Source organism: Loxodonta africana, chromosome 19 (genome assembly GCF_030014295.1).
Source record: "Loxodonta africana isolate mLoxAfr1 chromosome 19, mLoxAfr1.hap2, whole genome shotgun sequence".
Lineage (NCBI taxonomy): Eukaryota > Metazoa > Chordata > Mammalia > Proboscidea > Elephantidae > Loxodonta > Loxodonta africana.
The window spans coordinates 32,818,095-32,939,990 of NC_087360.1; the positions used below are offsets into that span (position 1 = coordinate 32,818,095).

Here is a 121,896-nt window from a genome sequence, read left to right on the forward strand (position 1 = left end):
AAGGCCTCCTGAGTCACAGGTGGAGTGTGGACTCTGGCAGTTGTGTGGCTCCAGCCCCTCCCACCCTGGGGAGCGCCCCTCCGGCTGGGGAAGTCCATGAGCATGTGGGATCCGCTCTGATGACAGTTGTGTGAGGGGGGGCACTGATCCCCAGGTGTGCTGCAGATCAAAGGAACCCGCTCGAGAAAGCCCACGTGGCCAGAGCTGCCAAAGACAGAGGGTGGTGGCTGAGCAACTTTTTTTAGGAACTCAGCATCCCAGAGAATGAAAGGAATGATTCCGGGGGTCACAGTGTGTACCCCAACCTGGGGTCAGGTGGCTGGGGGTGAGGAAGGGCCTGTGTGCAGCAAACCCATTCCTGCCTGTCTTCAAGGATGCACGTGGACACGTGAGGCTCAAGGGAGAGCAGCTGCCCTGGTCCATCCTGCAAGTGGGGTGTGGGGCAGACCAGCCTCTGTTTCCTCTGGCTGCCAGTGGTGTCATTCTGTGATGGGCGGAGGCCCCTGTGAGCACTGGGGACTTCCCCTCTCCTCCCCTGCCGATTCCAGTGGCAGTTCCAGGTGGGCAGACCCCGGCAACTGCATTCAGAGACATCTGGTCTGTCTGCACTGTCCTGCCCCCACCCCGCAGAGGCCAGGCTCTCAGCCGCTCCCCACCCCTCTAATCCTGACAGCCTGCAGTGCATCTGACAGGCCGGTGCAGGGAGCAGGCTGGTGCAAGGAGCAGGCGGTGGGGGGTGGGGGGGGGGACATGGACGGCCTGGAGCAGGGCATCTAGCCCTGGGGAGGGGAGGGCAGGGGTTTTCCCTGGTGTCACCTCACATATTTTGTGTATTTCAAAACCCACAAACTGTGCCTTTGATTCCTTTTCCTGCTTGTTGTACTACTTCAAACCAGATGGGTTCAAGAGATGAGACTTTGAAGGCTCAGTGCCTCCATTTAGCTGCTGCCAGGTCTGCGTGTGGGGAAGAACGGAACCAGAGGTATTTTGCTAAAAGCAGGCCACGTTGGGGGGGAGGGGAGGCTTAGGCTTATAATAGCAGTAATTAAATTATCTTCTTAATTATAAAGAGGAATGTCATCGGCTACATCCTCTATCTGTCAGCTTTCAATTGGATAAAACAAGCAGGTAATCTCCTCCCTCCCTCCCTCAGGGCTGCCACCCGCAGTCTTCCTCTTCCCACACTTGGAGGCCCATGGAGACTCACGAGGCCTCCAGCTGGGAGCTGGAGATGGGGCCTCGTGTTCCTTTCAATCTGAGATGCACATAGTGTTTCCACACATCAGCGTCTCTGAGATTGAGACGTGTCTTAATCAAACGGAAGTCACAGTTTGGTTGGGAGGCTTTGTCCTTACAGAAGGGGTACATGAGATAATGGTGTGTCTCACAATTGACGGGGCTCTGGGCTTGGGGGATATGAACGATTTTCAGCTGCATATTTCTGATGCGCTTGTCGTGGGCCAGCAAGTGCCAGTCGGTGCTGCAGTCTCGAGGTGAAGACCAACGCCCTGATGGAGGCTGTGCTCAATGACCGGGGCTTCTGGGGTTTCCTGGGCTATGTGCCCCTCCCATCATTTCTCAGGATGCCTCTCCACACGCCACAGCCCATCTTCCCAATCTCCCTCTCATTTCTCTCTGCCACTCAATTCCTCTTTCCATTTTTTTTTCTATTTCTTAAGCCAAAGAAAACCCCCAAACCAGTTGCCATCGAGCCAATTCTGACTCATGGTGACCCCACGTGTGCAGAGCAGAACTGCTCCGTAGGGTTTTCAAGGCTGTGACCTTTTGAAAGCAGATCCCCAGGCCTTTCTTCTGAGGAGCCTCGGATGGGTTTGAATTGCCAACCTTTCAGTTAATGGTTGAGCACCTAACTGAGTGCACCACCCAGGGCCTGCTCCCCTTTTCCTAACCTACCCTTTATCCCAGAACACATTTTTTAGATTTTCCCCCAAGACAGCTTCTTTTGTGACCTCATCACACAATGAGGGGATGATGGTGACTAGGGTGGCCCTGTGCCTTGCAAGGAGGAGACCATTCCCTTGGGACCCCCTTGCCCTGCTGCACACGGCCGCAGCCCTGGCCTTCACCATCAGTTAACATGCTCCTGGAGGATATGGCAGGACTTGCCCTCAGGGCCCCGTCTCTGTGGGCTGCTGGCCTGGGAGACCCAGGTCACTGCCTGGGACAGAGCCCCCTCCCCTGTCGGCCTTGGTGCAGCAGGACCCTGCATCCCTGGGGCAGCTCCTATGAGGCTGGGAGCCTTCCCAGGGTGCAGGAAGGCCCAGTACCCCAGTCAACTGTCAGCCCCCCAGGTCACTGCTGCCAGCACACAGGCCAGTGGTGAGGGAGGGCCATTGACTCCTCCCTTCCAACCTGGGGGGCTCTAAGCTGTGGGAGCATAGGGCTGAAGCAAAGATGGAAGCAGCCGATTCTATGCAAATGATCCCTCTTCTGATAACAATATACGAAGTCTTAAGGGACCTAAAGAAAATAAGCAGCTTCATTAAATGCAGCCACCAAACTCCGAAGCCCCCCACCCGACCCCGCGACTGAGCTCCTTTCCTAGGGAGAGGAGAGGGTGGGCTCCCCAGGCATGCAGAGGCTGCATGTCCAGGGACCACCGCCTTCCCAAGCCTGCCCAAGTCCCAGCATCTCCACAGCCTCCTGGCAGAGGCACAGAGGGCTCTGGTAGGAGGATGAACCTGCCCTATGCCAGCGCCGCCTGCACAGCCAGCAGCGGTAACTCAGAGCCCCCCAGCCTGGTCAAGCACAGCTGGTGGTCTGGTGAGGATGCAGATGGTAAGCCGTGAATCCCAAGGCATATGACATCAATGTGTGGCGAGGGCTGGACAGGAACCATCCAGATGCCATGAGGGCGAAGGCTGGGGCATTGGGTCCCAGGCGGCTGTGTGGCATATGGCACCTCCCAGGAACTGACCTCTGGGTATTCAGGGGCACCCCAGTGTCCCCCCATGGGTCGGCCAAGAGAGGGTCCCCTGGATTTGTAGTGCCTGTGAAGTACTGGTGTCCTCTCTTGGCCACAGGGCTGGACGGCGTCTCCCTGCAGAGTGGGGGCAGCTGGCCTAGGCACCCCAGTGCCCACAGAGAACCTTCCTGCTCAGGTTTTGTCTGTCGTTGTTCTTAGTTGCTGTCGATTCCAACTCGTGACAACTCTGTGTGTGCAGAGTAAAACTGAGTCATAGGGTTTTCAAGGCTATGACCTTTTAGAAGCAGATTGCTAGGCTTGTCTTCCAAGGTGCCTCTGGGTGGGTTTGAACTGCTGACTTTTTGGTTAGTAGTCCAGCGCTTAACTGTTGGCGCCACCCAGAGTCTCCTACATGTTATGTACACTGGTGTGGTCCAGGCCAGGTTTCACCTCCTTGGCTCAGATGATCAAGAGCTACGTCCCTTTGGGGTGGGGGGTGGCCAGGAGGCACGGCCTGGAGTTAGAAGCCCCTTTACAGACAGGGCACAGCAAACAGCATCTGTCTTAGGAGAGCCGTGAGGCAGGCCACAGCCCGAGAAGCTCACTCCCAGGGCAGGACCAGGGCCCGAGGGACCGTTTGCCTCCAGCCTCTCCACCCTCCCGAGCCGTGCTGGGGCCAGGCACACCAGTTGTGTCCCTCTGACAGCTTGTTCCAGGCAGGGCTTCGTGGGCCTGGGTGCTCCTGATGTGCTTACCACGCAACGTACAAATAATCCATCAGCTCTCAGGGCAGGTCAGCACACTGGAGGAGCCAGTGAGTCCCCTTCCTGCAGTGAGGCGTCCTCAAAGCTGCCCTGCCTCCCGCTTATGTGGCAGGGCTCCCTATCCCAGTGAGCATCTGCGTTTCCTTAGGACAGAGGTTCGGTCATGTGCTACCCTGGTACCTAGGAGCTGATCAACTGATTTCAGAGTGTTAGGCTTTATAAAGTAAGTTGTTTTCTGATGAATAAAGAATCTGGATGATGCCCAGTTTGCAAAGCCACCAAGCTCTTCTTACTGAGATATGTGCTACTATTTGGGATGACCGATTCCATACCTGACTCTAAACCAGCGGTTCTCACCTGGGAGCAATTCTGCCCCCCAGGGAACATTGGGTAATGTCTGGAGACAGTTTTGGTTGTCACATGGGGGGTGGGGGTTGCTACTGTCATCTCGTGGGTGGAGGCCAGGGGTGCTGCTCAACATCCTTCAATTCACAGGAAGCCTGCCAGGACCCAGAATCATTGGGCCCCCCATGTCAGCAGGGCTGCGGTGGAGGAGCCCTGCAGTGGAGTTAAAGGCCGCGGCCCTGAGTACTCCTGGCATGGGAGCCCCCAAGTCCTGCCAGTACATGGCCGGAAAGCCACTGACCGAGCAACCGTACCACAGTGGGAGCAGCTCCTCTGGTTCTGTCTCCACCAGGCCGATTCCCAGGTACCCAGGAGGGTCTAGACTCCTGGCAGGTCTGGAGGTGGCTGGGCCGTGTGCTTAAGATGAGGCTGGTTGCAACGGAACCAGCCTCCAGGCTGGTGACGTTCTGGTGTGTGGGGTCAGGATGCCTCTGAGGGTTCCTGGAGCAGTCCCGTGGGGCCCTGTGCCCTGGGCAAGTCCAGCCGCCCCCCAGGCATGTGCACAGGAGTGGATCCATGGGCTGTTCACACCCCTGAAACCACCTGAAAATTCCCTGAGGCTTTCACAGGGAAAGGCAGAGCTGGCAGCCTGGTCTGGGGAAGCCAGGCCTCCTGCTGGTTCCCCCGCCACTCCTCTCCTGCCTACATCTTCCTCCCAGCCAACATCTTGCTTTCTCTTGGGTGTGGTTCTCTAGCATCAGTAAGGGATCTGGACTCTTCACAAGACGGTGCAGTGGGGCGGAGTGTGTAGGACTTGTTCCATTTCAGAGCCTGGTGCAGGCGCCGACCAGGACTGGTGGAATGAAAGCCAGCTTCTGCTCTAAAGGAACCCAAGTCCATGCAGGGAGGCACGGGGGACGCCAAAAAGAGATGCGCCAAGGTCTCCGCGGGGTAAAAAAAAAGCGGGGTAGGGGTGGCCAATAGAATTCCAGGCAGATCACCGGGAGGGTGGGGTGCAGATGACTTGCAGGAACAGGAAACATCCCCATGTCCCTCAAGAAGTAAGTGGTTACACTGTGATCCGTCACCATGGACTGCTCCTCAGTAAGGACAAGGATCGAACTCTCGACACGTGCCACGCAGACAGATCGTGAGAGCACTCTGCGAGTCAGACACACCAGGTTCAGAGCGCTGTGTACCGTGCACCCCGTGTGCATGGTGCCTGGGAAAGGCCAGTGGGTGCCAAGGGCTGCGGGGGGGAGAGGGCTGATTCTGAAGGGCTGGGGACCTCACTGGGGGGTGACGGAGCCTGTCTGTGTCCTGCTTGTGGGGTGGGGTGAGCGCCATGAACACTGATCACAGACCAGAGCCGTGCACTAGCCAGAGTGGGACTGAGTGTCAGTGCAATGGGCTGAATCCCATCCCCTCAAAAGACGTGTGGCCAGTCCTAACCTCTATACCTGTGGCTATCATCCCGTTTGGGAATAGGGTTTTCTTTGTTGTGTTAATAAGGCCGTAACAGTGTAAGGTGTGTTTTAAAGCAATTGCTTTTGAGCTAGGAAAAAAAAAAAAAAAAAAAGGAGCAGATTAACATGGAAGCAAGCAGAAACGGGGCGGGGGGCGGTGGGGGGGGGGGGGGAAGATAGGCGCCACGTGGAGATGTCCAAGGAATACTGAGAACAGGAGAGAAGCTGGGACAAGGATCTTCCCCCTGCCCCAACCCCAAGCTGACAGAGAGAGAGCCTTCCCCTAGAGTCGGAGCCCTGAACTCAGACTTCTGGCCTCCTACACTGTGAGAAAATACATTATGTTCTTTAAAACCACCCACTTGTAGTATTTCTGTTATAGCAGCACTAAGAAACTAAGAACCCTGGTGGTGCAGTGGTTAAGAGCTACGGCTGCTAACCAGAAGGTTCAAATCCACCAGCCAGCTGCTCCTTGGAAACCCTATGGGGCAGTTCTACTCTGTCCTATAGGGTGGATATGAGTCAGAATCAACTCGATGGCAATGGGTTTAGGAAACTAAGATAGGCAAGTTATACTTTTATAGAGAGAACAGCCTGCCAGCCCCTTCTTCCTCCCTTTTTCTTCTGTTTTACCCCATTCTGGGATGTCTGTTCTTGTCCTTGTCATTCTCTCCATTCTTCCTCTCTTTCCCCCTTTAACAGTGTGCTTTAGGATTTGTTACTCTTCATGAGTAAAATAGCACTTTCCTGCTCTTCATTTTTAATGGTAGGTAGGAGGACTATTTGAGGCCTTGATTTAAGGCACAGGGGCACTGACTGTTGACACAGACAGTGGCTGATGGAGAAGATGCCTGTTGTGCCGCGGGCCTGTTGGCAGTACTCCCGCCCCGTCCAGCCCTGCCTGCCTTTCTATGAGCTTAGACTCTTGACATCTGTGAGAAAAAAAAAGGGACGTGTCTCATGAGGTCTTTGTTCCACTCTCGTTTGATGGAGTCATCAACTCCAAGTTCTAGGTGAGAAACCAAAAGCTCCGAGATGCCCAGAAACACCCCCAGAGGCTTCTAGTTTCTGGTCATATATGGGGGCTCACAGAGACAACAGGTGAGCTTGGCTTCCCCTGGGCTTGGCAATACTGATTTCCGACGCCCCGGGGCCTGTGCCACCAAGAGGAGCGTTAGTGACAACCAACTCGGCCTGTGGGTGTGGGAGCCGGCGATGGGGACGTGGGAAGTCGCTATATTTCTCCCTTCACTTTGGTTTGTTTGCAGTTTCCGAAATAAAAGAAAAACTAATTGTTCAATACATTCTCAGGATTAATAAATTGTATGTTGTATAATAAATAATTCTTTATCTAGTCGCACTCTAATGAACTCAATGAATCCAACTTTATGAATATAACCAAGTAAGTTTCTCCCATTTAAACATTGATTGCAAACTTTTTAAAAAGCACCTCTAAATACTGAGTGAAAATTGCAAGCCTAACTTATCAGACTCGGAAATGTTTTAAACAGCTTAAGAATGCACACACATACTATTAGGACAATTCACTAAAATTGGTTCTGAAAGCACTGAACTGTAGTTTTAAATTCTCTCCTTATTTTTTCTTACGCTTTTTTAGGATGAATTCTCCACACACACCTGGGTTTTAACATTCTGACCAGATTTCACAGGAATAGCATGCCTGTCTTGGGGCTGCTGGAGCTGGGCTCCAGGTGGGATATGGGAGCTAGTGCTGTCACCCAGAGCAAGCCTGACTTGTACCCCAACATCGGGCTGAGTCTCTTTAAACAAAACTTCTTGTCAGGTTGAGGAACTCGCAACAGTAGCCTGTTTTTCATATTTATTTTCAGTGTCTGACTCTTGGCGCCTTTTCCTGAGATGTGGGATTCTTCGAGATTCATGTGGATGGGAGATCCTGAGCCACTGTCTTTACATTTGGAAATATTGACCTGGTGTGTCAGGATGATTGTTAGCACTTTATTACACTCACTGAGTGCTATGGTCTGCAGGGTCGATGCTTGGCCTGAGTGGAGCAGGCAGTGGTTGGACCCTTCTGCCACTGATGCTGTGTGATGAGTACACACCAGTCCCACCCCTGGCTCCCTCCCTGCCACTTCTGGGCATCTCAGCTATCTGTGCTTACTCTTTTTTTTTTTTTTAAATAATATTTTATTGTATTTTCAGTGAAGCAGTTTAGGTTCTCATTCAATAATTTCTATACAAGTTGTTCAGTGACATTGGTTACATACTTTTTTTATTTTTACAGAACAAACTAGTTTCTCATTAAACAGTTAGTACACATATTGTTTTATGACATTGGTTAACAACCCCACAACATGTCAACACTCTCCCTTCTCGACCCTGGGTTCCCTATTACCAGTTTTCCTGTCCCCTCTTGCCTTCTAGTCCTTACCCCTGGGCAAGTGTGCCCCTTTAGTGTCGTTTTGTTTTATGGGCCTGTCCAATCTTTGGCTGAAGGGTGAACCTCAGGAGTAACTTCATTACTGAGCTAAAATGGTGTCCAGGGGCCATACTCTTGGGGTTTCTCCAGTCTCTGTCAAGCCAGTAAGTCTGGTCTTTTTTTTTTTTGAGTTAGAATTTTGTTCTACATTTTTCTCCAGCTCTGTCCAGAAACCTCCATTGTGATCCCTGTCAGAGTAGTCAGTGGTGGTAGCTAGGCACCATCTAGTTGTACTGGACTCAGTCTGGTAGAGGCTGTGGCAGTTGTAGACCATTAGTCCTTTGGACTAATCTTTCCCTTGTATCTCGTTTTCTTCATTCTCCCTTGCTCAACATCAGTTACATTCTTCACAATGTGTGAACATTCTCATTTTTTCTCTTCTGGTTGCTTTGGTTTTCATTAATTTAGTTTCCCTGCCCCCTTGTAATCTAATCTTTGTATTAAAGCAATTGTTGACCGTTAGGTTTTTAAAGGAGCACAGTACTTACAGGTGATACTCATAATTTTTTGAACCAATCTGTTGTTTAGCTATGAGGTGATCTCAAGGGTTAGTTTCGGTTCAAGGTTTGAAGAGTATCTCAGGGCAATAATTTCAACTGGTCCAGTAGGTCTGGTTTGTTTTTGTTTTTTAAGGAATTTTAGGTTCTGTTCTATACTTTTCTCACATCCTATCAGGGTCCATCTATTGTATCCCTGATTAGAATGGTTTGTAGTTGTAGCCGGGCACCATTTAGTTCTTCTGGTCTCAGGGTAGATGAGGCATAGTCTATTTGTCTTATAGTTTCTTCTTTGAGTGCTTGGTTTCCTTCTTTCTCTTTTGCTCTGGACAGAGATCAATACTTGTGTCTTAGATGGCTGCTTGCAAGCTTTTAAGACTGCAGGCACTACTCACCAGCTAGGGTGTAGAATGTAACTTTATGAACCATAGTATGCCCATTGACAGAGATGTCTCAGAAGACTATGGTCCTAATCCTTCAAACCCTGAAATCCAAGCTTGTAAGGTGTTTGTTATGTCTAAGGAGTATCCATAACTGTGCCCCTGTGTGCTTTATTGTATATATGAATATATGTGCATACAGTCACATATATGCATATACAAATACCTATATATGCACACATGTATACATACCTATACACATATATAGGTATATATGTACATATATTCTCACACATATATGTTTGGCTGTTTTTGCTATTATTTCAAAACTATATATGCCATAGCAATTATCAACAGGTCCTTGTTTTTTAAAATTTTTATTGTGCTTTAAGTGAAAGTTTACAAATCAAGTCAGTCGCTCGTACAAAAATTTATATACACCTTGCTATATACTCCTAGTTGCTCTCCCCCTAATGAGACAGCACACTCCTTCTTTCCATTCTGTTTTTGTGTCCATTTGGCCAGCTTCTGACCCCCTCTGCCCTCTCATCTCCCCTCCAGACAGGAGCTGCCCACGTAGTCTCATGTGTCTACTTGATCCAAGAAGCTCGCTCCTCACTAGTATCATTTTCTATCCTATAGTCCAGTCCAATCCCCCAACAGCTCCTTTTTTCTTGTGCACTTTTTAGTGACATCGTTTACTTTCATCAAGCTGTGTGTACTTCATCCTCATTTGGTGTTACCTTTCCCATCACCAAAAATAACCCATGTCTAAAAAAAAAAAAAAAATTTTTTTTGTTTTTTTTTTTACTATCTAGATAGTGAATCCCCCTCTCCCTCATCCCATCCCTGGTAACCACTAATGAACATTTAAAAAAAAAAATGAACATTAGTTCCTGTATATTTACTTTTTCATGTCATTTCATAAAAATGAAAACATACAAGATTTATTTTTTTATGATTGACTTATTTTGCTCAATATAATGTCCTCCAGGTTCATCTACTTCCAAGATGTTTCGAGAACTCCTTTTTCTTTATCACTGAGTAGTATTCCATTGCATGTATGTACCACATTTTACTTATCCATTCATCCGTTGATGGGCATTTAGGTTGTTTACATCTTTTTTTTTTAATGAATTTTTGTTGTGCTTTAAGTGGAAGTTTACAAATCAAGTCAGTCTCTCATATAAAAAAAATTTATATATACCATGCTATACACAACTAATTGCTCTCCCCCTCATGAGACAGCACTCTCCTTCCCTCCACTTTCTCTCCTCGTGTCCGTTCAGGCAGCTTCTGGTCCCCTTTGCCCTCTCATCTCCCCTCCAGACAGGAGGTGCCAACGTAGCCCCATGTGTCTACTTGATCTAAGAAGCTCTTTCTTCACCAGTATCATTTTCCATCCCATATTCCAGTCCAATCCCTGTCTGAAGAGTTGGCTTTGGGAATGGTTCCTGTCTTCGGGTAACAGAATGTCTGGGGACCAAGGCCTCCGTGGTCCTTCTAGTCTCAGTCAGACCATTAAGTCTGGTCTTTTTATGACAATTTCAGGTCTGCATCCCACTGCTCTCCTGCTCTCGCAGGGGTTCTCTATTGTGTTCCCTGTCATCTTTATTATTTTTTTAATTGTGCTTTCAGTGAAGGTTTACAGCTCAAGTTAATTTCTCATACAAAAATTTATACACATATTGTTATGTGACACTAGTCGCAACCCTTATAACGTGACAGCACACTCCCACTTCCTCGGGTTTCCCATGTCCATCCAACCAGCTCCTGTCCCTTCCTGCCTTCTCATGCTGCCTCCATGCAGGTGATGCCCATTTGGTCTCACGCATCTGCTTGAACTAAGAAGCACAATCTTCACGAGTATTATTTTATGTTTTATAGTCCAGTCTAATCTTTGTCTGAAGAGTGGGCTTCAGGAATGATTTTAGTTCTGGGTCAACAGAGCGTCCAGGAGCCATGGCTTTGGGGGTTCCTCCAGCCTCAGTCAGACCATTAAGTCTGGTCTTTTTACATGAATTGGAGTTCTGCACCACACTTTTCTCCTGCTCCGTCAGGTATTCTCTGTTGTGTTCTTTGTCAGGGCAGTCATTGGTGGCAGACAGAGACCATCTAGTTCTGCTCTCAGGCTGATGGAGTCTCTGGTTTATGTGGCCCTTTTGTCTCTTGGGCTAATATTTTCCTTGTGTCTTTTTTTCATTTTTCTTTGCTCCAAGTGGGTTGGTACCAATTGATGCATCTTAGATAGCTGCTCACTAACTTTTAAGACCGCAGATGCCACTCGCCAAAGTGGGATGCAGGATATTTTCTTTCTTTCTTTTTATTGTACTATAGGTGAAGGTTTACAGGTCAAACTAGTTTCTCATTAAACATTTAGGCCACATATCATTTTATGACAGTGGTTAACAACCCCACGACATGTCAACACTTTCCCATCTCAACCTTGGTTTCCCTATTACCAGCTTTCCTATCCCCTCCTGCCTTCTGGTCCTTGCCCCTGGGCTGGTGTGCCCCTTTAGTCTCATTTTGTTTTATGGGCCTGTCCAGTCTCTGGCTGAAGGGTGAACCTCAGGATTGACTTCATTATTGAGCTGAAAGGGTGTCCCGGGACCACACGCTCAGGGTTTCTTCAGCCTCTGGCAGGCCGCTGCTATTCATAAGATTTTCACAGGCTAATTCTTATCAGAAGCAGACTGATGGGTCCTTCTTCCTAGCAACATCATGATAAATGGAGAAAAGATTGAAGTTGTCAAGGATTTCATTTTACTTGGATCCACAATCAACACCTATGGAAGCAGCAGTCAAGAAATCAAAAGAGGATTGCATTGGGCAAAACTGCTGCAAAAGACCTCTTTAAAGTGTTGAAAAGCGAAGATGTCACCTTGAAAACTAAGATGAACGTGACCCAAGCCATGGTATTTTCAGTAGCATCATATGCAAGTGAAAGCTGGACTATGAATAAGGAGGACAGGAGAAGAATTGACGCCTTTGAATCGTGGTGTTGGTGAAGAATATTGACTATACCATGGACTGCCAAAAAAAACAAACAAATCTGTCCTGGATAAAGTGCAACCAGAATGCTCCTTGGAGGCAAGGGTGGTGAGACTATGCCTTGCATACTTTGGACATGTTTTCAGGAGAGATCAGTCCCTGGAGGAGGACATCACACTCTGTAAAGTACAGGGTCAATGAAAAAGAGAAAGACCCTTAATGAGATGGATTGACACAGTGGCTGCAACAATGGGCTCAAGCATAACAATTGTGGGCATGGTGCACGACTGGGCAATGTTTTGTTCTGTTGTACATAGGGTCGCTATGAGTCGGAACCGACTCAACAGTACCTAACAACAACTGTCAGGCCAGCAAGTCTGGTCTTTCTTTTTTGAGTAAGAATTTTGTTCTACATTTTTCTCCAGCTCTGTCTGGGTCCCTCCATTGTGATCCCTGTCAGAGCAGTCAGTGGTGGAACCCAGGCAGAATCTAGATGTACTGCACTCAGTCTGGTGGAGGCCGTGGTAGATGTTGTCCGTTACTCCTTTGAACTAATCTTTCCCTTGTATCTTTAATTTTCTTCATTCTTCCTTGCTCCCGAAGGGGTGAGACCAGTGGAGTGTCCTGGATGGCTGCTCACAGGCTTTTAAAGACCCCAGACACTACTCACCAAAGTAGAACATAAAACATTTCTTTATAAACTATGTTATGCTAATTGAGCTAAATGTTCCCTAAGACTGTGGTCCCCACAGCCCTCAGCCCAGCAATTCTGTCCCTCAGGGAGTTTGGAGCTTCCACGACCTTGCCTTGTACAGGTTGCGCTGGCTTCCCCAGTAATTTGTGTACTGTCTTACCCTTCACCAAAGTCGTCACTTATCTATTGTCTATTTAGTGTTTTTCCATCCCCACTCCTCATAACCATCAAAGATTGTTTCTTTTTGTATGTAAACCTTTTCAAGAGTTTTTACAGTAGTGGTCTCACACAATATTTGTACTTTCGTGATTGACTTATTTCACTCAGCATGACGTCCTCCGGATTCATCCATGTTATGAGATGCTTTCCAGATTCACCATTGATCTTTATCGTTGTGTAATACTCCATTGTGTGTATGTACCACAGTTTGTTTATCCGTTCATCTGTTGATGGGCAGCTAGGTTGTTTCCATCTTTTTGCTGTTGTGAACAATGCTGCAGTGAACATGAGTGTGCATATGTCTATTTGTGTGACGACTCTTATTTCTCTAGGATATATTCCTAGGAGTGGGATTGCTGTATCATATGATATTTCTATTTCTACCTTTCTGAGGAAGGGCCATATCGTTTTCCATAATGGCTGTATAATTTTGCATTCCTATCAGCAGGGCATAAGAGTACCGATCTCCCCGCAGCCTCTCCAACATTTGTTATTTCTTGTTTTTTTGATTCGTGCCATTAATGCCAGGATAAGATGGTATCTCATTGTGGCTTTGATTCGCATTTTTCTAATGGCTAGTGATCGTGAGCATTTCCTCAAGCGTCTGTTGGCTGTTTGAATGTCTTCTTTGGTGAAGTATCTGTTCATTTCCTTTTCCCATTTTTTAAATTGAATTTTTTGTATTTTTGCTGTAGAGGTGTTAGATTTTCTTATAGATTTTAGAGATTAAACTTTTGTCTGATTTGTAATAGCAAAAGTTTTTTTTTCCCAGTCTGTAGGTTCTCTTTTTACTCTTGGGGAAGTCTTTTGATGAACGTAAGTGTTTAATTTTTAGAAGATCCCTGTTATCTAGCTTATCTTCTGGAGTTTGTGTGTTGTTGGTTGTGGTTTGTATCCCATTAATGCTGTGTATTAGGGCCTCTAGCATTGATCCTATTTTTCTTCTATGAACTTCATAGTTTTTGGCTTTATATTTAGGTCTTTGATCCCTTTTGAATTAGTTTTTGTATATGGTGTGAGGTATAGGTCCTGTTTCATTTTTTTTGCAGATCGGCATCCAGTTTTGCCAGCACCATTTGTTAAAAAGGCTGTCTTTTCCCCATTTGATGGATGTTGGGCCCTTGTTGAAGATCAGGTGACCATAGGTGGATGGGCTTACATTTGGGTTCTTAGTTCTGTTCCATTTGTCAATGTGTCTGTCATTGTACCAGTACCAGGCTGTTTTGACTACTGTAGCTGTATAGTAGGTTCTGAGGTCAGATCGTGCGAGTCCTCCTACTTTATTTCTTCTTCAGTAATGTTTTCCTTAACCGGGGCTTCTTCCCTTTCCATATAAAGTTAATGATAAGTTTTTCCATCACTTTAAAGAATGCTGTTGATATTTGGATTGGGATTGCACTGTATTTATAAATCACTTTGGGTAGAATTGTCATTTTCACAATGTTGAGTCCACCTATCCATGAGCATTGTATGTTTTTCCATTTATGTAGATCTCTCTTGGTTTCTTGCAGTAGTGTTTTGTAGTTTTCTTTGTATGGGCCCTTTACATCCCTAAGTATTTTATTCCTAAGTATTTTACATTCCTAAGTATTTTGTTTTTTTTATGGGCTATTAAAAAAATTTTTTTTTTTTTTTTTATTATAAGTGGTATTGTTTTTGTAATTTCCTTTTCATCATTACCTTTATTGGTGTATAGGAATCTAACTGATTTTTGTATGTTTATCTTGTATTGTGCTACTCTGCTGAATCTATTAGTTCCAATAGTTTTCTCACGGAGTCTTTTGGGTTTCCTATGTAGAGTATAATATCATCCCCAAATAGGGACAGTTTAGCTTCTTCATTACCAATTTGGATGCCCTTTATTTCTTTTTCTTGCCTTATTTTTCTAGCTAGAACTTCCAGCACAATGTTAAATAGGAGTGGAGATAAAGGGCATCCTTGTCTTGTTCCTGTTCTCCAGGGGAATGTTTTCAGCCTGTCTTCATTCCGAATGATGTTGGCGGTTGGTTTTGCATAGATACCCTTTATTATGTTGACAAATTTCCCTTCTACACCTATTTTATTGAGAGTTTTTTTTTTTTTTTTATCAGAAATGGGTGTTGGACTTTGTCGATTGAGATGATCATGTGATTCTTTTCTTTCCTCTTATTTATGTGGTGGATTACGTTGATTGATTTTCTAATGTTGAACCATCCTTGCATACCTGGTATGAATCCTACATGGTTGTGGTTTGTTATTATTTTTTTTATAGGATGAATTCTATTGGCTAGATTTTTTTGAGAATTTTTGCACCTATACTCATGAGAGATATTGGTCTGTGTTTTTTTTTTTTTTTTTTTTTTTTTGTGGTGTCTTTGCTTAGTTTTTTGGAAACCCTGGTGGCATAGTGGTTAAGTGCTATGGCTGCTAACCAAAAGGTCGGCAGTCCAAATCCGCCAGGTGCTCCTTGGAAACTCTATGGGGCAGCTCTACTCTGTCCTGTAAGGTTACTATGAGTTGAAATCGACTTGACAGCAATGGGTTTTGCTTGGTTTTGGTATCAGGGTTATGTTGCTTCATAAAATGAATTTGGAAGTGCTTCTTTTTCTATGTTCTGAAATAGTTTGAGTAGTGCTAGCATAAGCTCTTCTGTGAATGTTTGGTAGAATTTTCCAGTGAAGCCATCTGGGCCAGGGCTTGTCTTCTTTGGGAGTTTTTTTGTTTGTTTTGTTTTTTACTACCTTTTCAGTCTCTTCTCTTGTTATGGATCTGTTCAGATTTTCAACATCACTTTGTGTTAGTTTGGGTAGGTAGCGTGTTTCTAGAAATTCGTCCCTTTCCTCTAGGTTTTCCAATTTGTTGGAGTGTAATTTTTCATAATACTGTTATGATCCTTTTTATTTCAGCTGGGTCTGCTGTAATGTCCCCCATTTCGTTTCTTATTTGGGTTATTTGTGTCCTTTCCTGTTTTTCTTTTGTCAGTTTGGCCAGTGATTTGTCGATTTTGTTGATCCTTTCCAAGAACCAACTTTTGGTTTTGTAGATTCCGTCTACTGTTTTTCTATTCTCTATCTCATTTATTTCTGCTCTGATCTTTATTAGTTCCTTTCTTCTGGTGACTGGGGGCTGCTGTTCTCTATTTGTTCAAGTTGTGTCCCTTTCTTCTTTTTTGATGTGTGTGTCTGTTGCTATAAATTGACCTCTGAGGACTGCCTTTGCTGTGTCCCAAAGGTTTTGGTATGATGTATTTTCATTTTCATTTGATTCTAGGAATTTTTTGATTCCATCCTGATTTCTTCAATTACCCAGTGGTTTTCAAGCAGGGTGTTATTCAGTTTCCATGTAATTGATCTTTTTTTTTTTTTTTTCCTTGCTCTTCTTGTTGTTAATTTCTACTTTGATGGCATTGTGGTCAGAAAAGATACTTTGTATTATCTCAGTGTTTTGGATTTTGTTGAGGGTTGCTCTGTGGCCTAAGATGTGGTCTATTCTATGGAGAATGTTCCATGTGTGCTGGCAAAGAATGCATACTTTGCAGCTGTTGGGTGAAGTGTTCTATATATGTCTATGAGGTCAAGTTGGCAAATTGTGCCCTTTAGCTCTTCTGTGTCTTTGTTGAGTTTCTTTCTAGGTGTTCTGTCCTTTACCAAAAGAGGAGTGTTGAAGTCCCCTACTATTATTGTGGGACTGTCAATTTCTTTTTTCAGTGCTATTAGAGTTTGTTTTATGTATTTTGGAGCCCTGTCATTGGGTGCATAGGTGTTTATTATGGTTAAGTCTTCATGATGGATCATTCCTTTAATCATTATATAGTGCCCTTCTTTGTCTTTTATGGTGGATTTTGTTCTAAAGTCTATTTTATCTGAGATTAGTACTGAGACTCTTGCTATTTTTTTTGGTAGTTATTTGCTTGATATATTTTTACCATCCTTTAATTTTAATAAATTTATATCTTTATTTCTAAGATGTGTCTCTTATAAACAGCATATTGATGGATCTTTTTTTTTTTTTTAATTCATTCAGTCACTCTCTGTCTCTTTATCGGTGCATTTACGCTATTTACATTCAGTGTAATTATTGATAGGTGTGAGTTTATTGCTGTCATTTTGTAGTGCTTTTTTTTTGGTGCTGACATTTTCTTTGTTCCTCTTACTCTCCTGTGCTGAATTCCTTTTGTTTGTGGGTTCCTTTCTCATTTCTTTGTTTTTGTAGATTTCATTTTTATTGAGACTTTATGTTTTTCTTCTTTATTTTGATGAGTAGGTTTGTTAACTTACTTTGTGGTTACCTTGAAATGTACCCGTATCTTCCTAGGTTTGAGCCAGTCTATTATTACTTGGTATCACCTTGACTTCCTCTCCATTACAAAGTTGTATACCTACATTGTTTATTCCCTCTTTTATTGTTCTGAAGTTGTTGTCATTTACAGATTAACCTCTCTGGTTCCCTGCTGTAATTCTTTTTGTTTTGGTTAATCCTTGAGAGTTCATTTCCTAGGTTGGTATCTGGCTGGTACTATCTTGCATCCTAGATTCAGGCTTTCGTCTGATGTTGTTTGTTCTCAGACTGAAGGACTCCCTTTAATATTCTTGTAAGTTTGCTTTGGTTTTTACATATTCCCTTAATTTCTGCTTAATCTGAAAATGTCCTAATTTCACCATCATATTTGAGCAAGAGTTTTTCAGGATATATTATTCTTGGTTGGAAATTTTTTTTCTTTCAAGGTTTTATATATGTCATCCCATTGCCTTCTTGCCTGCATGGTTTCTGCTGAATAATCAAGCTTAGTCTTATTGTTTCTCCTCTGTAAGGAACTTTTTGTTTTTCTCAAGCTGCTCTCAGGATTTTTTCTTTGTTTTTGGTTTTAGTGAGTATGATTATGCTATGCCTTGGTGATTTTATTTTGAGGCCTATCCTATATAGGGTTCGTTGAATTTCTTGGATGGTCAGCTTTTCAACTTTAATGATATTAGGAAAGTTTTCTGTCAGCAATTCCTCAATGATCTTCTCTGTGTTTTCCATTTTCTCCCCCTATTTGGAACTCCAGTTACTCACAAGTTTTTGCTTTTGATTGTATCCCATATAATTCTCAGGGTTTCTTCATTTTTTTTTTTTTTTTCTGATTTTTTTCCTCAGACAGAGTTGTATCCAAGCGTTTTTCTTCAATTTAGCTGATCCTGTCTTCCATCATTTCAAACCTGTTCTTCAACCCTTCTATGACACTGTCCATTTCTGAAATCTTGTTTATCTTTTGGATTTCTAATTGTTGTTTTTGGATGATTTCTAGTTGTGAATTTATTTTTGGCATTTTGTTCCTCTATTAGTTTCCTGAATTCTTCCACTTTTTTTCTGTATTTTCCATGAATTTGTCAGCCTTTTCCATGAATTTGTCTATTTTTTCCTCATTTTTGTCTGCTTTTCGCTTCAACTCTTGGATAGCTCTGAAAATTAGAGATTTGAATGGCCTGTCAATTTCTTTTGGAAAGTCATCTGGTGTTTTATTTGGAATGCCTACTGGAACCATCCTGTCTTGCTTTTTTATATGTTTTGATATTGTCTGCTGTCTTTGGAACATTCGTTCATCTCTTCTTCATTTATTGATTGTAGATTTGTTTGTTTCATCCTGCTTTTTTGTTCTATTTGGTTATGGCTGTACAGGTAGGCTGTGTGTTTTTTGTTGTTTGCTCGCCTGTGGTCATAATAATTTTCACCTCTTTGTCCAATGGTCAGAGCCAGTCGCTCAGGTATGGTGCAGCAGGACAGGTCCAGCTGAAGGGGAGGGGCTGGGATGGGTTGTTTGTGGCACGCACTAGTGCTGACAGGGCGGGCCAGGAATCAGTGCTGGACAGGTTCTGGTAGGCCGTGCCTGTGTTGCTTGGGTGTGTGATGTTCAGTGCACGGTGCAGGTAGGCAGGAAGGAGGGGGGAAGTTGTGATGTGTGGAGCTAATATGGGTATGGGAAAGAGGAGAGAGAAACAGGAGCCAAAAACAAACAAACAAAAGAGTGCTAAGGGAGCCTACTGTTCGAGTGGAGAGATGAGAAACCAAGAAATGGAGAAAAATGAAGAGAAAAAAAGAAAAAAATAACTAGATAAAAATTTGGAAAAAAAGGAAAAGAAAACCCCCTGGGGGTCCCACCGGTGTGGCTGCAAGACCAGGGAGGTGGCTCCCAGGGTGCACAGTATAGTTGGCTAGAAGGGGTATAGATGTCACAAAATGCCAGGTATTCAGGAGACAGGAAAAGAAGGTAAGTATACAGAGACAAGAACCGAGAAATGAAGAAAGAGAGAAAGGAAAAAAGAGGAAAGAAAGAAAAAGAAATGTCCCCAGGGATCGCACCGACGCAGCTGTGCACACTGGAGAAGTGGCTCCCAAGCCGTGCAGTGCAGCCCGGCCAGAAGGGGCTCACAAGCCTCAAAATGAAAAGAAAACAAGCAAACAGAACAAAGCAAAACAAAACAAAAAAGCCCCGGGTATCCCACCACTGTGGTGTTGCAGGCCAGAGGAGTAGTTCCCCAGTTGAGTGGCACCTCACAGCCTTTCAAGAAGAAACAAAGATGGCACATGGATCCAGGTGTTTGAGAGAAGGGGGGTGGGGGAGGTGGTAGGAGGCACAGAAGAAACCAAAAGAAAGGGAACAAAGCAATACCAGCAACAGCAAATGGCACTCAAGGAGCCGGCCTGTGTGCAGGTGAATCCAAGCAGCCTGGCGCCGTGGCAGTTGCTTCCCAGCCAAGAGGCTGCAGCCAGCAGGAAGCAGAGGAGGCCAACAGGGCATGGTAAGAAAGGTGGAGGTTAGGAAAGCTTATATCGCTGGTTACCAGGTGCTCTGTCTCCTGCTGGGAACTTCATGAAGCTGCTTTTCTGTACTCCCTGTCTGCTGATCTCTGATGTAGGCAGGTCAAATCCAAACAGCACTGACACTGCACTTCCCAGCCAGCTGAGCCACCACTGCCAGCCAGGAAGGCCGGAGGTAGAGCAGTGGGGAGAGGACGGGGTGGGGGGTGGGAAGGTGTGAATTGCTGGTTACTGGGTGCTCTGTCCCCTGCTGGGAGCTCTGTGAAGCTCCTTTCCTGTGCTCCCTATACAGTGATCTCCGACAGGAGTCCAAGATGGTGAATCCGTGCTGCATTAGCTGACAGGGGACCTCCACACATATCTCCCCTCACTCTGTTCTCTGTTGCTTTCTTATTCCATTTGGTGCTTGGCTGAGTTCTTTATCTCTTCATTTGACACTTTGGGTTCCAGGATTGATGTTTGTCTCTGTTTTACTTAGTTTTTCAAGTCTTTGCTGTGGAGGGACGGCGTGGTGCTTCTGTCTATGGCGCCATATTGGCCAGAAGCTCTGAAAAGGTGCAGGACATTTTCTTAATAAACTTTGTTACGCCAGTTGACCTAGGTGTCCCCTCATACGATGGTACCCAGGCCCCAGCCCCTGCTACTCTGTTCCTCAAAGTGTTTGGTTGTGTTCAGGAAACAGATTTTGGTTTAGTCCAGTCGTGCTGCCTTCCCCTGTATTGTGTGTTGTCCTTCCCTTAACCTAAGACGATTCTTGCCTACTATATATTTACTGAATTCTCCTCTCTCCTTCTGCACCCTCTTAACCATCAAAGAATGTTTTCTTCTGTGTTTAAGCCTTTTCTTGAGTTCTTATAATAGCGGTCTCATACCATATTTGTCCTTTTGTGACTGACTAACTTCACTCAGCATAATGCCCTCCAGGTTCATCCATGTTGTGAGATGTTTTGCAGATTCATCGTTGTTCTTGCATAGTATTCCATTGTGTATATGTATCATAATTTGTTTATCCATTCATCTGTTGATGGGTACTTACGTTATTTCCATCTTTTTGCTATTGTAAATAGTGCTGCAATGAACATAGGTGTGTATATGTCTGTTCATGTCACTTCTATTAGATTCCTAGGGTATACATCTAGGAGTGGAATTTCTGGGTCATATGGCAGTTCTACCTCTAGTTTTTTGAGGAACTGCCAGACTGTTTTCCACAACAGCTGTACCATTTTGCATTCCCACCAGCAGTGGATGAAGGTTCCAATTTCTCCACATCCCCTCCAACACTTGTTATTCCCCCCTTCTCTTTTTTTAATCTTTGCCATCCTAGTGGGAGTGAAATGGTATCTTGTTGTGGTTTTTATTTGCATTCCTCTGCTGGCTAATGATATTGAGCATCTTTTTCATGTGTTTATTGGCCATTTGAATATCTTCTTTAGTGAAGTGTCTGTTCATGTCCTTTGCCCAGTTTTTATTGGGTTATTTGTCTTTTTATTGTTAAGTTGTAGACGTTTTAGATATTAGACCCTCATCAGTTATATTTTTCCTAAAGACGTTTTCCCAGTCTGTAGGTTGACTTTTTACTCATTTTAATAAAGTCTTTTGACGAAAATAAGTATTTAATTTTTATGAGGCCCCAGTTATCTGTTTTGTTCCCTCTTGCTTGTGCATCTGTTGTTGTATTTGATAATCTATCATTGAAAAAAATTAGGTCCCAAAGCTTTGCTTCTGTATTTTCTCCCAAGAAATTTATGGCTTTAGATTTAACTTCAGGTCCTTGATCCGTTTTGAATTAGTTTTTGTGTATGGTATGACTTATATTTTTCTGCACGTGGAATGGAAATCCAGTTTTGCCAGCACCATTTGTTGAAGAGACTGTTCCTTCCCCATTGAAGGGATTTAGCACTCTTGTCGAAAATCAATTGACCATAGATGTTTAGATTTATTTCTGGGTTTTCAGTTCTATTTCACTGGTCTATGTGTCCATTTTTAAACTAGTACCAGGCTGTTTTGATTACTGTAGCTGTGTAATATATTTTGAAGTCAGGAAATGTGAAGCCTGTGCTTATTCTTTCTTGCTGTTGTTGTTAGTTGCTGTCAAGTCAGTTCCAACTCATGTATGCAGAGTAGAACTGCTTTATTGGATTTTCAAGGCTGTGACCTTTTGGAAGCAGATCTCCAGGCCTTACTTCCAAGGCACCTCTATGTGAACTTGAATCATCAACCTTTTGGCTAGTAGTTGAATGCTTAACTGTCACCCAAGGGCTCCTTTCTTGTTACACAAATAGAAATAGGACAAGCCCTATTTCTTGCAAAGGCTGCAAGTACTCCGACTCTCCCTCATTGAGGGGTGCTGTCTGTGTCCCTCCCCTTAACTATTGGCGGGCTTTGATTCCAGGCTGGACTCTGGAAGAAGACAAACCGCCCAGTTGAGCCGTTCCTAAATTCCTGACCCACAGACTCCACAAGCACAGCAGAAGTTTGGTTTCATGTCACTGTTTTGGGTGGTTTGTTGATGCAGCAATAGGTAACTGCAATAAAATGAAGCCAAATAACTAAATTTCTTAACATTCTAGATCTTCAATAAAAACATAAGCATATCCAGTCATACTTGCCCTGCTTAGATATTACAATACCTTTCTCATATATTTTATGTTAACTTTTCTTGCTTGAGTGGCAATGTGAAATCTCAGCCTATTGCAGACTCTCGCTGTTGGAAGAGACTGTAGTTATTACAATCTGGAGGCTTGACTTGTCACGAGTCTCATTTAGGAGGCTGCTCCTTTAGTGCTGGTCCTTGTTATCTTTGAACACATCACACTCTACATTTTGGCAGCAGCAAAGGATTTTCCATGTTTGCCCCATATCATGGAATCAGTTATACCTTAGGCAGGGGCCAACAAACTTTTTTTGTGCAGGACCAGATAGTAACTATTTTTGGCTCTGTGGGCTACACAGTCTCTGCTGTGACTATTCAGCTCTGCTGTTGTAGCACAAAAACAGCAGTTGCCAGTGCAGAGTGTAGTTTACTAACCCTGCTTTAAGGGGTTTAGAGGCCAAATCAGCGTGCTGGGTGTGTATGCAGAGCTAGCAGTGGCACACATGCTGTTGTTCCTGGGCTCCTTAGCAGGGATGGGAGGTAAAATCATTTCATTGGAAAATCAGGAGCTCTTACTAATGTTTTAGCTTAGCACATCACATTTTCTTATGGTGCATAGTTATATTTCCCACCCCAGTGCTCCCTTATGTGCATTCCTAGAGTGTGTCTTTGGAACCTCTTCTGTAGAACTGACAGCTGTCTGTCTGGTGGGCTGTGCATATCCATGTGGATGTCCGTGTGCACATCCATGTCCATGTTTGTGTGTGTGTGTGTCCATGTGCGCATCCTTGTATGTGTGGACACCCATGTGCATACCTGTGTGGACTATCCATGTGTGTGTCCTTGTAGACTGTTTATGTGCACGTCTGTGTCCATGATCGTGTTCATGTCCACGTGGCTATCTGTATGAGCATCCTTATTATGTGTGTGCATCCATGTGTGTGTCCATATGGATTGTCCATGTCCATGTGAATTGGCCATGTGCATGCCCATGTGGGCTGTGTGCACATCTCTGTGCCTGTCTATGTGCACATGCATGTAGATGTCTGTGTGAGCATCCTCGTATGTGTGTGCATCTGTATGTGTGTCCATGTGCGCACCTGTGCAGGTGTCTGTGTGGGCATTCATGTGCTTGTCCATGTGGGCATCTGTGTGGACTGTAGGTGTGCATGTGGACTGTCTGGGTGTCCATGTGAGCATCTGTATGCATCCCTATATGTGTCTGTCCCACTCAACAGCAGCTGCCTCACCCTTCACACCTTGCTGTCCCTTCTGCCATCTGCTTCCTTCCTGCCTGGCTGTTAATGGGCATCCCATAAAAACTGGTGTCTGTCCATATACCTGTGGTCAACTTATTTTCGACAAGGGTACTAAGTCTATTCAATGGAGCAGGAAGAATCTTCAATCAATGGTGCTGGAAAACTTGGATTTCTATATGCAGAAGAATGAATCAGGATTCCGACCTCACATCATACACAGAAACCAGTCCAAAATGGATCAAGGACCTAACTATGAAAACTAAAAGCATAAGATTCTTTGATGGATTATCAAATATGAGGAAACCCTGGTGGTGTAGTGGTTAAGTGCTATGGCTACTAACCAAAAGGTCAGCAGTTCAAATCAACCAGTTGCTCCTTGGAAACTCTATGGGGCAGCTCTACTGTGTCCTAGAGTTGCTATGGGTCAGGATCAACTTGACTGGCAATGGGTTTTTTGGTTTATCAGATATGACAACAAAAACATAGGCAGGAGAAGACAAAATAGATTAACGGGACCTCATAAAAATGAAATACTTTTGTTTATCAAAGGACTTTATCAACAAAGTGAAAAGACAACCTACAGAATAGGAAGAAATTTTTAGGAACCATATATCCAATAAGGTCTAATATCCAAAATATTTAAATTAAAAAAAAAAAAACTTTTACAACTTAATAAAAACACAAACAACACAATCAAAAAATGGGCAAAGGACTTGAACAGACATTTCACCAAAGAGAATATTCAAATGGCCAACAAGCACATGAAAAGATGGTTAACATCATTAGCCATTAAAAAAAAATTAGGGAGATGCAAATCAAAACCAGAAAGGGATACAATCTCACTCCCATTAGAATGGCAATGATAAAAACCAAAACAACAGCAAGGTTGTGGAGAAACTAGAACCCTCATCATCCATTGCTGGTGGGAATGTAAAACGGTGCAGCCACTGTGGAAAACAGATCGGCAGTTCCTCAAAAAGTTGAACCTCGAGCTACCACATGACCCAGCAATGCTAATCCTAGGTGCGTACCCAGAAGAAGTGAAGGCAGGAACACAAACAGAAACCTTTACACCAATGTTCATTAGAGCACTTTTCACAATAGCCAAAAGGTGGAAACACCCTAAATGTCCATCAGTGGATGAATGGATAAACAAAATGTGGCCTATACACACAAAAGAGTATTACTCAGCCATAAAGAGGAATGAAGTCCTGTTGCAGGCCGCAACATGGATGAACCTTGAAAACATCATGCTGAGCAAAATTAGTCAAGTGCAAAAGGACAAGTACTGTATGATCTCATTTATATGAAAAAAGCAAATGTATAAAAATCAGGGATTGTTAGTGGTTACCAGCGGGAAGGCAGGGAAAAAGGGGGTGTCATTGTTCTGGGGGTATTGAGTTTATGTTAATAGTCATACAATAATTTGGAAAAGGATAACGATAATTGTTGCCCAGCAGGAAGAATGTAATCAATGTCACTGAACTATACATATAGAAATTGTTGAGTTGGGAATGTTTTGCTGTGTATGTTTTCACCACACAAACACACACACACACAAACTGGTGAGTGAGGGCAGAGTTGCTGCTCACGGAACTGAAAAAGCAAGACAGACAGCTGAAAAAGTAAGAAGAGCTAGTAAGGGCCTTTACTTCCTGAGCTGCCTGCCCCAACCCAGATGCAGAAGTTGCTCAGGGGAAAGGCGGAGTTGGAAAGCCAGGCTTGGAGAACACGCTCTCACAGAAGGCGGGGCGGGGCCGGGGTGCGTGAGCAGCTGCGCCCTCCTGGCCACAGTGCTGGTGATGTGGCAGCCTGCGCTGGGCAGTCACCTGCCTGGAAGCACAGGTGCATAGCAAGTTCACTGCACGTCTCGCCTGGGCCAGCTCGTTGTTTGCAGCGCGAGGATTCTCTAGGAAGTTCTAGCTAGTTGAGTATCAGGCATTTCTAAAGCACCCCCTGAAGGAATGTTTTTCCTCTGTGCAAACAGTTCTTTTGTGCAGAGGGTGTTGTGTGGCTTCTTGGCAGAGAAGCAGGTGAGAAACACTCCACTGTGCAGCAGTCATTCGGGGGTGTAAAGACATGCTCCACACGTCAACACAAGGCCATGATGCACAGACGCGCGCCGCCAGACTCCCCGGGTGCTGCGCCAGTCAACACTCTTCGGATCATCTCAGGGCATCAAACGACTCCTAATGTCTGAGCTGACAAGCCCGCCCTGCCCATTATCCCGTCTGCGGAACTCAGGGAGGAAAGGGAAAAATGGTGAGCTCTGAATTTCATGTGCTGTGTCTGCCGTCTGCTGTCCACCCAGAGGGACCGTATGAGAGGAGTGCACGGAGGCTCAGCGACGGGGGGCGGAAGACACTTGCCCCCAGGTGCAAGTCCAAGGGGGTGCCAGATGAGGCGTGGGATGACATTCTGAGGCACCACAAATATGAAAGGCACCTGACTGAGGCAGCCGGACAAGAGGCGGAAGGCTGTGCCTCTCGGAGCGCAGCCTCTGGCTTGAGGAACCCCAAGCCTGGGCCTGTCTGCACCATCCTGCAGAGCCATGGGGCGTGAGGTAAGTCTGCTGGCCTGGCTGGGTGGTGGCTGTGGGGCTGGATGAGTTGATGCCCAGGCAGCCTCTGCAGGGTCTGCATGTGTGGACACTCACGTCAAGGTGGGAGCTCTCGGCACTGGAGGCAGGTTTTCTCAGGAGGCCCTGACTGTGGTGGACGCTGGGTGAGGGGCCACCACCTGCCTTCTTCAGCCACGAAGTCTGGGCACTCCCTGTCCCTGCAAGCCTAGAGGTGAAGACATGCTGCTGTCCTGCCCATTTCTGCTGATCAGTGGTATCTTTGTCTCCTCTGCACGATGCTACAGGGAGAACGTCCCTCCTAGGACACGGAGGCCCTGCAGCCACACCTGACTGCCATACTGGGCTGTAAAATCTATGGCACTGACATTGCAAGGCCACTCCTGCTGGCCCTGAATGCCGATAGAGGGGGTCCATGGCAGGGACTGTGGGTGGCCTTGAGGAGATGGGCCTCATCCTACAGCCCTGAGGGCCAGGATTCTGCCAACCACTATGCGGGCTCAAGAGGACCCAGCCATGACCAAGACTTTGGATGCAGCTTTGGGAGACCCGAAGCAGAGGACCAGCTACGCTGTGACTGGACTCCTGGCCCATAGAAACTCTTCCAGTAAAAGCAGGAGAGCAAAACACACCTACCAAAGTCAGTACCGAACATCACAAGAAATGCTGGACCACTTCTTCCAAATACAAAGTATTTTCTTTGGCTATGAGCAACCTGAACACTATCGAAGAGAATGTTAACAATGTAAGTATATTTAGAGAAGCTGATAAAAACATTTGTCTCTTTCTGTTGATTAGCTTGGACACACTGGGAAAACATCTGGCTGGGCAACCAACGGACACAGTGAGATGAGATGAGAGGACACTTACTTGTCCTGCAGCTGCAGCCAGACCCCTGCCGCTTTTGTCACTCACTGCAGAGGAGGCCTGCTGCAGCAGAACCTGGGACCCGCTGTGGGGGCTTTTCGTCCTCTCAGCTGCAACAACTTCCAGGCAGACTTCAGTCACATTCCTACCAGGTTCCAGGAATGGACATCTGCCCAGAAGGCAGTGTTGACGCCCAAGGTACAGACTTGTTACCGCTTATCAGAGGGTAGCGGGGTTCAGTGGAATTCTCGGCTTCCATGCAGGAAACCCGAGTTCATGCACAGCCACCACCTGTCTGTCAGTGGAGGCTTTTGTGTTGCTGTGATGCTAGACAGGATTCAGTGGTGCTTCCAGACTAAGATGACCAGGAAGAAAGGCCTGGTGATCTACTTCTGAAAATCAGTCAGCGAAAACACTATGGATCACAATGTACCCGTCTGCAACTGATCATGGGGTTGGTGCAGGACCAGGCAGTGTTTTGTTCTGTTGTGCATGGAGTTACCATAAATTGGGGCTGACTTGATGGCAACTAACAACAATTTATCAATGTGGATTGTGTGAAATTAAAATAATCCCTGAATGAAACATCATTGAAACTTGAAGTCCTAAAGAAGGCTGCTCAGTTAACCATTAACATAGCCCAGAAAAGGCATTCTGGAACTGGATGGGAAATTCTCTGGGTGAATTCACACGGTGTACCACGAACCACAGATGTGGCTGAGTGTGCAGAAGGGCTGCTGGGCCTGGCAGTGGTTCTGCTGCAGCTCCAGGTCAGTGCAGGAGGTCTGGCAGTGGGTCTGTGCCTCCCTAGGCGGTTAGCACCCTACCTGCCTGCCCACCTGAGCACCCTTGGGGACGGTGTCCATGAGAAGCACTCCCACTGGCACCCTGAGGACCACCTGCAGCTGTTGGGGATCATAGGGCTTCTCAAGAGCCATGCAGACACACCTGCCAGTGAGGGGTGCCGGCTGCTGGCCTGATTCATGTAACCAGGAGAGGGTGGCGCTTCCAGGGCAGCCACTTGGCCTGGACTCAACTGCTTGCATTCCAGGCTGTCTACCAGATGGAGGAGGACCACCAGCAGGTGCCGTGACATCAAGGACATGCTCTACTGCCTGACACCACTGGATGCAGCTTGAAGCGCAAACCTCAGCTAGGGTGAAGAACAGACCGGAAGTCATGGTGAAGGTGGCTCTGAATGCCTGGGGCAAGCTGGAGGGGGAACACGCTACTGAACCTGGTTAGGAACTAGATGGTAGGACATCAATATTTTGGGGCTGGGAACACCAAGCTGCGCAGTGGATGATGTAGAATGTCTTACGAGAGACCAGGAGCACATGGCCCGGAAGTGGTCTTGGCCGATCTCCACAGCAGCCAAGGCAGGAGAGTCCATGGAGCTGACGGAAGTGATCCCAGCCATCTCATAGGTCCTCCTGTCATTTATGAGCCCTCTTCGCGACTGGAGCAGAACTGAGGATGGAAATGTGCACACCGCTGGCAGGGGCGCAGTGTTGGGTCTGGCCCCGCCCCTGGCTGTTCAGGGGGCTTGCAGTATTTGATTGGATGCTCATGGGGACAGGGACCCTGTGCCCACAGGTTGGCGGACCCTAAGGCACTTCTTTATTGGGGTTCTGACAAGGGCAGGACACACCACACGCCTGTGCTGGGCGAGTGGCCTGAGTCCTGGTGGGCCGCAAGGAGCTTGCCCTTCACTGCTGCTCTGAGGACAGCGTGGAAGGAAGATGATAAGCCCAGGCTGTGCGGAGATGCTTTGACAGAAAACCAGGCTGTTTGTACTCTGGTGAAATGGGGGCTGAAGAAAAGACCGACGTGGGGTGCGTGCAATGCTTGGAACTCTGTGAGTCCACCACCTGAAGCAGCCTGTGCGACAAGGGAGCCTGGTGCCCCCCGGGGTAGATAACCCCTCAGCCTGCGATAGGAAGGCAGTCAAGGGCTTCGCTGTGTTTCCCAGCCTGCGTGTGTCTCCATTGCTGGCAGATGTCCATGGCATGGATGTACCACAGCTTGTCTTTCCATTCACCTGTGGATGCACATTTGGGCTGTTTCCAGCTTTGGGCTATTCTGAATAAAGCTGCTGTGAACATCTATGTAAAAACAAAAGCCACTACCTAGAACGTAAAGGGTCCTCAGTTAACGCCAAAAGCACTTGCGTTCTCTTCACAAGAGGCATGCGCGGCCTCCTGGTGAAAAGCAGCTGTGAGACAGCACAGTCTTCGATGGAGGTGTCGGTGCTCTTCCTGTGAGGGGGAGGAACTCCATCCTTCCTCCCATGGTGATGGTGACTGCTTGCTGTGCATCACACAGTCAGGGACAACCACGGGGCCCTGGCCGAGCCCTCTCAGCAATAGGGGTCATCGAGTGGTTGGCAGACAACCGTCTGAGGTGACAGCTGACCCTCAGAGCACGAGCCTGAGCAGGCACACACTGGCTCAGTTGCACCTCCACCAGGCCAGGGTCTGAGGGAGGCTGACTAGCACCCTGGATGTGAAAAGAAGGAGGTTTTGAAAACATTGAGCATCTTCTCTGCTGGGGCTCCCATTGCTGGGGCTCTTAGTTTTACAATGTTGCACAGAGGTTTGAGATTGGTCAGACCTGTGGCGACTTGCCAGTACGTGGGGCCTTGCTGACTCTGTTACCACCTGTGTAACACCATGTGACCTGTGGTGGACTCCGCCTCGTGCTTACACGGACCCCTCTCCTGGCAGCAGCTTGGCTGAGCGAACGTAGGCCCTGGTCCCTCAGCCCTCAGGAACTCAGAGACCTGCCTGGTGGGTGGGGACCTGCCCCCAACTACCGCCTCTTTCCTGGTGGAAAGTGGGACTGCCCTGTGCAGACAGGGCACGACCCGTTCCCACATCAGTGTGGAATCCGCTCACTAGACCCGCAGGGCTCCCTGGGAGCCGTGGCAGCCAGACTCCGCCCTACACACAAGATTCGGCCACAAGATGTCCCTGAGACACTGTTGATACCGTGTGACTTATTCGAGGCAGCTCAGACCCGACCTGCGGTCGGCCATCTACATCCTCCTATGTGCCTTAACTTGTTCCTGTGCTTTAAAGAACCAGGGCCAGCAACCAGGCCCTGGCCCTCGCCTCCCTGCCAACAGCCCCCTGCTCATGGTCTTACTAGTACGATGCTGGTGGCCATGAGCCACACCTCACCTTGGAAATTTGGGAAAGTGTATTTCTGGATCGAGCTACTCTACTGCTGACGTGAAGCACACTGTCCCTCTGTCTGGGACGCTCGCCTCCATGGCTGTTAGGTCCAGCCCTTTTCGTAAATACAGTGATGATGCCAAAGATGGAGAGTCACCCCAGTTCTTTGGAGCTGATGATGCTGATGCAAGCGAGAGGCAGAGGCCCCACATCCCAAGCTGCTGAGGTTACACGAGCTGGCGTTGAGGGTGGCTGGGAACCAAGGTGGGGGGCAGGTACTACAGGGCCTCAGCAGTGTGAACCTGGCCTCAAGAGGACTAGTGAGAAGGTATGCAAAGAAACTGACAAGGCAGCTATCTCCAGCTCCTATTTTAGACCCACACCTATGCGGCCGCCGTTGCAGTTCCAGCACACCACATACCCCCCTGCAACCCCCTTGGCATGGCCAGAGCTCACCCACCCCTGCCTCTTCCTCGGAGTGATTCCTCAGAGCTAGGCCCACTCTCCAAGCCCGACCATGCAGGGACAGACTCCCAGGGCCCTCATATTGTGTGCATTCACGGCTCCACGTCAGTGAGGAGGGAGACGGGTGAGGCGTGATGACTGCCTGGCAGTCTCAGTGTCCAAGCCGTACTTAATGTTGGGCATCTGCAGGGTCAAGACCACTGCTGCCATCACCTTCCGACCAGTCACCAAGACAAGTCCCTCTCCCCCAGCTCCTGTGCTTGGATGTCATTGGAAACATCACAGAGCTGTGCTGGAGGCTGTGGAGGTACATGTGAGAGACTCCAGTAGGTGTGTAGCTGGCCACGTGGCAAAACTAGCAAGGGTTTGCATTCTAAACTAACCATCCTACTACCAAGAGCCCATGCTGTCGCTAGGCATGTAAGCAAACAAGTGTCTGGTGGGGAGTTAAAACAGGTGATTTGTATTGAGAGCTGCTTCTAAGGACCCCAAACTTAAAACCGTCAGTCCTGGTAGAAGCTACTGCAACAGTGCTGAGTGGACCACAGCCACTGCTGGAGGTGGCTCCCCCTCAAGCAGCAGGGAGTGTGGCCGTGCTGCAGCTGGATGAAGATAACTCCGGAACAAATCTGCACATCTATGGTCGTCCCCGGGTGCTCAACGGCCAGGTGTGGACCTCCTTCACCTGCCACTGTTGCAAGTATGTCAGGACCAGCACACATCACAACCCTAACAGACACCACACACGTGGATGTGGCACCTCTGTGGCCAACGCCCACAGTGTGCGAGGAGGTTCCTTCTCCACAGTCTGAAACAAAGCCGCGCCTCACTGATACTTCACTGATTACAAAATTCCTCTGGACACATCCTGGATGTCCTGGCGACCCAGCTATAGGATATTCAAGGGGAATCAGTGTGGAGCCTCCCAGAGATTCCGGAAGACACCCAGCAGCCACCTCTATCCAACAGAGCCAGGAGGTTCATGAACTTGGACCCCCACTAAAGCTGCTTGGAGTTTTCACCCAATGTACAGGCTCCCTGGGGAATGGCTTTAGGCCCCTTTGGGGAAGGCTGGAAGGAAGATGGACAGTAGAAATTGTTGACAGTGTGGCAGGGCCCTCCCTCAATGGGACCAGCCTCCTCTTCCTTTGAGATGCTGTGGGTGTGTGATCGAGAGGCTGTGACTGTTTTGGTGATCCAAGTCAGACTTCTCTTCACCAGATCTACAATACTTCTGTGTATGCGTATCAAATCAGACTTGAGTAGGCTGCCTAATTTGATTTCTAGGGACCCCACGGTCAACCAGCCCATGCCATAGGTCTCTACATGTCCACTATTCTGATTACGGCTTTGACCCTGCTGTCCATTATAGTAATGACACCCACCTTGTCTTTGGTGATTAAGTGCCACCCCGTTCTCCCCAGTGCATTTAGGGGTCCCAGTTCAGTGGCAGCAGTTCCCATGGTCATTCCTGACCTATGGAGAAGAGTAGCCACAGCATTTCTCAAGGATGCTGGGGCTCCCCTCACAGATTTATTCCTCATAGTCATGGTGAATGGTGTCCTCTGTACCCTCCCATGGTGAGCAAGCAGGTCTGACACGATAAATCCACGCTAACATTCCACTCTCCCTCAGCCTTTGGACATCTTTTTGTACAGTGTACCAAGGCGGTTCTGGCATTTCATCCTCACTTACTGTTACTGTAGGTCACCTTCAGGTCCTCATTTCAGCCAAACAACCAACCAAACTATTAAAGCCCTTTCTAACCTCTCAAGCTACAACACTGAGTACAGAGTCTCTGCTTAAGTGGGACCACTTCAATAAAGTTGGCCTGATCCAACTTTGTTCCTGCCACCTTGATCCCACCCCCTGCAGATCCATTCCCACGCATGTTCCTGGAAAGTTATGCCATTCTTTTGGAGAGGGGTAGCACACCTCCTCCCAGGTCACACAGTGTACCTCCTCTTTGGGGCCCACCAGAACTTGAGTTTGGTTACAGGTCTAGAGGCAGAGAGGGGTGGTGGGGGTGGACCTGGAGGTGAATCAGCAGTGCCTGGCAAGGCATCTCTCTCAGGGGAGGGAGGCCAGGCTCTCTAGGCAAAGGGTGAACCTCTTTAGGCAGGGCTGCAGGCTGCTTCTACTGGCAAAGGAGACTGGCAGAATTTAGGAGTTCAAGGTCCCCAGCTTCACTTGGGTTTCCCCATAGACCCCCATTCAATTTTTAGGATCCCACTCCTTTCCAATCAAGGTCTCACCTTTAAGAGAAGACACCCTGTGAGGTTGGGAACTCAACTATGCTGTAATCTGGCCAATGGCAAGATGAGACCTGGGTGGGCACCGTCTGGTTTGCTTGCTAATTCCTAGTTTTTATCATGTTGCCGTTCCATAGTGCTGCTGTGGCATGGATGCCATCTTGTGATTTATGCCCTTCGTCGTGCGTAACGCTTCATGCTTGCTGCCCAGAATTCACTGTGGAGATGGCCTCTTGCCAGCCTTTTGCTTTCACTTTGTGCTGGTTGGTTTTGTCACTTTGGCTAGGCTATAGTTCCCTGTTCGACCAAACACAAGTCTAGTTGCCATTATGGAGTTACATGTGATCAAATCAGTTGGCTTTAAATAAAGCAGATTATGTCATGTCATGTAATTAGTCTGAGGGCCCTGGGAGCAAAAAAGGACCTTCCTGAGGTGTGTTCTGCCTCCAGACTATAGATATTTTGACAAAACTCTAATACACATATGGGGGAAAACAGGCCCCATGTGAGGATCATCTACAAGCCAAGGAATCAAGGAACACCCAGTGCTAGTGACAAGGAAGAAAGACGTGGCTGAGACCCTTAGGCTTTTAGCTTCCAGAACTATGAGAAAATAAGTTTTTGTCCTTTGAAGCTGCCCACTTAGCTTTGTGGTATTTGTGTTACAACAGTACTAGGTAAGAATTTGGTACTAGGAGTGGGGTGCTGCTCTAAGAAGTATCTAAAATATAGAGGTGATTTTGCAACTGTAATGAGTAGAGGCTGGAGTTTTGATGTGCCAGATGGTGGGAGTCTAGACTGCCCTGAAGAGATCGCTGGTAGAAGTCACTGAAACACACTTTCTTTGGAGGGAGGGGCTAGCCATGTCTTTTCACTGGCATGAATTTGGCCTAGTCCTGGGCACTATGAGCTCCTTCTGCCCAGAAATCACCTCTGCCCTCTCTTGTCAGCACTCTTTCTGCCTGGCTCTTTCTGGGGAGTTGAAGCCTTTCCTTTTACTGAGCATGGCCTCCATCCTGCGTCCTAGGCTCCCGGCTGTCCCTGGAGCAAGAAGCCATGTGAGCATTGTGGCAGCTGTGCTCAGGGTCTGCAGACTCCTGAGGCATAGTTCTGGGGACCCACACTCATCTCACCCACTCAACAGCAAAAACGAAAATAGGTGCCAGCTGGCCCCATCTATAGCGGGGCTCTTGGCTTTGACCAAGTGGGGGAAATAGGGGTCTCCTCGCAGAATTCCTACTTCAAGCCTACAGGTGTGCAAGTGAAAATTTATTGTAAAACACACTTAGGTTGGCAATGCTGCCAGATGCAAGCAAACGTCTCTTACATAGGGTATGAGTGCTCAGATGTCTGGCTCAGTTCTTTTTTTTTTTTTGTATTTATTTATTTTTAAAATTTTTATTGTGCTTTAAGTGAAAAGTTTACAAATCAAGTCAGTCTCTCATACAAAAATTTATATACATCTTGCTATATACTCCTAGTTGTTCTCTCCCTAATGAGACAGCACACTCCTTCTCTTCACCGTTTTTGTGTCCATTCAGCCAGTTTCTGACCCCCTCTGCTCAGTTTTCTTTTTTAAATTGTCAGAGTCACTTATGTATGGACAACAGATGTCACAAAAGGAAAGTACATCTCATGAAGAACGTGAGGATTCCACGGACTGCGCTCTTTATCATAAGTGGAGTGCAGCCTATGGCTTGCTGGTCCTTAGGGGTACCTGATGTCCAGTTTTCCACACAACCAAGTCAAGGCTGAAGTGCAGAAGCGCCCTCCCCACCCTCAGCGCATTTTGAGCAAGAAGCGAGGGCAAGTCATGTGCGCTGGTAGAGCGACCAGACACTGATGCGCTGATCCCCAGACCCCGAGGCCAGCAAGCCATCATCAGCGAAGGCCACGCAGTAGACAGTTGCAGTATGGAAGTCCAGCACGGCCAGTGGCTTCATCGTCCTCCAGTGGAATATGCGAACACGGTGGTCCCAGCCTGCAGTGGCCAGGAGCTTGCGATCTGGCCGGATCGTGACGTCAGCTATGCCGGGATTGGTGACTTCATGAGTTCCACACGCCTACAAGATTGAAAGCAGCAGGAGAACCATTAGGTGACAGAATCTTCAAGCCTGTCACACAGGTGCTCACCCGGGAATGGTCCCAAGGTCTGGCTGCCTGGGCAAAAAAAGAGACGTTGGCCTGCCATGGCGGCTGCGCACTCCTGCAGAGCTTACCTCCTACCTCCTCAGAGCCAGTGCACAGACCTGCCTCAGGAAGCAGCCTGAACTTTGTTCTTGTCTGAACTCTTGGAGTATGAGGGGAGAATTCAGGCCCTTTCCTATGCTGCACCTCTGCTGCTCTGCCGTGAAGGCCTGCTGGGGAGGGGCTGGTTCTGACTAATTTCCTTCCCTGATAGAGAGTGGCCCTTGGGGCCTGACAGGACAAAGGGAATTCCCAGCCCTCGGGAAGGAAAGACTTTGGTTAGGTTGGGTACTGGTGCCCCTCCCCATGGGAATGAATACACTGTATCCTAGAATTTAGGTGAGAGCAACCATTGGCAGCTTGACTGCAGCATACAGTCAGCACGTCTCCCTTCTGGAAAGATCTCAGCAACCGCTCAAAAGCACAGGAGTATGAAAAGTGCAAATTCCATCTTCAAGAAAATTAAGAGACATATGAAACCCTGAAATACAAAAGGGGCTAAAGGGCTGCCAAGAGTGGGAATCAAGCAGGGTGTGGGCGGAATGAGTGAGCGACACCACCAGAAGGTGTGGTTGCAAAAGGAGCTGCAAAGTCAACTTCACTTGGTTGAGGGGTAAAACCATCATCCGTTTTGCAGGAGCTTCCCTGGGCCTGATCTGGTTCTGAGAAGGGGGCGGAGCCCTGGCCCAGCAGTCTGCAAGCTGGCCTGTCTGGTGGCTGAAAGCCCACACGGTCAGTCCTGGGTGATAGGAAAGGTTCCTGCCCTGATCCTCCCTAATACATGCCTCCTGCAGCAAAAAGAAAGAACGCAATCACAATTGCTGCCTTTGTAGCTAAGGCAAGTCTTGGTTTTGCAGACTGTGTCATGCACGGCAGGGCATTTAGCATCTCTGTCCCCAGGTACTAAATGACACAGGCACTTTGCAATCACTGTGACAACCAAAGTGCCCACATACTTCTAAAGGCCTCCTAATGGGACCATACTACCCCCAGTTGAGAATCATTCACCTCTGCAAAGATAATACAAGGAAAGAGGAGGAGGGAGAAAAGGAAAAAGGAGGAGTAAAGACAGGAAAAAGGAAGAAACAAAAAACAAATGACAGCGCTCATCAGAAGCAAATGAAAATTGTTACCAAACATTTTTGCCATGAATTAACAAAACAGAAGAAAGCATAATGAAGCAATTACCCCTATAAAACAAGAGCCCAAAGCAGCAAAACAGAGGAGATGATCTGGACTGGCAACACTCAGGAAAGAAGTGGAAGAAAAGCCCAAAGAAATGAAGTGAACTGGAAATAAAGGCACATAGAGAATAGGAATGATAAAAAGTGGGCAAAATGAAAGGGAAACAAAGAGTTAAAGCGGGCTGAAGAGAAAATGATAGACATGAAAGAGGCAGAGGTGCTATAACATTCACTGATATAGAGAACCAATTTTAATTTCTAGAAATTGAAGTTTTATGATCTAAGGCCAAAGAAAGGATATAGAATATTCAACACTAAGATATTACCTAGTAAAATTATTGGACTTAATAGAAATAAAGTCCTTTTAGTAGCCAGGCAAAAAGATCAAGTCATTTATGAGGGAGGACTTTAGGCTGTCCTTACAATGTTTCACAGCCACAACTTTGCCAGCAGACAGTGGAGTGATGCCTACAAAGACTGAGAAGAAAGGAAGCATAGTCCAAGAATTTTGTATCCAGCCTAACTTTCACTTAAGTATAAAAACAATAGACAAACATTTTTGAACATGTAAGAACTCAAAGAATATTGCTCCCATAAGTTATTCTTAGAGGACTAGGAGATTAACTCCTGACTTTTGAGAGATAACTGGAGAACTATGGTAAATGGTCTGGCAAAGAACACCAAATCTACTTACCTGTAGGATTAGGTCTAAAACAATATGGGAATTATGTGTATAGAACCAGTTATATAACTAACAGAAATATGGGAGAGCTGCAAGAGAGACATGGGATGTTTTTTAAATTCATGGATTTTCTCATCTTTTGTAGTTTGGGGCCAAAGGATATAATAGTTAATTTCATATTTCTTGAGTGATTATCTGACTTCCCACCATGAGTAATGACAAAAACAGTATTACTTCTTCTTCCTTTCCCACCTGACATTTAAATGCTTTAGTTCTTTAGTATTTGCCCTTGTATTTCTGCAAAAAGTAATATAAATATAAATGTACTCAACACTTTTATGACTGGATTCCAAAGTTAAATCCAAATTTGTCTTATGTATAAGAGACACTGGAAACCTGGGTGGTGCAAGTGGTTTGTGATTGGCTAACTTAAAAGTTGGAGATTCAAATGCACCCAGCAACTCTGCAGAAGAAATGCCTGGCAAACTGCTTCCATAAAAATTACAGCCAAGGAAACCCTACTGAGCAGTTCTACTCTGTAACACATGGGGTTACCATCAGTTCAGGCCAACTCAATGACAGCCAACAACAACAACATAAGAGACACAACAAATGAATGATTGGGAAAGATATACCAGGAGAATGCAAACAAAAGAAGTGAGGGTGCGAAATTAGTAACAGAAAGATTAAATTCAGAGCCAGCCATAAGCATTGAGTAAGACATATAAAACATCTAACAATGATAAAAGGTACAATTCACAAAGAGTTATAAATATCTGTTCAGTAAACAAATAGATTTATCACTCATGAAACAAGAACAACAGGAAAGTGGTGTAACTGGTACAGAGTAACTGGTATCAGACTAGCCCTGTTGCTGTAAACAACTGTAAAACTGGACAGAATAGATGAGGCAACTGTTTATAGGCACTGGACAGCAGGCAGAGCAGGGCAGTTGACAAGGTGAGTCTCCCAAATGTCCTAGCCATTCTCTGACCAGGGACAACTTTCCAGTCACAAAGTTCTAGCACAGCACAGCAGTCAACGTTAAGCTGAGGAGGCAGAGATCAGAGTTTGGGGCAGCTAAAGTGGCTGGAATCTGTAGGGCAAGGCAGCAGAATGGAGGGAGTTGTCGGTGGGGGACTGAATACTGTGTGTGAGTTCCCTATGAGTTCTTGTGCCAGGGCTCGGCTGTGCATACTCAGGGCAAACAACACAAAGCTTACGAGAGGGTGGCTGTTGCAGGGTTGAAAGGAACATATATGAGAGGTCAACAGCGTTGGAGGTCCAGCCAGCCTGAGTGCAAAGAGTGTGACAATCTAAGACCAACTGAAGTGCTGGAAAGGCCTCAGTTGAGGAATAAGGATCATGTGCGAGTATAGCCTACTTTAGACCCAACGTAGCAAACCATAAAACCAAGCCTATGATGTTCAAGGTGAACAGCCAGTAACTGAACTGCCTGCTAGAACAAAAGTAAACAATCTTCAGAGAAAACTATCAGAATACAAAATCTCTACCGTGTATCATTTACAATGTTCAGCACATAAACAAAAAATTATCAGACATCCAAAGAGGCAGATATATATGACCCATAGTAAGGGGAGGGGGGAACAGTTAATAGAAACTAACCCCAAAGTGGCAAAGATGTTTTACATATCAGAAAAAGACTTTAAAGCAGCTATTTAAATAGGTTTAAAAAATTAAAGAAAAATAGATTTGAATGATTACAAAAAATATGCTCTTATTGAGTGAAAAGATAGAGGCTATTAACACAGAAATGGAAATTATTAAAAAAAAATGGAAAATACGGAACTGAAAAACACAAAAACTAAAATAAAAAATGTACAGGATAGGTTTAATGAAGATTGGAAGCTGGAAATATCAATATATGTCCAACTGGAAGAAGAGAGAAAAAAATGAAAGAAAAATGAACAAAGCCTCAAGGACCTGTGGTACCATATCAAACTGTTAGTTTATGGAGTCCCGGGAGAAGAAAGTGAGAAAGGTTAAGAAAAAATATTTGAAGAAACAATAGCCTGAAATATTCCAATTTTGATGAAAAAAAAAAAAAAAACCAACAAAAAACAAAAAACACCAATTTACAGATTGAAGAAGCTCAGCAAAACCCAAGCAAATTAAAAACACAAAAAACCTAAGCACATGATAGTCAAGCTACTGAAAGCCACAGATTAAAAGAAAATCTTGAAAGCAGCCAAAGGAAAATGACACATTATATGCATGGGAATAATGATAAGGGTATTGATGAGTTTTCATTAGAAACAATGGAAGCCAGAAGACAATGGAACAACATCCTTAAAGTGCATGAAGAAAAACAAAACTGTCTCCCCTAAATTCTCTAGCCAGAAGTCCTCAAAAAGGAGGGTGAAATGAAAACACTTTTCAAATGAACAAAAGCTGAGAGAATGTTTGGGCAGCAAATTTTTAATATAAGAACTGTTTAAAGGATATTCTTCAGGCTAAAGGGGAACACTACCAGATAGAAACATGGATTTACAGAAAAAGCACTGGAAGTGGTAAATATAAAATACTATGTCTTTTTAAATTTTATGTTGTTGTTGAGAATATACACAGCAAAACATACACCAATTCAAGAGTTTCTACATGTACAATACAGTGACACTGATTATATTTTTCAAGTTGTGCAACCATTCTCATCCTCCTTTTCTGAGTTGTTCCTTCCCCATTAATGTAATTCACTGTCCCCTAAGGTTCCTATCTAATCTTTAGTTGCTGTCGTGAATTTGATTCCACGTAAACAGTTCTTAAAAGAGCATCAGGCTCAAGGCAGACTTTTTTTTTTTTACTAGTTAAGCTAAACTACTGTTTGGTTTTAAGAAGACTTCAGGGGATATTTTTGGTTAAAGGTTTAAAGGTTATTTAAGGGCAATAGTTTCAGGGGTTCATCCACCCTCCATGGTTCCAGAAAGTCTATAGTCCAGCAGAATTTGAAATTCTATTCTGTATTTTCCCCCTTTTGAGAGGATTCTTCTATAGAACCTTTGATCAAAATGTTCAGTAATGGTAGCCAGGTTAAAAAAAAAAAAGTATCATCCACTTATTCTGGTCTCATGGTAAAGGAGGTAGTTGTTCATGGAAACGATTAGCCACATATTTCATTTCCTCCTCCTATTCCTGACCCTCCTTCTTTCTCTGTTGCTCCAGGTAAATAGAGACCAATTGTTGTGCTTTGAATGGCTGCTTGCAAGCTTTTAAGACCCCACGAACTACACAACAAACTAGGAGGTAGAACACAAGCACTAAACATGTTATTAGGCCGATTAACTCAATGTCCCATGAAACCACGACCCCAAACCTCCAAACCAAGAAACCAAATCCCATCAGATGTTTGGTTGTACATAAGCAGCCTCAGCAGCTACTTTTTTTTTTTTTTGTCATTGTTGTAAATATCACTCAACTTTTTGCCAATTCAACTTTTTAGAGGTGTACAACTTATTGACAGCAATTACAATAATCGGCTGTGCAGTCGTACCTTTAATCACTGTGGTTTTTCCCATCACCGTTCATTGAAACTCAGTATTATATAACCAATAACCCCCCCTTCCCCTCCCTCCCATCCTGGTAACCATTAATAAACTTTGGTCTCTATACATTTGCCTTTTCTTGTCTTTTTATATAAATGAAGTCATACAATATTTGTCCTTTTGTGATTGAATTATTTTGCTCAACATAATGTCTTCTAGCTCCATCCATACTGTAGCATGTATCAAGACTTCATTTCTCCCCTACTGGCTGAGTAACATTCCATTGTATGTATGTGCCACATTTTGTTTATCCGTTCATCCGTTGATGGGCATTTAGGTTGTTCCCACCTTCTCGCCATCGTGAACAGTGCTGCAATGAACACTGGTGTAGAAGTCTCTGAGTCTGTTTTGAAGTTCTTTTGGGTGTATACCTAGGAGTGGAATTTCCGGGTCATACAGTAATTCTGAAGCCCTAGTGGCACAATGGTTAAGAGCTATGGCTGCTAGCCAAAAGGTTGGCAGTTCGAAGCTACCAGCTACTCCTTAGAAACCCTATGGGGCTGTTCTACTCTGTCCTATAGGGTCATTATGAGTTGGAACTGACTTGACAGCAACAGGTTTGATTTATGGTAGTTCTATTTTTAATTTTTTGAGGAATCACCACACTGTTTTCCACAATGGTTGTACCATTTTACATTCCCACCAGCAATGGATAAGTGTTCCAGTTTCCCCACATCCCTCACCAACATTTTTTATTGTTTATCTTATCCATCCTAGTAGGAGCGAAACAGTATCTTGCTGTGGTTTTGATTAGCATCTCTCTGATGGCTAATGACATTAAGCATCTTTTCATGTGTTTGGTGGCCATTTGAATGTCCTCTTTGATGAAATGTCTATTTGCCCATTTAATGAATGGGCTGTTTGTCTTTTTGTTGTTAAGTTGTCAAAAGTTTTATATGTATTTTTGTTATTACATTCTTACAGATACATGGTTACCGAAGATATCCTCCCAGTCAGTAGCTTGTCCTTTTACTTTTTTGGGAAAGTCTTTTGATGAATAAAAGGTTTTCATTTTTATGAGGTCCCATTTATTTATGTTGTCTTTTGCTGTTTGTACATTTGTTAATATATTAGATAATCCATTGTTAAAAGCTAGGCCTGTTAGCATTGCGCCTGCATTTTCTTCTAAGAATTCTATGGTTTTTGATCACACATTTAGGTCCTTAATCCATAAAATACTATGTTTTTTATTTCTTGTAACTTAAAAAAAAAAAAGGTAATTTAAAGCAAAACTAATAATACTGCAAGGTGGGGTTTATAATATGTGTAGAAGTAAAACATATAACAACAGTAGCGCAAAGGATAGGAGGGTAGATAAATGGAATTATACTAATATAAGGTCATAACCCACCACCCGTCTGTCAGTTTGTTGTACTGTGGTGGCTTGCATGTTGCTATGATGCTGGAAGCCTTGCCACTGGTATTTTAAATACCAGCAGGGTCACCTACGGTGGACAAGTTTCATCGGCACTTCCACACTAAGACAGGTTAGGAAGAAGACCTGGCTATCTACTTCCAAAAATTAGCTGGTGAAAATCCTATGGATCACAGAATACTGTCTGAGACTTCAACATGCTTACTTTGGGCATCGCATCACCAGGGGCCAATTGCTGGAAAAGGACATCCTGTTTCGTAAAGTGGAGGGCCAGCAAATGTGAGGGAAAACATAATGGTTGCAACAATAGACTCAAATGTACCCATGTTCATCAAGATGGCACAAGACTGGACAACATTTCATTCTGTTACATATGGAGTTGTCATGAGTCAGAGCCCATTTGACAGCAAGTAACAACAAGGTTATTACACTTGTGAGGTGGGAAATGGTACCATGATAACTCTAACAGACTTCAATAGGTTAAGGATGCATGTTATTCACCTGAGAGCAATTAGCAAGAAAAGAAATGATAAGAGTATAGCTAAGAAGTCAAAAGGGGAAATGAAATGATAAAAAAATAAATGTTTCCCCAGCACAGAAGAAAGCAGGAAAGAAGCAAAAGAGGGACAAAAACAGAAGTGGCAAATGGCAAACAAGCAATAAGGTGGAAGATTTAATACAGACATATCAGTAATTATATTAAATGCATATGGGCTAGACATTCCAATTAAAAGAGCTCACCAGAAAGGACCAAAAACCAAGACAAGAGTATATGCTGTCTACCAAAGACGCTTTTTAAATATAAAGAGATAAAGATAGGTTGAAAGTAAAAGGATGGGAAAAGTTACACAATGCAAACAGCAAGCATAAGAAGGCCGAGGCGGTGATATTAGTATCAGACAAAACTGACTTCAAGACAGAGTGTTACGAGAGATTAAGAAGGACATACAAGGGATATTCAACAAGATGAGATAATGGTCCTGAATGTTCATGCATCCAACAACAGAGCTTCAAAGTTCATGAAGCACAACAGACAGAACTAAAGGGAAAATGAGACAAGTCCACAGTCATAGTTGGAGGTTTTAAGACCCCTCTCTCAGTAACTGGTAGAAAACTAGACCAAAAAATCGGTAAGGATATTGAAGACTCGAACCACACTACAACCGCGTCGACCTAACCGACACTGACGCTCTGCCCACGACTGCCGAACACATGTTCTTTTCAAGTGCACGTGGTGGGCTTACCAAGATAGGCCACGTGCAGGGCCGGGAACAGGCCTCAGTAAATTTCTACTTACTGGAATTGTACAGAGTACACTCAACGACAAAAGAATTTGGCTAGATTAAAGCTAGCCACAATATCAACAAATATTTGGAAATGAAAATAATATACATCTAAGGAAGCTTTGGAGCCCTGGTGGAGCAGTGGTTAAGAGCTATGGCTGCTAATCAAAAGGTCGGCAGTAAAAATCCACCAGCTGCTCTGTGGAAACCCTATGGGGCAGTTAGTTCTATTCTGTCCTATGGGGTCGCTATGGGTTGGAATCAACTTGACGGCAATAGGTAAGGAACTTCTGAACCAAAGGAAACCAGGGAAAATTGAAAATATTTTGAACTGAATAAAAACAAAGATATATCAAAATTTGTGGGACAGCCCCACAAAAAAAAAAAAAAGTCACCAAGAGCTGCCTTCTCAACACCACATGGGAGACCACACCACCAGGGAGCAGTATTTCAGTGACCCCAGAGGAGCCCAGAACTCTGGGCCAGCAGCTGCCTTTCCAGAGTGCAGGCAACATTGACAACCACTGTCATACCCAGAGGCCACCACCACTGGCTACCAAGAGGCCCCACTAAAGGAATCTCTAAAGGATGGACTTCTTGACTTCTAGGAGGAAAGCTTGAGATGGAAGAATGCATGGTGAGCAGGAAGAACAACCACTAAAAAAAAAAAAATTTTCTTACAGCACAAAATAATAAGATGCAACTAGTGCTGCGAGACACATCTACGACTTAAGGGCACAGAAAGGTTGAGGGTAAAGGATTAATAAAAGTTATAAAAGGAAGTAAACAAAACAAACCTGGCCTAAGCCAAATAAAAAAAAAAAAGGTGGCAAAATAGGCTTCTTGGCAAAAATCTTGTCCAGAGACAATGAGGGTGACTAAAGAAAAGGTTAAGTTCACCAGGAAGGTTATTACTTTAAACTTTTATGTTCCTGATTCAGTTTCAAAATGCACAAAGCACAAATGGACAGAATGACCGGAAAAGTTCACAAGATGCATGAGGCTCTACCTGCACCTTCTGGGGGCCCCAATCACGCCCACAATTGGAACCACACAGCCGGACAAACCCAGCCTGGACTCTACGCTCGGCTCCTCTGACCCCACCCAGCCTCAGGAGGTCAACCCTCCTAAGGATGCATCCACCAGCACTCCCCTCCTGCCACCATGATGCCTCCATGTGGCCTTCTCACTGGTCTCTTCCTCACACCTGACCCGCTGTTGACCATAGCCATACTTCTCACAACCTTGGATCAGATGGTGCAGCTTCTCCACTCCAAACCCTCATGGGCTTCCTGCTGTGCTCCTGAGCACTCATCTGTCACTCTCCCTCTCCGCGGCTGTCTCCCTTCTGCTCCAAAGCACTTCCAGCCCTCAGCCCCACTGCTCCTCCTGAGGATGCCCCAGTCATCGCAGAGACAACTTCCTCACTTCTCACCTCAGATACGCCAGCTCTGCCATGAGTCATCCAAGGGACAACTTCCTCAGTCCTCACCTCAGAGATGTCCCCCACCCCAGTCACTGAAGGGGCAACTTCCTTGCTTCCTCCATGCCTTTGTTTGGATACAACCCCCTTCCCCTACCATCACAGGGTTGCCCCTGCAAGCCCTGTCACCTTACTCTACTTCCTTTTACTTTGCTGCCCCATCACCCTTTCTGTCTGCACTCTTCTAGAACATTACACATGGGCAGGAATGTTTGGTTTTCTGCTGTATCCCTGTGCCTAAAACAGTGCTTGCCTATAGCAAACCCAAACCCACTGCCATCCAGTTGATTCAAACTCATAGAGGCCCTATAGGACAGAGTAGAACTGCCCCACAGGGTTTCCAAGGCTGTAAATCTTTACAGAAGGAGAATGTGACATCTTTCTCCTGCTTGCACATAGCAGGGGCCCAATATTTATTTAGGATAAACATAAAACCTAGATGCTACAACTAACAATATTGAAATTCAACAATCAAAAAAATCTTTGGACGCTAAATCCATTTTAAGCAGAGCCTGAAGGCATGGCAAACTGGGGAAAATACGTGTAACTCACTTCAGAGACAGCTGAATTGCTTACTTTGTGAGGAGCACCTTGAAGCCAGGAAGAGAGAGGCGGCTGGCACCACAGCAGAGCTCAGTGGGAGATATGAGCAGGGAGTACAGATCAGGGGACACAAATCTCTCCTAGACCTGACCAGATGCCTGGCCTCACTCAGACGGTTCTGCAAATCACATGTACGTTGGAGTTCCACGTTCCCTTACCAGACTTGCCAAGCTCCAAAGGCTGGTAACAGCTGTGCTGGTGAAGGCGTGCTGGTGGCATCTTCCCCTCAGGAGTACCAGTAGCCCCAACCAGGATAAGAAGCACAATGCCCTTGACCCTGCTCTCCCCACTGGGACTTCCCCTGCAGACACCTACCTCCACACAGACCTGTGGCAGCACTATGACAGCAGAGGCTGACCAGCTGCAGGACCATCCCAAAGGCCGGGAAGTCAGCTCTGGAGCCCCATACAGAGCTTCATCCGGTGGGCCAGCCCAGAAGGACCGTGAGGGTTGGAAGGTGCCTAGAGCAGGGCTGTGTGCGGATGTATGTCGTGTGCATAAGTGTGCACGAGGCGTGCATGGGGTGTGCGTCTGCTGGGTTACAGGGGCCCAGGCCACCCCACCAGATTTGGATGGACCAGGGACACTGTCACCTCCAGGGAGAAGAGCTGGTGCTGGGACTGTGTGAAGTCCTTTTCTCTCATGTATTTCACATCCCTTTGGGTGCAGACAGTGAGTCTCACTGGAACCCACTCAGGGCCCTGCTTCAGGTCGCCTGTTTGTCCTTCCATGTTTATGTGAAGTTAGTAACACTGGGGCATTTCCCTGTGAGAAAAGAGCTGACTTAAGAGCTGACACACAACCTGAAGCTGGGGCCGAGGAAAGGAATTTAGATAGACAGCCGTTTGCTGTGGTCTTCACCCTCTTGGAAGATGGGCACACAGGCAGGGAGGCAGCACCCAGTGCATGACAAGTGGGGCCCATCTGAGGGTAAGGGTGGTGGGCATGAATCCCCACGGGGTGGGGTCCAAGCCAGCTTCCTCGCAAACAGGCGCTAGACTTCGCACAAAGCCTCCCATGTCAGTATCTTCCTCTGTAAAGCCACCAGCTCCATGAGGCTTTGGCTGCACTAGTAGATTGGCGTAAACACCATGCTTGCATGAGGCCTCTGGAGGCGGAGCTGTAGGTGCCCAGGCCCCGGGAACAGGGGCACTGGCCTCTGCATGCCAGCCTCGTACCCCACTCCTGGAAACAGACTACAGAGCAGCGCTGCATAGGCCTCACCCCTGGCAGGGAACCAGGAGGCAGCGATCTCCCCTACCCCAGTTTAGGAGGAGAATGACAAGCCCTTGTCTTGGGGGCTTGTGTTTCCAAGGAGGAGGGACCCCTGCTGGTGCAGCTTCAAGGTGTGAGGCACAGCTGTCAGTGAAGGTGTCAGACTCCAGCCACCCTGAGCAGACACAAGAGGCTCTGACCTGTACCTGAGGCACTCATGGGGCTGAGCTGGCCTAGAAATCCTCTTCTCTTGTTATAAAATTGGGAGGACTCCCGGGAAAGCACAAGGCTTTGGGGCCTGAGGGGCCTGAAGTCTGCAGGGGGCGTCCTGGGCTGCAGTCCTGTTCCCTTGCTCATCCCCACACTGCTCAGCTGCTGCTGCTTTAAATGCAGCACCTTGGTGGAGTTGGGGACCAAGCGGGCAGCTCTTGCTCCTGCTGTGCAGATGGGAAGCCAGCCCAGGACGCTGGGCAGCTCACGCGGGTCACAGAAGGAGCAAGTGCTGCACTGAGTGTGGTTAGCCTGCCTCCCAGGCCCAGGGCTGATTGGAGTGGGGGAGCCTCATTATTGTTTAAAGGCCTAAAAATACCACGGACTATAAATCAGGGCGTTCTTTAAGGCTTGTGGGCACTGCCCCAAGTGTGCGGGGGAGAGTCTGCTCACCACCTGGGCCTGATGACAGCTGATGCAGGATCGGCAAGAAGCTCACGAAGTGTCTCCAAGAGTGCAGGAGGCCTCCAGCACGACCGTCAGCCCGAGGCTGGTGGTGTCCTGACGAGGGCAATCAGCACTCCGCACCACCTCTGCGCCTCCACATCAGCTCCGTCCTGGACACAGGGCCCTCCAGGAAAGATTTCTGACCACCAAGTGACTTTCACAAGGCATGACCTCAGGTGCTAGGAATGTGCAGTGCGGAGAGGGCGCCATCTGGTTCCGATTACCCAAGCTCTGGTGCAGGGAAACCTCATCTGCATCTCTGCTCCCAGTGCTCGCCTGGGAGAGATTGATTTGGGCTCATTAGAGACTTCAGGAAAAGGACATGAGGTGAGGCACATCTGTGTCCTCGTGGCCCACAAGCCCAAGGCAGGCGGCTGCACCAGTGCACGGAGGGCTCAAGAGACGGGTGACGCCTCCAGACCTGCGGTGGCGTGGCTCATTGCTGAGGGCATGTGGTTGCCTCACTGGAAGACACTCTGTGAAAGGTGAGGGTGTGTGGTTGCCTCACTGGAGGACATTCTGTGAACGGTGAGGGCGTGAGGTTGCCTCACTGGAGAACACTCTGTGAATGGCAAGGGTGTGCAGTCGCCTCACCTGTTCCCAGGTACAAAGGATGTTTTCAGTTGCTCATCTGAGCAAAGTGCAGCCAGATTTGCTTCCTCCCCAAGGCCTGGGCTTCACAGAACTTGAGACCCTGCTGGACCTTTGAGGCCAACTTTGAGGGTGAAGTTGGGAGAGCATGCAGGTCAGCTTCAGCCCTTTCCAGCTGGACTCTTCCCTTTCTGGCCTCTCCCAGGACTGTGTGCCTCCTCTCACGGCTGTCGTGGTGATTGCTGATCGGAAGGAGAACAATCCGTCTTGAAAGCTTTGCCCTCCTTTGATGTGGACGGCTGTGTGCAGCAGCCCCCTGCCAAACCCCTCGCCACACATCACGCCAACCACTTTCATTCTGCAATTTCTGGTTCCCCCTTCTGCTTTAACTTTTAAATTCATTAATACAGTAAAACCAGCTCGGGACTAGAGCATGCCCCATAAATTTAAGTCTTAACTTCCAGCAGCTGTTTCCTGAACATGCCTGGGGAGACCAGACGGACCTGGGCTGGGCCAGCAGAAGGAACTCGGGGTGCAGAGAAACCTGGGGAGGTGCAGGGCTACCCCAGGAAGGCGCTAAGGGGAGCTGCTTTGGTCAGGCTAATAAACTTCAAGCCACAGCTGGACCGGATCCCCACAGAGAGAGGTGGGTGCTCGCAGGTCTCCTCTAGGCTCAAGGAGCAGGAGGGATCCGAGCTGACACTCAGCTACCTGGCTCAGTACAGGCTGCCAGCCCTGCCACTGGGGTGGCCACCAAGCAAGATGGCAGTGACACAGGGGCTACATGAAGACTCAGCTCCTGGAGAGGCTCAGCTTCTAGTCTCTAAACATCACCATCATCTGGATGACTTTCACACACACCACCACCCCAGGTCAATGATTGCCAAGGCCTCAGTGGCCTCCCCCAGGAAGGTCCGCCCCCCAAAGCACAAGGCTTGGCCCTGCTAGGGACAGTGCCTGCCTGGCCGTCCTCCCCCAGAGCTTCTGTGTACCCGGCACAGGCCTGACCTGGAAGAGGTGGGCGGTCCCAAGGAAGCATACAACATGGTGTGTGATTGTATTGCCCATGAACCCATGTGGATCCCACCTTTCCCTCCTTCCCTTGGCTGTGGCAGCCTGCTGGGGTCCTCACATATGCCCCTCCTTCCCGTACCCTGCAGGGCTCACCCCCACTCCCTCAGGTCCCTGTCCAGAGATGGTGTTGCATCAGGGATGCCAGGCCAGTCTTGCTCTACGCCTGTCACCTGGCCCAGTTCCTTCCTGGGATAGCCCTCACTCTGGTCTTAACCTCCATTCTCCAGAGATGCCTTTTAATGCCACGTAGAAGTACACATCCTAGCATCCCTCTGCTCCACCTCTACCAAGCACTTCAGGCCCTGGGGACCCCAACCTTCTGGACAGCCTCTGGCCTCTGGGCACAGTGCTCCCTGTAGCTCTCCTGTGATGACCTGCTCCCTGGGCCCACCCTCAGCCTGGCTGTCCTTGCTTGGTCACTCCCCTGGAAGATCTTGCCATGATATCCTCATGGGTGCACTCAAAGCACAGTGACTCCTGTCCCTACAGCATCCCCGCCCCTTCTCAACATGTCTGGCTTTTCATCCAGGCCCACCTCTCCCCGACCCAGCCCAGTGCTTCAGGGACTCTGACTATTGTCTGTCAGGTTGGGCCTGACTGGTCGAAGGCTAGCCTCTTCCCCAGCACGAGTAGGTATGGGTGAGGCAGGCTTGCCAGGGCTGCCGGGAACGACTTCCTGCTTTCAGGGGCCTGGAGTGATGTGGCCTCTCAGGTGTCATGGGAGGTGTGCATAGGAGGGCAATGCCAAAGGGCCCAGGTGCCAGACGGAATGCTGGGGTTCTGCTATGCCAGCCTCTCTCCAGTGAGGAGCCAAGGAAAGCCCACAAGAGAGGCCAGGTAGCTGGGCTAGCTTCTGCTTGCAGTCATGCTGGGGATACACAGCTCCAGCCAGAGTCCTGTCCCTATCACAGCACAGCTTTTTGAAGGAGTTGGTCAAATCCTGGCCTTCCGAGGCTCCCCAGCTAATGGGGCTCCTCATGCACCCCCCAGAAGCCAGTACGTGCCCAGGCCATACTCTGGGGACCAAAAGGCAGAGGACACACCCAACGCCTCATCCTCTGTGGGCTTCCCCCCACTCCAGAACCTCACCAGAGCCAGGCCTGGACGGGAGGCCACCACCCCACTCGCTAGACTCCACCACATCCCCACACAGGGCCTGAGCATGCACGGGGCCACCCTATGCTGAGTGCTGGGGCCAGAGGCCCAGAGGGGGCCCAAGTGCTCTGTGTGCCGCTCAAGACGGGCAAGTCTGCAAGACATGGAGGGGAGGCTTTGAGCAGCAGCCCAGTCCGCCCCAGTCCTCCGCACCCAGCTCCCAGCAGCCTCCTCGGCAGCCTGCAGACTGCCACACAGGGCGTGACTCCATGGGTGTTTTCCACATTGAGTTTTCTTTTTTTGATTAATCAGTTCCTTATTTACCAAATTCCTCTGAGTTTTCACAAATGGGCTTGAATACTCCTGGACTTTACATGCCTTTTCTCTAGATGGACAAGACGTGACTGCTGTTAACCTGAGGTCTGGGAGAAACCCAAACCATGTGAACGGTTCACACACGCCCACGCCCCCTCTTCCTGCATTGGCCCTGTGGACCGGCCCGCCGCGCCCCGCCTCACAGTGATTAATTAGCCGGGGACCTGCGGCAACTCCTCTTCATGCCTAAATATTTTTTCAGCCTATCAGACTGTTAGTGCAAAGCAGGATAAATGACACCAGGTCCGGCGCACTGACCTTCAGGGACTGCTGCTCATCCAGGCTCCAGACAGCCAGCGCCTTCTCCGCAGAGCCCGAGACGCCCCTGGCCTTCTGGGAGTCAAAATCAAGGCCCATGACGGGCTCTGTATGGCAGGTGACGCGGCTGCACACCTTCCCCTCAGAGACGTCCCATAGGACCACGGATCCATCCTCGTAGCCGGCCAGCAGGCGCGGGCGGGGGCTGGAGTCGGCCTGCTGGGAAGAGCGGGGCATCAGCTCAGCATGCAGTCCCTTCCCCTGGAAGGTTCCTGTTGAGCTTCGGGGGGAGGGCGAGAGGGGAGCTCTCCCTCAGACGTGTGCCTCTCCCAAACGGCTGCCCTCTGTGCCGTGTTCGTAGTCTGGCAGCAGCAGGTCAGAAGCTCCTCACCCCCAGCACCCTCTTGAGGGCTGACACCATTAGTGTGGGGCCACCATAGGGGCTGGTGTTGGCGGGGCCCAAGAGGAATGTGAATTGGAGGATGCGGAGCTGTGACCTGTCGTTCTGCCCCAAGGGCCCTTGCTGCCCTGGTCTGGCACCACCCCAGGGGTGCTGCCTGATGCCAGCTCCCCTCTTATGTTCCGGAGGCATCCTCCTGTCTTGTTGCCCCACAGCCCTGAGACTCGCAGCCCTTCCTGGCTTGGCCAGTTACCTGTCTAGAACTGCCAGCCAAGAAAAAATCGCGAGCCCTATCGCCGCGAAGGATGAAATTTCTGTGCTTTGTCATTGTCTCTGTGGCAGCTCCCTGCCCCCCACCGTTAGTCACCACAGCGCTAACGGGTGTGCGCTGCGCTCCAGCCAGCCCTGAGCTATTGTGATGGATGAGGGCCCGGGTCAGAGGGCTCAGCACCCCGGGCAGACACCTCATTCATTTCAGCCTCTGAAACAACTCCAGGAGAGGCATGTCACTGAATTACATATCACACAGCAGAGCAGCCACCCCCTGCCCAAGAGTGCTTGGTTCCAGCCCCAGGGTGCCCTGCACTCAGTACCTGGTCCTAGGTAGTGTTGAGACAAGGCACCAGGGGCTGAGTCCTCAGGTACCAGCAGCAGGAATACCTCCAGGACAGGTCCAGGTTACCTCCCGGACAAAGAGCACACGACATCAACACCGCCACTCTTTCCTAGCCTGTTTGTCCCGCTGAGCTGCCTGTCTTTGGCGTCGCTTGAGTTTCGGGAATATCTGAGCACATTCCCCTTCCCCAGTGAATGATTCTGAGAGCCAGGAGCTCCAGGGAGCCTCAGTCCTCTCTGGAACGCTCCTCTGCACTGCCTGGGCCTGGCCCTCCGGGTGGTCAGCAGTGAGAATGGGGGCCTTGGGGACAGGCAGTGTCAGCTGAGCCTGCCCTCCGGGTCCTCTGCTGGCTGGTGCCCTGGTAGGGCCAGATTGTCAGGAAGCCAGGGTTGGAAACAGAGCTTCAGTGGACACAGGTCGATAGCACCCAAGCCCCCTGTCTCATCTGCTAGGGTTCTTTAACAAGAGTGTAATGTGGTGGTACTTCTTTCTGCCCACCCTGAGGTCTGCAGGGCCCTACACTACACATACAGTACCTCACCCAGCAGTCCGGAATGCACCGCAAGAAAGCTTGGTTGGCTAAGTGAAGTGGCTCAGCTTAGCCTGAAGGCCCCAGTGAGTGTACACCACTTCCTCAAACAGCCCAAGGAAGCAGGGCTTTTCCTGTGGGTCAGAAGAGGCAACTGAGGCTAGGGCCTGTGGTGCATATCACAGGGACCCAGTTAGTGATGGGGAGCCAGAATAGCTTTGATCTGGAAGGGACGGTGTGATAAGGAGGAGGGAGCGGTTCCCTGAGACCTGAACATGGGTGCGGTGAACCCTCCCAAGCCAGGGCTGCTCCAGAGGAAGGCTCCTCAGGTCCCCAGAAATAGTTGGTAAGATAAAATTCTTTTCTGATGATAACACATGTTCACACAAAACAAAAGCAGAGTAGCACAGAGGAGCCAAGAAGACTCCCGGGGAGAGGCGTGGGGCCCCTGCCTGTCTTTCTGGGTGCTGCCTGTCAGGAGCTAGTCCTCTGTGGAGCACACACTGCCCCCTGGGGCCTAGTGGGAGACCACCAGCAGCAGGGGCTTTGCCTGTATAGTGCTGCCATATGCAAGGCCCCGTGAAGACCATCACATGGGTGACCCCCCCAAGTGCTGTTCTCGCCTTCATTCTGTCTGTGGTTTGATAAAAAGGAAGGACTCCACCTGGGCATCTTTCAGATCACCTGATGGGACACTATCGTCTCTGCAGATGTGGGCGCAGGACACTGCGTTCACATGGTCTTCCTGGGCAGCCCTCCAGTCCCAACACGGTGCCTCCATGAGGCAGCTGTGCCCTCCCAGACCTGGTGCATCAGCTGAGTCCAAACCATGCAGATGAGCAGAGTCCTTCCCAACAACCAACCACGTCAGGTTCCGAGGGGAGGTCGGACTAGGAGAGAAAACCCCGACACAAGGGAGCCTGTGACCAGATGCCTTGTGGCCAGCTGCTTGATGCCCCCGGAGGTGGCCACAAGTAGCTTGACTGGGGCCACTTTGCTTTCCTCACGGCAGCTGGTGTCCTACCACCTGCCATCCGTGCAGCCACCTTGGGCCCAGCCCTCCCCAGGCATGGTCCCCCAGTGTCTCAAGGTTGAAGCAATCCTGAGGGCCCCTCCCTACTGCTGACACGTTTGCTCCAGCTAGTCTCTGTCACCCAGTCCCTGTATGATGCCCATGGCCTCTAGATTCTGGAATGCCATGGCTAATTCTAGGGGCTAATTCTGGGGGCAGCAGGGCAGGACGCCCCTTGCCTGGAGGAGCACCCTTCAGCTGAAGGGAGCAGAGGCCAGCATGTTGCCCCTGCCCCCCAGCTCTGTGTCCCTCAGGGCTCACAGCTTGCCCAGCCGCCTATCCTCGGCTTCTCTCCCAGCACACAGTATCCCTGAGGGCTCCAAGTGTTGGTCACCACAGGCAGGACAGCGCTCTTGTGGCTAAGGGACCCATTGGGGGTATGGCCTTGGTACCAGCTCAGCCTTCCAGACAAGGCTCTACGGTCACCACTACCTTTTCTTCTTTGGCTCTTCTAATCGCATGCCCCTCCCGGTCAGCATCATCAAGAGTGCCCCACCTCTCGGTGTCCAAGGTCAGAGGGAGTCGCCAGGCTCAATGCACCCCAACTTGGGGTAGGGCTGGTCGGAGGGGCCTTGAGACGAGAGCTGGTGCTGGTGACTCTGTGTGAAGCTTCTTTTGATTCTAACCTTTTATATCCTCAGAACAACTCAGGCTAGCTACTTTAAGGAGCCCTGGTGGCATAGTGGTTAAGTGATACAGCTGCTAACCAAAAGGTCGGCAGTTCAAATCCACCAGCTGCTCCTTGGAAACCCTATAGGGTAGTTCTACTCTGTATTCTTGGGTCACTGTGGGTCAGAATTGACTCGATGGCAACAGTTTTTTGGGGTTTTTTTTTTTTTGGCTATTTTAAGGAACAAAATGAATATACACTGAGTGTTTCAGGAAAAAATCAGCTGGTCACTTTATTGCACTCAGACACCTAAGTTATAGTCCGCACCTCCTGGTTTGGGTAGAAAAAGAAACATTTCAAGTCAGCGTATCCTTTTCTGAACAGAATACTTCACTGGATCTGTGTCAACTAACAAAATGCGATTTGTCCTTCTGTCAACTATATTAATTACCCTAACAAGTTTGTACATCCCGTTTCTACACATTTTTCTGCTGGAATTTTTACATGATTGTGCAATAAACAGCGTTTCCCAGGGAGTAAAGTGTGAGTGAGAAATCCAGCCCGGCATCCTGCCCGGAGGATGGCAGCACCTTGAAGAGTGCCTGCGGCGCCCGCGTCCCGCAAGGGGCGTTTCTCCCACACACAGCCTTACCACAGCCCTCAAAGCGCGTCCTGACACACCAAGGCAGCAAGTGGCCTGGCCTCTGCAGGCACTAATGGCCTGACCCTGATGGCAAACTTGCTGGCACCAAAAGCTGTGTCTCTGCAGGCAAGTATTTCTCAGGTGCCCCGGCCTCCCTTAAGCCCCTGCTTCCGCACACAGCCCCGTGAGCTCTCCTGAGACGCTGCAGTGGGAGAAGCAACAGCATAGGATCAATGTGTCAGCAATCCAGCTTTCCAATTTAAATGTCCACAGTCAAGAAATGACAGGGGGAAGGCCACTGGTAAGGGAGGGCAGAACACTTTCTGCTAATACGGAGACAAGCCCTCAGGGTGGGGTTCTCCACAGTGAGAGCTCCAGTGGAGTCTTGTTGGCCACATGGCTCTCTCCAAACTGCCCAAAAAAGAAGTTCCGGGCAGGACTCTCGACAGAGGCCCAACCCGGCCCATTTAACTTCAGAAAGAATTCAAAAGGAAGGCAGCAAGGCCCGAGGCAGGCACAGGGTAGCTCGGAAAAGCCTGGGGAATGGAGGGAACCGAAGGACCAGCCCCTTAGTGGGGCAGTCTGCTCAGTAACCAAGTGCTCTCAAACTGGGTGCTTGGTCCATGGCCACTTACTGTGGGCCTCTGTGCTGAAGACATGTGTGGCAAAATTTCCCTGTAATTTTTTTTAAGTGAATTAATCAAACTCTTTGCTTTGCTTGCCCCCAACAAGAGTGGTCCTAAGGAGGGAGAGGTACCCTCAGAGCCACTGCTGACCTCTGGAGTGGTAGGGGTTCTGCAGCCAAGGACCGGGCCTCTGGGTGGAGGTGGGCAGGCCCAGGAGGACCCCTCCCAGACTGAAGCCCATCCTGCCAAGACTGAGGCCTGCCTCTCTCTGGGGACCTGCCCCCCATGATCCTCACCTGGGCCCCCGGCTCCTGCTGCCAGCCCCAGGAAATGCCCTCTGACCCTCCCTAATCAGAAAGGACAGCCAAGGAAGAAGGAAAAAGCTGGGCTCAGAAATCCTGCGTGGCTGCAGGGGAACTCAGCACATTAAGCCCACTCCCATATCTAAGAGGCAAAGAAGTAAAAAAAATTAATCCCCAAGAAAAGCAAGGCCATGCAGGCTTACAAGGGTTAGTCAGCACATTCCTCCCTCCCAGCTCTCTGCAGAGTGGGATTGATCCCCAGAGAGAGCAGCAGACATCTCCCCTGGAGTGGGCAAGGCCAGCTGCCCCAGCTATCCGCTTCTCACTTTCACCAGCAGGAGGGCGCTCTCATGATGAGCCCGCCCTGAGCCCACTGATGACAAGAACCCCTGCCGGCCCGTGGCCCGGAGCCAGGCTTCTGCTGGCACGGTTTCAGGAGCACTCGCTCCTTGAGGCAGGGGCGGGACAAAGAGCTGTGCCAGGGACACTGAGGGTGAAGGGGTAACTGCCCGACTGATGTGACGATAAATCAAGCCCAGTGAGCGTGACTCACGGCCCTGGCGGGCGTGGCCTGCAGGGCGTGTCTCTTGTGCGCGCGCACGGCTGTACCTGCCACAGTTTCAGGCACATGGGCATGCCCAGCTTGGCATCTGCCTCCGGCTTCAGGGTGCACACTGACGTCTTGGATGGCATCTCCAGAATCTCAACCTGACAGGAAGAAAACAAGTTGATTGGGCTGACGCCAAGTCGAGTCTGTGCTATACAAACAAGAGACTTTTAAGGTGATTAGCCAAGGCCGATGCGAGTTTCTGTCTGTTCCCCACAGGAGCCTGGGAGCCGGGGCTTCTAATTAGGCTGCCCAGGCTCGTGGGCTGGGGCGCTGCAGGGCCCTTGCGTAACACACGTCACTCCTAGGTGATCGGCGTTACTGCCTGGCAGCCATCTCCACTTTCAACCTCTCCATGGAGCAGGAAGGCCTGGCTCACTCTGGCTCTGACCCTTAGTTCTGCGATTCTCCTGACCTCCGCTTGCTTCTCCTTTGCAATCTACTTTTCTACCTGATGAGTGACTTTGAACTATCCTGGGCACATCTGATGGTATAAAGAATCGCGTGATAAACACTTGTGAACCCACCACCACACATAAGGAATAAACATGACAAGGGCCCCAGGCCTCTGTCGGAACATGGTCTTCTCCATCCCCGTGCTTCTCTGTGTGGCACTTCATGGCTATACTTTACATAACCCTGGACTGCGGGGGCCTCCTGTGGCTTGGTGTCCATGTGGCTCCACTGGACACACCAGAGTATCACCCAGGCACTGCTTTCAGGGGATGGTCAAGGCCACATGGAACTGAGTCCTCAGCATCCCTTGTCCCTAAGTGTCTCAGCTTCCTCATCCACAAAGTGGGGACACGGCAACCTTCATGTGGGCTGAGAGGAGTAAAAGGGTACCCATATGACACACTTTTGCAGGGGCTTGGCTAAATGCTCCTGTCTGTGCTTCTGCTTCCCAGGGGGATCTACTGAAAGATCCAGGCTCATTTGCACCCCTCTGTGATCACATGAACCAGGGGCATGTCTGTTTCCCCCCACAGCCTCAGGAACCAGGGGTACATCTGTGCCGCCCCCACAGCCCCATGTGAAGCAGGAACATCTGTGCCCCCGCCACAGCCTCATGAACCAGGGAACACATCCTCATTCCCCCTAAATAGACAAGGTCCCATGAACCATGGGACACATCATACTCGCCCCACAGCCCTGTGAACCAGAGAATACATCCTCGTCCCCCCTAAATACACACGGCCCCATGAACCGTGGGATGCATCATGCTCCCCCCACAGCCCTGTGAACCGGGGAGGAATTGCCCTTCAAGGTGCAGGCGATAGTGACTCTGTAAGGACAACACCGCACAGACATGATGTGCAGCTACCACAGACAGCTCAGTAAGGCTACACAACGTCCCCTGGCCCAACACTGGAACATTCCCCCAGTCTGCAGACAAGGTGTCTGAGAGCCAGAGAAGTTGGGGATGATGATGAGTGCGCAGAACTCACACCCAGCTTGTCCGACTCCTTCCACTCCACCCCTGCACTCTTGGGCCAGGCTGGCGAGCAGAGTGGCCTGGGGAGAATATCTGAGGACCAACACCACAGCTTCACCCACAGTCTCGCCCTCAGGGCCCAGAATGCCCAGCAAGGTGCACGACAGCTGTGGTATCCACCGTGCCACCCTCACTGATCATGCAGGAGCATAGTCTGAGGTCGAGTCAGAGTCCTGAGCTGGAGCCCCAGCCCTGCCACATGCCTGCAGGTGAGAGGGGAGGCTGCGTAGTCCTGGGAGCCACCCGAACCTCTCCACTAGGCAGCGCCTCCAGTAGGTCCATGCCAGGGTGCTCTCTGGTCAAGCATGGAAGACTCCAGGTCCTGATTTTCACACCTCTCTCCCGCCAGATTCCTGAAAATGAGGCCTGTTACTGTTGTAGGCCATCAGGAGGCTGGGCAGATTTACCGAGGCCATGTGGGCTGTGGAGAGCTGCCCCAGGAGCCCTGGCACGTACCAGGGGGGTCAGAGGAAGTGGAACACTGGACACATGGCTGGAGCTGAACATTTGTGTGCAACTGACTATGGACAGCCAGAACACAGGCCCACAGGCTCAATCAGGGGAGGACCACTAGATTTGTGTGTTCAGAAAGTCAACTCTGGTAGCAATGAGGAGTGGGGCTCAACTGCACAGGGACAGAGGGCAGGCCAAAAGGGCATCACGTGGGGGTGAAAGCCAGGGCAGCTCTGGGGCTCCAAGCTGGGTGCTGTGGGGGGGAGCATGGGAGCGCCAAGAACCAAATCTGGGTGCAGAAGCCCACAGGCCACAAGGGGTCTGCCTGAGGTGCCAAGCCAGAGGCAGGGGCAGGTCCAGGAAGTATAGGGCAGCCTGGGCCCCCGAATAACAAAAGAAGCCCTGCATTCTAACTGAGGACACGTGCCCTGTGGCCGGAGCCTCCCCAAGACAGGGTTGTGCTTTCCATCTGGCATGCAACTGCAACTTTTGTTTCCAGAGGAAAATGTTTGGTTTGGGCAAAAGCGGCCACCCAGCCGGCCGTGCTGGGGCAGGAGTGTATGCTCACCGGGCACTGTCTGGGCTTGAGCCAGCCATGCTTTTCCAAGCCCCAGTCCAGGCAGATTCCACAAAATAACCTTTTTCCCAGGATAGGCTAGGTCCCAGACCGGCTGCTTCTGAAAACCAGAGCCCCTGCTTGCACTGGTTGAAGGAGGAGGGCAGACCCGTGCACAGGACTGGCCAGGGCAAGCAGCTGCTGACCCACGGCATATGTGTAGCAGCCTGCACACCGGGCCTGAGAAGGCCACAGTGTCTGTCCTGGGCCACCAGCCGAGCCCCCTGCCTGGAGGTGGCCATGATGGAGGTGTGGCATGTGGAAGATGGTGTGGAGCCCCAGACCTCAGAAGGAATAGCCATTTCCTTGATCTGACACGGTAACTCCCAAGCCCACGCTGGGTGTTTATTTGGGTCTGTGGAGCAGGAGAGGGCAGGCTGCCGCCAAGTTGCTCGGGTGCCTGGGTGGCTCGAGCCATCCAGGAGGAAGCACATCCCCTTCTTTTCCACATTAATAAAACTTTTAACAGGTTTTTGGCAAATTGGCAAGAAAAATCCATGTAGCTCCTAATTGGGGATTTAAGTGCAATCGTGAACAAACAAATGCCTGTTTGCATCTCATTATTTATGAACTGAATCTGCTTTAAGACAAAAGACTCTTCTTGGGCAGGGGCCAGTGTAACCATGTGCATGGGGAACCTCGTCAGCCTCAGCTCCAAGGGGGTACCGCCCGGCCCAGTGTTCCTGCTTGCAGGCTTGACGGTGCTGGTGGGACTGCAGGCTGGACACCAGGAGGTCACAGGACGGACAGCAGGCACAAGACGAGGCCGCTGCTCTCTGACCCCCTCCGCCGGCCACCCCCATTGCCCGAGCATACCATCCTTCCTGCTCGCCTCTCTGCTTCTCCCGGGCCACATTGCTACTGCCCCCGCACGAGCCATCTAGTCACCACTCACAGGCTTATTTTTGTTTCCCTTCTGTTCACAAGAGCTGATGCTGCAGCCACAGCCTCCTCCTCTATAAGAATGCCCTCCACCCTTGCTTCCAGCCTCGGGCTGCACCCACATCCTGGGCACCTGTCCCCCTTGGTCGCCTCTGCTTCCTCTGTCCCCCAGCCTGGCCCATCCATGTCACCGACCAGCTGGTGCTGAACCCCACTGCTCACCATGGTTGTGGGCAGCACCCTGCACCCCACCCCTCACACCTCGTCCTCTGCATGGCCCACTACTCACCTCTTTTGTTCTGCAACTGCCACCCTGGTGCCAGCTCTCAGCCCCATGTCCCCACCAGCTCCAAGGCCTCTCACTGGGCCCTGCCCATGCTGCCGGCTCTGCTCTCTTGAACATGACTCCTACCTGCTGACCTTGCTCGGAGCCCATCCCAACCTTGCCAGGACCTCAGTCTCTCTACCCACCACTTCCTCCCGCTGAGTGCCCCTTGGATCTTCCCTCCACGTGTACACACGCATGTCTCAGTCCTGTCTCCCCACAAGCTGCCCTGATGGCCTCGAGCCCCGACATTGTAGGTTCACCCTGGCCCACTCTTCTCCATGGGTAGCATGGTGTGGGCAGAGCCTCCCAGAGACCTCAGCCTGCTCTGCTGCCAGGGGAAGTGGGAGAAGAGGGGGTGCAAAGGGAAAGGGCCTTTGTTGAAGCACCCCTGGGCCCCATTTCCTGATTCTCACCACCACCCTGAGAGGAAGGGTTATCACCAGGGCCACTTCCCAGGTGACAAGACTTAGGCTTAGCCGGGTGTGCATTGGCCCGAGGAGGCTATAATTGCCATCACACAGACAGACCCCCACGGCAACTCCATGGGGTCCTGCAGAGCGGGATGGCTGCACTGCTCACCTAGGTGTTAATGGGGAATCTACTCGTTTCAGGGAAGCTGAGCTCCCGGGGTCTCCTGGGACAGGAAGGGCTCTTACCTCGTCGTTGCCTCTCCCCGGCATAGCCAGCATCCAGCGCGGCTGAGCCCCGGCCAGCACAGTGCTCCTGCAGAAGCCCATGCTCTCGAGGCGCACTGAGTCCACGACAGCGTTCCGGCCCTCTGCCAGGTCCCACAGGCACAGCCTCAGGTCCCGGCCCTGGCTTCCAAAGCAAGAGGAGAGGTTGTGAGGCTCCCTGTGATGCTCTATGCACCCGTCAAAGCAAACATTAGCTCACCCTCGCCAGCCACCACCACCTCCCGAGGCCTGAGGCAGAAGGAAGGCTTTTTGTGTGAATGGCGCAGGACACGTTTCAGAGGGGCCACAGGCTGTGTCAGGTTTCAGGGGCTGGAACCTCGGCATCAGAATTAATGACTCGAGTCTGTGTCCAAGCATGTCCAATGCCAGGATGCGCTCCCAGGGGTCAGAGGAAAGCGTGGCAGACGAAGGTACAGACCCGCCTCCCATGAGCCTTCCAGCCACTCTCCCAGCTGTTGATACCATGCCTCTCCCTCTTCCTTTGTGAATTAACTTTTACAACCTTGCATTCCCACTCTCAGGAACTTTCCCAAGTGAACAGAAAGCCTATGTTCATACAAAAACCTGCACACAAATGTTTAAACAGCTCTATTTGTAATCGCCAAACACTGCACACAACCCAGATGTCCTCCTACAGGAGAACAGGCAGCAAACCATGGTACTTCTCCACAGTGGAATATCCCTCAGCAACAAAAAGGAACAGGCTAGTGATGCACGCAACAACCTGGATGAATCTTAAATGCATTTTGCTCAGTGAAAGAAGCCAGATCCAAAAGCTATAAGCTGCCATTTTAGTCATATGACATTCTAGAAAAGGCAGAACTATAGGGAGGGTGTCATGGATTGACTTGTGTCCCCCTAAAATATATGTCAATTTGGTTAGGCCATGATTCTCAGTTTTGTGTGGTTGTCCTCCATTTTGTAATTGTAACTTTATGTTAAAGAGGGTTAGGGTGGGATTGTAATACCCTTACCCAGGTCACATCCCTGATCCAATGTAGAGGGAGTTTCCCTGGGGTGTGGCCCGCACCACCTTTTATCTCTAAAGAGATAAAAAGGAAAGGGAAGCGAGCAGACAGGGGGACCTCATACTACCAAGAAAGCAGCACCAGAAGCAGAGTACATCCTTTGGACCCAAGGTCCCCGCGTGGAGAAGCTCCTAGTCCAGGGGAAGATTGATAAGAAGGCTGACAGAGAGAGAAAGCCTTCCCCTGGAGCTTTTGCCCTGAACTTGGACTTCTAGCCTATTAGACTGTGAGAAAATAAATTTTTCTTTGTTCAAGCCATCCACTTGTGGTATTTCTGTTATAACAGTACTGGATAAACAAGACAGAGGGACTGCCTACAAAGGGGATGCACAGGGAATGCTTAGGGTGGTGGAACTGCTCAGCATGCTACTGGGTGATGGACATGTGACTTTTGTCAAATCATGCATTTGTCAAGACCCACAGAACTGGACACCACACAGAGTGAACTTGACTGTATGTAAATTAAAAAACGAAGCCAACTAGGATGTTGGGACCCTGGGATAGAATGCCTACTGGGACAAACAAGTCCAACTGTCTTACAAATGTATGACATACTGCACTAAAGGGGGGGGGGAGGAACTGGCTTAAGTAATTCTGGAAAAGTGTTTTGACTGGACAGTCGAATATTAAAGACAGAAATAACTGTACTAAACACTGTATTCTAGTTGGTAATGTATTTCTCACAGGGGTATAGGCTAATAGTTCTGAAATCCCTTTACAAGTATACTAGGGTTGAACAAATAATAAATGGTGGAAAATGGAAGACCAGTATCTCCATCAGAAAAAGAGCAACAGGGGAGATAAGAAAGAGCCCTGTGGTGCTGGATTAGAGTTGGAGACATCAGTGTGATTTCATGTTTCTTTAAATATATATACATACACACACAGATACAGAAATATACATAGGAATGTATGCAAGCATGGGTTAGCATATACTCATAAACAGGTAGTCCTTGACTCACGACAGGGTTCCATTCCAACGACTCCATCGTAAGTCAGTTCTGACGTAGATGAATACCTCATTTTTTTCAGTTTTCATTATTATTGCCTTTTATTATCAATATCTTTATAAATCATAATATTGAACATCTTAGAGTGAACATATGAGAATAACATCAGCAAATTATGTGCTGCAACACTGTATGTTGTGCATATTACTAATGATAAGATGTACAAAAAAAAAGACGGTCCTAAGTGTGGTTCGTCGTAACTCGAATATGTCATAACTCGGGGACTACCTGTATTTCCCAGTTCTGTCCACTGGGAGGGCCTAGAAGTAGTAACACCCTAGTAGGAACGAGTGCACCCAGCACCCAGATCTTGGTTTCTAAAACCGTTCTCCAATAAAAGAAGCCAGGTTTCTGGAGAAATGGCTGATTCTAGGATGGAGGCAGGAAAAAGCAAGATGAGTTTCAAGCATCTTGTAGAGCCAGAAAATAAGGAAATGCTTAAAAAATAAAAGATGGGGCACGTCAAAGGACACAGGAGCCAACCTGAAAAAGCTCCCAGAGGCCAAAGCTGAAACACTGGATTATAACCCAAAGAATAAATCTTGTGTGTCCATAATCATACAAATGATTGAATACATAAACGAATGAGGAAGAAGGACAAACATTCCTTACAGAAGAATTCAGAACACTAAAGTGGAAGGAATGAAGGAAATAGAAAGCCCCTGCAAGCACACCCTAGGAATACCTGCTGCAGGCAGGGTCCTTTGATGGAGGCTAAAACTAGTGGGCAAAACTTAAGAGAAACCAGGTATCCGCATAGCCTCAAAGTATCTACCACCACCACCCCCCCCGCCCCAAATATTTATCGATCACTGTGGTGGTTTTAATATTTTTTTGGTGGTGGTTTTAATACACAACCACAAATTCTTTAACACTCCTCCTCCAGGAGGTGGAGCTTAATCCCCCTTGAGCATGGGCTGGATGCAGTGACTCATTCCTAAGGAACACAGTAAGCAAACGGAAATGTGGCAGACACCACTCAACCAGGTAGACAAGGTTAACATCACCAGTGATAAGTCATGTGGTTGTCCTATGCTCCCTGTTGTGATGTGACGGAAGGACGCTTCACCTCTGTGGTCTTCCTCTTAAAAGCTGCACAGCTGATTATTGTGTAATTGTAGTCAATAAGTTGTGCACCTCTAAAAAGTTGAATTGGCAAAAGTTGTGCGATAGATATTATTTAGAACAATGAGAAAAAAAAAAAAAAAAGAGTAGCTGCTGAGGCTACTTATGTACAGCCAAACACCTGATGGGATTTGGTTTCTTGGTTTGGAGGTTTAGGGTCATGGTTTCATGGGACATCCAGTTAATTGGCCTAACAACGTGTTTAGTGGTTCTGTTCTACCTCCTAGTTTGTTGCGCAGTTCCTGGGATCTTAAAAGCTTGCAAGCAGCCATTCAAGGCACAACAATTGGCCTCTATTCACCTGGAGCAACAGAGGAAGGAGAGTCAGGAATAAGAGGAGGAAATGGAATGCATGGCTAATTGCTTCCGTGAACAGCAGCTGCCTCCTTTGCCATGAGACCAGAAGAACTGGATGGTGTCCAGCTACATTACTGAACATTTTGATCAAAGGGTCCACAGAAGGATCCTGATCAAAAGGCGGAAAATGCAAAAGAGAATTTCAAATTCTCATGGACTTCAGACTTTCTGGAACCATGGAGGGTGGATGAACCCCTGAAACTATTGCCCTGAGATAATCTTTAATGCTTTAACCAAAAATATTCCCTTAAGTCTTCTTAAAACCAAAAAATAGTTTAGCTTAACTAGTAAAAAAGTCTGCCTTGAGCATTATGCTCTTTTAAGAACTATCTATATGGGATCAAAGCGACGTGAGGAACTTGAAAGATTAGAGAGATTAGACAGAAACCTTATGGGGCAGTGAGTTTGTGTTAATGAGGGAGGAACAACTCGAAAAGGAGGGTGAAAACGTTGCACAACTTGCATAATGTAATCAGTGTCACTAAATTGTACATGTAGAAACTGCTAAATCAGGGTATGCTTTGCTGTGTACATTCTCAATAATAAAATGAATAAAATTTAGAAAAAAAGTCCATTAGCCCATGCTTACACAATTTGACTGTTGTAACGATAATACGCTGTACACTAGAAAAAAAAGGAGCAAGATGACAAATAGAATGTTATATTTAATTTTACAACAAAAGCAGCAGCAAAAAAAAAAAAAAAAGCACAGCTGTTGATACTACTTAGGTAGAAATAAATATCTTGTAGGATTGGTTTTATTGGTTCAAAGGTTTTGGGTAACGGTTTCATGGGCCTGTCCAGACAACTGGCCTAGTATTGTTTTAAGAGTCTCTGCTTTACCTCCTAGTTCAGTGAGTAGTGCCTAGAGTCTTAAAAGCTTGGAAGCAGCCATCCAAGATACAAAGGATCTCTATTCATCTAGAGCAAACGGGAAAAGGAGATCCAGGAGTCAGAGAAGGAAATCGTCTGTAGACCTAATTGTCTCTAAGAACTACTAGCTTCCATACCATGAGACCAGAAGAAATAAATGGTGCCCAGCCACTCTTACTGAATGTTTTGATCAGGGACCCAGTAGATGGATTTTGATCAAAAAGAGGAAAATTGTGGAATGGAACTTTAAATGTATATTGTAAACCAAACTTACTGGACACACTGAGACTGACCCTTGAATTGCCCAGTGTCTTAGTTATCTAGTGCTGCTATGACAGAATACCACAAATGTGTGGCTTTAAGAAACAGAAGTTTACTTTCTTACAATTCAGGAGGCTAGAAGCCCAAATTCAGGATGCCAACTCTAGGGGAAGGCTTTCTCTAAAACTCTGGAGGAAGGTCCTTGTCTCTTCTGAGCTTCAGCTAGTTCCTGGGCAATCTTCATGTGGCTTGCCATCTCTCTTTCCCTATCTCTGCTTGCTTAATCTGCTCCTTTTAGATTTTTAACAGATTGACTCAAAACACAGCCTGCACTAATTCTAATTAGCATAATAGAGAACCGATTCCCATAAGGGAGTATAACCACAGGCACAGAGGTTACGATTTACAACACATACATTTTTGGGAAACAAAATTCAGTCCAACATTCCACACTTTGGCCCCCCCAAATCCATGTTCTTGCCACATGCAAAACATATTTACCCCCTTACATTATCCTAAAAGTCTTAAATCAACTGCAAGTCCAAAATCTCATCTTCTGAATCATCTAAATTAGATATGGATGAGACTTTAGGTGCAATCCATCCTAGGGCAAAATTCTTCATCTGTGAGCCTGTAAAATCTAGACTACAAGGTATCTGTTTCCAAAGTACAATGGTGGAACAGGTAGAAGGTAAACATTTTCACTACAAATGGGAGAAATCGGAGGGAAAGAAGGGATAACTGGCACCAAGCAAGTAAAAAACTCAGCAGAACAATTTATTTTAGTTCTCAAGGTTTGAAAATAATCCTCTGTTCTCTGAGACCATCTGAGCAATGGCCCTGTCCTCCAGACTCTCGGTGGTGGCCATGCTCTCTGGGTTCTGGGTGGAGACCCCTTAGCCCTGGGCTTCAGCTCCACCTTCAGGCTCACTGGGAAAGCAACTCTGCTCTCTCGGCTTTGGGTGGCCTCATTCTCCTAGTTCATCTGAGGGTGACCCCACGCCCTCAGCCCAGGCAGACCCTGTTCTGCTCCTTGTGCATGGCAGTCCTGCGCCCTCAGCTTTGGGCAGTGGCCCAATCCCCCTGGCACTTGTGAACAGCACCCCAACACTCTGGAACTAAGTTGGTTAAGATCTACCTCTTTGAAACCTAGGAGGCCACGGCCCCACCCTTTCAAACTCAGCAGGCCATGGTTCCACCTACTGAAACCGAGGCAGCTCTGCTTCCCGTGCTTCTTCCAATAGTTTCCCTAATCTCGGAGTTGCTCCAGGGATGGTCTTTTGTTTTCTTGGAGGACAACAGATGTAGCTCCTTTGGCCTGTTTCCTCTCTATGTAATTCCAAGAGGAAGATAATAGTTCTTTCCTTTCGTTCTTTCTCTGTCCCCTTTAGACTAAGTTGATGGGTTTTCTGCTGTCGTAGGTGGTTAGATTCACCAGACACAGGCTTGATTTCTTTAAAAAAAGATTGTGTACACATGTCCTTGATGAAAGCTCTAGAACACATATCCTTGGTTTGTACAACAGAATTTCCTAAATCTTTAAGTTTTGTTTTCATTTTGCACAGTTCATTTTTTTTAAATACTTTTTATTGTGCTTTAAGTGAAAGTTTACAAATCAAGTCAGTCTTTCACACAAAAACCCATATACACCTTGCTACACACTCCCAATTACTCTCCCCCTATTGAGACAGCCTGCTCGCTCCCTCCACTCTCTCTTTTCATGTCCATTTCACCAGCTTCTAACCCCCTCCACCCTCTCATCTCCACTCCAAGCAGGAGATGCCAACATAGTCTCAAGTGTCCACCTGATTCAAGAAGCTCACTCCTCACCAGCATCCCTCTCCAACCCATTGTCCAGTCCAATCCATGTCTGAAGAGTTGGCTTTGGGAATGGTTCCTGTCCTGGGCCAACAGAAGGTCTGGGGGCCATGACCACCGGGGTCCTTGTAGTCTCAATCAGACCATCAAGTCTGGTCTTATGAGAATTTGGGGTCTGCATTCCACTGTTCTCCTGCTCCCTCAGGGGTTCTCTGTTGCGTTCCCTGTCAGGGCAGTCATCGGTTGCAGCTGAGCACCGTCTAGTTCTTCTGGTCTCAGGCTGATGTAGTCGCCGGTTCAGGTGACCCTTTCTGTCTCTTGGGCTCGTAATCGCCTTGTGTCCTTGGTGTTCTTCAGTCTCCTTTGCGCCAGGTAGGTTGAGACCAATTGATACATCTCAGATGGCTGTTTGCTAGTGTTTAAGCAACCAGACGCCACTCTTCAAAGTGGGATGCAGAATGTTTTCTTAATAGATTTTCTTATGCCAATTGACTTAGATGTCCCCTGAAACCATGGTCCCCAGACCCCTGCCCCTGCTACGCTGGCCTTCGAAGCATTCAGTTTATTCAGGAAACTGCTTTTGGTTTAGCGCAATTGTGCTGACCTCCCCTGTATTGTGTGCTGTCTTTCCCTTCACCTAAAGTAGTTCTTATCTACTAACTAATTAGTGAATATCCCTCTCCCACCCTCCCTCCCTCTTCCCTCTCATAACCACAAAAGAATGTTTTCTTCTCAGTTTCAACTATTTCTCAAGTTCTTATATTACTGGTCTTATACAATATTTGTCCTTTTGCAACTGACTAATTTCACTCAGCATAATGCCTTCCAGGTTCCTCCATGTTATGAAATGTTTCACAGATTCCTCACTGCTCTTTATCAATGTGTAGTATTTCATTGTGTGAATATACCATAATTTATTTATCCATTCATCTGTTGATGGGCACCTTGGTTGCTTCCATGTTTTTGCTATTGTAAACAGTGCTTCAGTAAACATGGGTGTGCATATATCTGTTCGAGTAAAAGCTCTTATTTCTCTAGGATATATTCCAAGGAGTGGGGTTGCTGGATCCTATGATAGTTCTATTTCTAGCTTTTAAAGGAAGCACCAAATTGATTTCCAAAGTGGTTGTACCATTTTACATTCCCACCAGCAGTGTATAAGTGTTCCAATCTCTCCACAGCCTCTCCAACATTTACTATCTTGTGTTTTTTGGATTAATGCCAGCCTTGTTTTTGTTGGAGTGAGATGAAATTTCATTGTAGTTTTGATCTGCATCTCTCTCATGGCTAATGATCGTGAGCATTTCCTCATATATCTGTTAGCTACCTGAATGTCTTCTTTAGTGAGGTGTCTATTCATCTCTTTTGCCCATTTTTTAATTGGGTTATTTGTCTTTTTGCAGTTGAGCTTTTGCAGTATCACGTAGATTTTAGAGATCAGGTGCTGATCAGAAATGTCATAGCTAAAAACTTTTTCCCAGTCTGTAGGTAGTCTTTTCACTCTTTTGGTGAAGTCTTTGGATGAGCATAGGTGTTTGATTTTTAGGAGCTCTTTACCCACTTATGCAGTTTTTCTTTTACATTCTTTATAATGTTTTGTATACTGTTCATGCCATGTATTAGGGTTCCCAACGTTGTCCCTATTTTTTCTTCCATGATCTTTATCGTTTTAGATTTTAAATTTAGGTCTCTGATCCATTTTGAGTTAGTTTTTGTGCATGGAGTGAGGTATGGGTCTTGTTTCACTTTTTGGCATATGGATATCCAGCTATGCCAGCACCATTTAACTGTTTTGGGGACTTTGTCAAATATCAACTGCTCATATGTGGATGGATTTATGTCTGGATTCTCAATTCTGTTCCATTGGTCCATGTATCTGTTGTACCAGTACCAGGCTGTTTTGACTACTGTGGCGGTATACTAGGTTCTAAAACCAGGTAAAGTAAGGCCTCCCACTTTGTTGTTCTTTTTCAGTAATTCCTTATTTATCCGGGGCCTCTTTCCCTTCCATATGAAATTGGTGATTTGTTTCTCCATCTCATTAAAGAATGTCGTTGGGATTTGGATCGGAATTGCATTAAATGTATAGATCGCTTTCGGTAGGATAGACATTTTTATAATGTTAAGTCTTCCTATCCATGAGCAAGGTATATTCTTCCACTTACGTAAGTCTCTCGGTTTCTTGCAGAAGTGTTCTGCAGTTTTCTTTGTATAAGTCTTTTACATCTCTGGTAAGATTTATTCCTAAGTATTTTATCTTCTTGAGAGCTACTGTAAATGGCATTGATTTGGTGCTTTCCTCTTCGATGTTCTTTTTGTTGGTGTAGAGGAGTCCAACTGATTTTTGTATGTTTATCTTGTATCCCAATACTCTGCTGAACTCTTCTATTAGTTTCAGTAGTTTTCTGGAGTATTCCTTAAGGTTTTCTGTGTATAAGATCATGTCATCTGCAAATAGAGATACTTTTACTTCTTCCTTGCCAATCTGGATGCCCTTCATTTCTTTATCTAGCCTAATTGCTCTGGCTAGGACCTCCAGCACAATGTTGAATAAGAGTGGTGATAAAGGGCATCCTTGTCTGCTTCCCGATCTCAGTGAGAATGTTTTCAGGCTCTCTCCATTTAGGGTGATGTTGGCTGTTGGCTTTGTATAAATGCCCATTATTATGTTGAGAAATTTTCCTTCTATTCCTATTTTGCTGAGACTTTTTATTATGAATGAGTGCTGAACTTTGTCAAATGCCTTTTCTCCATCAATTGATAAAATCATGTGACTCTTGTCTTTTGTTTTATTTATGTGGTGGATTATATTAATGGTTTTTCTAATGTTGAACCATCCCCGCATACCTGGTATGAATCCCACTTGTTCATGGTGAATTATTTTTTTGATATGTTGTTGAATTCTATTGCCTAGAATTTTGTTGAGGATTTTTGCATCTACATTAATGAGGGATATAGGTCTATAATTTTCTTTTCTTGTGGTGTCTTTACCTGGTTTTGGTATCAGGGATATGGTGGCTTCACAGAATGAGTTTGGGAGTATTCCATCCTTTTCTATGCTCTGAAATACCTTTAGTAGTAGCAGTGTTAACTCTACTCGGAAAGTTTGGTAGAACTTTGCAGTGAAGCTGTCAGGGCCAGGGCTTTTTTTGTTGTTGTTGGGAGTGTTTTGATTATCTTTTCAATCTCTTCTTTTGTTATGGGTCTATTTAGTTGTTCTCCCTCTGTTTGCGTTAGTTTAGGTAGGTAGTGTGTTTCTAGGAATTCATCCATTTCTTCTAGGTTTTCAAATTTGTTTGAGTATAATTTTTCATAGTAATCTGGTATGATTCTTTTAATTTCAGTTTGGTCTGTTGTGACATCGCCCCTCTCATTTCTTACTTGGGTTATTTGCTTCCTCTCCTGTTTTTCTTTTGTCAGTTTGGCCAGTGGTTTATCAATTTTGTTGAGTTTTTTAAAAAAACAGCTTTTGGTCTTGTTAATTCTTTCAATTGTTTTTCTGTTTTCTATTTCATTTAGTTCAGCTCTAATTTTTATTATTTGTTTTCTTCTGGTGCCTCTGGGTGTCTTTTGTTGCTCTGTTTCTATTTGTTCAAGTTGTAGGGATAATTCTTTGATTTTGGCCCTTTCTTCTCTTTGGATGTGTGCATTTATTTACATAAATTGGCCTCTAAGCACCACTTTTGCTGTGTCCCAAAGGTTCTGATAGGAAGCGTTTTCATTCTCATTGGATTCTCTGAATTTCTTCATTCCATCCTTAATGTCTTCTATAATCCAGTCTTTTTTGAGCAGGGTATTGTTCCGTTTCCAAGTGTTTGATTTCTTTTCCCTGCTTTTCCTGTTATTGATTTCCATTTTTATGGCCTTATGGTCAGAGAAGATGCTTTGTAATATTTCAATGTTTTGAATTCTGCTAAGGCTTGCTTTATGACCTAATATGTGGTCTATTCTAGAGAATGTTCCAGGTACACTAGAAAAGAAAGTATACTTGGTTGCTGTTGGGTGGAGTTTTCTGTATATGTCTACGAGGTCAAGTTGGTTGAATGTGGCATTTAGATCTTCCATGTCTTTATTGAGCTTCTTTCTGGATGTCCTGTCCTTCACTGAAAGTGGCATGTTGAAGTCTCCTACTATTATTGTGGAGCTGTCTATCTCACTTTTCAATGCTGACAGACTTTGTTTTATGTATCTTGCAGCCCTGTGATTGGATGCATAAATATTTAATATGGTTACATCTTCTTGGTGTATTGTCCCTTTAATCATTATATAGTCTCCTTCCTTATTCTTTCTGATGGATTTAACTTTAAAGTCTACTTTGTCAGAAATTAATATTGCCACTCCTGCTCTTTTCTGATTGTTGTTTGCTTGATATATTTTTTTCCATCCTTTGAGTTTTAGTTTGTTTGTGTCTCTAAGTCTAAGGTATGTCTCTTGTAGGCAGCATATAGATGGATCTTGTTTTTTAATCCATTCTGTCACTCTCTGTCTCTTTATTGCTGCATTTAGTCCATTTACATTCAGGGTAATTATGGATAGGTATGAATTTAGTGCTATCATTTTGATGTCTTTTTTTGTGTGTTGACAGCTTCTTTTTCCCACTTGATTTTATGTGCTGAGTAGATTTTCTTTATATATTGCCCTTTCCTGATATTTGTTGTTGTTGATTTTGACCCCTATTTTTCTAAATTTAAAACTAACTTATTTCTTTGTATTGCTGTATCTTCCTCTCCATACGGAAGGTGTATGGTTACATTTCTTAGTCCTTCTTTATTATTTTAATGTTGTCTTCTTTTATATAATAACACTGCCGTTACCCTGTATTGGGTTTTTTTTTTTTTTTTTCTTCCTAATCTTGCTTTGTTTTTTTGGATTTCCCTGTCTGGATTGACTTCTGGTTGGTCTGCCCAGTGTTCTAGTTTCGGGTTGACACCTGATATTATTGATTTTCTAACTCAAGAACTCCCTTTAGTATTTCTTGTAGTTTTGGTTTGGTTTTTATGAATTCCCTCAACTTGTGTTTATCTGGAAAGGTCTTAATTTCACCTTCATATTTAAGAGACAGTTTTGATGGATATACGATTCTTGGCTGGCAATTTTTTTCCTTCAATTTTTTAAATATGTCAACCCATTGCCTTCTTGCCTGCATGGTTTCTGCCAAGTAGTCTGAGCTTATTCTTAGTGGCTCTCCTTTGTAGGTGACTTTTCTTTTATTCCTCGCTGCTCTTATAATTGTCTCCTTATCTTTGGTTTTGGCAAGCTTGATTATAATATGTCTTGGTGACTTTCTTTTAAGATCTACCTTATGTGGAGTTCGATGAGCATCTTGGATAGGTATCTTCTCATCTTTCACAATATCAGGGAAGTTTCCTGCCAACAAATCCTCAACAATTTTCTCTGTGTTTTCTGTTATCCCTCCCTGTTCTGGTACGCCAATCACTCGTAGGTTATTTCTCTTGATAGAGTCCCACATGATTCTTAAGGTTTCTTCATTTTTTAAAATTCTTTTATCTGATTTCTCTTCAGATGTATTAGTGCCAAATGATTTATCTTCGAGTTCAGAAATTCTAGCTTCTACTTGCTCAATTCTGCTCCTCTGACTTTCTATTGAGTTATCTAATTCTGTAATTTTATTGTTAATCTTCTGAATTTCTGATTGCTGTCTGTCTATGAATTTTTCCAGCTTATTAAACTTTTCATTATGTTCCTGAATAATCTTTCTAATTTCTTCAGTTGCTTCATCTGTGTGTTCCTTGGCTTGTTCCGCGTATTGCCTCATTTCCTTCCTGATGTCTTGAAGGGTTCTGTATATTAAACTTTTGTATTCTGCCTCTGGTAATTCCAGGAATGCATTTTCATCTAGTAGATCCCTAGATTCTTTATTCTGAGAGCCTGTTGAGGTGATCATGGCCTGTTTCTTTATGTGACTTGATATTGACTGTTGTTTCCGAGCCATCTATAAGTTATTGTATTAGTTTATGCTTGCTTAGTGTGTCATAGCTGCTCGCTTTGTTTTGTTTTGATATACCCCTATGGGTTGCTTGAGTGAGCTAGCTTGATTATTTTTGCCTTTGGAGCTCTGGTGTCCGTCCTGTCCCCAGCTGGCTAGAGCTGTTATCAGGTATATCAGTCTAGGAGTCCATTCAGTTTTCTTGTATGAATTCAGCTCAGGTTTCCAGGCAGCTGATCATCAAGTGTGTGGTATAGCCTCTGTGCTACAGTCTTAGAGGGGCAGGGGTGATTGGCGTATATACCCGTATCTGATTGCAGCAGGGGGTCATGCTCTGAACAAGGCAGGGGGCTGAGAACCGACCCCAAAGTGTCTCTGAGGAAAACGCGTCTCTGTTCCCTAGAGCGTGCTGGTGGGTGGGTTCTGCAGAGGGGCCATGGGCACCCAGAGTTTTTGTCGTAAGGACTGGGAGTTACCAGTTATCTTTGGATCCCTGTTGTGGGTGGCTGGGTGACCTGAGTGGAGCTACCAGTCCTTAGGTCCCTGTTGTGGGTAAGTGAGGACCTTGCTTAATAGGCAAAGTAATGTCAAATGTCAAACACCCACCTCTCCACCGCACGGCTGAAATGGTTGGAGTTTGCCAACCTATTTCTCGCGAAATAGGCCCACACAGGTCCATGCAGATGGGAAAGGTGTTCAAGGTCCACAGACGGTTTATGCCTGGACAGGACCCGCTTCTGTCCTGAGCTCCCCCGGTTAATGGAGCTAGCAAATTATCTTTTCCCCCCAGGTGCAAATTTTTTCCTTCTCCAAGGCCGGGAGGATGGCTCTAGGTGCTCACCAGGGTCTATCTCAGACCCAGGGATTCAGCCACTGAAGCCGGCTTGTGGGTAGGGGGACGTGGTAAAATATATGCAAGTACTTAGCTTTTCCTGAGAGCACGCTGTTCTCCTCAGGTTCCAGAGGTGTGAGTGGGCTGTGTGGCTGGCTGCTTCTCCCTGAGGAAACTGCGGCCAAACGCTAGTACCAGCCTGTCGCCGCCACCACTGCTCCGGGAATGGTGCCTGAGGGCTCCCCACGATTCAGGTCCAGTAACTCCTCTCCACTTCTGAACGGCCTCTTCCTCCCCCTGCCCCTCAGCTCGTTGTCTAAGCTTGCCTTTGATGCTCAGGGCTCCCAGCTTGTCACAAATATACTCGTTTCACTTGTTTTTTCAGGTCTTTGTTGTAACGAGGGCTCGATGGAAGCGTCTGTCTATTCCGCCATCTTGGCTCCGCCCCTGCACAGTTCATTTTTAAGTCCATCTCTTTTTTTTTTCTTCTTGCATTTTACTGTAAGTGGCAAGGAGAAACCACATGGCCCCTTTAAGATCTAGTTTAGAAATCTCCTCAGTCAAATATCCAAGTTCATCACTTATAAGTTCTACCTTCCACCAAACATTTGAACATAATTCAGACAGGCTCTTTGCCACTCCATAAAAAGCATCGCCCTTTCTCCACCGTCCAATCACATGCTCATCATATCCTTTTAAATCCTCACCAGAAGCATATTTAACATCCACATTTCCTAGCAACATTCGTTGCTGATACCATGTGTAATCTCTAAGATGACAGAGACCTTCTCTCCATACTTCCAGAATTGCCTTTGATGTCCATAATTCTACCAACAGTCTCTTCAAGGCAATCTAGGCTTTTACTATTAGACACCTTAAAACTCTTCCAGCATCTACCCATTACCCAATTCCAAAACCACTTCCACATTTTAAGTATCTGTCCTCTCCTGGTACCAAATTCTGTCTCAGTTATCTAGTGCTGCTATAATAGAATACCACAAGTGGGTGGCTTTAAGAAACAGAAACTTATTTTCTTACAGTCTAGGAGGCTAGAAGTCCAAACTCAGGCTGCCAGCTCTAGGGGAAGGCTTTCCCCTTCTATTGGCTTTGGAGGAAGGTCCTATCTCTCCTGAGCTTCAGCTCCTGGGCAATCTTCCTGTGGCTTGGCATCTCTCTTCCCCCATCTCTACTTGCTTAATCTGCTCTTTTTATATCTTGTAAGAGATTGACTCAAAAGACACCCTACACTAATTCTGTCTCATTAGCATAACAAAGATAACTCATTCCCAAATGGGCTTATAACCACAGGCATATAGGTTAAGACTTACAACACATATTTTGGGGGAACACAATTCAACCCATAATACCTGGGAACAACTTTTAAAACTCGAACAGAAACTATCCCATGGAGTCATCTTTCAACAATATTTTAGCTCAGTAAAGTATATCTGCCTTGAGTAATGTGCCCTTTTAAAGAATTAAATACATGAGATCAAAATGACAAAAGTTAAGTCTAAAGCACAGATGAGAACCTTACAAGGCAGAGAGGCTAAGTTAATGGTGGTGAAACAATATAGGCAGAGAAAGATTGGCAACACAGTACAAAGTATGCAACCACAATCAATGAAGTGTACACGTAAAGACTGTTGATTGAGTGTATGTTTTGTTGTACATATTTTCACCAAAAAACAAAACAAACAAAAATAACAAAAATTACCCCAGCCTAATCCTAAGAAAGGGTGGTACAAATAGTTAATGCACTTGGCTGCTAACCAAAAAGTTGGCAGTTTGAGTCCACCCAGATGCACCTCAGAAGAAAGGCCTAGAGATCTACTTCTGAAAAATCAGCCATTGAAAACCCTAGGGAGTATAGTTCTACTCTGTTCTCCATGATTTGGCATCAACTCGATGGCAACTGTTTTTTAACCTTGAGAAAACATAAGACCAACCCAAACTGAGGGATATTCTCAACCAGTGCTCTTCGAAAGTGTCAGTTCATGAAAAATGAGGAAAAGAATGAGAAACTGACATGCCAGAGGAGATTCAGGAGACATGACGACTAAGTAGCCTTGGAGCAGAAAAAAGGCGTAAGTGGAAAACCTGGTGAGATTCAAATAAAGCCTGTGGTTGCATTAATAGTTTTGACAAAGGTACCATTTCATGTGAAATGCCCATGCCTTGGAAAACAGCATTGTGGAGATGTCCATTCTCCCCAGGCTGATCTGGAACAACTCAATCCCAATTAAAATCACAAATCAATTTCTGGAGAGCCTGCCCAGCTGATATCAAAATACACATGGAAATTCAGAGGACTAAGAATCGCCACTCTGGAAGAACAAGTTTGGAAGCTGGAAGACTTGCTCTACTAGACTGAGACTTATGATAAAACTGTGGCACTTAAGGTGATATGAAGATGTTCCTGGCCTAAGGGCAGGCCCAGAGCCTACAGAAGAGAACAGGGAGCTGAGAAACATATGGCCACACAGAGGAACACCAACTCACAGCCAGTAACTAGAAGTTATTGTTTTTAAAATAGTTTTTTACTCTGAATTTGTCTCAAGCTCACAGAACAGTTATAAGAACAATACAAAGACCTCCCAGGATTCCCCAATTGTTAGCATCTCACCACAGTGCCCCCTACAGACACATAATGGGTCCCTCTTACCGACTTGATGCCTCATCACCCCCAGATAATCCAGTGTGCACCTCCTTACATAAGGATGCGCTCCTCCTCACCACCACGCACCCTCTGAAGGAGGACTTGACTCTGGGCTGACCCACCCGATACCCCACAGCCCACTGACGTTTTGCCAACTGTCCCAGCAGTGTTTCCTGGTCCATCTGCTCTAAGTCCCCATCTGGGATACACACTGCATTTGGTTGTCATGCTCACTAGCCTCTTTCAATCTGCTCTCATGCCTTTCCCTGTCCCTGGCCATCTTAGACAAGACTCGGGCCACACACTCCTGGCAGGCACCACAGACGCGACACTAGGCTGTCCTCAGTGTGACACATTGGAGGCATGATGTTGACATGCCCTGCTACTGGTAATAACACCCCTGATCACCTGATCAAGATGGTGCCTGCCAGGTTTCTCCCCTGCAAAGCCACCAGTTCCCCCTCGTTTGACTAGTACCTTGTGGGGAGATATTCTGATACCCTGGTCTTCGTCACATGATCCTCAAGCCTCAACATCCACTGATGCCCCCATCTGTATCTCCTACATCTGATGGCTGCTATATGATGGTCCTCCACACCCACCATCCTTTCTATACTTATTAACTGTCATTTTACTGAGAGAATGAGCCCTCCCTTCTCTGTCCCTCTATTCCCTCACTTTCTGTCAGTTTAGACTCATGTATTTCTGTATTATTTAATGGGTTGTAATCCACAATTCTCATTATTTTTATTCTCAAATCATCCCAGACTGGCCAGTGGGAGGCACTTAAAGCTGACTCAGAGTCCATCTGACACATACCTGTCATCCATTTTAGCACAGCAAGATATTCCAGGCCTAAAATAAGCCATTTCTCCAAGGAATCCTGGTTCTTTCCACTGGATAAAGGCATTTAGAAACCAATATCTGAGTGCTGGTGTGCTCACTGCTACAAAGTGTTGCTGCTGTCTTCTCAGCAGACAGAGTTAGGAAATATGCGTGCGCTCATACACACATGCATGTAAACATACATATATGTAGCTATTTCTGCATCTATCTTCATGTATATACTTTTAAAATACCATAAGTTCCCACTGATAACCTCCCATTCCAGTGTAACCACTTAGGGTTCTTCTTCCCCCTTTCCATGTCTGAACTCCCTTCCCTGGCAGGGAAAAATCTAGCTCCCATTATCCTCAAGATACTTATTTATACGCTCAATCAGTGAACTTGTTTGCTTAATGTAACCAATCTCCCAACTTCTCTGGCCACTTCTGCGACGTCTCCCCCCATACCCTGCTTTCCTGGCCACCGGGGACATGGCTGCCAATGTCTCTGCCCCTCCCCTTCACTGCCCTGGGCAATAAGCGGACGTGTAAGATGGGAAGGGAGGGGAAACATTTTATCAAAATGGTACTGGGACAGTCGGGTGTCCGTATTGAAAAAAAGAACCTTCACTCCATGCCAACAGTCAATTCCAGGTGAACTGTGGACTAACAGTACAGCTCCTAGAAGAAAAGAGAGAGGTCATATGACCTTGGAATTGTAACTCCTTAACAAGACACAAAAAGCACTAAAGGAAAAGACTGACAAATTTGACTCCATTAAAATGAACAAATTTTGTTCACCATTAAGGGAGTGAAAAAATGTAAGTCACCATATTAGAGAAATAACTTGTGATATTAAAATATTGATCATATCTAGAATATATAAAGAACTCCTATAAAATTAATAAGAAAAAGACAGTTGATCCAACAGAAAAACGGGCAAGAGACTTAGGAGGCATTTAAGCAAGTTTATCCAAATGGCCAATAAACACACAGAAGAAGACTCCGCCTTACTGAGGAATCAGAAAAGTGCAAAATTAGCCATAGTTAGATGTTCCTGTGCCTCTGCACAGGCCACCAAGGCCCCGCTGACAATGGAGAAGGGAATGTGCCCACTGCCACCAGCAGTAGTGCAGACTGGCACCACCACGTGACAATGGCCTGGCGTGTTCTGAGCAATTGACCGTTCATATACCCTGAGCCCAGGCATCCCATCTCTGGGTTTAGGGTGTGAATTGGCAGAAACGTATGTCCCAGGCACCAAGAGACACGAACAAGAATCTTAGTGGCTTCATTCATAATAGCATCAAAGGAGACAACCCAAATTTCCACAGACAGTGGGATAGAGAATAAACCTGGGTACGCAAATCCAGCAGAAGAACATGGGAAAAAAAATGACCAATGTTATCCACACAACATGGGAGGATCTCAGAGAAAATGCCAAGGGAAAGAAATCAGACACAAAGGAATACTGTCGGTATGGTCCCATTTTTTTTTTTAATGATATTTTATTATATTTTCGGTGAAGGTATACACAGCAGTTTAAGTTCCCATTCAACAATTTCTACACAAATTTTTCAGTGACTTTGGTTACATTTTTCATGGTGCATGAACATTTTCATTATTTCTGTTCCGGTTGTTCTGTTTCCATGAATCTAGTTTCCTTGTCCCCTTATCTTCTTATCTTTGTTCTAAAGTAACTTTTGACCGTTTAGTCTCATATAAATGATTTTTTAAAGGGACACAGTACTCACAGGTCATATTCTTTATTTTGTGAGCCAATCTGTTATTTAGCTAAAAGGTTTTCAAGAATATCTCAGGATAATAGTCTCAGGGAGTCCTCCAATCTTAACCAGTCCAGTGAGTCTGGATTTTTTAAGAATTTGAGGTTCTGTTCCACCTTTGTATCCCATTCTATCAGGATCCACCTATTGTGGCCCTGATCAGAAGAGTTGGTAATGGTAGCTGCACACCATCTAATTCTTCCGGTCTCAGGATAGAGGAGGCCATGGTTCGTGTAGACTCTTAGTCCTGTAGAGGCTGTATCTGTTTCAAGTCTTTGGTTTCCTTCGTTCTCTTTTGTTCTGGATGAGTAGAGACCAATAGCTGTTCACAAGCTTATAAGACCCCAGACACTACTCACCAAACTAGGAGGTATCACACAAACTTTATGAATTATATTATGCCAACTGACCCACGAGACTATGGTCCTAATCCTTCAAATCCAGAAAACCAATCCCATGAGGTGTTTTGTTATGTCTAAGAAGTATCTGTAACTGTGCCCCCATGTGTTTTATTATATATATGAACATATATGCATACATACACACACGTGCATATACATATGCATATATCTATATATACATGCACATATACCCACATATACATACCTATATACATATAAGCCTACATATATAGACATATACCCCCACACATATTTTTTGGTTGTTGTTGCAAAATTATATATGCCATTAGCAATTACCAACAGGTCCTTTTTTCTTGTGTACATCTTAGTGACATCATTTACCTTGGTCCAGCTGTGCAAACTTCACCCTCATTCAGTCTTACCTTTCCCATCATCAAAAATAACAAGTGTCTGCTATTTAGATAGTGAATCCCCTTTTCCCCTACCCCATCCTTGGTAACCAGTAATGAACATTCACCTCTGTATATTTACTTGTTCATGTCACTTCATAAAAGTGAGAACATACAATATTTGTTTCTTATGATCCACTTATTTTGCTCAACATAATATCCTCCAGGCTCATCAGTGTTCCAAGATATTTCGGGAACTCATTTTTCTTTATCACTGAGTAGCATTCCATTGTATGTATGTACCACATTTTACTTATCTATTCATCCATTGACGGGAACTTAAGTTGTTTCCATCTTTTTGCTATTGTGAATAGTGCTGCAATGAACATAAGTTTGTGTATGGTCTCATTTTTTTTAAGCTTAAAAAAAAAAAGTAAAACCAGTCTATACATTTTAGAGTCACACATTCAGACAATGAAGCAAGAGAGAGGGTGAGGGGTGCCTTCTGAGGGGCAGTGCTGGAACTGGCATGGGAGGGGTTTCTGGGGGCTGGCAGTGTTCCATCTTGTGACCGTGCAGCTGGTTACTCAGGTGTCCACTTAGTGATAATATGACAATCTGCATATTTGTTTTGCACACTTTTCCTTAAGTGTGTGATATTTCAGAATAGAAAAGGTTAAAAACTGCCCCCAAGCAGCTGTCGCCGTGACAGGTATGTTCTCAGGTGTGTGGTCCAGGTGAGGGATGTCTGCAACACAGGCCCTGGCCTTTACCCAGGACTCTGTGCACAGCCTGGCCAAGGCTGAGGCACCCAGTAGAGATGAAAGCGCACCTCCCCGGGAAGGGCCACTCTGGAGAGTCGTGCATTCCAAACACACCTGAGCGCACAGGGCCAAGTGCAATTCAAACACACCTGGGCAATCCAAGCACCTGCAGGCAGTCCCCAGGGCACAGCCCTCTAGACAGCCTAGGTCCAGCCCTGCTAGAGATGCTGGGGGCCCCACCCGTGCTGCAGCACTGCTCAGGCTGGAAGGGGGCCATTCCCAAGCATCCAGTCAGACTGCCCTCTGAAAGTCCTCCTGCACCTGTACCTGGCCAGGCTCTTCAGAGCACGGAGTCCCAGGGCCTGGTGTTGGGTGCCTGACACTTGCTGCCGGGGGGTGCCCAGAAGGTGAGCAGGCACAGCTTCCCTGAGGGCCTACACCTCACTGAAAAATTCAGTGGCAATATTTGCAAATGGCAACTCCCAACGTGAGTGGCTTAGAGGGGCATTTGGAAACACCATCTATTCTGACCATCAGGGAAGGACCCAGCCACATGGAGGGGCCCTCTACACCAGCTGGGCCAAGAAGAAGCCAGGCCCAGTCAGTGCTCTCGAAGCACATAGGCTCCAGGGCCACCACTTTCCCAGGCAGCTCTGGGCCCCTTGGTCACTCACCAATTCCCCTTCTCAGGCTGCTAGAGGGTTTAGTGGTGGGTACTGCATGAGTGGCACAAAGGTATCTCTGAAGGTCTGGACTCCGTGGTACCCAGATGCTCAAGGGCTCAAGTCCAGAGCTGGGAGGAAAAGGGTCCTGCCCTTCTGGAGTTCTGGGTCTAGCAGTGGAGGCAGCGGTACACAAATGCCCCAAGTACGGAGGACAGCAAATCCAACAGGACCAACTACAGCCCCTGCGGCAGCAGAGGGTGCTCAGAAGAGCAGGCAGGCTGGGTTTGGCAGATTCCGAGGCCAGCGGCAGTGATGCCCACGTAAGGGCAGTGGTCACTGTCATCAAAGAGAACGGCCTTGCCCAGCGGCCGGGGGCGGGCACTGGAGGTCTTGGGGCCCGGCTCCCAGCACATCCTCCTGGTCTGTGGCTTGTCCCATCTCTCCACCTCCCTACAAGAAAGCAGAGAACCCCCACCACCACCACTCCTTTTATCCACTGGCCCCTTGTCCTTCCTGCTGCTTCCTGGCCTGCCTCCTACCTGGCATCCTTTCTGGCCACTCCCCATGGCTGCAGCAGGAGATCCACTGGGGGCTCCCACAGGCTGCCCAGCTGCCCAGCATACACAGCCATTCATGGCACTGCACAGGCCGTGCCCTCCACGGCCTGGCCATACGTGGTTTTCTCCACTGGGAGTGCCAGCCCCCCACCTCCCCTGCCAACCCGTGTTTCCCCTGCAGCCGGCCAGCCTGACTGCCGCAGACCTGGTGTCTCTGTGGTGCTCCCAATGCCCTATGAGGCAGCCCTGCACCGGGCATGTGGATCAGACCCCGGACCTCCTGTGATCTCTAGGGTTCACTCTGCTGCCACCCTGGCAACCAGTCTTTGCCTCCCAGGGAGAAGGCCATCTTGCAGACGAGCTGCTGTAAGGCCCTGGGGAGGCCTTGGGCTGAACTGCAGAGCCCTCACTGTTACCCTGGCCAGCTGGGCCAACACAGAAGGTTCTGCCAAGGCCATAGCCTGGCCTAGGCAGCAAGCAGGGCCACCCTTCAACTGCTCACCAAGCCTCTTAGTAAGTGTTTTAGGTAAGTGACCAAAAAGCATAACTGGCTACTAGAGGGCTGGTGACCAGCACCAGCCCTGCTCCAGGACGTGCTGTTTTAGAACAGCCCCAAGTGCCCAATGCGTCCCTGTGTTCTGGCTGTAGCTTGGCCTTTGGGCTGCCCTGCAGGAGGGGCCAGAGCCAGCACCTTGCACTCAAAGACCCATCCTTGGGCTTGCTCCTGGCACCAACGCTCAAATGGGGACCGGCCTCCTCTGTGGTCCCTTCCCTCCAGGGAGGCAGCTGAGACATGGCAAATGTCTAAGTGATTTTTAGGGGACAAAAAACAAACACACAGAGATGGGCCCAGCTGCCTTGGAGGAAGGCTATTGGGTGGGAGGTGGCGGGACAGGCAGGCTGCAGAATCCCCGGGAGAAGGCTGTGGGGCTAGGCTTGATCACAAAGGTTACTGCAGGAAAACTGAGGAAGCAAAACCAGTGTGTGAGGACACCGCAGGCCCAAGGAGTCATGGCGCCCCTTGAGGTAGGTCTCCCGTGCTCACTGGTGTGGAGGTCAGCGGTGCATTCTGCTGAGTACCGCCTTCACAAGCCACATGTGCCCCACGACTCAACAGCTGTGCTGGCCGAGCAGAGTTCAGGCACTACCCGTAGGAACAACCAGGTGAGGTGATGTTAGGACCTGGCAGAGGAGGACTCGGCCAGGGCCCCAGCTTTGAGAGCCACTGGCTCCTGGGAGCTCAGTTTCCTGAGGTCCCTGCGCCCCTACAGCTGCGATACTGCCCTACTCACCCCCCAAAGTTCGAGGAAAAGGTGAGTGAACGGGCCCCTCTTTGGGTCCACAGGCCGCTGGTGGGCAGCAGGCCCTCTCCCTGCCATATCCCCAGCCTTCTGGTCTCCAAGCCTGTGCTTTGCCCTATTCTTTTCCCCTTGGCAATGGCACCATTACCCCTGCCCAGGCTCCCAACCAGAAACCCGGGTACCCACTGTAAAGTCCCACCCCCTCCCATCTTTCGCCTCGGCTTGCAGCCACTGCCTTCGGTGTCATCAGCCCCATCACTCCAGGCCTCTACGCCTCTGCCATAGCAACCTAAGGGTGGCATTCCTGGCCTACCTTCCAGCATACCTGACCTCCTGGGGGGGGGGGGGCGGGGGTAGACAAAACATATACACCTGGGGGGATGGAGATGAGGCTCTGAGCAGTGCAGTAACCAAGCCAAGATCAGCGGGAAGAGGTGTGATGATGGCGGAGGCCGGGCAGAGGTTGAAGCCCACCCTGTTTAACCAGCAAGGAGGCGTGGAGGAGAAGAAGGCAGGCAGGCTGGGCTGAGCCAGGCCGGTGCTCCCCCAGCCTCCATAACAGCCCCTCCAGAACAAAGTGTAGGAAAAGGTCAGTCCTGGAACCCAGAAGCCTGCTGGAAAGGGGATCGTGGAGGGACACTTCGGTGCTATGCTCCCTCCCATGCTAAGTCCAAGCTGACTGGGCCCTCCTTGACCTCTGTTCTGTTCACATTTATCCCTACCGGGGATGCCAGCCCACCTGGCAGCTGTGGGTACCCTCTGAGGCTGAAGGACCTCCATCTGAGATTCTGGCACCCACTGGGGCCCACAGCTTGGTTCCTTCGGGACCCCATGTACAGCCAGACAGGTGGCCACCGTACTGCCGCCAAGACCCACCTGAGAAGCTGGTGCCCGTGGGGCAGCGTCTGTAGCCAGGTCACACACTGGCCCCTGTGGCCATCAAGGGTGGTGAGCGCCCTCCGTGTCTGCAGGCTCCAGATATGCACGAGGCCGCTCAGAGACCTGTCTTGGACACAAAGAGGTACAGGGTCAGGTTGAGCGCTAGAGGCTGGCAGCCCCATTACACAAGCTTGGAGGGGCCATCTGGGCAACCCAGCTGGGGCTCAGGCTGGTAGTTTTTAGTTTAAAGAGCTGACAGCTCTAGATACGAACTTAGGGTAAAAAGAGGAAAACATTCTTCTTCCAGAGAGATGCTAGAGGGGCCCTCGGGGGTCTCTGGTCCCCAGCTTGTGAGCAAAAGGGCCTTCAGGGTACCCCAGGCAGAAGTGGAGCCAAGCTGTGCTTCTTGGAGGGCGAGCGATTGCTGAGCTATTCAGAAATATGAACTGGGTGAGCCCAGGCCAGGCCTAGGAAGGGGGTGAGCAGGTTTGGCCTGAGAGCCAGCCCCCATGCCCACATTCCCTGAGTGACGTTGCACTTGATGCAGCATATATAAGAGAGAGGGCTTGTTTCCCGGCCCACCTCGGGGCATGAGGCCCAAAGGAGACAGAGGGGAAGTGGAGTCTGGGTGTGCTGAAACCCCTCTGCCATACCAGAGGGCTCTGTGCCCTCAAGAGCTGGGCTCACCGTGAGCCCTGTGGCCACTTAACATCCCCTGGGCCAGCCCCCTGGCAGTCGGGCTCCAGAAAGCAGCTACTCACCCTGAGAGGAGAAGTGGATGCCCCTGACCCTGGGCTCCTCTGCAGAAGTGCAGTGAGTGGACGGCCGACTGGGTGCCTCGAAGTACAAACTGGGGGTCTGGCAGTGGTGGGGGCAGGATGGGAGCTGCCATGTTGCTTGAGGGTGCAGTCACCTGGAGACAGAGGCAGGGCGTGTGAGCAGCCCCTCCTGTCCTCCAGGAAGGTAGCCTCAGCCACAGAATGGTCCTCTGCCCCTCTCGGGTTAAGGGAAGACCACTCTTTGCTCCCCCCAAAGCAGAGGGGACTGGTTCCTTGCATGGGCAGCAGGTACTGGCTGAGAACATGGAGCCCATCCTTTCCTAGTGCCAGCCTCTTCAGCAGCTGCTCCTGTCAAGATCTGGGAGTCCTCCCCAGGCATTGCCCTCCCTCACTAATCCTCTACTCTGCCTATTGGCCTCTGCACCCTATCAGCACCACCACAGCCACACCTCCCCATCCCTGGACAAGCACAGCGGCCACTCTCACCCTCGCCCTTCCTCCCTGCATAGAGCTCTCCACTGGCCTTTGTGGCTTTCAGGGCACCCACTGGCCACAGCCCTTGTTCAATGGCTTCCACTGGCCATACCAGCATCTTCCTGCTCTGGCCCCAGGCCTGGCTGAGTCCTACCCTCTGCCCAGGCTTCACTCCAGCTTCTCTCCCTTGGGGAAGTGGTCCCCGAGCAGTCCTCCCAGAAAGCTCAGTCTCCCCTCTGAGCACCCGCTCCTCTTCTTCCCTGCAGTGAAGTAATGATGCACCATGACCCACTGCCTACCTCTGCCCTGCTGCGAGTTTGGGAGCAGCGGCCATGATGGTCTGCTTCCTCGCGGATGCCCGGCTCAACAAATGTTGAACAAACTAACAAATAGATGCACAAGAGGCACAGGGAGTCCCAGGGTAGCCAAGGACCAAGCAAGACCCTCGCTGCAAGTTGCAGTAACTGTCAGTCATAGCCCTGTGGACCCCAGGCCTGGACCTTTATAATTTCTAATTTCCACAACCACCCTGCAAGAAGGTAGCACTCTCTTCACATTTGGGGAAACTGAGGCATGGAAGCGTCCAGTGAGCAAGCTCAAGGCCCCTCGGCTGGTGGTAGCTCAGGCCTGAAGTGCTCCAGGGCCTGCACATTGCCTCCAAGAGGCAGAGCAGTCAGTGCAGCAACGTGTGGGCAAGGGCCCCAACCACTGAGGACAGAAGCTGCACACTGCCTCAGGAGCCCTGGCCAGTGGGAAGGCAGCGCCTGAAGGCCAGAGGCCACCCTGAGTGAGTGTCCCAACCCCCTCCCCCACAGCCACCTTGAGCACCACTCCTCCTACCCCTGCCAAGAGATCTTCCAGACTGCTGGGAGGAGGTGAAGCCTTCATCTCTCACCCTGGTGGGAGCCCAGGTGCAAAGGGGCACCAAACACCCAGCTCTCTAGGCTCTGCCTTTGGGGACCAAGAGCGCCGAGTGGGTCCTGGCTCTGATAGTGGGGACAGAGGCCTGGTGGCAAATGCCCATCCTGGGGTTGCTTAGGCCCTGAGGTGCTTGGGAGGCCTAGCCAGTGGCTTGCAGACCCCAGCCCAGCCAGGAGCCCAGCCTGATCCTCTCAGGCACAACTTGGGCCACAGATCCTCTAAAGGCCGTGCCAGGAGGAGTGTCACCAAAGACTTGTGCCACGGCAGGAGGTCTCCATACCACTGTCCGTGGGCTTCACACAGGCCAGGTTTCAGCTCCACACCCCACTAAGCATGAGGGCTCCGGCCACCGCCAGCACTTCTGATACGCTTTGTGGGGGCAGGCTGTGGCCCCGTATTTTTCTTTTTGGAGACGACAGTGGGGTTCAGCCTAACAGCCTCTCACACTTTTGGCTAAAAGCCATCTGACCCTTCCCAAGCATAAGGGCAGCCTCCTGTGGGGGCAGGGGACCCATGGCCCCTGCTCTTGCATGCGATATATAAGCTGCCTGAAGCTGTGGCTGGGCCAGGTCGCCAATGGTGGAGTAGCAACAGCAGGCAGGCTGGCTATGGAGAAGTTCAGAGGGAGCCGCTGCTGGGCCTTTAGAAGCCAACATCTCCTGTGCCGCGCCCGTGACGTAAGAGCAGACCAGTCTTCGAGGGGCATAGGGCTGCAGAGCCGCACTCCTGGAGAAATCCCCAGATGCAGACCCAACACTGCAACCCCGCAAAAAATCACCCCTGGGGGAGGCACCTGACAGGCCACCTCTACACAGGCTCCCATGTGCAGTCCAGATACACGCACGTGTCACATTCATGCACACACACACATATGCACACACAGGCACAATCATACACGCACATACTCAGGTACACACATACACACTCACACATGGATGTGCATGCATACAGAACTCACATGTACACGCACTCACAGGCACACAAATACGTTCACATGCACATACATACATATAACATTCACATGCACACATTCATGTGTACACACACGCGTACATATGCACATTCACATGCACACCCACATATATTCACATGCACACACATACTACACACATTCACCTGCACACACGCACACACTCACATGCAGGAACACACACTTGCATACACACATTCACAGGCACACAGACATGAGCAAGCACGACACACAGGCACACACACGCAGCCAGCATAGGGGCCTCGGGCAAATGCCAGGTAAGCCTAGCCCACACTTGCCACCTGCCTGCGGCCTGGTGGGAGTTTCCAGAGCCTCACCAGCAGAAGGCTCATTCTGAGGTGACGCAATCAAGTTCTTCTCTATTGTTTTCCCAGAACTGCAGGGAACAAACCCGTCACGTTGTTACGTTGTTACAACAACCTAAATGCTCAGGCCAAAATGATGCATCAGCAATTAAGGGCTCCATCGTTTCAAGCAATTAAAATAAATGCTTTATTTGAAAACTAATTAATTCTAGCTACATATTTTTCCCATGACAATATTCTATGATGACTTGATTTATGACATCTAATTATTCTTTATTAATCTAATTGAGAATAATCACATTATCCTATCTCCTCTGGCCCTGGGCCCACCCTGCATGGAGAGGCTGCGGCCCTCTTGTGCAATAGCTGATCTGCGATATCAGTTACACCACCGGCTGCCTTATTTCTCTGTTCTATCACTTGTCTTTTCCTCCCAGAGGGCAAAGGAACATGAAACTTAATCCACAGAGCACAACTTCACATTCTGCCAGCTCTCAGAAATGTCAAAATGAGACACATTCTTCTAAAAATTAAAAAAGAAACGCCATCTGACACAATTGGCACAAATCTGACAGGCTTTCCAACTGATAACAATCCCTGTAAGCCCCCTGGCCTCAGCCCACACAGGGACGACGACAGCACCCCCCTGTGATGTACCACAGCAGCAGCAGCCCAGGGGCCTCAGGGTTATCCCCAGGGGACTGGGCACCCAAGCCCTCCTCTGGCGCAGGGACCTCTGAGCCCTGAGCTGAGTAGCTGAGGCCAGACTGCATCCCTGGTACTCAATCTCCCACCAAGGTGCACACACCTTAGGCCAGTGCAATAGCCCCAGAGACCCAAGGATGTCCCTCACAGGGAGGCAGGAACGGGCATGCAAACGGCCAGCCCGTTGGCAGAGGCCTGCCCACGGCCCACTGGGGCTGCGTCAGCACCAACGGAATCTATGAGATTTGAGAGGCACATCGGACAGGGCTGCGGGGAGAGTCTGGTCGTACAGGTCCCTAAGGAAGATGTCCTCAAACAGCTGCCCTTCTGGGCCCACTCCCCGCAGCCTGCCAGCAACCAGCTTCTGGTCCAAGTGGCCACTGCCTAGGCCTCAGATCCAGCCCTGGGTACCCATCTGCCCTCAGGCTTCCACTCCCTGCACTCAGCTACTGAGATCTTTCCTTATCCTCCAACAGGGCCACATGTCCACTGAAGAGACTTGAAAATTGGCAAAGAGCACCAAGAGGAAGTCAAGGCAGTGAGGCCACTACCCAGGGATGCCCTGGGCGCTGGCTGCTCAGAAGCACAAGGGCAGGAATGGGGCTGCCCAGTAGCCAGCTTGTCTGCCCCAGCCCAGGCAGGGCACTGCCCTTGCTTGTCCAAGCCCACCAGCTTCTGCCTCAGTGTGTGCATGTGGGACGCTGAGCCTGCACAGCTCAAGGACTGGCCTCGCAGGCTTCTGGGAACACCTCATACAGCAAGCCCCCCCAACATGTGTGCCAGGCAAGGGCACAGAACCAGCCCCCACAGCCCCACAAGGCGCCTGGGCATCCCACAACCACACAGACTAGGTAGGCATTACTTTGTCGCTGGATGAATAGCCTGATAGGCTATCCCACTAAAAACAACTAAAAATGCTGACAGAAAAGTAAAACAAAATCTTGTCCAATGTACTCCTAAGTTGGCAAAAAAAAAAAAAAAAAGTCCGGACTCTTCAGAAGCCAAACACTAAGAATTAAATATAAAGCCTAGTGAGGTCTTGGGCCTACAGCTGCTTCTTGCCCTAAGGGCATCTGCCGTACTCTGGGACCTGGGCTATGGTTCTGATGGTCTCTGGGGCAATAAAAGACAAAGCTTAGGGCCCTCCCAAGACAAATAATTTAATAGGAATATCTCCATAAAGACAGGACCCCAGAGCTCAGTGTTAGACTGCGCCAGAACTAAACCTGAATCCACAGGTGCCAGAAAAATGCCAGCCTTCAGGCAACTTGTCACCTCTACTTCACACCACCTTTGGAGGTCCCCAAAACTTCAGTCTGTGAATGTCTGCATAGAAGCAACCTACCTTCAATCCAGGCCTCAAAGAATTCACAGAAAAAGCACTGAGGAATGCGGGCTTATAGCAAAAAAAAAAAAAAAAATCACAAAAATAAACAAGGAAGCATGGCACCACGAGCAAAAGTCATCAGAAACAACAGAGAGCAAAATTAGACCCACAGAGCAAAGGACTCAGCATATAATAAAAAAACACTTCACCATTAGGGCTTCTATAATAAAAAAGGATATTTAATATTTTTAAAGAAATAAAAAAGGGACTGAAACTACAAGTAGAGAACAAGAGGCTATAAAAAATCACACAGATTTGAAAAAGGATCCAAACTGGGTGAAAGGTTGTTGGGGAACAGAATATTTGCATTGTGCCAAGGTATTATTCTACGGATTATTTACTGATCACAAAGGGAAAATGTACCTTTACAAAGGAGACATCTGGCTGTCACCACCTTATCGAACTGACTGAAGCTGGCACTGCCAACAGTAAAAACAACCTGGTGTCACTTATCTCCTGCTATGATGCAATTAGAAGACAGCACCATCCTTGTACATTCATGCCAAAAATGTTCAACTTGACTCCAACCATGAGGAAACAATCAGGCACATTCAGATTATGGGAAAGAGTGCAAGACAACTAGCTCAGACTCTTCCACGAAAGACAACAAAAGGAAAACGCAAGGCAATACTTGTAAATTAAGAGACTAAAGAGACATAATAGCCAATGCAATGTGTGCACGGTAATTAGATCCTGGATCAAAAAGGGGGAGGGGCTATAAGGGATACTCTGGGGACAAATAGGGAAATCTGAATATGAAGTGTAAATGATATGGAATTATCATTAATTTTCTGGGGAAAGATAATTGTATTTTTTTTTTTTAATTTTAAATTTTTTTAATTTAATTTTTTTTTAATTTGTAAAATTAAATTTTTTTAGATTTAGGTGAACGTTTACATAGCAAATTAGTTTCTCATTAAATAGTTAATACACAAATTATTTTGTGACATTGCCTGCCAACCCCGTGAAGTGTCAACACTCTCTCCTTCTCCACCCCAGATTCCCTGTTTCCATTCGTAGTTTTTCTGCCCCTTCCTGCCTTCTCGTCTTTGCTTTTGGGCTGGTATGTCCATTAGTCTTGTATACATGACTGAACAATGAAGCAGGTCTCTCATGTGTGTTATTATTGGCCCTAAACACCTGTCTAATCTTTGGCTGAAGGGTGAACCTCAGGGGTGACTTCAGCACTGAGTTAAAAGGGTGTCCGGGGGCCGTACTCTTGGGGTTTCTCCAGTCTCTGTCAGACCAGCAAACCTGGTTTTTTTGTGTGTTAATTTGAATTTTGTTCTACATTTTTCTCCAGCTCTGTCCGGGACCCTCTATTGTTGTGATCCCTGCCACAGCAGTCGGTGGTGGTAAGTGGGCACCATCTCATTGTACAGGACTCAGTCTGGTGGAGGTTGTGGTAGTTGTGGCCCATTAGTCCTACCTCACCAGGGCAAAGTCATAAAAGCTTCACGGACATATCCAAACTCTGAGAGAACAAGCTACTGGGCTGATAGCTGGGGACCATGGTCTTGGGGAACATCTAGCTCAACTGGCATAACAGTCTATAAAGAAAATGTTCTACATCTGACTGTGGTGAGTAGTAACTGGGGTCTTGAAACCCTGCGAGTGGCCATCTAAGATACATCTACTGATCCCATCCTGGCTAGAACAAAGAAGAATGAAAACCAAAGACACAAGGGAAAGATAATGGTATTTTTTTGTAAAGGAAAGTCCTTATTTCTACATAAAGTATTAGTGGTAAAATGTCATGATGTCTGCAATCTACTTTCAAATGTTTCAGAAAAAAAATTTATCTTGATAGCTATCTATCTACAGTTTGAATATACAGGCAGAGAGGAAAAGCAAATGTGGCAAAATGCTAAGAAATGGGTGAACACAGGTGAAAAGAATACAGGTATTCATTACACTACATTTGCAACTTTTCTATAGGTTTAAAAATATAAAAACACACTAGGAGAGTGGGAGGAAGACAAGTCACACACTGGACTCATATCATGAATATATAAAGAATGCATAAATCAATACAATAAAAAAGCAAATGCCAAAAACAAAAATGAGCAACAGGCTTAAACAGACATTTCACAAGAAACATAAATGTCCAGGCAGCCAATGTCACAAAACAATATGTGTATTAATCGTTTAATGAGAAACTAATTTGCTCTGTAAACCTTCACCTAAAGTACAATAAAAAAAGAAAAGAAACACAAATGTCCTACAAACATATGAAAAGATAGTTATCCTAATTAATAATCTTGGGAATTCCTGTTAAAACCACAGTGTGACATAACTACACTATTACCAGATTAGCAAAAAATTAAATAGTCTGTCAGATACTGACAAAGATGTGGGACAACAGGAATCCCTCTATCATGCTAGAGATGGAATGTGAATTGGAACAACCATTTTGGAAAACAGTTTGGTATTATCTTGCAGACATTATGACCTAGCAACCCTACTCTTAAAAAACACCCTAAAGTAACCCTCACACATGTGCACAGAGAGACTTGTATGAGAATGGTCATAGCAATATTGTACTTAATAACAATAACTGGGAACAACCCAAATGGTCAGTCATAAGGGAGTCTAAAGCGATGCTACTCACAGGGAGAAAATATGTTATACATGACTCGTATACTGATAAAAGACTCATACCCAGAACACATAAGTCAATAAAGGAAAAATTTTTAAATAAAGGGATTCTGAAAAGCTAACATTAGAGATGGGCAGAGTATATCAGGCAAACAGAAACAATTAGAAAGCAGGAGTTGAAATCCTGCTATCAGACAAAGTTGAATTCTGGCCAAAAACTATTAAAATTTGGCAAAGTCAAACATTTTTTAATGTTAAAAGCTGAAATTTACAATGAAGATGTAATAGTTTTGAAAATCTATGCATCTAATAACACATACGTTCTTGTTGTTAGGTGCTGTCCAGTCGGTTCCAACTCACAGCAATCGTATGTACAACAGAACATAACACTGCCCAGTCCTGTGCCATCGTCACAATCACAGCTATGTTTGAGCCCACTGTTACAGCCACTGTGTCAATCTATCTCGTTGAGGGTCTTCCTCTTTTCTGTTGACCTTCTACTTTGCCAAGCATGGCTTTGAGTTGTGGTGTAGGCGAAGAATATTGAATATACCGTGGACTGCCAGAAGAACAAACAAATCTGTCTTGACAGAAGTACAGCCAGAATGCTCCTCAGAAGTGAGGATGGCGAGACTTCCTCTTACGTACTGTGGACCTGTTATCAGAAGGAACTAGTCTCTGGAGAAGGACATCACGCTTGGTAAATAACACAGATACTACCTTTATAAAGCAGAACCTATAGGAAATGCAAGGAGTCACAGAAAGAAACACTAACAATTGGAGAATGTGACATACTACTTCAGTTTAAGTCAGATCAAGTAGATAAAAATACGTAAGGAGACAGAAGACCTAGACAATATAACCAACAGGGTATATATTATGCATCTATATGGAATTTTATACCTTGATTATAACAAATACACCCTCTTCTCAACTGCACGTGGAACATGTGTAAAAATGATCACGTTAGGTCACAAAGAAAACATTAATAAATTCCACAGAGATTCTGTTATAAGTATTACTCTACGATCACAATGCAGTTAAACTAGCAATTAACAAGATAGTAAAGAAAAAGTTTTTCCCATCTGGAAATGAAAAACCATTTACTAAATAATTTTTAGGTGAAAGAGGAAATACACACTAAAATCACAAATTGAGAGATAAAAATAAAAACACTATATATCAGAATTTATGAGCTACATTTAAAGATTTGATCAGAAAATTCATAATACTGAATATTTTAAACAATAAAATTGAAAAAATGAAAATAAGTTAAAATCACAGCTCAAAAGCTAAAAAAAGTATAAGGTAAACAAACAAAAAGCACAACAAAGGAAATTATAAAAATAAAAGCAAATATTAATGAGGCAAACACTAGAAAAACAACAGATCTAATTAATAAAGTAATCTCAGTTTTATGGAAAATTTTAGAAAAACCATTAGCTAACTTAAAGAAAAAAAAAGACAGAGTATAAATATAGAAAATGAAAAATGACAAGGGAAAATTATTGAAACAGAGACTACAGAACTCTATGTAAACAAATTTGAAAACCTAGATGAAATGGATAATATCCTAGGGAAATAAAGTTTAACAAAATGGACACCATTAGTTAGAAAACATAAAAAGGCAAATCTCCATAAAAGAGATACAAAAAAATTAAGGAACTACCCCTACAAAAAAGCTCCAGGCCTACATAGCTTCACAGGGGAATTCAACCAATCCTATCAAGATTAGATAGCCCCCCATACTCCATGAATTTTTCCAGAGCCCTAAAAATGAAGGAAAATTTCCTCATTCTTTTTATGAAACAGGTGTAATATTGAAACCTAAATCTGATAAAGGCAATACAAACAAGGAAAGTATAGACCAATATCACTTATGAATAATATCATGCAAAAATAGTAAATAAAAAATATTAACAAACAGAACCGAACATCACATTAAGAAAATAACACAACATGATCAAGTGGAATTTATTCTAGGAATGCAAAATTGGTACAATTAGAAAATTCAGTAATATCGTATACCATATTAAGAGATCTAAGATGAAAAATCATATAATTATCCTTATAAGTACTCAGACAGAAATTGATGGATTTCTTAAAGATGAATAATACACACACACACACACACACACACACACACACACACTCCTTAGTCTTGAAAGCCCGCACGCTACTTTTTGAAGAAATATTGGAGGTATTCCCAGTAAACTCAGGATGCCCACTATGTTCACTGCCATTCATCATTGTACCGGAGGTAATAAGCCAATGCAAGTAGGTAAGAAAAATCAATTAGAGGCATATGAATTAGAAAAGAAGGCATTAAACTAACTCTATTTCCAGATGATATGATGGTATACGTGAAAAATCCTAGATAATAACAAAACAGATTCAAACAATAAAAATAAAACTTCAATACGGTAAAACCAAAAACCAAACATGTTGCCATCGAGTCAATTCCAATTCATAGCAACGCTATAACCAAAAACCCATTGCCGTCAAGTCGATAGCAACCCTATAAAAAAAACCAAACCCACCTCCGTTGAGTTGATTCCAACTTATAGTGACCCTACAGACCCCGTAGAGTTTCCAAGGAGTGCCTGGTGGATTTGAACCATCGACCTTTTGGTTAGCAGCTGTAGCACTTAACCACTACGCCACCAGGGTTTCCAGTGATCCTACAGGTGGATATAAAACTAACAGGGAGAACTTAATAGTCTCCATATACACAAACAACCAGTTGAGAAAAGTCTCACAATATCAACAAATAAAATACTTAAGAATGAATTTAACAAAAATTATGTTGGCAAAGAATACTGAATATACCATCGACTTCCAAAAGAATTAACAAATCAGTCTTAGATGAAATACAGCCAGAATGTTCCTTAGAGGCAACGGTGAGACTTCAGGAAAGACGAATTACTAGAAAAAGACATCATGATTGGTAAAATAGAGGGTCAGTGAAAACAATGGAAACTCTCAATGAGATGGATTGACACAGTTGCCACAAAAATGAGCTCAGACATAACAATGATCGTGAATATGGCACAGGACCAGGCAACATTTTGTTCTGCTATACTTAAGGTCACCATGAATCGGAGCTGACTTGACAGGAACAAATGAGAACAATATGAAGAAAATTCAAAATACTCCTGAAAGATACAAAAGTAGACTTGAAAAAAGGGAAAGACATCCTTTGTTCTTGGATAAGACAATTCAACATTAAAACAAAGATTTTTGTTCTTTCCAAGTTAATTTATAAATTTAACACAATCCCAAAAGAAATACTAGCAGGCTTCTTTGTGGAGCTAGAATGGTTGATACTAACAGTTACATGGAAAGACAAAAATGCTAGAACTGACAGAAAAAACACTGTCGAAAAAAGCTACAAAAGTCACCCACTGAAATATACGATAGAGTCTAGTGGCAGTCACGCATGAACAGAAAGACCAATGAAATAGAAAGCCCACAGATGAACCCAAGTGCATGTGGAAGTTTAATAGATAATAAAGGTGATATCTCAAATCACCAGGGTAAAAAAAATTGACTTTTTAACAAATGGTGCTGGGACAACTGGTTAGCCACTTGGAAAATGATAAAATCTGATCCATATCTTACAGTGAAAGGTTTGCACCAAATATGAGAACAAACTCCAAGAGGAACTGGAATCAATATGTTAAAAATGAAACATTGAAATACTAGAAGAAAACATGGGAGAACTGCTTTCTAACTTGGTTGTAGGAAAGTTTTCTAACTATAATTCAAAATTTAGAAGCAAGATTAATAAATCTGACCAAATAAAAATGAAAAATTTTTTACACATCGAAGGAGATAAAAAGTTAATGTACTTAAAACATAAAGACCTCTTAGAAACTAATGGAAAGAAAGACTAAAGACCCAACAGAGAAATGGGCAAAGTCACAAATACACAATTCACAAAAGTATATATGAAAATGGCCCTTAAACATATAAAAAGATGCTCACCCTCACTCATGGAGAAATGCAAATTAAAACTACACTGCGAGACTTCCAGTTTTGGCCAAGATGAGGTAACTGCACTACATCCTCTTTCTATAGCTTACTGCAGCTAAAAACACTGGACAAAATATAAAAAGCAATTACCTGAAGGCCGAACAAAACAACAGCAGGCAGATTTTGGAGGGGAATGAACGCTGGTGTGACCTGTATGGCCATGCGTTTCCTGGTTTTGTTTTTTTGTTTTTTCCCTCTGTGGCACTGCTTCCAGGATGGGGCCTGGTTGTATAGCTGCCAGGTAGTGGTGGCTAACACTTGGATCCCATTGCCCTTTGCTGTCGAGTCAATTCCGACTCATAACAACCCTATAGGACAGGGTAGAACTGCCCCATAGGGCTTCCAAGGAATGGTTGGTAGATTCAAATGGCCGACATTTTGGTTAGCAGCCAAACATTTAACCACTGGCACCACCAGGGCTCCATGTCTGGGGCCTGTCCTTAGAGTAACACCATAAAAGAAAGAAAGAAAAAAATAAACAATGGAGGTTTCTCTGTACCACTGTTCAGAAATTTGAGGGTTCTATAACACTTTTTTTTTTTTTTATAACACTTGGGTAGAACTCCCAAATTTCTGAACAAGGGCACAGAGAAACCTCTGTTGGCTAATTTGTCTCTTTTTTTTCATTGTGTTGCTTTAAGCGCAGGCCCCAGACATGGAGCCATGTGAAAAAAGTGACTCTGGGAGAAACCCTGTCCTTCTGGCCAGAGGTACCAAGAAAAGGGGGCCCTAGAGACTGGTGTGTATATGGGTAAATGGCAGAGGACAGAGCTGCGAAAAGGATCCTCTAATTCTTGGAATGCACCCACACAAGTCCCAGGCTCACCTCCTGAGCTGCTGTCATGAATTGAATTGTATCGCCCCAAAATATGAGCCAACTTGGTTAAGCCATGATTCCCAGTATTGTGTGGTTGTCCTCCATTTTGTGATTTTCCTGTGTGTTGTAAATCATAATCTCTGCCTGTGGTTAAAGAGGATTAGGGTGGGATGTAACACCCTTGCTCAGGTCACATCCCTGATCCAATGTAAAGTGAGTTTCCCTTATGTGTGGCCTGCAGGACCTTTTATCTTACAACAGATAAAATGAAAGGGAAGCAAGCAGAGAGTGGGGGACCTCATACCACTAAGAAAGTAGTGCCCGGAGCAGAGTATGCCCTTTGGACCCAGGATTCCTATGCAGAAAAGCTCCTAGTCCAGGGGAAGATTGAGGAGAAGAACCTTCCTCCAGAGCTGATAGACAGAGAAAGCCTCCCCCTGGAGCTGATGCCCTGAATTTGGACTTCTGGCCTACTAGATTATGAGAAAATAAATTTTTCTTTGTTAAAGCCATCCACTTGTGGTATTCTGTTATAGCAGCACTAGATGACCAAGACAGCTGCATATGCATAGTGGAGACCCAAAGCAGCATCAACTCTAAGAATTAATCTAAGATTTCAACTACCACCCCAGTCTCAGACTGGCCTCCGCCCCCCAGTGGCTGATGTGTGGGACAGATCCAAAGCAGCATGTTCAAGGCTTTGAAAACTGAAATGAAGTTAAAAACCATAGCTAAGAGAGGATGAGACAAAACTTGTGATGCAAATCTAACTTAGTTGACTGCCTGCTAAAACAAAAAACTCAACATTTCCCAACATAATATTTAATCCAGGATATGTTCAGGATACAGTCCAAAAAAGAACCAGGAAAATGCAACCACTTTTCAAGGGAAAAGACCATTTGCAGATGCCAACCTCAAAAATGACTCAAGTGTTGGACAAAGACTTTAAATTAAGGCAGATTATATGATTATACTCCATAAGGTAAAGGTAAACACACTTGAAATAAATGGAATGATAGAACTTCTCAGCCGAGAAACAGAAATTATTTAAAAAAAAAAAAAAAAAGGAAATTTTAAAACTGAATAATACACTATCTGAAACAAACAAAAAATCAATAATGGAACAGGAGATGACAAAAGAGTCAGTGAAAATGAAAATTTATCAATAAAAATTTCCAATATAAGATCAGAAAGAAAAAGATCGAAATTAATTTAATTAGAGTTTCAGGTACTTGGGGAATAAGGGTAAAAGGTCTAACACTCGTGTCACTGGAGTCTTGGAAGGAGAAGAGAGATTGCAGCAGAGAAAACATTTGAATAATTAAAGCCTGAAAACTTTGCAAATTTGAGGAAAGACATAAGTTTATAGATTCAAGAACTCAATGAACCGTAAGCAGGATAAACCCAAAATTGCGTTCAAACATGCCACGATAAGACTGCTGAAAAATACCGATAAAGAAAAAAAATCTTGACAGTAACAACACATTATACATAGGGAAATAATTTAAATGAATATGGATTTCTCATCAGAAACCATGGAGGCCAGAAGACAGTGGAACATCTTTAAAGTACTGAAAGAAAAGAACTCTATACCCAGTGAAAATATCCTTTGGGAATGAGGGCAAATTAAAGATATTTTCAGACGAAGGAAACTTAAGGGAATTTCCTGTCAGCAGACATGCTTTAAAAGAAATGCTAAAGAAAGTTCTTCAGGCTCAAAGAAATTATACTAGAAAGAAATGTGGAACGTCATGAATGAAGAAAGGGGAAGAGAAATGGTAAACAACTGGGTAAATATCAAAGACTATTGTTCACCTCTTAAGCTCTTTAAAACATGTATGTTTGTTTAAAGTGATAACAGTGTCTGGTGGGGTTTTCAAAATGACAGCTATAACAAATGCAGGAGGGTAAGAAGAAGACCCATGTGGTTGGAAGGCTTCTATGTTTTACTTGAAATAAAAAAATATTAACTCTAAGAAGGTTGAAAAGTTGGGTATGTACATTGTAATCCCTAGAAAAAAATAGAATACAAAGAGATATAGCCAAAAAGTCCATGGAAAAATTACAAAGGAATATTTTAAAATATTCAGATAATCCAAAAGAAGGCAAGAAAGAGGGGACAGAAGAACAAAAAGCCAGAGAGGACAAACAGAAAACAATGAAAAGGTAAACCTAAATAGAACCCTATCAATGATAACCATGAACATAAATGCTCTCAACTTGTTAGTAAGACCCAACTATAAGCTATTTGGAGCTCTCGTGGTACAGTGATTAAGGGCTCGGCTGCAAACAAAAAGGTCAGTAGTTTGAATCTACCAGCTACTCCTTTGAGACCCTGTAGGGCACTTCTACTCTGTCCTATAGGGTCACTATGAGTCAGAATTGGCTTCATGGCAACAGATTTGTTTGTTTTTTTTTTTTATAAGCTATTTAAAAAAAATAAGCTATCTAGAAGAAATATAAAAGCATTGATAGTTTAAAAGTACAAAGATATACTATGCAAATAATAAAAGAAAGATAGGGTAGGTATGTTAATATCAGACAAAGTAGACCTCAAAAGAAGAAATATTATCATGGATATAAAGAGACATTATCAAAAACCAAACCAAATCCACTGCCATGCAGTTGATTCTGACTCATAGCTACCCTATAGGACAGAGTACAACTGCCCCATAGGGTTTCCAAGGCTCTGTAAATATTTACAGAAGCAGACTGCCATACCTTTCTCCCTCAGATCAGCTGGTGGGTTCGAACCACCAACCTTTGGGTTAGAAGCCCAGCACTTTAACCACTGTGCCACCAGGGCTCCCAAAGGGATATATTACATAATGATAAAAAGGATCAATTCATCAGAAAACATAAAAGTCCTAATTATGTATGCAGCTAACAAGAGAACTTCAAAATGCATGATCTGAAGGTAGAAACAAACAAATGACGGAAGTGAAGGTAGAAATAGACAAATCAGTAATTACAGCTGGAGTCTTCAATACTCCTGTTAGTAATCAATAGGACAAGTGGCCAGAAAGCCACTAAGGATACAGACGACCTGAATAATACTATCTGCCCAAAGTCATTGCAGTTGAGTCAATTTCAACTCATGGCAACCCCATGTGTTACAGAGTAGAACTGTTCCATAGGGTTTTCTTGGCCGTAATCTTTACAGAAGCATATTGCCAGGCGTTTCTTCAAAGTGCCACTGAGTGGGTTTGCCAACCTTTAGGTTAGTAGTCGAGGGCAGACCATTTATGCTACCCAGGGCCCTCACTATCTATCTACTTTGACCAAACAGGCATTTATAGAACATTCCACCAATAGAAAAATACACATTCTTCGAGGGCACATAAAACATTCATCAAAATAGGCCATATCTTAGGTCATAAAACAAACATTAAAAAATGCAATGGAACCAAAAGCATACAATGTATGTTCTTCTGACCACAATGAAATTAAACTAGAAATCAATAACAGAAATATAAGGAAAATATCAAATACTTGGAAATTAAACAACACACTTTTAAATAATCCATGGGTCAAAGAGGAAGTCTCAGGAGAAATCAGGAAAGTAGATTTTGAACTGAATGAAAATGAAGCTACAATATATCACAACTTGTAGGACACAGCTAAATAGTGCTTAGAGGGAAATTTATAGCACTGAATACTCATGTTGGAAAAGAAGAAAAGTCTCAAATCAATGACCCAGTTTCTTTTACCTTCAGAAACTTAGAAAAAGAAGGCCAAAATAAACCCTAACCAAGCAGAAAGAAGCAAATAATAAGATTAAAGCAGAAATAAATAGAGGCTAGAAAAATAGAGAATATCAACAAAACCAGAAGTTGGTTCTTTCAAAAGATGAATAAAATTTATAGGTCTCTAGCTAGACTGACAAAGTAAAAAAGACCGAAGACACAAATTACAGTAATGAAAGAAGGGTTATCACTACAGATAGTAGAAACATCAATACCCCAGTAACCCAGTGCCGTCGAGTCGATCCGACTCCTAGCGACCCCATAGGACAGAGTAGAACTGCCCCGTAGAGTTTCCAAGGAGCACCTGGCGGATCTGAACTGCCAACCCTTTGGTCAGCAGCCATAGAACTTAACCACTATGCCACCAGGGTTTCCGAAACATCAATAGCATCAAGGAATTGCATTTTTAGTTTAAGAACCTTGCAAAACAGAAAACTCCAGCCCACATGACTTCAACAGCAAATTCTATCACTCATTTAAAGAAATAACACCAATTCTACACAATCTCTTCCAGAAAGCAGAAAAACAGAGAACGCTTTTCAAATATTTTATGAGGCTAGCCTTACCTTAATACTAAAACCAGACAAAGCTAGTACAAGAAAACCATAAATCATTATCTCTCATGAATATAGATGTAAAAATCCTTAAAAAAAAGACAAATCAAACCCAGCAGTGTATAAAAATAATATACCGCAACCACATGGGGTTTATCCCAGGAACGGAAAACTGATTCACTGTTCAGAAACCCATCAGTATTATCCACCATACTAACACACTGCAGAGAAAAACACAGGATCATATCAACTGACACAGAAAAACATTTGAAAAAGCTCAACATCTATTCACAATTTAAAAAAAAAAAACTCTCAGTAAACACAATCCATAAAATTAAAAAATGAGTAAGTTCAACTTCATAAGAATTAAAAACCTTTTCTCTTTGAAAGACACTAAAAAATGAAGACAAACTACAGACTGGGAGAAAATATTTGCAAATCACATGTCTAGCAAAGGATTCATATTCAGATACATAAAGAATTCTCAAAAATCAGTAAGAAAACAAGCAAAAAATAAAGCAAAATAAAAATGGGCAAAAGATCTGAATAAACTTTTCACCAAAGAAGGTATACAAAAGTCCCACTTTGGAGAGTGGTGTCTGGGGTCTTAAATGCTAGCAAGCAGACATCTAAGATGCATCAATTGGTCTCAACCCACCTGGATCAAAGGAGAATGAAGAACACCAAGGACACAGGGTAACTATGAGCCCAACAGACAGAAAGGGCCACATAAACCAGAGGCTACATCAGCCTGAGACCAGAAGAGCTAGATGGTGCCCGGCTACAACCGATGACTGCCCTGACAGGGAACACAACAGAAAACCTCTGAAGGAGTAGGAGAGCAGTGGGATGCAGACAGCAAATTCTCGTAAAAAGACCAGGCTTAATGGTCTGACTGAGACTAGAAGGACCCCGGTGGTCATGGCCCCCAGACCTTCTGTTGGCCCAGGACAGGAACCATTCCCAAAGCAAACTCTTCAGGCATGGATTGGACTGGACAACGGGTTGGAGAAGGATGCTGGTAAGGAGTAAGCTTCTTGGATCAGGTGGACACCTGAGACTACGCTGGCATCTCCTCCCTGGAGGGGAGATGAGAGGGTAGAGGGGGTTAGAAGCTGGCGAAATGGACACGAAAAGAGAGAGTGGAGGGAGGGAGTGGGCTGTCTCATTAGAGGGAGAGCAATTGGGAGTATGTAGCAAGGTATATATAAGTTTTTGTGTGAGAGACTGACTTGATTTGTAAACTTTCACTTAAAATAAAAAGCCCAATATAAATTAAAAAAAAAAAAAGAAGGTATGCAAATTATAAATAAGAACATGAAAACATACTCAGCATCTTTGGTCATTAGGGAAATGCAGACAAACCACAATAAAATGCCAGTACATATCTGTCAGGAGTCCCTGGATTGTGCAGTGCTTGGCTGTTAACTGAAAGGCAAAAAGATTCGAGTTCACCCAGAGGGTACTACTTTTGCAACTGGCATCAAAATATTACTATTATTATTACCGTACTATGTTAAAGATGTTTTAGTGTATCTGGAAATGTTTCATGTTTTTTATGCATACAAAGATACACTATATACCACATATTAAAACAAACGTTTGACTGATGTAAAACGTACCTAACTGCTCTGATTCACATGCAAATTCAACTTGAAACTGGTTAGTAGTCCAGTGACTGCCTGTACTGACGCACTAATACACTGATACATGCTACAACATGGATGAATCTCAGAATAATACGTCAAGTGAAAGATGCAAAAAAAAAAAAAAGTAAATACTATGATTCGACTTATATAAAATTCTAAAAAATGCAAACTAATCTGTAGGGATAGAAAGCAGATTCGTGGGTACCTGGGGAGGGGATGCGGAAGGAGGGGCAGGAGACAGAGAAAGGGTCAGAAGAAAACTTTCAGGGATAGCTATGTTCATTATCTAGATTATGGTGATGATTTCACAGGTAAATATGCATGCTGAAATAAAATTCTACACCTTAAATACGTACCGTTTATCATCTATATCAATTATACCTCATTAAAAAAAAAACAACAGCAACTAAACAAACAACCCAATTAAAAATACACAAAAGATTTTAACAGACACGTCACCTAATAGATACACAGATAACAAATCAGGACAAAAAGTGCTCAACATCTTTAGCCATCAGGGAAATGCAAATCAAAACCATAATGATATATCATATCTAGTAGAGTGGCTAAAATTAATCTGATGATACTAAGTGCCGACAAGAATGGGAGCAACTGGAACTCTCACACATTGTTGAAAGACATTTTTGGCAAGGTTGGCATAGTGGTTAAGTGCTACGGCTGCTAACCAAAGGGTCAGCATTTCGAATCCGCCAGGTGCTCCTTGGAAACTTTATGGGGCAGTTCTACTCTGTCCTGTAGGGTCACTATGAGTCGGAATCGACTCGATGGCACTGGGTTTGGGTTTTTTTTGGTATTAGTTTCCCAAGTTACTGTAACAAAGTACCACCAACTTGGAGGCTTAAAACAATGGGGCTTTATTCTCTCAGTTCTGGAGGCTAGAAGTTTGAAAACAAGGTATCAGCAGGGTTGGTTCCTTCCGAAGGCTCTGAGGGAGAGCCTGTACAATACCCTTCTCCTAGCTTCTGATGGTTGCTGGCAATCCTTACCAACACTTGGCTTGTAGACATATCACTCCAATCTCCGCCTCCATCATCATATGGTGTTCTCCCTGTGCGTCTGTTTCTCTGGGTTCAAATTTCCCCTTCTTATGAGGGGGCAGGAAACCCTGGTGGCATAATGGGTAAATGCTACAGCTGCTAACCAAAAGGTCAGCAGTTGGAACCCACCAGACACTCTGGGGGAGAAAAATGTGGCAGTCTGCTTCTGTAAAGATTTACAGCCTTGGAAACCCTATGGGGGCAGTACTACTCTGTCCTGTTGGGTCACTGAGTCGGAATCAACTCAATGGCAACGGGTTTGGTTTGGTCAGGTATCTTATAGAATGTCGCTCAGTGGGATTTGTCTGGTATTTTCCTCATGATTAGACTGGGCTTCTGGGTTTCAGGGAGGAAGATCACAGAGGTGAAGTGCCCTTCTCATCAGGTCGTATCAAGGGGGCATACTACCCACATGACATTACTGTTGGTGTTGACCTTGATCACTCGGCTGAGGGCGTGCTTGTCCGGTTTCTCCACTGCAGAATCACTCTTCCTCTTTGGAAGACAGTCACTGTGTGCAGCCTCCACTGAAGCGGTGGTAGCTATGCTCCACTACCTTGAGCAGGTCTGGAATACTCCTTAAAAGCCCAGTAACTATATAAATCACTTCAAACTCTTCTGTGCAGATTTGTCTCTTCTCTTCCATTTACTTATCCAATCATTTCTTTGTATCAGTATAGACTAATGAACATGTATTTTTAATTTTTAAAATCACATAGCAGTGAGTTTGATATATGTCTACACCAGCACCACCACCAACAGGATGCAGAAAACCATTCCATTACCTAAAACCCTTCCTGGTCCTGCCCCTTTGTCATCAGCCACTTCTCTTAGTCCTAACCCCTGACAACTGCTCTACCTATCTACAGTTTTGCTTTTTCCAGAATGCCATACCAGTGGAATCATACAATAATGCAACCCTTTTTCCCATCATAATTCTGTATAGATTTCAAGTTGCTGCATTTGTCAATAGTTTATTCCCTTTTATTGCTGAATAGCATCCCGTGCCACAGATGTACCACAGGCTATTTCTCCACTCACCCAGCATGGCTGTTTGGGTCCTTTCCAGTCTTGGGGGATTATGAATAGAACGGCTATGAACATTCATGTGTAAAATCTTTTGTTTCTCTAGAATAAATATCTTGGAGTGGGATTGCTGAGTAATATGGTACATGTGGAAACCCTGGTGACATAGTGGTTAAGTGCTACGGCTGCTAACCAAAGGGTCGGCAGTGCAAATCCGCCAGGCGCTCCTTGGAAACTCTACGGGGCAGTTCTACTCTGTCCTATAGGGTCACTATGACTCAGAATCGACTCAACAGCATTGGGTTTTCTGGTAGGTGTATTTTTTGTTTTTAAACAGTTTTATTGAGGTATTATGGGCTACAATAAGTACATGTGTTTTTAATTTTAAAAGAAACTGCCTGTTGTGGATTGAGTTGTATTGCCCGAAAAGATATATGTTCAAGTCCTAACACCCAGTACCTGTGAATGTGACCTTATATGGAAATAAGGTCTTGGTAGGTGTAATCAAGTTATGATGAGGTCCTGCTGGGTTAGGGTGAGCCTAACTGCCCCCTCATAAAACCAAAAAGCCAAACCTATTGCCGTCGAGTTGATTCTGACTCATAGCAGCCGCGTGCTTTAACCACTGTGCCACCAGGGCTCCTTGATAACCTGTCAAAGTGAGAAACTGTCACAGCCAACAGAAGACTAAGGAAACATGACAACTAAATGTAATGTGGTGTTCCGGGCGGGACTGTGGGACAGAAAAAGGATAGGAGGGGAAAACTAAAGAAATCCAAATAAAGGATGGATTTTAGTCAATAAGAATGTATCACTACTGGTACTTCATTGTAACAATGTACCACACAAATGTCAGATGTCCATAGTAGGGACACAGGGCTCACGCATGCTTTCCTGAACAAGTGTACACCCCACGCCCTGCTCTCTTGGCCGTTTTCTGGGAGGCTACTTTTCACATAAATTATATTGTACAATATTTTTGTGTTTTTCTTGTGTTACACTTAACGGAATTCAATTTACCACTAACATATTATGAAAACCTGGTTCCCTATTTAGATTTTTCTGGCTCTAGAGCCAATTTCTAATTCTCCTCAAGGTGACTATTAAACAAACAGATTTCATGCCAATTTTTAAGTGCTTTCTCCCATTTAAAATAGTCCTACTTTTGCCCTAATACAAATAGATTAAATTCACCAACAGGGTCCTCGGTTGAGCCATATTAGATGCCTCTGGTTGTCATCATCCTTGTTGTCAGTTCCAGAAGTCACCTTTTGTCTGAGGAGAGCCTCACACAGGGAAAGCCCCAGCGCTGATACAGTCAGTATTTCTCTAGACCGGCTCTACCGATGCCATCCCTTTGAAGTGACACAGCCGTGCTGACAGAAAGCTCTACAACAGGCTGGTCCTCTCGGCTGGCAGGAAGAAAGCAGAGGCCCCGAAGTCTGGGGTGGGCATGCAAGTGGGCGACTGCCACGGCCTCCTCCTCCTGCTCACTCTGCACCTACCAGGCTCCCTGGAACTGGATGATGCTCTCCAGGCAGGCCCATCCGAGCAGAGGCCTCGTCATCATCCCATCTTCCTCACCCGAAACTCAGAACTAGCCACTTGCACCCAGCTGTGTGAGGCCAGCCAGCAAGGCGTTCCCCCAGCCAGCCCTGCACACCCTGACCCTCAAGTCCACGTCAGCCCTGCAGCCTATGCCCTTGTAGGGCATTTCACTGGGAAATGTTTCCCAGTATTGCTATCAAGCGGTCGGGTCTGAGCACACATCCCCACCAGCTTGTGCAATGCAGGGAAGCCCAGGGGTCAGTCTGCATGTACACTGCCCGTCAGAGCCTGGAGTAGAACAACCTTCGCAAAGCCGCCTCGCTGTCTCACAGTTACTGTGCGGTCTGCCTGCTGAGGCCCGCAGGGCAGTATCCGCTTCCATGGGGCTGACTCTCGGCCCAAGACAGGGGCGGGAATAGTTGATGAGTGACGCCGAGGCCACGGAGGGGTGGTCCTGCCATAAATAACATCAAGGACACAACCCCTTCCCAGAGAGGCCAGACCTGCCTGCTGACGGCTATGGAAAAGCTACATTCCAGATGAAAACAAGGGGAAGGGACAAGCCTGCTGAGATATTAGATTCCTATCCCATTACCTGCAGCTCACAGCCATAAAGAACTGGACAAATTTTCCCTGATGCCAAGAAAAACACAAGCGTCCCCTACTCAGGCCCTGTGGGCCTGCAGAGCCTGGCTAGAGCCCGAGCCGGCACAGGGCTGCCTGTGAGAGGCCTGGGGCTTTGGGGGCATCAGCAGTCATGGCCTGGCCTGGGGAAGGGGACCAGTCACCACCACAGGCCAGCCAGCACCCACCCCCCACTCGGAGCACAGTCTAAGAAACCGCACAAAGAAACTATTTCTGGCATGGGCTCCATTTGGCTACTAGGAGTCAAAGGCGCACTTCATAGGCCTTCCCAGTTCTTTGCATTGTCAGGCCCTTCCCCTTTGAAGCCTCGGTGAGTGATTGAAGCATCGACTTTCTGAGGGGCAGATAGCACTGGGCCCGTAATCTGACTCTAAGCTGCTGGATAAAGGTAGTTTGTTTCCTCTCAGGCTGTCTGTCAACACCTCCTCAGTAATTAGCCCTAATTATTACAAAGGGCCAGCCTCCCATTCTGTTATTAAATCAGAAATAGTATCGTGGCTGGGCATCTGTCAACACCCTGACTGGCGACCTTCGATTCATTGAATCCTCTGTCAGTATCCGCCTTTGGAAGTGCCCAGGCGGGCACGGAGGCACTGGCTTCAAAGATGCGGATCCCAGAGTGGAATTCCCGGGATGCAGCTGCGGCAGGCCCTGCCGGGAGGGAGGGCGAGCAGGCGCCGCAAATAGCCCAGCCCAGGCACCGGCTGCCAGCCCCTGAGCTGGGAGGACAGTGCTTCCCACACCCGCCTCCCCAAAGCAGCGCCCAACAGGACTGCACACTCCAGTCACAGTCATTCCACCTCCCAGGGCAGCCGAGGTAAATCCGTGTGAGGAGGGTGAAAAGGTACAGTCCCCAGCACCCCTGCCCTTGGAGACTGAGGCCAGGCCAAGACCTGCCTCCAGCTCATCGTTTCCAGGGACCAGGAGGCAGGCCATGACCTTGGTTTACAAAGGCTGGCACTGAGGCTCAGAACAGCTCCTGCAGAGGTACAGGAAGGAGTCCCAGGCTGCCAGGAGCCGACCCAGAGCCCTGTGCACAGCCTGAGCATCCCCTGTTAGCAGGGCACCACTCCATGAGCCAGGAACCCACAAGGCAGAGCTCTGGAGATGCTGCAGATACAATTCTGGTGGTAGAGCCAACAGTATGGCCATCCTGAAGCCCCTGGACACAGGGCAACCCTGGCCCATCCTGGGCCTGAGCCTCTCTTTCCTCCCAAGGGGGACTGGTTGGCTGACTCCCTAACTTGAAGGACTTGTGCACATCAAATACCCTGCCCCTGCGATCACCAGCCACTCCCGGCTCCTCTGAGAGCAGAGCTCACTATCCTGGATCAGCATCCTGGGCCCCTCTGGGCCCTTCTCCCGGAGCCTGTGGGGCCCCAATCTTCTCCAGAAGCCGTGAATGACGGCGCCTGGGGAGCCTGCTGTGGCTCCTGGCTTCTGCCCAGCCCAGTGCCAGGTGTTCACCCCACCAAGATCTGAGATGCCCATGTGGTGTGGTCAGTGACCTTGCAGAGGCAAGTACAGGCCCTTCCCTCAACCCACCTGCAGCGAGTGCTTGCCCCAAACCAAGTTCCTTCCCGGTGCTCTACAATCCTATGTCAGCGTTCCCTCCCACCAACACTCTGAGTCATCATGGCCACCAGACTGCCATGTTGGCTGAGCCAGGCAGGGTTCAGGGTGGCAGGAGTCAGCCCCAGGGAGACAAAGGCACAGATCTTTTCCTTCCTCTGTGGTAGTGGGAAAGTCTACCGGCCGGGGTACAAAAACTGTGAGTTGCCAGTCTGCCCCACAGTCCGAAGAGTTTCCTGCAGCTTCGGGCACTGAGCTGGCGCAGAGAAGACTTTGAGCTCCAGACTCCTCCTTGGGGCTGGGGAGCTGGCTGCCCTGGTTGGGCCAAGAGGAAATGCCAGGGTGAGGGGCGGCGGGCTGCAGCGGCAAGCAGGATGGGCGGGCAGGGGCTCTGGATAAACAGGCGTCTCAAGCTCTAACTGGGGACGTCTGTCGCCCCAGGAGTCTGGGTGGGGGAAGGGTGAGCTGTGGGGCAGGTCCAAGAAGCCTGGCGAGGGAGCCGGAAGGAAGCCCAACTGGGGCATTTTTAGCAGCCTGCCCTGAGGCACTTATGTGCAGAAGTGGGAATCTGGCCAGTGACAGGGGCTGCAGCCTTCTGTCCCTGATGAACACATGGAAGAGCTTGCTGCTCTTCAGCAAGCACCAGTACCTGAGGCTCACTTCTGCCAGGAGGCCTCATCCAGAGCGGCCAGCTGCCCAGCCTCCCATCAGGAGAGCTTATGGCAGGCACTGACAACAGTGCTCAGACCATGTCCACATAGGGTGCAGAACGGGGCCAACCCTTGAGAGTAGACACCTCTGGCCTGGGGAGGGGACGTGTCCATACCTCCTGGGAAGCAAATGCCCAGGAGGCTCTTGGGAACCAGGTCCCACTTGGAGAAGGGGTCCTTAATCAGGAGAATCGGCCGATGTGGTTCCTCAGGCAGCAAAGACCACCTGGAGCGGGAGGAGGCCCACCCTGTCACGTCTGCCCACAGGCGGCAGTGTGGTCAGGTTTACATGCATGTCGAGTCCTGACCACCCACACTCCCATGCACCGTGTCTGCTGTGCACATGCTTATACATATGTGCCAATAGTGCATCTAACACATGCGTTCACACAGACGTGTAATAAACGTGCCTACAGATGCACAAGAGATATCCAGGCAGGGCCCTGAGGGGCACACACACATGCTCACGATAAGCTGCGGCGATCTGAACACACATGTGCATGAGTCTACAGTGAGGCTGCTGGGCCCACCTGCACTTTTTGGATTGCCTGCCCTCGAGGCCCACAGCACGGCCACCCACCTCCTCTGCCTGGTGCCTTCAAAGCACCTCAGCTACAGCTACAGCATGACAGCATCACACAGAACGACGCTGGGCACCTGAGGCCTCAGAAGCACAGAAGGCTCCCCCACTGCCAGGTGACCAGCAGCACTGCAGATAAAGACACACTCTCCAGCCAGAAATAATGGCCACTCAGCAGGCAGCACCCGAGTTCATGAATGTTCAACAACATGTAGACCCAAAAGTCTGCCTCCTGCTTACTCCATGTCGTTGGAGTGGCTCTGCTGTTACAGGTCACTTCCCTCACCAGGAGACCCACAGCACTCACAGCCCACAATAAAGGGCTCCATCTCCATGTGCACAGATGCACACATACACGTCTCAAACCCAGGACAGTGTCCTAGGCTCCCAGGCCGTGCATCCACTGTCCACCTGCACTCAGCACTGGCAGCTCCAGAGATTCAGGTGCCACATGAACGAGCCCCCACTATTCACAGGCCCCAGCCCTGTGCTGTGGGACCACCAGGGCCAGAAGGGAAGGAACACAGCTGCTGAGGGCACTCAGCAGGCTAGGGCTCTTGCTAGACTGGACCACACCCCTACCCTCAGCACCTCTGTAGGGAAATCACATTCCCCATTTTACTGATGAGGTGGTTCTAGCTGTTCTGGAGGGCATGCTCTGCCAGGCGGTCCACCAACACAGCAACCCCAGGACCCAAGGGAGGCCAGAAGTGACAACCGCAGGAGCTGGGTAATGGGTACGCTGGGCCTCACTGTACTACCCTGTGTGTGTATGTGTGTGTGTGTGCACACGTGTGCACACACACACACGCAGTAAAATGTGTTTTTAAAACTAGACAAGACGATCTGAAGAAGAATGGGTGGGGGTGAGGGGACTTACTATAAAGCTAGAGAAGTGGTAGGGGACAGACCAGACTGGGGAACCAGAAACAGCACAGGTATATGCGATGGTGTGGACTGGTGTGCTGAGGATGGCGTTCAGCAATGGATGCTGGGACTGTTACGTGCCCTACGGAAAAAGGTGAAATTGGATCCTCTATCAGCCAGGACATAATCAGTTAGGCTGTGGAAAACACTAGCCCCCAAACTCAGTGGCTTCACACATCAAAAATTTATTTCTCACTCATGTTACACATTCAACACAGCTTGGCGGGGGGAGGAGGGAGGGTGCCCAGCTTTTCACAGGCTGTCTGATGACAACAGACCCCTCTGTCACCCAGGTGCAATTACAAGTGGATTTAGGACAAAGGGCAAAACACTAAAACTTCATGAAGGTAGGGAATGCTTTCTTAAATCAGGAACAGAAAGCATCCCACTGGTGGACAGCACCCCTCACCCAGGGCCAAGGCTCTGCTCCTCTGACTCACCAGCTCTGCCCTTGGGAGAGACCCCTGACCCTGGAGGGGCTCTGCACATGTGCACGTGTACTCATGACAGCACTGTCCAAAGGTGCAAAAAGGGAAAACAAGGACCCCTACCTCAGGCATCCTCCCACAGGTATCTATGCAGGACTAACCCTGCCTCCTTGATGCTGCCCGCTCAGCTCTGCACGGAAGGGATGCTTCCTTTTCTCAAATACTGAGTGGTCCATGGCCCAGGAGGATCAGCCAACTCTTGTCCTGCGAGACTCAGTGTGGTGCTGTGGCTTTCTTTGGCCATGGTAGTCTAGGCAGAGTGACACGAGTCACTTGCAGCTCACAGTATTCTCTCCCCGCCTCTAGGTTCCTGAGGGACAGCAATAAGCAGAGATTATGTTGTTGGTGGCTGAGATGCTGGGGGTTGGTTACTCCGGCACAACCTGGCTTGTCCCGACTGGTACAATGGGGTAGTATCTCTATTGACCTGGTTCCTGCTGATGTACTTCGGGCTGTTTCCAGAGCTTTGCTGTTACTGATGGAGGAATGCCCACTGGGCAGTTACCAGAGTCTGGCCCATGCCAAACACTGTACAGGCATTATCTCATTCAACCCTCCCAGCCACCCTGTGAGGTAGAAACTATTTTAACAGCTCAGAGAGGTAGGTGACACCAAGGGCCCTCAGCTTATCAGTAGAGGAGGTAAGATGTGACTGAGCTCAGTCCAGGCTCTTAACCTTGACACCATGGACACCACGCAGCAAATATTCCTGGACATGATCCCTCGTGAACTTAGGCAGTGATCAGGGTATACACTCCTCCAACTTTTACGCAGTCAAAGTGTGGCATTTTATACGCCCACCAATAGGACGAGAAAGCTGTTTCTCCACACCTTCAGCAATTCTGGGAATCTAAAACTCTTCAAGTCCTGATGGGTGGCATGAACGGTTTGCGCTCAGCTGGTAACCAGAAGGTGGGCAATTCAAACTCACCCAGCGGCACCACAGAAGAAAAGTCCTGGCAATCTGCTTCTATTAACAAAACTCTATGAAATGGTTCTACTCAGTAACATGTGGAGTTGCCAGGAATGGGAAGTGACAGCACAAAACAACAATCACAGGCCAAAAAAAAAAAAAAAAAAAAAAATTCACCTGTATTTCCCTGTAGTACTTCTATGGGTTTTTAACATTGATATCTTTAATCCACCTGGAATACATGCTGACATAAAGAGCGCAGTAGGTATCATCTTACTACTTTCCAGATGGCTGATCAATTGTCCCAACTCCTTTTATTGCATTTTACCCCCAATAATTTGAAACACCTTTAGCATGCACTCAATTCCCAATCTTTATTTAACTGTATTTCAAAGTTATCTATTCTTCCCTGTTCACCTGCCCACACCAATGTCCACCTACCTTAATTACTGAAGTTTTATGTTTCAATATATCTCATAGGACCTTGTCCTCAGTATTGCCTTTTATAGAATGTTCCTTGGAGACAGGTACTTTAAAAACATTCCCATAATGCCTGCCATGTTCTGCCCCCAGGAGAGAAAATCTCTGGATATTTTCAGGGGTGGAGAGGGACAGACACGATGCGCTGGAAGGTGGCAGGCCCTGCTAGACTCTGCTGCTCTCCTGGAATGCCCAGAGCGCCCATCCTCCAGGTCCTCTCTCTGACCAGTGCTGGCTACCTAGGAGTGGTGAATGGTCCAAAGGACCATCCTCCCACTTGCAAGGAGAAGAGCCTCCTCTCTTGCCCTTTGTACTTCTTCTCACCTGAGGAACGAGAAAGCAGCTAGGTTATCACATCTGCCAGAAGGCAAGGCACCACCGCAGGCTGGAGACATGCCATCATTCTGCACCACTGTATGCAATTCCTGTTTGGAAGGCCAGGCCAGATCCCTCCCATCCTCTCAACTCTCAATCAAGTATTCACTTTATGTTTACTGAATGAAGACGGGGAAAGGCAGCCCAGGCAGAGGCCAGCAAGATAGTAGGGGGTCAACTAGGGGATAGAGAGCCATCCAACCCAGACAGCACCCCAAGGTCTACTGCCAGAGCTGCCTTAACAGCTCAACCCAAGGACCTTGGTCACTAATACCAGACCCACAGACAGGGAAGGAGGGAAGCAGTCTGTCCTAGGACTGAAAAAGGAAGGAACAGACCTGAGCAATAGCAGGGGCTGCACCCTCCTCTGGAGGTACAGTGGAGCAATTCAGCACAGAGGCACTGAGGCTGGGCCACAATGTCAGGATTTCACACATCTAATCAAGATCAAGACTGTGCATTGTTTTCTTCTTCAGCTTGGTTGTTTTGCTATCAGTTATTTAGATTTCCAAAAATGGCCTCCACCTATTTCCAAGATTTGTAATAGTTTTACTTGCAAGGCATTTGTGTCTTCAAGTATTCACACATAAAACCATCTGAACCCAGAGCCTTTCTGACAGTCGCGAAATAATCCCAACAATTTGTTTTTCTCAAAAATTTTTAACAAATGTTTGCTCATTATTGTTTTCCCCCAAATAACTGGTTTTAGTTCTAGTTCATGTTTCTTAGTTTTTCTTCTTTCTTTCCAGGAGGATTTTCTTTTGTGGATTTGTTTTTATAATTGCAAAATGGAAAGAGTTTGAAATTCTTGCTCAGTCGCCCCTCAGGGTAGGCGTTCTGCACACAGGGCGGATGCACCTCCATCCTGTGTTAAACTTGGCCTGAGGGAGCCTCCATGCTCAGCTTTCATTATTAGAAAACCCATCTTGTATAGAACAGGTCTTTCTTCATTCCAATCCTCTGGGCCCTAGGCCTCATAGCAAGAGTCTGCTGCCTGCTCCTCACCTCATCTCCAGCTCTGAGAAGTCAGTCTCAAGGGTACCCTCCACCTGCCAAGCTTTCCATTTCCACCTATTTAGCCCCAACTCCTTCAAGCCGGCCTTTGGTCTTCAAATTCCCTACCAGAAACAATCCTGGCTGGGGATGCTTGCAGCTGGGGTCTCTGCTCCTGACAGAATGGGCACAATGCTCCCACTGATGAAACAACCACACCAGACTCAGTCATCGATCCATCACATTTAATGAGCACCAATTGTGTACCAACGACACAAAGCTAAGATGAGCCCTGCCCTAGAGGCTCACAGTCTACCAGGGAGACACAAGTATTTACATTATTAGGGTTTTCAGTGCTGAACCAGCAATGTGCAAGAGAGTACACAGGCGAGGACAAGGATTGCTAAACAGCAGGTGGGGAGGCAGCACAACAGCACGTGCAAAGGCATTGAGACATAAAAAACCATGTCAACTTCAGAAGAAAGCCAGCTATGACTAAAACAAAAAACCAAACCCGTCGCCACTGAGTCCATTCCGACTCACAGCGACCCTGTAGGACAGAACAGAACTGCGCCATAGGGTTTCGAAGAAGCACGGGGTGGATTTGAACTGCTGATCTTTTGGTTAGCAGCCAAACCCTTAATCACTATGCCACCAGCTGTGACTAGGATGTTAAATATCCAAACCAAAAACTGTTGCCATCGAGTTAATTCCAACTCATAGTGACACTACAGAGCACAGTAGAACTCCCCCATAGGGTTTCCAAGGTGCATCTGGTGGATTTGAACTGCAAACCTTTTGGTTAGCAGCCAAACGCTTAACCATTACGCCACCAGCTGTGACTAGGATGTTAAACATCCAAACCAAAACCTGTTGCCATCAAGTCGATTCCAAAATAAAATAAAATAAAACATATAGAAATAAAACAGAGTACAATTGCCCTGTGGGGTTTCCAAGGAGTGGCTGGTGGATTCGAACTGCCAACCTGTTGGTTAGCAGCCATAACTCTTAACCACAGCGCCACCAGAATTCCAGAATGTTAAGTAACACAGGAGGAGAAATTACCTGTAGTGAGCTTGGCAAGGGGGCTTCGGACATCCCAACTGGCCTATGCTGCTGATAAGCCCCCAGGGACTCATCTTTCTCTGCCAAGATGCCATCCTATTCATATTAAAGAATCAAAGTGGCCATTTCCTCCATGAGGGCTTCTTAAATTCCAGCCAAGAGGACAGAGATCACAGGGAGCAGAGAAAGGGAAGAGAGTAGATGCAAACAGGGCAAGCTGGGCAGCCCCAGGTCAGTGCCTCCCCGTGTTGAAAAGCATAGAGAGGGTCCAGTTTGCAGGGGGCAAGGGATGGTGCAAACATCTGATGGGAACCGATCTAAAGAACTCTGTCCAACTAGGAGGAATAGCCTGGGTGAGATGGCACTGCCAGGTGAGGTGTGGGTATATAGCTAAGAACCCAGTGGGAGATGGCCCCTTGAACTGTTGGGGAAGTGAAGGCTAGGGCACAGGCCAATGTTCTGCGGCCGGGGGAGTGGGGGATGTTTGTGCTCAGACAGGGTAGGGCTCAAAACAAGTGCTACTCCTCACCCAGGAGCAGGGCCAGCAGATAGGACAACACCCCAGCAGCACTGGGCTCCTTTCAGTTGTCTGGAGTTATATGGCAATGTCACTTTGTCCTAACTGAGGACCATGGGGCTCCTTGGCTAAGTAGACCATTTTATCTTGAGGGCTAGTGCTGCACCTGCCTGGGCCATGTTCAGAGTCCAGGGCTGCTGGTTTGGGAACAGTAGATAACAATGGCTCTACTGGGATCTCCAGAGCCTCCACTGCCTCTTGTGGGGAACCTAAGGAGGCCTCCCTGCTCTCAGAAACCTCCTCTGTCTTCTGGGTGCTGGACCCTCCGGGTGATCTGTATTCTGTGCAGGGGGCTTAGCAGATTCTGGAAGTACAGGGGCAGGCCTGGGGGCCACCTCGTCTAGCTGGGAGGTGGGCCCCACAGGAATGGGATCAGTGCCACCTGCAGAATCACACAAGGCAGGGTGCGCCTCAGGCCTGTTTTCCTTGGCCAGCTGCTACTCAGGTGGAGCATTTCTGGATGTTGAGTTAGAACCGGAAACAGAAGTGGTGGTCAGAGTGGCTGGGACAGGCCCAGGAGAAGCACCTATGTTGAAAGCCAGCGCTTCCAAGAACCAAGCTAGTACTGCCTTACCACAGGTAGATGCGGGGCCACTGGCAGCTGGCTCGAGGCCAGGGGTGGGGTAGGGGTCAGGGCACTGCAGCATGGTACTCTGCAAAACTGTGCGGGTCTTGGATCGCCTCCTCAAGATCCCAGCAGAAGAGCTCATAATCGTCAGGCATAAGCAGGTCCCTGCTGAGGTAGGGCACAGGCCCAGGCCCAGTCTGTCAGGCACCCAAGAGCATCACAGACTCAGCTGAGGCTATCCTGGTAGTGCTCCAAGTGGAAGGACATGTCATCTCCTGGCTGGGCCAGAAAGCAGTCCAGCAGCTGGGGAGCTGTCAAAGGTGCCTGGGTCAGAGCCCAGCACCCAGTGAAGTCCATCCTGGGGGTTGCAGCATGGGCAGGCATGTAGCAGGAAAGCCCCTCTCTGTAGGCTCACCACCAGGGGCAGTGCTCGCCACATTCTTCTGCTCCGTGGCTGTGCGCAAGCACACGGAGTCCCTGCAGCAGGGCTGCTCAATCCAAGGATCCACAAGTTGGGTGTAGGCGACCCCATTAGAAGCCTAGTCCACCAGCTGCCAAGGGTGTGTGTTGGTGTAATTTGCTGCTGCCCAAATGGGATGACGAGGGCCTTGCTCACGGCGCTGACCACGAGGCATGCTAGGAGCTGGTAGAGTTGCCACACCGACTACGAGAAGGAAGGGAAAGATAGTGGCGCAAGGAGGGAAGGCGTGGGCCGAAGAAGCAACAAAGGATGCGATAGGATAGAGACTGGCTGAACGGGGGTGTGGCAGACCCAGGCTGCTTCAGGCAAGTGATGAGGATGGGGCGCTGACAGCTGCGGCTTCAGGAGAGCTGAAAAAAGCTGATGGGACTGTCAGATGTAGGCCATTATCCAAGGCAATCTGTCCAAAAACAAGGTGGGGAAGTACAGAAACAGGCCCAGCCATCCCCAAAGGGCTGGCTGGCAGGAGGAGGCAGCAAGCAGACAAACCCCTAGTGCCAGGAGAGCTGAGTGGGCCTGCCCTAGGAGGGTGGCCAGGTAAATGTTGCCTGTGACGGTTCAAGGGCAAGGGTATGGCAGACGCTGTCAATCCCAGGAGAAGGAAAGGGGGCAGGATTGGCACCCCCTGCACTTCCTTGAAACCTCCTGGCTGGGTTGTCAGGGAATCACAAGTCTATTCCAACTCATAGTGACTCTCTATGACAGAGTAGAACTACCCCACAGGATTTTCTAGACTGCAATCTTTATGGGAGCAAATCACCAGGTCTTCTCTCCTGTGGAACCGCTGGTGTGTTCAAACTGCCGACCTTTTGGTTAGCAGCTGAGCATTTAACCATTGTACCACCAGGGCTCCTTAAGAAGAATGGTAAAAGCAACATTTCACTGAGGACTCAATTTGTGCCCAATACTGATAATGTCCTGATGAGGCTGGTGCTATTACCACCACTGTATCCACTTAGAAATGGAGGCGCAGAGTAGTGAAGTAACCCGTCTGCAGCCACACAGCCGGGAAGTGGTGGAGCGGTTGAGCCTGGATCCAGAAACCACACGCTCAATCACTACACATCATGCAAGTTATAAACTACGCTTCATAGTAGGCTGAGAATTAGACCCTAGGCTCCCCAAACACTTCAAACTTGTGAAGTACACAGACCGTGTCATAAGATTCTTTTATATTTCAGCCCCTCTTTCCAAGCATTCTGCACAGCACCAGGCACCAGGCAGGTGCTAACTGGACCCCTGACTGAAGGACAGAGTCCACAGTCCTGCCTAGTCTCTATTCCTCCTGCCGCCCCTCCTCCAATGCTCTGCACAGTCCTCTCTCCCCACTGCAGTGCACTCCCGCCCCAGCCTCACCTCCCTCCCCTCTCCCCACTGCAGTCCACTCCCGCCCCAGCCTCACCTCCCCCCCGCCCACTGCAGTCCACTCCCGCCCCAGCCTCACCTCCCCCCCCCCCACTGCAGTCCACTCCCGCCCCAGCCTCACCTCCCTCCCCTCTCCCCACTGCAGTGCACTCCGGCCCCAGCCTCACCTCCCTCCCCTCTCCCCACTGCAGTCCACTCCCGCCCCAGCCTCACCTCCCTCCCCTCTCCCCACTGCAGTCCACTCCCGCCCCAGCCTCACCTCCCTCCCCTCTCCCCACTGCAGTGCACTCCCGCCCCAGCCTCACCTCCCTCCCCTCTCCCCACTGCAGTCCACTCCCGCCCCAGCCTCACCTCCCTCCCCTCTCCCCACTGCAGTCCACTCCCGCCCCAGCCTCACCTCCCTCCCCTCTCCCCACTGCAGTGCACTCCCGCCCCAGCCTCACCTCCCTCCCCTCTCCCCACTGCAGTGCACTCCCGCCCCAGCCTCACCTCCCTCCCCTCTCCCCACTGCAGTGCACTCCCGCCCCAGCCTCACCTCCCTCCCCTCTCCCCACTGCAGTCCACTCCCGCCCCAGCCTCACCTCCCCCCCTCCCCACTGCAGTCCACTCCCGCCCCAGCCTCACCTCCCTCCCCTCTCCCCACTGCAGTGCACTCCCGCCCCAGCCTCACCTCCCTCCCCTCTCCCCACTGCAGTGCACTCCCGCCCCAGCCTCACCTCCCTCCCCTCTCCCCACTGCAGTGCACTCCCGCCCCAGCCTCACCTCCCCCCCCCTCCCCACTGCAGTGCACTCCCGCCCCAGCCTCACCTCCCCCCCCTCTCCCCACCACAGTGCACCTGCAGGTAATGCCACTCCTGCAACAGCCTCACCTCCTTCCTCTCCCCAGCCCAGCAGACAGCACTGACGTCCTGCTCCCCACCTCAGCATAAAACCCTGGAATCCCCCTTGCTGCATCTTCTCTCACCACCCCAAAGTCACTCCTGCAAAGGGGCTGGAGAGCCCTCCTCGAGGTGCCAGACCTGCCCCGCCTCCTCCATGTGCTAGTTACCAACCCTGAGCAGCCAAAGAAACCTAGACTGGGAAAACAAGCTCCATCACAGTTACAGTTCTCCTCCAGTTTGTGAAGCCCTCCTCCTCTCACACTGCCCAGCTGGCTCCAGTCACCTCCCAGTCTTGCTGCAAAGCCAGCACACTCATGGCCTCCACAAAACGCTCTGCTTCACCCCTCCATGTGCAATTTTTCCAACAACCTTGCAGACATAGCCCAGTGGTCCTCCAGCTCATACCAAGGTGTGTCATGGCCTGCACACGCCTTTGCACAATTTCCTATGTGTTCACCTACGCCCATCAGAGTGAGTTCCCCAAGGAGGTACAGTTATGTGGGCCTTTCTGCCCAGCACCTTACAGGTGGATCTGCAGGGCTGGAAGTTGCCAAGGCCACCAGCACCCCTGCCACCCAATCATTCTGGAACCCCACATGTACATCCCCCCTCTGGGGGTCTTCCACCAGAATGCACAGCCCTTGACCATAGCTTCTTACACTACTGCAAAAAAAGAATACACCAGGGCCTACTGGCAGCAGTGCCCCACAGAGCAGCATGTGAGTAGATCCAATCCAGTCCCTTGCTGAGCTCTAAATAAGCAGTGACCACAAATCCAGGACTCACTTGGAGTTTAAGCAGTCTACCCAGGTCTCTGCCCCCTCCTTCTCCCAGTCCCGACCTTCCTCCCCACTGAGACTTTAGCTGTCACCCTGCCCATTCACAAGCATGCCTCTGTGTTCCCTGCAGCCTTAGGGAAAAGGTTCCCCTGTGCCTGCCAGCCCTGATTCCGCCTGAAACTTCCTAAGCCTGGGCCTGACTCCCCCCACTTGGAGAACCTTGGCCATCCCAGCCTCCCTAGCAGATCAGCCTCTCCCGCTTCTCTCTCCACCCTGCCCGTCATTGTGGAATTTCGGCCCTTCTCCTGGATTAGACAGCGCTCTACTGAAGGAGCAGGTACCACGACGCAAGCGTGTTTGCGTAGGCAAAGCCAAAGGCAGCGCCTAAAACGCTAGAGCGTTCTCCGCTCGGAGACCCAGGGGTCTTGGGAGTAAAGACTTGCCCAAAGCCTCACAGCAAGTTAAGGACAGGCCACTGCACCCCCGGCAACCGCCATGCAGGAAACCTCGGGAATACGAGCTCACAAGCCCTACTGCATCAAGAATCCCACCTACCTGCCACCACCCAAGGCGCAGTGAAGGGGGTCCACGGAACTGCAGCTTGAGACGGTGCGCATGGGCCTCCCTCGGAGGACGAGTCCACGCGCCACCTAGAAAGTGGAGAACAAGATCGGGCCCCGTCAGGTGGAGCGCAGGCACGACCTCCCGAGACAGGGTGAAGGGCCCCAAAATGTCTCTAGGCGCCCTTCTAGCCCCGAGCGCCAGTCGAGAAACTGAGGCTCGCCAGCCGGCAGGGCACCGAGGACCAGGTGATGGCTCCGAGCGCCCTCTCCGCGGACAGGGAATTGGGGCGGGGCGGAAGGGCATAATCTCGGGTCTGATACGGGGCTTTCTTCCCACCGGCCGCCTGACTCCTGCGGGTCCACTAACCCTCTGGCCACAGTACAGGACACCAGCTCGGAGCAGTAGAGCGCCCAGGGCCAGACAGGGCAATGCAGCTACGCCCCCTGCGTGCGCGCGACCGCGCCTACGTCCCCGCGCTAGCTCGCCGCGCGTCCAAGCCGGCCACCCAGCCAGGCCGCGCGCGCGCGCGCGCGCTTCTCCCGCCGCGCCTGCGCTATGCGAAGCTGGGCCACAGCCGCGCAGGCGCTCCCGAACACTGCCAGCGCAGCAGCGCGGCGCGGGGAGTGATGGGAGCGCGCGCCTAGCCCGGCGCCGTGCCCGATGCCAAGACAGCTGCTGGGCCGCGTGCGCAGGCGCAGAAGGGCCGAGCTCGGGCAGCTTGTCTCCTTCCGGCCCCTCGCCCTAAGCCCAGAGGTGGGCAGTGGGTGGTGGGCGGTGGTTGGCGGGAGGGGTGGGAATGCGCTGGGTCTGCGGAATTAAGAGAGAGCGGGAAGAGCCACGGTCGACACTCGGCGACCCTCTGGCCCCTGCCGAGTCGGAGGGGGTGATGCTGCTGCAGCCTGCTGTTAGTGCCCTCGAGTCAGCTGGGGACTGTGGGCGTTGGGGGGTGGGGGTGGCTACTGAGGGTCAAGAGGGATGCTGAGTCAAGCACAGGGACGCTGAGGCCACCGGGAAGGATTTGGGCATAGAGCGTCTACAGGGGCTGGAGTTGGCTGGGCATACACGCCTCATTAGGATAGCTTGGATGGCATGCCAGCACAGTCTCACCACCCAGTACCGGCTGCTGGAAACCTCCTAATGAGTCTTCATACCAGACCTTAGTCATTAGGGGCTAGTTCTACATATCTCCAGCCCAGGAGTGAGAGGGCAGGGCCCAGCTGGCCACAAGGACCCTCCACTTGCATGCCCAGGGGCTAGCAGGGGAGGAACTGTGGAGAGGTGGTTGGTGAGAAGCCTATAGGTTTTCTCATCGTGGGTGGGTTGGTGCTGTGCTAGACCTGGTGAGGCTGGACCCAATGAGGACAATGAGGGCAGGCTGCCAAGGCCTCCCCACAGGGCTGTGCCAAGCCCAGGCCTGCTGCTCAGGAGTGGCATGCCCAGTCAGCACCCAGAGACTTCAGAAAAGTGAGTAGAGGATGAGACTGGGTGCTCTTCATGGATACAGGGACTGCCCACACCATCTCTCTGTGTCTCCACTGTGCTTGGACAAGAGGTGGGAGAGGGTACCAGCCCCTTACAAGGAGAAAGGTGACCAGCCCCAAGCCCAGGACCTACTGCCCCATGAGTTAAGAGCCTG

General features: G+C 47.5%; 2 protein-coding genes across 2 annotated transcripts; both read right to left on the minus strand.

The window, feature by feature from the left end:
- Positions 1–33,905: 33,905 nt before the first annotated feature.
- Positions 33,906–120,341, minus strand: GNB1L (G protein subunit beta 1 like). The gene is made up of 7 exons (XM_003419176.4): positions 120,252–120,341; positions 84,466–84,617; positions 83,702–83,827; positions 60,231–60,393; positions 55,803–55,901; positions 50,396–50,611; positions 33,906–34,776 (listed from the first exon to the last, which is right to left on the minus strand). The coding sequence occupies exons 2-7, from the start codon at positions 84,594–84,596 to the stop codon at positions 34,525–34,527; spliced, it is 987 nt and encodes a 328-aa protein (XP_003419224.1). The 5' UTR covers positions 84,597–84,617; positions 120,252–120,341; the 3' UTR covers positions 33,906–34,524.
- RTL10 (retrotransposon Gag like 10) lies at positions 114,212–120,341 on the minus strand. The gene is given in 8 exon segments (XM_010598830.3): positions 114,212–115,867; positions 115,870–116,184; positions 116,187–116,241; positions 116,244–116,372; positions 116,374–116,494; positions 116,496–116,552; positions 116,554–116,854; positions 120,252–120,341. Coding segments are annotated over 7 exon segments (1,176 nt in total). The 5' UTR covers positions 116,826–116,854; positions 120,252–120,341; the 3' UTR covers positions 114,212–115,640.
- Positions 120,342–121,896: the final 1,555 nt, after the last annotated feature.

Excerpts from the sequence above, each read along its gene's own strand:
- GNB1L (XM_003419176.4), bottom strand. The coding sequence starts at position 84,596 with ATGGCAGCTCCCATCCTGCCCCCACCACTGCCAGACCCCCAGTTTGTA. Across the intron at positions 55,902-60,230 it reads CGGGGAGAGGCAACGACGAG|GTTGAGATTCTGGAGATGCC; the intron begins GTAAGAGCCCTT and ends TCTTCCTGTCAG. Across the intron at positions 34,777-50,395 it reads ATGAGCAGCAGTCCCTGAAG|GCGTGTGGAACTCATGAAGT; the intron begins GTCAGTGCGCCG and ends TCAATCTTGTAG.